Here is a 144179-nt window from a genome sequence, read left to right as displayed (position 1 = left end):
TTTTACACAAACAATGCCTTATTCCCACATAGAAAAATCACACGTTTTCCAAAGTTTGCGCCAATAATCACTTTCACCTTATTTTATGTATTGTGTTTTTTTCTTCCAAATACCACAGTCTTGTTGGAAAGACGTTGAGCTGCAGTTAATCAGCTTTGAGCAGGAATGTGGGCGCTCTGAGAGAGAGACCGGCACAGTCCGAGACTTCCTCTGGACCTGACCACACCGACGGACGGACGGGACCGGAGCGGCTCCAGGATGAACCACAGCGCGCAGCAGTCCGAGCCCTTGGACTATGCCTACTATGAGTACCCGGACTGGTACTCCAACAACGCCGAGCCCACCAAGCCGCCCAAGGAGTGAGTCGCTTTATCGCCCGCCGTCTATATCGGGACGTTTTGACCTTTTTCTTGATCTCAGTGTCGAACAGATCACACACTGACAAGTAAATGTTCACGGTGGCACAGTGGTTAGCACTCTCACCTCACAACAAGAAGACCCTGAGATTGACCCACAGGGCACACGGGGCCCTCCCATTGATATGAACTTATTCCATCACTATTTCAGGGCCATATACCTGCTCAGTTTTCAAGTTTGTTTTGTCTTCTTCTGCAGAGGAAAAAAAGATGATCCATGGAAACATATTCCTAGATTGAAGCTTGTGGACAGGTTTTTATAAGCGTTACTGTGACTCTGAAAAAGGACGACTCTTTTAAAGGACGACTTCTAAAGTCATCTCTGTGGAGAACTCAAATATTTACCCATGTAATAGTAACATTACTTTAAAATAATGTGACTCAAGTGCAAGTTAAAGCAGCACTAAGTAACTCTTGCCCCTAAAGGCGAGAAGCGCAACTGCAGGTGTCGTAGCCTGTTTTTGAACTTCTTAATTGACTTGGAGAGTAAATGTTACACTGACAGAAAAGACAAAGGGACAGAGGGATATTATTGTACATCCAATTACACAATGGAAATATTTTTTTCACTCAAGCTTGGCTGTAAATACTGTTTAAAGTGACGGCAGTCAAGTTGCAATTGTGGTTTTCTGGCCAGAGACACCAGGGGGAGATGAAAGACCCCCCAAACATCCCATTAACACTTGTATTACCCCCAGAGGGACTACGAAAAGGATTTTTTTTTAGAGAAAAACAGTATTGGGCAAGTTACTTCAAAATTGTAATATATTTTTTCTATTACTTATTACAGCTTTAAAAATGTAATAAGTGTGTATAACATATTACTGTTTAAAAGATTTAGCTGAGTTACACTACTTTGAGTTACTTTTGAGTTACTTTTGGCAAAATGTAAACTGAAAATAGTAAAAATGCCACGAGCAAACGTGCAGTAGGAGATTTCTTTTTCCTTCGCTTTCCCCTTTCTCTTGTGTTTTATAAATGCAGATCTAATACACCAGTGTCCAACTCAAACAAACCCTCAAACAACATACAACTACGTGTTGTATGTTGTTTGAGGGGAGTTTGGCATTTTTTCATTCATACATTACAGTGCACTTGTAACTTGAGTTACTTGAATTGTAATGACTATTATATTCCCGGATTTTGTCTCAGTAATATGTTGTATTCTTTAAAAAAATCTGAAAAAAGCTATTTACTTTTGTAATACGGGGTAATTCCAAATACTTTTGTAATTACCCCCAACACTGATGGTAAACACATTACTTAGTATTGCTTTAAAGTAATGACCCAAACAATGACTCAAGTAGAAGTACAAAAGAAGTACTCAGAGAGAATGTTTGGAGTTTGACAGACACCAGCTGTGCACACATGGGGGTCATTTATCAAGGCAGGTGCTAAATAGCGACGCTGAAATATAAAATATTCTATTTTGTGGGCATGTTGCATCAAATTTTCCATTTGACATCACCAGTATCACAGTACTAGGGCTGCAAATCTGAGATGTAAACGAGAGACTGCTGTATGAGTAAAAAAAAATGTACAAATGACTGTGCTGCCGATCCATTTTTGCACAAGCTATTTGTTCTGCAAATGAGCAAAAGCAAACGTGGCACAAAAACAAGCGCAGTCAGACTCTTGGTGTAAATTCTCAGTGAGAAAGGAATGGAATGAATGAGTTTGCTCCTTTTTTCATTGTTGTAATAAAAGAAAGTCAGGTAAAGGGCCTTTAGCCAAAGTCCCACTGGGATTCAGAATCTGTTTTTCAGAATAGACATGGAGCCAGAGGTTGATTTATTGACAAAATTTAAACTAAAATCTCGGCCCAGCCACACTGGGACATTCAACTCACGCAATCAGAAATATAAGGAGAGTCAAGCTAATGCGAGACCTATTGTACATGTTTTTAGTGTTAGGGAAGACCGGAGAGCTTCTAAAGACTCAAAGAAACAAACTCAATCTCCACACAGAGAGACCCAGCACGTGGCATGGGAATCGAACCTGGGACCGTTTTGCTGTGAGGGCTAACCGCTCAAACACTTCCCCCAAAAATATGTATAATAGGGTTCTTTCTGGGGCTGGGTTTGTGACGGTTTCTGGCATTTTCCCTCTGCTCCTCAGGGTGATCCTTCCATGTGACCCTGTGGCAGATGAGATGATCTTCAACATCGCCATCCTCTCCATCTCCGTGAGTAACCAACAGAGCTGGACTGGCTGAATAAATCATCCCGGGACTTTTGGGTCAGGACTGGCCCTCTAAAAAAGTCCGTCATATTCAAAGCAATGGTCTAGGCCATTAGCAAAATGAACTAAAACGGTAAAAGCTACAAAACCGAGGACAGTCACTGTGTGTGGTTTCTGCTGACACCTCACAGCACTCATAACTGTAGTACTGTCGTTTACAACTTGCTGCAACATTTGTAAAATTACTAAACAATCTTCAAATGTGCGTTCAGTTAAGGAGATTCTTCTTGTGACTGCGAGACAAATAAACTTCACAAAACCAACCAAATGATCCCACTGTAGATCTCAGTAATGAAATGGTAAACTCACCGCAGAGTTTGGGAGGTGTGGAGTGAGAATAGAAGTCCCAAAAGGGTCCCCCAATTCCCAACATGCACTTCTTAGTATATGAGAAGAAGTGCATATACTAAGAAGTGTATATACTATTCTAATTTGCCTCTAGAATACAGACATATTTGTCTATTCTGTATAAAAATAGAGGTCTGAGGTTCAGTGAGTGGGTCCTGGAGGGTGCTACAATAAACTCTTCTCATTTATATTGACAAATATGATGTGAGGGGCAGGAGTAATGTCATTGTGATTGGCCCATTGCTCATTATATATAAACTTATCTGGAAACCATAACTCAAGGAAGTGCCAACACAGGGGTATAAAAGATACAACTGTGGTTATGTTGTGTAACTTCATAATGATCTGAACGTCAGTAGATCTTACCATTTCTATTGTGGGCCAGTGTGGTGTAGTGGTCTGACCGGCCCAAAAGTACGTCGGCCCACTGAGAAAACATGGCTGGACTGTCCAGCCATGTTTGTCATTCAAGTTTTTGGAGAATTACGATGTTAGGAATGCATTAGCAAAGTTATGAAAGCACTGAAGGCAAGACGCAGCAGGTCAACACCTGAAAAAAAAAAAATATGTAAAGGTACAGCAAAATCACTCACTATCACCGTGTTATTAGACCATAATTCTGTTCTTGTGGCTCGAAGTAAAAGATTTGGAACCTCTAATACTATGAAGGATAAAGAACCTTATAGATACCTTATAGCAAGATTTAACACTATAAAAGGTCAATAAAACTAAATTGTATCTTGATAAACTCCATTTTGCAACGTTAAATAAGGTAACTACTATGCTGAGGAGATTTGAGTGACAGCAGCTGCAGAGTGGCTTTTAAAGTGTGGGAGTTCAGGTCCGGAAATTGACACTCATTTTTTCAGTTGGGGTGGGTCAGGTTTGATTGTCATCAGATCGAGTTGGGTAAGAAAAAAAGCCAACATTACTTATGGGAACAATTGACCTTTGAGCATGACGTGTTTGTATCCAGGTGGTGGCGCTGTTGGTGCTGGCCGTTCTCAGCAGAAAGAACAGACTGTGCCAGGGCTTCGCACGCGGCGCCTCATCCATCTTCAGGTCCGTGTGTATTCTGTCGTTTACCGCCAACTCTGTGAACCACTATGTCTGACAATTGTGCTGTCCGAATGAGCTGGCCCATACCCACCGCCTGCATGGTCTCCCCTACAGCCCCGTGAACTTCCTGGACCAGACGCAGGACAAGTCCCTGGTCCTGGCCGTGTTCGGACTGATCTTCAGTAAAACGGCGGTGAGTCTGATCGCCCCGGACCCTCTGCCCTTCGTAAAGAACACGCCTCCACACCTCAAAGGTAAGACTCATTCAAACGTGGGACATGGAGCGAGAGTCGAAGTTTCTGGGACTGTACTTGAAGCTCCGTTTGACCCCGTGTGTGCTCTCTTGTCTCTCGGCAGAGTACCTGAAGATTGTGTCTCTGTTCTACTTCCCTGTGCTGTACTACCCGCTGCTGCTCTGCTCCACCCTCCAGCTGCGCTCCGGGCACCTGCTGGGCACGCTGCTCGCCTTCGGCCACGGCTCGGTGCTGCTGTGGCAGAAGATTGACTGCCCCAAGACGCCAGAGGTACCAACGGGTTAGGGTTTAGTCCAGTTTTAGTTCTGACATTAGTGGTGATGCTGATCAGTAAGTTCTATCATTGACATTATCATTGATTATATTAAAGTGATAATCTGTGACTGCAAAGTGAGGGAAAAGTGCAAAGCGAGAGGGAAATTTGTCCCTGAAGGATTCTGATTAGTGTCTGAGATCAGCAAAGGGAGGGACATTAGGACAAATATTACTTTTGTTACCGGTTTGGTGTCTCAAAGCGGGTCATTGGCTCAGAGCGTTTCACTGTGATGCCTTGAGCGGCGAAGAGCTCAACTGCAGATGCTTTCTGGTCCACATGGTGATGTAAATCATGAGTGAAGAATACATTTGCTGTATTTCTCCCATTTCCCATTTAACTGCGTTCATGCCAGTCAGAATAAACGGTTTTCCTTTTCTTTACAAAGTCCTGCTTTAGAAGAGATATCAAAGCAGGCGTTTACCAGGTGTGGGAAAAATAAGGAGCGCCAGCTACAGCAAATAGTGCCAAAATGAGCTCTGACTGAATGAAGTAAAACATTGCAGGTGCGCTTAGCCAATTGTCCAAAAGGCAGCGGTAGTGGGTTGGCCTGCGTGGGTTATCATTGATGATGATTATATGATTGGTAACGGGAACTGTTTTGTGATTCCAGTTGTATAAGTTCTACTCACTGCTGGCCACGCTGCCGCAGCTCTTCTGTCTGCTCTTCATCTGTGTGCGTTTCCTCCTGCTCTTCATCAAAGGCCCAGACAACGACCAGGTCTGTACTTTCAAACAGTCAGTCTCTACACACAGACAAGGCCTGAGTCTTTTACTAACTTACCAAGTAGCTTCTTATTCTCGTATTTGCCATGGACAATGTGATTGTACATATGTGACACCGGGGCTAATCCTCCTCAGTCCCTGGCTGGACTTCTGTCTTTACATTATACATGGTTTCTGCAAGGCATGAAAAAGCATTCACTTCCTTGTTCATGTTTGTATACAAAACAAGGTATAGGGCCTTTAACCACTTACCACCCGGCCTTTTTGTCATTTTTTTGTTGTTTTGTCACTTTTTTGTTGAGTTTTTATCACATTTTGTCGGATTTTTGTCACTTTTTGGTTGAGTTTTTGTCACATTTTTGTTGAATTTTTGTCACTTTTTGGTTGAGTTTTTGTCACATTTTTGTTGAATTTTTGTCACTTTTTGTTGCGTTTACATCCTTGTTTTCTTCTCATTTTTTGTGGCTGTTTTGGTGCTTCTTTCCCCAAGAAGCTTTTTGATTAGGGTAAAGCCAAACTGGAGAAAATGGGATCCGTTCAGGTGGGAGTTAAGGGGTTAATAGTCTTCCTGAAGGAACTTTTCTCCTAAAAAGTTTGCAGGTTTGATTTACTCTCCTCCATATGTACCACCATAATAGTTACACTTTGGTGTAAATGTATGGCATAATGAATTCGAGACATGTAGTTATTAACAGCAGACTCTTGACTCAGTATTTGCAGCACTATACAGTGTGTGCTCCGTATTAGAGCTTTATCTGAGGATTACACACGTCACAGAAGTCCATTGTTCAAACTGAGCCTTTAATACTGAGCCGTGGACTCTGTGGGATTCCTTAGTAACAAACCAAACAACAGCAAAAAGTCTAAATGATGATACATTTTAAGGGTAAATGTGGCGTTTGTCCGCACAGGACCTGGACAGCAGCTACTACACGGAGTACGTGAAGGAGCTGCTGAAGAAGAAGGCCTCCGTCAGGTATCCAGCATTCACCTGCAGCAGCATTTACAACTAAGAAAGCCAGTTTGTGTGAATGTCATGTGAAATGCGCAGCTCGTCGGTGTCGGAGAAGCCCAGTCTGATGCGGAGGATCCTGGACGTCCCCAAGAGCTACATCTACGTCCCAGAGAAAGGTGAGGCTCACAACCATTTGATGGAGATATTGCCGAACATATTAGACATAAAAAAAAAAAAAGTTTTCCTTTTTTGTATTTTAACATGTTTGAATAAAATACAAATGATTAAAAAAAGTACATAAATAAGTATAATGCACACATCTCTGCTCACTGTGCATGTTTCCTCTGAGGTTTTTCATCAGTGCCATGTATTTCTGACTCTTGTGTATGCATTATTGATTTGTTATTTCTGCGTGTGTCTTTGGTCAGTGTTCCGGTTCCCTCTGAAGTTGGCTGTTGGTGCGTTTGTCTCCTTCGTCTGCATTTACCACGTGAGTCTCAGAAGGAGCGCCCTCCGCAGGTTTGCATCTCAAGTGTCTTTAAGAGAAAATGCTCCAGCCTGCTATGGAAGTTTTTACATTATTTTCCCCTCTCTGTCCATCTGAGTTACATTTTACTAAGCAAAATGAAGCATCACAAACCATGCAATTAATAAAATAAAGTTATTTTCTTTATTTCCCGGTGCCTAAGTTGAAATATAGTATGTGCAAACGTTTTGAAGTAATGAGAACTTCCTTTTAAAGTTTCAGGCCCACAAATAAGTGATGGAAAGTCATGGATAACTTCCATAAACCAAGGCTTCGATCACATGATCTTCTGGTTCATGAATCACGTACTTCTGCTTGAAACACACTTCGAAGCCTGCTTCATTTTGCCTAGTGTTACATCTTTCTAAATGTTTCCAAAAAGGAGATGGAGCCTTTTCTTTTCTCTGAGCAAGTGCCAGGAAAGAACAAACCACTGTTGCAAAACGCTGCGGTGCATCCCATCCTGATTAAAGCGCACATTCCTCTCTCTTTTTCAATGAAAGGGAAAACAATAATAAATGAGTGGCTGTTGTACGCAGACCTCGCTGCTGCTGATCGTCCTGGTGGTGCCCACACTGCACATCGTGAGAGCGGGCATCGATGAGAACATGTTCTACCTACTGATGGGTTTCGGGATCACGCTCTCCGACGACCGTCAGGAGACGGTGCAGATCCTCATCTTCTACACGTGGCTTCTGGAAGGTGCATTTCTGTTTAGTACGAGGTTTCAGCCTCAGACAGAGCAGGAGCCATGATTCTGTGTGCACTTTATATATTCGACCTTCCAAGTCCGGCCAGAACTAGACCGATCACAAATGAGAAACCCCTGCTGTAGAGTCTGAACATTGTGCCTGTGTCTCTGTTGCAGTGTGTTACCTGTGTGCCATGACCCTGTCCATCGTGGTCAGTCTGCTCATGCTCATGAAGTCCATGGTGCTGCACAGGTGAGACCCACTCTCTTTCTGTGGAGTAAGTCACACCTGCGCTCGCCTGCATTCTGTGTCATGTTATGCACATGTGCAGGTCTAACCTCCGAGGCTTGTACCGCGGGGACGTGTGTCGCCTCTACAGCCGCCACCGAGCTCTGGAGCCCAGCCAAGGGGGCGTGGTCTGCTGGATGGGGCTGGTGGGGTATCAGGCCGCCCTCTACAGTCTGGGTGAGGAACTGCACACGGAGTAAGATTCAAATGGAGAATCAATGAGGCTTCCTGACTAAACCAGGCCGGAGGGAGAGGGGGTTGTAGCCGAAAGTGTGGTCTGGTCCGTGAATATTAAAAGACCGGTCCGGACCATTACGGACCATGACCTCTAGGGGCGCTGTGCACTGGTCCGAGTGGTCCCTGATGGTCCCTGAGATGGTCTCTAGGTCCCTCGAATGGTCTTTGGGCTGAATTAATGGTCCTGTGTATTATGTGTGGCAGGAGTGGAGTCCTAATAGGTCTATATCAATATTTCTCATTCATATTGAGGAAAACCAACGATTTGTTTTGGGAAGATTTTTTATTTGAAAATCATATTCTTTTTCCGGATGGTTTTCGACATAATCTGTTTCAAACATTGCTCTATATTCATTCCAACCAACTGAAATACGCAAATTTGCGACATTAATGATCTTTTTTTTAATTGTAGCCTACTCATTACGATTATAGACACCATGTACTGACATTCTCTAATTCATCGTAGATATTACGTGGCCTAACGGGTTACGTGCATGACTGCGATGTCAATGGTCCGAGGTTCGAAAATGACTTGAAGTGTTATTTTTGGTTTCAAAACACATTTTACGGTTTATGATAATGATTCTTAGCACCATTGATAACTGTACAGTTTTTAAAATGTCCAAATAAACTGAATATACGGATCAGCATTAATGTTTTTCCCAGCGGGTTCCCCGTCAAAAAAAAAAAAAAAAATAGAGGTGGGGACAGGATCGATCCACCGACCTTGTACACGTAAGCCCGGCGCTCTACCTATGGAGCCCTACGAGCAGGAGTATTTGCGATAGTTCCGCAGCCCCAGAACACATGGATTTATGTAATGAACCGAGTGGTGGCTTTACAAGTTCTTGAATCATTTTATTATTGTTATATGTTATTAGCGCAAATTGGCCTGAGCTTCGCTGAGCAGAGCAGCACCCACGTGATCCACGTGTACAGCAGCACCATGTCAGGGACCGGTCCCTGACTGGTCCGAATGGTCCGGACCAGTCAGGGACCGCTCGGACCAGTGATGCCTGTATGAAGCAGAAACCAGTCATAAGTAACATGTAGGCTACCATTCTACCATTGATTCAGACCAAGGACCATCTCAGGGACCGGTCCCTGACTGGTCCGGACCACTTGGACCAGTGGTCCGGACCACTCGGACCAGTGGTCCCTTATGCTTGTATGAAGCAGAAACCAGTCACAGGCCACAGGTACCATTGACTCAGACCAAGGACCATCTCAGGGACCGGTCCCTGACTGGTCCGGACCACTCGGACCAGTGGTCCGGACCACTCGGACCAGTGGTCCCTGATTCTTGCATGGGCCCAAGGACCACTGTCTGTTACAAACCACTGGCGGACTAGTGAACAGCATCCCCAAAGGTGACTCCTGTAATTCTCTAGTGCAGAGTCCAGTCCAATGTCCAGAGGTAAGAGAACAGTGAATTAACCTGTTTAGTATGATAACTACTGATCTATTAGTAGGGACTTATAAAATGGGAGCAAATACTATTCAGTGTATTAACTTTATATGAGTTTAGGCTAATTACCAAACAGCAAAAAATCATCTTCTGTGTTTTGAAACCAAAAATAACACTTCAAGTCATTTTCGAACCTCAAACCCTTGACATCGCAGTCATGCACGTAACCCGTTAGACCACGTAATATCTACGGTGAATTAGAGAATGTCAGTAGATGGGGTCTATAATCGTAATGAGTAGGCTACAATTAAAAAAAAGATCATTAATGTCGCAAATTTGCGTATTTCAGTTGGTTGGAATGAATATAGAGCAATGTTTGAAACAGATTATGTCGAAAACCATCCGGATAAAGAATATGATTTTCAAATAAAAAATCTTCCCAAATCAAATCGTTGGTTTTACTCAATATGAATGAGAAATATTGATATAGACCTATTAGGACTCCACTCCTGCCACACATAATACACAGGACCATTAATTCAGCCCAAAGACCATTCGAGGGACCTAGAGACCATCTCAGGGACCATCAGGGACCACTCGGACCAGTGCACAGCGCCCCTAGAGGTCATGGTCCGTAATGGTCCGGACCGGTCTTTTAATATTCACGGACCAGACCACACTTTCGGCTACAACCGCTGCTGGCCGGAGGGCTATACTACACTACAAAGCTGGTTGAACTCGTCTTGGACTAGTTCCCTTGACCTGGGTCGACAAACCCAGACATGGAGCTTCAGGGTTTGTCTAAGTGCTTCTACAGAGCGTGTTATCAGTCGGTTTAGCTAACTCTGGGTTTCTGTGAGGCGTTCATGCGAAACAGGAGGAATCAGCGCCAAGTGGCCAATCAGGGAAGAGACACAAACACAGTCTATCTCTAAACTCATGACGAATGTGCTGTACTAAAAGTTACAACACGATGTTGTATATAATTCCATGTGCGCTTTCAAATAAAGGACGTCTGTCACCGCTGCTCGAGGTGCTCTCCTCTTCCCTCTCTGCTCCTCACTCCCAGGGCTTGGGTAGATTTGCTCCTCTGATTGGTTTAAGAGCCCTCTTCTTATCTAAGTTATGAGCTAAGGGCATGTTTCCATGGAGATCTACCCTGCTCGACCCTGATCCAGCTTCAAGTGCAGGAACCTTGTGCCAACTTGCCAATAAACCTTCTCGTAAATGTTCTTTTAGTCAGACACTAGAGATGTTAAAGTCCACATGTTTCAGCTGCTCTATGTCACAGTCTGACGTCGATAAGGTAACAATACTTGATACACCAATGACTTTAATTTAGGCAGCCAGAGTGGTCTCAACTCTTGAATTCTCTTTATCCTGAACTCACTACATCGAGCTCCAACAGTCGTGTTTTAACCACGCTCAGTCCCAGTTTACCTTGGTGCGCTCATGCTAATATTTGGTTCTATCCTTTGTTTTTCAGGGATGGTGATTCAGACCGTGGTGTTCTTCATCTGTTTCCTCTTCCTGGTTTTCATGGTCATCATCCCGGTTTTCCACGGCAGGAACATCATCGTGTTCCAGGTCGCCGCTCAGTCCTGGTACGGCCTTCTTTCATTTCAGATTCTGGTTGGGCGTTGCGGTCATGCTCGTCACTAAACATGGACTTTAGGCAGATTTTAGTGCTCCCTCTAAACCTCACAAATTCATCTCTTTGCAGGCCCGCGTGGGTGACTCTCATCCTGGTGACCATTCTTCAACACGTCGTGGCCAAGTTTGCGTTCGTCAAAAAAGAGTCCGGGACCAGAGACTTGGACAACAGGTACAATGGTCTTTTAGAGTGAAACGTGGTTGAGTACTCAGTCATGCTGCGGTCGCCCACCACTCCTGCAGTCCTAGTTTAGTCCCATCTGTTCTGGCTGATGAGTGTTTGCCATTCGCCCCTGGTTCAGTCTTCTCTCGTTTCCGTAGGGACTCCCTGTTCCTGCTGACGTACCTGCTCTTTCTGGTGAACTCGGTGCTGGGTTTGCTGGTTGCAATGTGGCGGATGCTCATCACCGCAGTGTTTAACTTCATCCACTTGGGGCGCACGGACATCAGCCTGCTGCACCGCTCCTCCGAAACGTACGACCCAGGTATCTGTCCGCTGGTGTGCCGGTTGTTGCTGTCGAAGAGAGAGAAAGACCTCTGATCCAGCTCTGTGTGTCGCAGCGTACAACTTCTACATTCAGTTCCTGGCGGTGGAGGTGAGCCAGACCCATCCCGTCATGAAGGCCTTCTGCGGAGCCCTGCTGGACCTCATGATGGAGGGAGGGAGGGTCACACACAAGATCCAGCAGGGGGAGGAAGGTGAGCACTGGGTTAATGAGCATGTTTCTGTTAACCAGCAACAAAGCAAGGAAACAGTGCATCCGGAAAGTATTCACACCCCTACACTTTCCCCATATTTTGTTTCGTTACAGCCTCATTCCAAATGGGTTCATTTATTAATTTATGAAAGATAAAACGCTGAAAAATTGCATGTACCTACCTACCTCAGGTGCATCCTTTTTCCACTGATCTTCCTTAAGATGTTTCTACAACTCTCCTGGAGTCCACCTGTGTTAATTTAAATGGACTGGACTTGATTTGGAAAGACACACACCTCTCTATATATCTGTGTAGGCTGTGGGTCGTACCGGAGTTGTCCATCTTCAATGAGTCATCTTCTGTACTGTGTAGGAGCTCCCGTCATTGAGCACCTCTCTATAATGTCCCACAGCTGACAGAGCATGTCACTAAGCCCTGCAGTCAATGGAACTGAGACTGGATTGTAACGAGGCTCAGATCTGGGGAAGTTGTTGCAGCATTGAAGGTTCTGAAGAGCACAGTGACCTCCATCATTCGCAAATGGAAACGGAGCAATCAGGAAGAAGGTGACCAAGAACCCGATGGTCCCTCTGACATAGCTCCAGCATTATTCTGAGGGAATGAGAGAACTTTACTCTGCAGCACTCTAGCATAAAGGACGTTAAGGTGGAACGCTGCAGAGATGGTTGGCCATCTGTAACACTCTGCAGCGTTCCACCAATGAGGCCAACAAATTTAATCAATTTCGGAATGAGTCTGTAGCATTACAAAATGTAGGAAAAGGGTCGGGGTGTCAATACTATCCGGATGCACTGTAGGCTTTTTGGAAGCATAAAACACATCAGATTAAATCACTAATCATATCAACCTATGTATCGGCCATCTATTGGTATCAGACCAAAAAATATACATTTTCGCTTGGGCCCTTCACATGGTGAAGGTTAGGAGCTACATTTCACAGGCCTCAGTATAGACACAGAAGTTTTCTGTTTGCACATTATAAATATCAATGCCCAATAAATACATGACAGGGGTTATGAAGGAATTCACAGCTTTAGGAATCTCCAGGACATTTGCTGCAAACAAACAATTCAAAGTTCAGTCTTGGTTTCTGCCCTGTCTCCCTCTCAGGTCTGCAGGAGAACCGTCCTAACGCGGCGCTCCTCAGCCGGCGGATCCGCAGACGTTGGCAGCTCGTGTTCACGCTGGTCAACAACCCTTCACTGCTCGGCTCCAGGAAGCACTTCCAAACACTGCCCAGCGACGCAGCGGCTAGCGCTAAAGCCAATGGCACGCCCACCGCCAAAACAGGAAGCAGGAAGTCCCAGGCAGGAAGCAGGAAGGACAAGAGAGAGCCCGACATAGAGGTCGCAGTCGAGGCGAAAATCGAAGAGCCGTAGATGTAACTCAAAATGTTTGTTTTTTTGTGAAAGAAACTGGAAATTGGAGAGAAAACTGTGTTCAATAATCAGCATTAACTGTTTTTAGAAATATTTAAGTAATGTTTTTCATTGTATCTGCCAATTAAATAGATGTTACAAAAGTGATGATTTATCTTGATATAGACTTTTCAAACATGGACACATTATGACATATGCATGACATGCACATGCATGACATATAACCAAAAGTCCTCATAGTGCTTTTGGAAAAATACTATTTACAATATTGCAATGTAGATTTGATTGCAGTTAAACTTGTACATAATGTGTATGTGTGAACAGCAGTGTGACCAGTTGTACTGTAATGCACTTACTGTAGATGCAGATAGGATTATGTGTCTTATCAAGATGAGAAGGCAAAGGGGAAATTGGGTTAATGTGGTTTGAAAGTCATTTAGACAAGAAGCCTTGGCATGGACTCATATTAAAATGCTTTGGAACATCCTTTATTCTTCCACATTGATAAACAGTTTTAAAGGACACAGTGCAAATGATGATGTTCCTAAGGTACAGAGCATATAGAATACAAGATTATTTAGCTACATTTCCTCTGTTGCAGCCACATTAACCCTTGAGGCTCCACAACATAACCCTCTGTTCCACAATTTCACCCGTAAACTACACAGCAAATGTCCCAGTGTTCACTAGACACTATTGGGTGTCTATATGTTTCCAACCAACCACTGTTACTATGAGGTGACTCTCTTCAGGTCAGACTCCATGAGTGACAGTAACATGACATTAATACAATTTGCTCTTTGTTTTCAGTAAAAAAGCTGACACTTCAGTCTGTCACAGACCAACAGGTGAAGAAGGAAGTCATGGAGATTCTGCTTTAGACAGAAATTCAGACTTCTGCTGGATGGAAGAGTTAATTGGGACTAGGGGCGCAAGGCCCTGCCTGACTTCTGATGTGATTTGGCTGTGCAAGAGCAGTAACAGAGAATCACGTTGCCTGTCGGCACGCAACAGTATAGAGGGGCGAACCGTTATGAATGGAGGGGGTGTAAAATAAGTATAACTGAATATTACATCAGAATTAGCTATATTTAGGGCCCACAGCATGTTAGCCTTTTCATATATAGGTCTATCTGCTGAAAAGTGTCATGATCCTAGTGGGCCCTTGACAGCCCTGGGTCCTTAGATCCTATCCTAACCTTCCACCCCTTTACACCACCCTAGATTGGGACTCATGTTTTTGATAGTAAAACGGTCAAGAGTGAGAATCCTTTTCGTTTGTTTTAGTGATTTTTAATCAATGAAATAAAAAAACTTGTATCGTGTAAATTGTATCTGATGTAGGGTCATGTATGTCCCAGTTCCTCTGAGTCATGGCGCAGCAGGACTGATGTGGACAGGCCCATGTTACAGAAGCTCATGATGTTCATTTCTTCAACACCACTTTAACTATAGTAACTATTGTCGACAAAGTAAAAGTAGATCTACCACAGTGCTGTCCAAGAAACGGGGACACACATGACCTACATCAGAGACAAAGTATAGAAATTTTTGAACATTTATGCATCAGTTGTGATTTGTGTATATATATTTATGTAATTATAAAGCTCTTAATTTTCTAATAATACTTTTTGTTCCTTAATGCTTAAGTTTCTCTCTATAATTCTTCCATCCAGCAGAAATATGCAAATGTTTTGCTTAGTGTGTTGATACTGTTATACGTGTGTGCCTTTGTGACAGCTGTGAAAACAAATTTCCCCCTGTGGGACAATAAAGGTCTATCTAGAATCACCATGACTTCTTCCTTCACCTGTCGGTCTGTGACAGACTGAAGTGCAATGACGCTTCAGCCTTTTTATTGAAATTATGAGCACACTGTATTTCGTGTCATGTTTGTATCCCCTTCTCTTTAATGGCGCCCTAAGCCCTTTCAGGCCAACATTCCATTCCAAGAATTTCTTTTGCCTGATAAAATGAATGAATGACTAAAGATTACTCATGGTGTCTGATCTAAATATTTTACTCTGAAGAGAGTCAAGTCATAATGACAGTGGTCGGTTGGAAGAATACATATAGGTAAAACTCGGAAAATTACAATATCGTTAAAAAGTACATTGGTTTCTGCAGTTCGGCTTTAACTGTGAAACTGTTATGATAGACTCATGACACGCAAAGTGAGATATGTATAGCCTTTTTTTTTTTACATTTTGATTGTTATGGCTCATCTTGTAAAAACCCAAATGAATAAATCATAAAATTAGCATATTTTAAAAATGGACTGTAAGCCATAATCATCAAAATTATAACAAACAAAGGCTTGGTATGTGTTACTTTGCATGTAATGAGTGTATATCATATAATGGTTTCACATTTTGATCTGAATTACAGAAATAAATTAACTTTTGAGCAATTTTCCCAGTTTCACCTGTATAGTCATCCAACAGTGTCAAATCAACACTGGGACATTTGCTGTGCACAAAAGGCGACTTATACGCCCTCGCGTTGCATTGTGAGTGTAAGATCCTGTCGTGAAAGAACATTAACACCAGAATGGGCATAGCATTTGTTTTATAGCTGCTCTACGCTAAAGGCCACAGACTCTTTGGATCAGTTAAGACACCACGAACAAGTTATCAACAGTCAAAGGTTTGAACACATTTTCTGTCACAGGCTTTCCTCTAGAGCAGGGGTAGGCAACAGGTCCTCTGGAGATTAAAGGCCTGTTAAAGTACTCAAATATGTGAAACAGTCCATTCCTCGGTCTTTTGACGATGAAAAAGATCGGCCCTCCACCAAACAAACTTGCCGACCCCTGCTCTAGAGGATGGACACGAGGCTCCCAATTTTCGCCAAGTGCCCCCAACCCATAACCAGTCTAGTTTTAAGGTAAAAATCGTATAAAACAATGGCAGTGGCAACTTCACAGGAAGAGGATCCAAGGTTTCCTCCAGGGACAATAACGTAAACCTTGACCTACAGTTTTCTGAGGTTTTAACCATTGAAAATAAAAAGGAGAAATGGCATTCTGCCTTAACGTATGCGGACGTTTAGCAAGCCGGCCAATCAGTTAGCCTGTTCAATGTATTTTTCCTATAGTTATTAGCATTTAGCCATCAAATAACACAAATGATGAATGATCCAGATGTTTTCAGCTGCTGTCAACCATCGATCACATTAAGGAGAGGTTAAAGCAGAAATCATTATTGAATATGTACATACCTTTTGAGATTTTACTTTGATTTAGCGAAAAATTATATACAGCCGTTGGCTAACAAGTGCGTATTTGTAAGAGCAGGCTCAGATAGCTAAGGGCAATCCTGTGATTTCTATGTTTTCGCCAATGTAACCTGCAAACGTGTCCAAACCTCTGACTGCCACAGTGCAAAAGCTATTTTAGTACATAATATATATTTTTTATTCTGTGATGTTCAGCGCCTCTGCTCCCAGCGGCAGTCGGTCGCTGTACTCAGACTCCACCTCACACTCGTTCGTTAGCTTATCCACAGACGTCGAATCCGCCAAAATACTCTCCTCTGTATCTTTTTCTCCGCAGTCTGTTCCCTCGTCCTCCGCTAAACCTTCACTCAAATCCTTTTCCGACTCAGTTTGCACCCTAAAGCTCGCCTTCTCCACGCCATAGTGCCCCCTGGCTGTCAAATACATCTTATACGTCTGACTGCGGTATTTATAATACAGGTGATAGCATGTAGCAGCCAGTAAAGGAAGAGTAGACACAGTTAGCAAACAGATGCTAACGGAAATTATTACGATCAAGTTCGGGATGCGTTTTCTTGTCGCGAAATGGACTTGAACGTCACACTCTTCGCTCTTCAGCGTCAAGCAAAGGGAGTAGTTTGTGCCAGGACGCAATTTGGCAAAATAATACGTGCTAACGCCCTCTTTTAAACGCGTCCATTGCAGTGCGTTTTCATCCGCGCTAAGGCACAAAAATATCCCACTTAAGTTCTCTTCTTGGCTTGTTTCTTCCTGATCCTGAGGCGTTAGCAGAGGGTCGAGCCGGACGATAGCTTCCGTTTCTGTTACCGCCAAAGCGATAACCCCGAAATCAAACGCGTACTGCTTTACGTCGTCAAAACTAGCATTAGCAACACGGCTAGGCACATATTTAGTATCCGGAGACAAGCTGCATTTGCTACCCGCTTTCACCTGTTCCTTTGGCTTAGTTTCTTTAGAATCTTTTACATTGAAATCCACGTCTGAGTTTACTTTTTTGATACTGGATTGTGTAGCTTTAGCATAGTTATCCGACGTTAGCCCATCTTGCGCTAAAACCTCAATAACAACTGATTTTTCATCCTGACCAGCCTCATTAGTTGCAGAGCAGCTGTACACACCTCTGTCTTCCATTTTAAGATTTGAAATGACAAGTGTCCCATTGTTATAAACTTTTAAAGAGTTGTCCAGCATTTCTGCCGAGTCATTCTCTGTTAGCTTCAGCGCTAGCTCCTTTTTGCTATTGATCTTCCATCTTACGACAGGCAGAGGGTTCCCGCTGTATTCGCAGGCCAGGACGAGCAGACTTCCCTCGTAAAAGCTTCCGTTTTGGTTGTCGTTTTCAATATTTATTGTCACTAATGGACTTTCGCAATTCAGATCGGTCAAATTTAGAAATAATACACCTTGTATGTCTTTCGGAGTGGCGCAAGTGATCGAATTCTGATCAGGGATGTTGATTTTGGCTGTCAGAATCCAAAGTTTTAGCCATTTTAAGGAGCAAGTACATGAAAACGGGTTGCTGTGTAGTGGCAAATAGGACAACGCAACCAAACCGTCAAAAGTCCCCTTGTAAATTGTCACTATTTTGTTATTGTTCAGGCGAAGAGTGTTCAGTTCTTTGAGATTTGAAAAGGCGTGTTGTGGTATTCTTTCTAACTCGTTGTGATCCAGTTTTAGGAGTTGCAATGAGGTCAGATTCTCCAGATCGTTCCAGGGGAAGTCCGTCAGCCTGTTGTGGCTCAAGTCCAAATTTCGTAAAATAACCAAGCTCGAAATGGCTCCGTTTTCGATGTAAGCGATCCGATTCTTCATCATCCACAGAGACGTGACTTCCTTGTTGTTCCGGAAGCTGTGAGCGGGTACGGAGGTGATCAGGTTGGCATTGAGGATGACCGCCGACACGTTCAGGGGTAAAAACCGTGGAACCGCGTTGAGTTCTTTGAAGGAGCATTCGGCGAAGTGTCTGGATTGTCTGTCCACACAGGAGCAGGGCCGCGGGCAGCAGGAGGACAAGGGGAGGAGAGAGGAGAGGACCAGGACGAGGAAGGAGACACATGCTGACGCCATTTTGGATCCTGTAAAACAACACAGTAAGAACTCAAACAGGATTCTCAAATGTTTTTAAAATTAGAATCTTTTTTGACCCAAGATAATGTTGAACAGATAATAATTAGGAGGCAGACCAGTTCTGATGGGAAAGTTTAATTGTGAACAATAATGAAAATAATGCAAGCATCAGTTTTATACAGCTGTGTCTTTGGTTCATGGCAGGCTCTGACTGTAACTGTTGATTGTTGAGACTAGGGGTGAGCCATATCGTATCGCAATATAATTTTTTGGATATTGTTTCATTTTTGATATCGTTGTAGACACAATATAATTTATGTTACGCTCAGCTCCATAAACACTGAATCAATGTGTCCATTGTCAATTATATCTTCAAATATTTTTTATTTATTTCACCTTTATTTCACCAGGAAAGTCCAACTGAGCTCTTTGTGATTTTAGACCATTGTATAATCTTCCTCTATAAGTCATTTTGACCGCCATGTGTTTGTCTTAACATGCACTACATCGTCCTAATTTGATCCTTTTCACTATTTTCATTTTCGCCCTATTCTGAATAATGGAGCTGGCTCCAAAAACTCAGTGAAATTGGTTGGGTTCGGATACACATCCAATGGCCATTAAACACCCTCTTATGAGACAATGATGACAAAACCATAGAAATGATTCAAGGAAAAGGACAAACAGGCCTTCCCACATGTCAGTGACGTGCGGTCAGGGGAGGGAAGTGAGATGAGTAATGTTGGAGTAAAGGTAAAAAGTTATTTTTTTCTCTATTTGTTTTCCCTCTCTGGCTGCTTCAAACATGACATGATATATGGGCAATAGCTTGTGTTCTTGTATTTGAATGTGATGATGTCATAATATCTGGAAGAGGACAGGTGCCAATACAACTCTGTGGGAGAAATAAGTTTTTGTAAGACATCTCCAAAACGAAAATTGTTTGTTTGTTTTTCCTCATCAGCCATTAGCCAAAAACTAAGACAAAAATCTGAAGTTTGACGGTTACTATAGTGACTGCATTACATTCTCAGCTGCTCCACCTCAATTTGAAATGTTGTGACGTCACTTGAATGCAACGTCTTCAACAGAACTTTCTCCCATTTCTCCCCATTACTATAACAAATTATAGTAATGGGGAGAAATGGGAGAAAGTTCTGTTTGTTTTCCCTCTGGCTGCTTCAAATATGACCATATATGGGCATTTTAAAGAATTGCCCATATATGGTCATATGACTTCCAAAAGTTAGTCATGTGACTGAAATCCATTCATCCATGTATTCCATCGCTATAGAAACAGGGCAGTGATCATGTCATTTGCATAACACGTGTGTCACTCTGCAGACAGACACGTGAGGCTTCAGTGATCATTTCCACGTCTTTACGACACGGCAAAGCTGATTTTCACACAGCGACGGCTAAATCTATACAGAATAACAGTTAATCATCAACACAGGGCCCTGTTTTACCCGCGCTTTGGAAGATTTCACAGAAAATAGCGCTATGAGCAGCCCACGGTCGAGTCCTGTCCAAGGTCCCTCTGTGGCCAGGACCTCGACGTCTGACCCCCCAAAATCTATTCTCTCTCGGTCGTCCAGCTCTCAATCTAACACATCGAAGAAATCTGTGACCTTTACGTTTCCAACCCAAATAATATCTCCACCCAGTCCTGAACTACAAAAGAGCCATTTGAAGCCCGTGGCTGAGTGGATCCCCACCCCGTTTCCTCACACAACTCTGCAGCTCATGTCTCTAGCTGAAGAAGACGAGGCAGTTTTAAATGCCCAAACATTCAAGGAGTCTGTGATGGATCAGATGATGCAACATGAAGCAGAAACAGAGGAGGACGCAGCAGATGACTCTCCTCTGGACGAAGTCGTGCCAAAGATCTCCACAGAAACGCTTCAGCCGCTGATTCTGTCGTTCTGGGGCAGACTGAGCTCTTTAAACTTAAAAGAGCCTGACTCCAGGATCATTCTGGCTGAGATGATTATGAAGGTCATTGATTCTCTTGCTAATCTCATCCTGGAGGCCTTAAGGAACATGGTGGTGGAGGCGAGAGTGACACAGCGCTCTCTGCAGGTGTCTGAGAAGGCAGTGAACAGAGGCTTGCTCAGAGGTCTCAGAGAGAGCTTTAATGCTGTTGTGGGTTCCTCTGACCAATCCATGAAAAATCTACTGAATCTTTTGAGCGCAGAAGTGACAAGCCAAATAAACGCTGTCCTGTGCTGCAGCCGAATTAAGGGAAAGCACCTCCTGCTGCCTGAAAACAGAGACTACAGGCCTCCTAAGGAGAAAATGAAGGCCCTGATGTGCTACGCCAGAGCTATGCTGCGCGCCATCCAGGAGAAAATGACAACGTGCTGTCACGGCCAGGCCTCACCTGAAGACGAGTCTTCACAGGCAGAGAACCAAGACCAGCCCCTCCCTGCGTCACCAGTGCTCGACAGAGTCCCCAGTGTCCTGGACGAGGAACAGGAGACTTTCGTGGAGATGATTCAACCCAGTGAAGAAACACAGAGTGAGGAAAAGCCTCGATGCTGTGCCAACCTGTGGTCCAAACTCTGTGCCTCGCTGACATGTGCCTGCTGTAAGGGCACAGACACAGTGTCCGTGGACTTCTCTGAAGACGCTGGCAGATCCTCCAGCCCCAGTGTGAGAGAGGCAACTGCAGTAGTGGGAGATATACTGCTCAATGAGGCTGTGGAACTGAGCACAGAAGACAGGGCCAGTCTGAGTAAACACAGCCTGGACACAGCTTCCGCCATCGTCCACCACCTCATGGAGGAGATAACCCTCCAAAAGGCAGTGTCTGGAGACTCTCTCCACAGCACGGAGCAGAGCAACGTCAGCTACTCCCAGAGGACCAATTATCTGACATCAGTTGCACACAAGGTCAAAGCTTTCTTCACCATGTCTTTTGCCAAAGGCACACTGAGGAAGTTATTGACCCCACTGTGCTGCAGCGCTAATGCCAAACCTAATGTCTCCATGGAGGAGGTGATGGAGCAGGCCACTCCTCTTCTACAGCAGCTAATTCAAGAAGATGGAGACGTGTATGTAACTCTGCCCAAGACCATTGCGGTGAACCAGCACTCAGAGGTGAGGCGGGAGCTGACTGATGTCATCTCCAAAAGCATGGCGCCTGCAAAACACAAGTCAACGTTCAGGAAGGAGGTCCGAACCAAGGTTAAGATCTTCATGGACTCAATGTCTCACTGGATTTATAATCAAACTCAGCTGCCCGCCCTCAAAGACCCAGTGCAGAGAGTCCTGGGCAGAATATGCCGACTGGTCTTCAGATTGTCCCAACCCAGTCAGAGCTCACCGAGGCTCATGCTCCCCTCCACCCATGAGCGGCTGGTGGTACAACCTCAGCCCGACGAGCGGCTGGTGCTACAACTTCAGCCCATGGAGTGGCTGGTGCTAAAACTTCAGCCTGAAGAGCAGCTGGTGGTACAGCATCAGTCAAACGAGCGGCTGGTGATAAAGCATCAGCCCAATGAGCGGCTGGTGCTACAACTTCAGCCTGACGAGCTTGTGTTCCCAGATACACAGCTCCACGCTCCAAAGTTTGTCCCACAAGCGCCCACATCCACTCAGAGCCCAGGGCAGACTTCCTCACAGTTCCCTGGGGCCTTCCCTGCAAGCCAGGGGCCGTCCAGTCTGTGGAGCAACAATGACTGCAACGCTCTCATCTGTGAAGTGCTCTGTAGGATCTTCAGAACCAGGCGCCCTAACAGTCTTGAAATGCTGGCTCTGTCCCAGAAGCTGCAGCAGCAGCTGAAACAGCAGGTCTGTGACTGGAACATCCTGGTGAAGCCCAGCCAGCGCAGCTACCAGGACATAGCAGACGCTGTTTACAGAGACCTGTGCAGAGAAGTAAAGAGCAAATACATGGCTCATTTTGCTCTGTCGCAGAGCAGCTACAGCGCCAACATCCTAAAGTCCATCCGCTTCCAACTGGAGATGCCTCAGAAGAAACGCACTGTGTGCTCATATCTGCGCTCAGTGTGGGACGCCGTCTGTAGGCGCTTCTAAAGCCACTGATAACAGCAGCGCTAACAGAAGCGCTGACACAAGCCGTGCTCCACTGACGTGAGCACACAGGTCTGACGTGAGGACACGGGTCTGACGTGAGGACACAGGACTGACATGAGGACACAGGTCTTCACTGCAGTCTGTAGAGTGAGGACACAGGACTGATGTGAGGACAAAGGTCTTCACTGCAGTCTGTAGAGTGAGGACACAGGACTGACGTGAGGACACAGGTCTTCACTGCAGTCTGTAGAGTGAGGACACAGGTCTGACGTGAGGACACAGGACTGACGTGAGGACACAGGTCTTCACTGCAGTCTGTAGAGACACCACACGCCCCTCATGTGGGGTCATTGGGCGCTCATATCTGCACTCAGCGTGGGACACCGATCGGGATTATTGAAAATACAATATAGAATACAATTTATTTTAAAAGCACATTTAAACAACTCTGGGTACTCCGGTTTCCCCTACCACTAAAAACATGTGCAATAGGTGAATCCTCCAGCCAGGTGAGTCTGACCATCAGCCTGGTTCCACATCAGGAGATGGGTCCCCGGGCGCGGCACTGCCGTCGACCACTGCTCCTTACGAGTTGCCCCAGCGGCACCGAAGGATGGGTTAAATGCAGAGGACAAATTTCCCTACGGGGAAAATAAAGTATACAAACAAACAAACATACAAACAAACAAACAAACATTTCCAAAGTGCTGCACATAAGATCATGAAAACAACAGGTGCAATACTAATTATCAGATTAAAAATAAAAACAAAACAAAAGAGACTACACTAAAACCTGCGTAAAACAATAAATAGTACGTAAAAAAAAGATAAAACAATATCATAAATAAAAATAGTAGATAAAACAATAAAACTAACTAGATAAAATAAAAGTCACAGGGGAGTCCACAACTCACACGAGCTGGAACTGACCCTCAGACATCAGAGCGTGCGCTGGAGAAATGTATTCCTTTTACATTTTTGCCCTAATGGCCTGTTTAAAAAATAATAGATTATAATAAAATAATAATAATAATAATAATAATAATAATAATAATAATAATAATAATAATAATAATAATAATAATAATAATAATAATAAAATAATAGATAAATTATCTAATGTGTCATTTTATTGGAGTTACCAAATGAATGAGGTAAAGTCACTGTAGGTGCTGTAGATACAGGTGTTGTTGCTTTACATGAGACAATTGTACATTCACTCCATAATCGGTGGTGTAAACTACGTTTGTAGCTTCAGTTTCCCCTGGGGGAGACTGACAGAAGCGCTGTCATGACTGCACACGTCTGCGCCAACAGTCCCTCTGACACCACCATTCATTCACTCACACACATCATTCACCCTGGCCTATTGTACATGTTTTTAGTGGTAGGGGAAACCGGAGTACCCGGAGGAAACCTACACAGACACGGGGAGAACATGCACAGAGAAAGGCCCCGTCCAGGTGGGAATCGAACCCTGGACCTTCTAGCTGTGAAGCGAGAGCGCTAAATACAAGGTCATCATTTTTGAAAAAGAAATCCAATAGTCAGTTATGCACTTCCTTTATGCTTGTGAACCCTTGGTGCCAGTGCTTGGTCATATAGTGCAGGCATGGGCCGCATTTATATTAGAAGGGGTCACTACATCCCTGCAGGATCAAAGCAGATAACCAGGTGTTGGTACTCCCTTTGGCTGGGAATCACTGGCCAAAACAAAACCACTGATACACAGCAGATTCACCGTAAAGGTAATCTAATGTATTTAGTTGTTTTTTTTTCCCCACTTAAAAAGTCAATCCAATCGCCTCATCATGATCTGGTCAGAAGACTGAAGACTCCGGTCCGTGCTCCACAGTTTGAGAACTGCTGCTTCCTGTATCTGATTTCATAGTTAAAGCCGCCTGAGTCCGCGGCGCTGCCTCCTCGCCACAGCACTATAATCCAATCACACACGGCGTCCGGGAAACCCTGCAGCTCAGGACGTTAGCAGACAATGGGAAATCAATGGACGTGCTTCTGGTTCAGCGTCGTAAGAGCTGATTCTAGCCTTCGTCAGGCAACGAAAGGTCCGTTCATTAAGCTATTTTTAAATGACCATGGAATATAGAAAATCCTTTTCTTTTGTTGCCTATTGCTATTTATTATTTATGGTGCGTATCACACATTACACACATTTTTTTTTTTTTTTGCTAAAACAATGAACACAATTTATTTAAGATAAACATTGTACCCAGCTTTCTTTAGTTTGATAATTTTTTGTGATGTTTATAGTTTCACTTCCTTATTGGACACTTACAGGAAGTGACATAGGCAAACTATTTTAAACCGTTGCCGTGAGGGAGTGAGAAATGAGTCAAACTGCTTCTAAAAAAAAAACTTCAAACTTCACCTCTATCTATGTCACTTCCTGTCAGTAGCTTAAAAAAATCAAATAAACATAATTCCTTCACTGCTGCTTCATTGAAATAAAATGATAATTATCGCTTACAACAGATGTTATCCATCTAAATAAGTCGTATGCACTTCATGTAAACTGCTCTGCCATCGTCCTGGGACCAAGTCTTTCATATAAAGGGACTTTCTCCATGTCTGACTAGAGTTAACTCATTTCAGTTTCATAAACCAGGTCTAGTGCTGGTCAAAGTTGCTGATTTAATTACTTGAGTAAAAGTACAGAAGCTACTGGACATATATTACTCCAATAAAAGTAAAGTCACTCTGTCGGGTGATTACTTAAAGGGATATTTCAGGATTTTTGACATAGGGCCTAATTTCCTAGTTATCCAGGGTGATAATTATTATTTTTTATTCATGCAGAGAGAGTTTAGTGGTGCTAGGCTAGGCTAGTGCTAGGCTAGTGCATGTCTATGGTAACTAGTAGCCTGCATTACAAACAGTCTGCAAATCACTTATAACACCACTACACATATAAATGTCTGTGTTGACTGAATAATTTCTGAAAACCATTTTGCATTTGAAAGAACTTCTATTTGAGCAGCATCAGCTTCCTGGTTGTAAGCTACGCAGCGGCGGAGTGATCTGCTAGCTTACCGGATCTACTGTAGTGTGTTTACATGTGGCCGGCATTACTACACGTGGAATTCACCAAGGAGCTTTCTACAAATCAGATATGGCAACGTTTGGAGGACGAGCCCATGATTTTGAAGAGGTTTTTAATGCAGGCTGCTAGTTACCATAGACATGCACTAGCCTAGCACTAGCCTAGCATCACTAAGCTCTTCAAATATAAGGCCTGCAAATAAGCAATTTCATCTCTGCTTCAGTCAAAGCTGTACACGGACATGAAGCGTGCATATAATCAAGCTTGAACAATTCGGATGTGCAGGAGGGATCGCTCGTTTCTAGCTTGTTTGAAACGAGTTTGGGCCAAAACAAAAATAAAATTACAGTTTGAACAGGGAAAATCAGGTACCACAGCTTTAAAGAGGGGGTATTATGCAAAATCGACTTTTTCAAGCTTTACATCATGTTATTATATCATTCCCTCATTAAAAACATGCCTGAAGTGTTGTCTTGGCACATTCACGTATTTTTGAGTAATGTGTAAAAACTCTGATGGCAGCCATTTTAGGGATAGGTTTGCCTGAGTCCTCCTAGGAACGCCCCCACCTCCTGGAGACGCCTCCGAGCTTTCGTCACCAGCCGAGTAACCAATCATTGCTCCTCAGCAGAACCCCCCCAGCCATTTTGAGAGAGCAATTTTATACCTGGCAGTTATTCTAATTTACTGCATTTACAGACCAACAGAAGGTTTGGTCATCATTGTAGTGTGCTATAGACTGGTGCTATGTGATTGAAAAAGCATAATACCCCCTCTTTAAGTGAAAGGAATGAAGTATTAGCTGTAAAGCAAAAAAAAGGTTATGAAAAATAACTTTCAAAAACCCTCTGTACGGCAAAACCGCCTTGCCTGCCTGTTGACAGTATGTCTACACAGCGCCCCCTACTGTTCTGGAGTGTGCTTTTCAAATGAACCAAACACAATGACTTTTCACTTTGGAGCCTTTATGGTGGAAAGTATTACAAATGTAGTGGAGTCAAAATAACAAGTTCTCAACACGAAGACTACTCGAGCAAAGTGCAGCTCCTCAACTGTACTTTAAGTGCTGTGCTGTAGTAAATGTACTTTGTTACTGACTGAAGGCCTGAAACGGGACTATGAACGGGCCTGGATGTGTCTAATGTGACGTGTGCCAGCTCTTACCTGCGGGTCTCCTCTGTGCGCCCTTCACTGGACCGGAGCTAAAGGTGCAAACCAACACGCCTCCAGAACATCCATGTGCGTTGACGCTGTTGTCAGTGCTGTCTCTGCAGAGGAGGAGGATGCTGTCTCATCTCTCTCTCTCCACTCACTCCCTCACTCACTCTCTCTCTGGTCTAGATTTAAAGAGCCAGACTTGTCCTTCATGTGACCGGCTCAGCCCTGCAGCGCAGAGCTTCCCAAACGGGGGCGCGCGGGACAAAGTGCTTTTTCAGACGTCTTTACAGTTTGACGTGGCGGTTGTTTGATGGGCGATACGAACCACTCGCACGCGGTCACACTTAGACATGACATCACACCTGCTCTATGTGGACGTGGGCTGTTTGGAATATTGAAGGTGGGGGGGGGAAAACGACCCCACTTTGCCTTATCTGTAACACCTTTGTACGCACAGCAGATGGCGCCACATTCACAGCTTTGAACATTTGGGGAAGGTTTAGTCTGAAGGAAGGATATTGACTATAGGGTTCATCTATCTATCTATCTATCTATCTATCTATCTATCTATCTATCTATCTATCTATCTATCTATCTATCTATCTATCTATTTATGTATCTATCTATTTATCTATCTATCTATCTATCTATCTATCTATGTATCTATCTATCTATCTATCTATCTATCTATCTATCTATCTATCTCTCTCTCTCTCTCTCTCTCTCTTCGCAGGGGAAGTTAATGAAGTAGATCAGGTTTTAATGGGCCTAATTAAATCTCCACTGTGTGTGCATTGTGTGTATGTAGGAGTGTGTGTGAATATGTTCTGGTCACGATCCGAGGACCAATATTTACACAGAGTGGAGACATTTTTGTTTATCTCTCTCCCTCTCTCTCTCTCTCTCTCTCTCTCTCTCTTTCACTCATCTCCTTCTCTTGTCTCTGCTTGGCCAAAATGGGAAGGATGGATGCATAGCCCCCCCCCCAGACTTCAGAGACGGGCTCAGAGTGGAGTTCCTGTACAGATTTTAATAATATTTTGTAGTTGTTTTGAGTGAGAAATTGATAATAAATGTGTGTGTAAAGTCAAAAGTCTTTCTTTCCTCTCTCTCCCTCCCTCACTTCCCTCTTTTTTCCTCTCTCTCTTTCTCTCTCCTCCCTTTCCTCTTTCTCTCCCCTCCCTCTCTTTCTCTCTCTCTCTCACTTCTCCCCTTTCTCACTCTTTTGCTCGCTCCTCTTTCACTTCCCCTCTCTTTCTCCCCTCTCACTTTCTCTCTCTCTCTCCTCTCTCTCTTCTGCCACTCTCTCTCTCTTTCTCTCCTCTCTCTCTCTTCTCCCCTCACTCTCTCTCCTCTCCCTCTCCTCTCTATTTCGTTCTCTCTCCTTTCGCTCTCTCTTCTCCCGCTCACTCTGTCTCTCCTTTTCCTCTCTCTCTTCTCTCTCTTGCTCTCCACTCTCTCTTCTCCCCTCTCTCCTCTCTGTCTCCCTCTCTCTCTCCCTTTCCTTTCCTCTCTCTCTTCTCTCTCTTGCTCTCCTCTCTCTCTCTTGCTCTCCCCTCTCTCTTCTCCCCTCTCCCTCTCTCTGTCTCCCTCTCTCTCTCTCCCTTTCCTTTCCTCTCTCTTCTCCTCTCGCTTACTCTTTCTCTCCCTCTCTCTCTCTCTCTCCCTCTCTCCTCCCCTCTCCTCTCCCTTTCCTCTCCTCTCCCTCTTATCCTCTCTCTCACTCTTTCTCTCTCTCCTCTCCCTCTGAAGCTGAATGAGTAGAATGTAAACAGCTTCATGAATCCTAACAGCTCATTTCCCACATCACAGTAAATCTCCCACAAGGCCATGCGGCGGCAGAGTGGATTTCCTCTCTTTCTCCTGCCTCTCAGTAACAAGCAGGACGTTGTGGGTTTGACTCCTGATCTCTGTGAGCGAGGTGTCTCTAAGGTCAACAGAGGTCGAGGGTCCGTCACTGTGTCCAGACTGAGGTGGTTTGGACAGAGATTTCCAGGAAGTAACTCCAACATCAGTCTTTCCCAAACCTATTCATTCCCAAACACTGACAAGTTTGGTATCCACGTGTAGAAGGAAAGGCTGTGACCAAGATGACGATGTGGTAGACAGCAGCAGCTCTTTCTCCACACTTTACAGGCTTTTGGAAGGTTGTTTTTCACGCAGTTGTGAAGAAGGGGCTCCTTTCTAACCTCCTCTGTAAAGGGACACCACCTGTTTTAGTCCTTACCTAAAGATAACAACTCGACGAAAATGGCTGTGAGAGGACAGGACTTTATTCAACCTTCCTAAAGAAAAGCCCAATCGCCAGAAGTTGTAATTTCTCTCCAGGATTCAGCGACTAACCAGTCAGAATATGTTTGTCACTTCACTGATGGATGCTGTAACCTTGGCCAGAACCAAAGTGGATTAAACTCTTATAACCAGCGCGATTTTCCACAATAAAAACACCTGATGAAGAGGCCAGAGCAGTGAGTAAACCAAAATGTGTGTTTGCGTGTGAGTTAGCCATTTATGAAGTGTTACAAATGTCAACTATTTATAACTGTATTATGACGAAGGCTGGATACCTGCTATTCGGTACCGGTGCCTCAACGGTACCTATCGTTCAGGAAAAAGTCCAAAAAACGGCACAACAGAAAGAACACAGGCCGCAGCAGCGTCACCTGTAACTTCATTGTTTAAGCAGAATTCACACTTAAGCAGTGATAAAAAGAGAGAAAGGACATTATTACCTCCTGAGCTGAAGAGACAGATCCACATCAGGCACCGTTTTCTTTCAACTTAACTTTTTCTCTTCAACAAAGTGAAAGTGCTCCACGTCAAAGATCTGTTACATAGTGGGAGCGCTCACTCTGTCATTAATAATTTGCCAAAACTGTTCCAAAAATGGCTAAGGCAGAGTGAGTGCTCACATTATCCAGAAACAATCTTTGATCCCAGATTAATCCGGTGCAGCTGGAGTTTAGTAACAGCAGCAATAACTTCAGGCTCTGCAGGTCTTTCGCTAAAGACCTGTGTTTCTTGTTGTCACTGCTTTTCTCTTTGTCTAAGAGCTCTAGTTTCTTATTCAGTCCTGGTTTAGTCCTGGTTTTTAACCTTTGTACTGTATGTCCTGGTTTAGTCCTGGTGTTTAACCTTTGTACTGTATGTCCTGGTTTAGTCCTGGTGTTTAAACTTTTTACTGTATGTCCTGGTTTAGTCCTGGTTTTTAACCAGTTTAGTCTAAGTCCTGGCTCTACCATCTCTGATAATGACTAAAGTGTTAGTAAGTTATAGAAAACATCTGCATTTGTGCGGAAGCTGCTCATGAGTTCAGGCTTTTTTAGACTCACTGTGGATCATTTCTTGACGTCTGGAGAGAAAAAAGTACAGATAATTAGCACCGAAAGAAAGGCTTTTTGATACCGCCCCCTACCGGAGCTTTTCTGTCGGTACCAAGTAGGTACCGTTTAACGGTACCCAGCCCTAATTATGAAGTAACTTCACTTATTGCTGCGATATTCATATTTCTACTACTGCTAATGTTGCATGGGCGGCATCAACTTGAAGAAAGGGCCGGAGTTAACTGAATCGAAGTGTCATGTCTTCTGTGTTGGAAAAATACCTCCAGAAAATACTTTTAAAAAATGTGTTCTCTATAGTTGTATAAATGTCTATAGTTTACTTTTGTATGGCTAAAATAGCATGATATAGTCCCTTTTACAATATTACACTACGATGGGTGGTGGACGAGGGTTGGAGCCCTGATGTCCTCTCTTTGGAGCCACTGGAGGCTCAGACGTGTGTTTTGGTGTGCAGGTGAAGCCTTATCTCTCGCCGCGCTGCTGTGGGGACGACACGTGTCGCGTCTTATCGCCGCAGATTGATTCCGCGTTCCGTCTGCTCTGCCCTTCCTTTGTGTTCGAGCTGGATCAAACGCGACGCGCTGATGGATGGACGGGAGAATAAAGCACTAGCGCTTACTGCCGCTGTGAGCAGAATGTGGGCAGAGAGGAGCTGAAAATGGTTCTTGTGTCGGATGTGCACCGATCTATATTTCTTTAGCTGCATTATCAGGACACAAACAGAGGCTTCATTTCATTTGGATTCAGCTCTCTGACTTTTTTACTACGTAAAAACTGTTATTTCATGTCTGTTCTGTATTGAAATGGTATGAGGCTCTTTCAAACGGTGTCTCTGAAGTTCACATGTTTTATATTACTTTGACTAAAACTATGACAAAACAGGTTTTGATTCTGCTTTTTGATTGGTTCAGTCTTTGGTGTAGATCCAGTTTAGTCCAGCTTATTTAATAGGACAACTGGTGTTTTTTAATTAATTCCATGGTGTCTATTTCCACATAGAGTTCTTTCTTCATGATGTCATCTATTCTGTCAAGTGCACCAGTCCCTCCCACAGTAAAACAACCCCACAGCATGATGCTGCCCCCCCGTATTTCACAGTTGGGATGGTGTTCTCAGGTTTTTTCTTCCAAATGTGACGATGGACGTTATGGACAATAAGACCACAGGATATGTCTCCAAAAATAAAGTCTTCATCCTTTTTTTTATTTGCAAACTCCAATCTGGCTGGAGTAAGAGCCTCTCCTGCAGAGTTCCCTCTCAGCTCATGTCGGTTCAGGACTTGTTTCACTCTGGATAATGACAAACTCTTACCAGGTTCAGCATCTTCAACAGGTCTTTTGTATTTGTTCTTGGGTTGATCTTCCCGCCTTCTTTCTGATCTGTGTGATGATTGGTCATTTCCATCATTGTTTGAACCAATGAACCTGAACCTTCAAGTGTCTGTAAATTACACAATTGTTTAAAAGGTATAGTAATCTTAGTGTATGTAAACTTTTAGTTTTGAAAAAAAACATTCTGCATTTAGCAAATAGAAATATTTTTAAAAAAAAACTAACGTAAAAAAAAGTTAATTCCGGTTTCATGTCAGACAGTGAGAAAAAAATATATAAATGTGTATGTAGGTGTAAGTAAACGTATGGCATATCGCTGTATGTCAGCATGTATCCACAGCAAAAGTTTCAAGTCAATATCTATAAGTTAAAAAAGATTCCCTATTCACCTGCAGGGTCCCATCACTGGTGGCAACGTAAGTTTGTTTGTGGAGAACATTTCATAAACAAGGCGACTCAAAGTGCTTCACAGTCACATGACATGTCCAGAAGCAGATCAAGTCAATCCATAAAACATCAACATAAAAATAAATGAATGACAGTAAAAGGTAAGAAGCAGATAACATACTTGTGTCATATTCACAGTTTTCAGCCTGGATTTGAACACTGTCAGAGCTGAGGCCTTTCTCACATCCTTATGAAGACATCTTTTAGCCTAAGCCTCAGCGTGTTTAGTCCTGACTCTGGGACAGAGCCCTCCCTGACATGGTTCTCTCTAAGTTTAGTTTAGAGGAAGTTGTTTGACATCCATCAGTGGTTACTAATATTAACAAGGCTCCCTTCACCATCTATGGTATAATGTAGATACATTATTATCAACTAAATGGATAGAGGCGTCTTGCCCAAGGACACAGAAACCACAAAGTGAGCTATTACCGAACAGCTGAGGCGCCCTCTGTAGGATCCCATTTGAAACCCCGCTCTCCCGCTTTAATGACCTCTCCCCGTCCTGGATGCACCACATTACGGACGCCTCTGCTCTCCCCGAGGCCCCGGCCGGTGTCTCCCCAGAGAGGCAGCTTCAGAATGGGGGCAACGTCACAGCGAACCCCCCACGCCTCTGCTCCTCCGCCTGCATACCTCCACTCATCAGCGGGCAGAGATGGAGCTTCTCCCCCAGGACCGAGCCAGGGCTGAGAAGCGCTGCAGCTGAGGCGCCTTTTCATAAATATCAGGCGTTTCACTGACTGTGTCTCAGAGCCGGGTCTGAGGGTCTCAATAGGGATTTAACATTACTCTGATCGATCCGGTTCTTTAACGGTTTCTTATCAGTTTTTCAATACTTGTTATTTCTACTTTGTAGGGATGTAACTGCACACGCGTTCAGTTTGATCCCCTGTGTGGTATTTTATTTATTGGTTTATTTGGTAGGGCCAGTGCATGTTAATGAACACACCACACCAGATTGTAGCCATGAGCCACTTTGGGGAGAGCTCAGACGTGCACTTCATGCAAGACAGCCCAGGAATTTAGGAACTGGAGGTTTTTTTGCCAAAAAGAATGGCCAGTTTTACCACCCAAGGAAATAAAGAGGCTCATCCACAACTACCACAAAGGAGTCCAAGCTGTTATTGATGTTAAAGGAGCAATACACTGTGTTAAGAACTGGGCTATGTAAACTTTTGATCACAGTCATTTCTGGCAGTTTCTTTTGTCTTTATGGTTTAAAAAGACTAATCTCAGTTGTTTGTCCATAAATAGCTTCACACAATTAACTATGAGTGAAAAAAACCCTTTTGTGTTATCTTTTATGTTCAAAAAAATTCTGCCAGGCTCTCGTAGATGCGCCTGTTTACTCTCCTCACTCACTTGTAGTAGTGGAGATTTGGAAAGTGACATTTTTCATTCAGCAACTCAGATGTGTGCTCTCCAGTAGAACAGAACATCACAAACACATCCCCAAACAATCTAATGCACAAAATGACCAAATCCACAGGAAAACGGAAACATAAAGACATAAACGGCCCATTTGTACAGGACCGGACAGGACCGGATGGTGACGGTCACATTGACAATAATACATGTGTGACGTGTGCCCACTAGGGGCGCAGTGTAATAAGTATAAAAGGTCACACCTACCTTCGCTCTGCCTCTGGTCTTTGTTCTTCTGGGTGGTCATGCCGGTGTCCGCCCGTGTTTGGAGCAACATGCTAACAGGTAAGTGTTTTCAAAATGAACTAACTAGGACTGTATCCGAATGTCCACACTATTCCCTATATAGTGCATTATATAGTGACTATATAGTGGGCACGCCATTTTGTGGTGTCCGAATGTCCAGAGACAAAAAAGTAGTCCACTCGAAATTTCACCACAATGCATCTCGAAAAGTAGTGAGCATCGATGGTCACTAAACGGGTCAATATAGACCACAATGCATTGCGAGAGTCGGAGAAGAGCCTGACAGCGACAGGTCTTTGAACTAAACAACACGACTGAAGTAAATCAGCTGTTTCAGTCGTGTGTTGCGTATTTGTCATGAATAAACGACCGAAATATAAATGGTTACGGTGAAAAAATGCTAACGCTAGCTGCTTACCTTTAGCTTGAGCTGTTAAATGACCGATAGCTTCTTCTCGAATAATCCAAGCCATTCGTGTAATTTTTTTCCTTTTTTTGGGATGATAACGCCTGTAAAAGTGCCAAAACAGTCGTTCTGTTTCATGAAATAAACGTTTGTAACAATAAATAAATTCAGATTAAAAAAACATCTGCACGCTGCAGCGCGCCTGACGTCACGCAGTGCGGAGAAAGTAGTGGCTTGTGTCCGAATCGCCAACAGAATCAGTGACTATATAGTGGACTATATAGTGCGGGCCTATGTAGTGAATGAGGGGGTAGGGAATAGTGTGGACATTCGGATACAGCCTAGGTCTGGCCCTAACCAAAGCCCTGCATTATAGCACCGAGGGGCACAACTATCCAGGGGGAGTGCTTCAGCACAATGTGCGTGGGAACCACTGGTGGACGTGGCCACTGTGTATCGGGTGCATTTGTATCCCAATGCCGGGTGACACTGCGCCTCGGAGAGCGGTATGTTTTGGTTGTAGCTGACGTGTGGCGAGTTAAATGTATTGTTTTTGATCGACTACATACAGTATATCTTTTATTTTGGGTTCTGCTACAAGTACTCTGCCATCTTGTTTACCCCTGTTTTGGTTATGTCTTGTTTACCCTCGTCTCTTTTGGTAATGTTTTGTTTACATCTTCGAGTACAAATATGATCCATTTGGGGTTTTGTAAGCCCACTGTTGGGCACGTGGGTCTGTGGACTAATTGTGAAAACCACGGACAAATGGACTTCTGTTTTAAATTTAAGAAAGAGATACTTATTATTATTTTTATTATAACTTTATTGGAACAAATAAAACACAGATTATTTAAAGTATAGGACCTGCCTCTGTGTCAGTATTACTTACCTGTGTGCCTTTGGGTTAATAACTAAAGTTAAAACTGCTAACTGCTAGTTACTTTCACCCCTCTGCTCCACCCCTGGTTACACATGGTTTATAGTCGAGCGGCCAGTCCCGCACACTGTCACCCCGGTGTCTGGACACAGCACAAAATCGTCCGAACGTTGTGATGTAACACCAAACTAAGCAACAGTGCATAAATCGGGCAGAGGGAGCACACTGGAGTGTCTCATGTTGCTTGATGTAAGGTGACTTTATGGAATAGGTGCAGCTGCCAAAAAACTCACTGACTGACTTCAATGTGGATTTGACGCAGAAGTATAAAGCCTGGTTTCTGGTCGTGCAGCGAGCCCCGCCTAGGCGCCTACCCATCAGCCATCTTCCTGACACAAGGTGAAATTGTTCGAACTTCTCCGTTGCTCCTCCTCACATTGTGATGTATTTCAATTAGCTCTGCCCAAAATATCGCGTTAATGCAAATCAAGTTTTACGACATAAATGTTTTTAACCCGCAATTAATTTGTGTCAATTTGCATAGTGTTGAAATCAATCCAACTTGATGCAAATACAGAGCCACTGGAAGTTACGACCACCAACCGCAGAACCACATCTGACAGATTCCGTCCCCTGGCTCTTGCTTCAAGAAAAAAAATAAAACTCTTGTTGTCTCTTGTTGGGAAACGTTTAGAAAGCAGACAGGAGACCCGCTCGGCCACAGTGGCCCTGGGAGGCTGCGTTGGCCCCGGTCCCGGTCCTCCCAGGCCTCAGAGTCCAGTCTAACGAGATCCTCCCGGAGCTGATGGGATTAGGCCTGGCTTTATTAGATCAGGCTCCATTTGCGCGGCCTTTAGTGAGACTCGGGTCTGACCTTGTCCTACGCGGCGGGCGCGGAGTTCAGAGCCAATAGACTGGAGATGCACCGTCTACTCTGTCACTGTCCAGGACGGCACTGAAGGAGGGGCAGAGTCAGATTTTTACAAACATTTATCCATCTTGTGATCATATGATGAGCGGCTGCTGCTCGAGGACGCCATATCGATACCATGCCAACTTTATTTATGAAGCACTTTACAAACATCTTATCATTGTAGTGAGGCTGGTTTTTGCTCGCCAGCCGTCCCCTATAAAAAGCGCTCCTTCTCTCCTGCTCGGCCCACCTGACCTTTCCCCTCTGACGTCAGACGCCGACAGGAGCCAGAGCAATGGCGGCACCCGGTACGAGAAGCATGAGTTAAGCTTAAAGACGTCAAGTCTAGTCAAAGTTCAAAAGTGTAAAGCCCTGGTGACTAACGCGCGAAGATTCATGTTTGTTATCGGTAAGTGGCCGCGTACATCTCTGTAGTCCTGTTAGTGCTCAGTACAAGTGCTAATGCTAACGTAGCTAATGTTTGTAGCTTCTATGCGACCCCTGTGCGCTGTGTGAGGCCTGCAGCACGGTGTTGCGTGTGACCGGAATACGGAAAGCCAACGTTAAAGCAGTACTAAGTAACTCTTGCCCCTAGAGGCCATGAGTGCAACTGCAGGTGTCGTAGCAAGTTGCGATTTTTTTATTTACGTAAGGTAACCTGGCTAACGCCAGACTTACGTGTGCGCTCGAATCATTTGGAACTGCACAGCAGCCTGGGGACCATGGCTGAAATTTTCACATGGATTTGGGAACCAATCACGGAACGAGGAGGGACGGCAAGATGATGACGAGCTATTCGATATACGGAAGCTTGTAGTTTATTTACGGATTTTAAAAAAAGTTCAAACATGACGCAGACGCGACGCTATTTTCCGATCAAGCTTTAGACCGTGTTCTAAATAGTTCAGCTCTAAAGTTTACAGCGGGTACGTCATCGGATACGATGATACGATTGGCTGTGGCCACGTGCAGACGCATGATAGACGTTCATAGCGCCCAATAAACGGCTATGGACGATCATAAACCACACCTCTCCTACGAGAAAATGAATTGGTCCCCAGACTAAATATCACTTGTGATTTTAGTCTGGTGTTAGCCAGGCTATATTAAAGGGGAAAAATCAATACAAATCAATGCAAAATCAAATTTTCAAGCTTTCCATCATGTTATTATGTCATTCCCTCTGTAATCTGTAAAAACTCTGATGGCGGCCATTTTAGGAATAGGTTTGCCTGAGTCCTCCTAGGAACGCCCCCACCTCCCGTAGACGCCTCCGACCTTTCGTCACCAGCCGAGTAACAGCGTGTGGAGGGGGCGTGTCGGAAAGGGTCAGAGATTCTTAAAGAGACAGAGGCCTATTTCAAGACATTTGCTACAGCCATTTTGAGAGAGCAATTTTATACAAGGCAGTTATTCTAATTTACTGCATTTACAGACTAACAGAAGGTTTTGTCATCATTGTAGTGTGCTATAGACTGGTGCTATGTGATTGAAAAAAGCATAATACCCCCTTTTTAAATGTCTTGGAGAGTAAATACTACGCTGACAGGAAAGGCAAAGGGAGAGAGGGATATTGCACATCCAATTATACAATGGAAACAATTGTTTCACTCAAACTTGGCTGTAAATACTGTTTAAAGGGATGCTAGCCCACAGTTAGCTTTGCCCGTTAGCGTGTTATCATGTGTATTGGTTGCTCCGGACCGATGGCAGTGAAGTTGCAAAAATGGCTTTCACCAGGGGGAGATGAAAGGCCCTCCAATCATCCCATAAACACTTGTACTACCCCCACAGGGACTACAAAAAGGATTTATTAAGGTAAACACGTTACTTAGTACTGCTTTAAGTGCCAGAAATGCCATTCTCTGGTAGGTCGTTCACGCCTGTCTTGTCTGTGTTTTAAAGTAGCCCAAATGTTGTTTTAAAGGATCTATATCATGCTATTTTAGCCATTCCAAAGTTAAGTATAGGCATTTATATGATATATTGTTCCTCTACCATTATGGAGCACTCATTTTTGTGATAAATATAAGTATTTTCTGGAGGTATTTTTCAAACCCGGAAGACACAACGCTTCGATTCAGTTAACTCCGCCCCCTCTCTCCGCACATACTTTACCGTAATATAAATAAACAACAATAAGTGAAGTTACTTCACGATGCAGTTATACAGAGTTGACATCTGCAACACAGCTTCATAAATGGCTAATACACATGCTAATATGCTAACACACATGCTAATATGCTAACACACAAGCTAACCCGCGTTTGGATTGACTCACCGCTCTGGTCCATCACTCTTTACATTATGGGACTCGCGTTGGTTATAAAAGTTAATCCTAGAGTGGCCTCTTCTTGAAAAAGGTTGAATAAAGTCCTCGTAGCCAAACGCGCTTCTTTTTCTCCGTCCGTGACATGATCGTTAGGTAAGAATAAAGAACAGATGTCCAGAATAAGTTGCAACGAGCTCCATCTTCACAGCTGCAGCGCAAACATGACTGATCTGTTCAGACGCTCAGGCGATGTGTTTGTTTTGGCCACAGCTGACCTGGAAGCACCTCTCGGGCACATCCTTTTTTTTTCCCTTCACTTTTTTTTTCTCTTTGTTTCTCTCTTACAACAGAAATAATTAAAACGCTTTTTTACAAATTAAAATCCGTCCGTAAGCATAGAATTAAGACATTACATTACAGACGTCGAGCACTTCCGTTCCGCTGTTACGACACAACTGAGCAGGTCAGTCGTTCACCAGGAGAGGGAGGAGCAGCTGCTCAGAGAGCAGGATTCAGGAGGATTGCGGAGAGCTGCGTGAATGAAGCCTCTGGGGGTGTTTTTGATAAGGAAATAGCCTAACAACATGGCTAAAAGCTCTAAAAAGTCGATTTTGCATGATATAGGACCTTTAATTTAAGTTCTATACTCCTCTCCATGATCCGTCTGTGTTTCCATGAATTGTCCTCACTGTACAATTGGACTGTGAATACCACAAGCATTCGAACAGCAGTCGGTCCTGCGGACGAAGTGGACGTGGCGTCAAGCAACCATTTCGAGTGAGCAGTCAGATACTGTCGTTTGTAACATGGGAGAACGGACTTAATTGTTTTCTTATTTTGGGGACTTTTCATGTAGCTCGGGGGGACCTGTATAAACAGGACAGTGTGAAACCAGACCTATATGTACAGTTGATGGACTTTTATGTGAAACTGATTTTATACTAAAAGAGAAAAACAAGACACTAAAGACAAGTAATGCATTTGATAAATAAGCACTGTGTATTGGTCTCTATTGGTCCTTCCAGCCTCAGGATCTGTGTTGCGGAAAATGTAACTTGGTTCCCTTGGACCGTAAATCACGGGTGGCGTTGTCAATTAAGTTACTACCAGCTAAAATCCCTTAGGTAGCACCTATCTTGCAACAATATGTTAAAGGGATATTTCAGGATTCTCTAGTTATCCAGAGTGTTGCTGATTTCTGGAGATTTTTTTTTTTGTAATTCATGCAGTTCTTATATTTGAAGAGTTACGTGGTGCTAGGCTTGTGCTAGGCTAGCGCATTTCTATGGTATCACCTAGCCTGCATTAAAAAACAGGGTGACCCGCTCCACAGTGCACCTGAGGCAAATCACTTATAACACCAGACTAACCATATAAATGTCTGTGTCGATAGAATCATTTTTGGAATATAACTGACCTTGCATCACATGAATGATCGCATTTTGAGGGACTATTTTCTAGCAGATCACTCCGCCACTGCGTAGCTTATACAACCATGAAGCTGATGCTGCTCAAATATAAGTTATTTTAAATGCAAAATGGTTAAAATTACTCTATCGACACAGACATTTATATGGTTAGTCTGGTGTTATAAGTGATTTGCCTCAGGTGCACTGTGGAGCGGGTCAGACTGTTTTTAATGCAGGCTAGCTGATACCATAGAAATGTGCTAGCCTTGCATTAGCCTAGCGCCACGAAACTCTTCAAATGTAAGAACTGCTTGAATTACAAAAAAATATCTCCAGAAATCAGCAACACTCTGGATAACTAGGAAATGAGGCCCTATGTCAAAAATCCTGAAATATCCCTTTAATGATAAAGAAACCACAGAAAAGATATAAATGCCATGAAAGGGCCAAAACATATCTCCCCATACGTTAGTATTGCACCTGTTTTCCCTATTCATGGGTATGAGGATATAATGTTTAATTTGATGCATAATGCATGCATGTAGGAACAGGCTCAGATTACTGAAGACATTTCTGTGATTTTTTTGAGTCGAGCTGAATAAACCCGTTTGTAAACACATGCTACAACAGTTAGCAAATAAGATGCTAGCATTATACAGTATGAATGTTTCTCCACACTTGATATAATTCAGAACATGCTCAGGCTGTGGTTTTCATTAGCTGCACTTCTCCACTGGGGGGCGCCCTCGCTGTCTCCATCTGAATCTGAACTCGGAGCTCTCAGGACATCTCCGAGTTTACAGGGAGAGGCTGCTCACACTTTAAAGGTATAGTCTTATAAGCTCTTCCCGACGCTCACACTCGCACACACACCATTCACCCATCCTGGCCTATTGTACGTGTTTTTGGTGGTTTAGTTTGCCTGTAAAATAGATCCTCTGCTGAATGTGATTTGGAGCCAGGCTGAACGGAGGAGGATTGTGAATTCCCTGCACACGAGTCTCAGAGGAAAACACGATGATTTACTCAAAGAGAAAAATTCAACAGCCCAGAGCGAAGAGAGAGGAGCGAGGAAGGAGGGGAAGGATACGAGGATGCAGAGAACGATAGGCCATGAATGGATGGTTTTAATAGAAAGAAGAAAAGAAAGACAATTGACAGACAATGAACCCTAACCCTAAAACAATCAACATCAGTGGAATACCTGCAGAATTGTGTCTTATTAATCTGCATTGGAACACCTCTTGACCAATTAGATAACTTAAAATGGGATTCTCTTGGGCTGTGTTTCAGAGTTTGCTTGGAGCACCCTCTGCTGGCAGCTGGGGGAGCATACATGGTTAAAAAAAATGTGTATGTCATGTTGGATCGGTAATTTTTTTATTTTATTTTATTTTTTATAAGTAAACAACCTACAAGCTTCCGTATGTCGAATAGCGCGTCATCGTCTTGAGGTCCCTCCTCGTTCTGTGATTGGTCCCAAATCCATGTGAAGATTTCAGCCGTGGTCTCCAGGCTGTTGTGCAGGTCCAAAATGATTCGAGCGCACACAGCAGTCTGGGTATTCCAGCCTGCCAGGACTATCTTCGCCGTCCCACAGAAAATGTTGTACAACTCTGCTAACCACATTCCACATGGGCCGTCCCGCCTTTGCTCTGCCTGATCCCGTCGGAAGGGCTTGGCTGGTACTTGGATGGAGACCGTTTGGGAACTACAGGAAGTGTGAGTGTAGTGAGTAATGGTTGGTGGTCGGAGGAGCCCAGGGCACAGACTGGTTGCCTCTCATCCGTCAGTCTACCTCAGGGCAGATGTGGCTACAACAGTAACTTACCACCGCTAAGTATGGAGTGAGTGAATAATGGCGACAGTGACTACATTCAATAACCCGTTTAAAACCAGAATATTGGCAATAACCCGGTCGTGCACAGCCATGTAAACACCGACAAAAACCCGAACATGACCCCTGAGTTACTCCTTTTCTAACCTGAATGTTTGGTCATGTAAACGCGTATCGGAATATCCCCATCAAAAGGAACAGCTGCGCATGTTCTGTCCATAAGGAATCTTCAATACTGTCTGACGCGCAGTTTCTGAAGAGACGGTGCAAGTTTTATATTTCTCAATATTTAAGCTACGTGTCAGGCGTTTGAGCACCTAAACAGAGACATGTGTGTCAGCATCACTCACCGCTACACTGAAGGCTGCAGGAAAAGTTACATCCTCCAAAAACACTTTGTAAAGGTTTGTCCTGCTGATGGCCGGACTGCTGTACATTATAGATCCAGTGCACTGCGCGTAAGATCCAATCGTTGTCCTAATCCAGCCTTAAAAGCTTTGTTTCCAACAAAGTACAAGCATAATGTGTCCAAGAAGAGTCCAAACACGAGCCTCAACTGTGCTCCGTGAGTGCTTTATCTCCGTGTTTAGTTTTTTAATTTGTTGTGTATTGTTTCTGAAATGATAAATGCTGCCAAGGCTCTTTCTTTTCTTTTTATTACATTCATTATGTCTTCTTGATAACAAATTTAGTTTTTTAGGTTATTTTAGAAAGACACTAGGTAAAACAAACAAAGCTTGTTCAAATACCTTACGCGCTTCGACAGACAAGGAACTACTTCCGTCTTCATCAGAGGCGTGTATGATGCGTCTCTTATTGGGATGTTGTTCTTCCTGGGCGTGGCCACACTGACATAAGCAATAAACCTGTCAGTCGTCAAAACGCGTGGTATTTGAACAAGCTTTGTTTGTTTTACCTAGTGTCCTTCTAAAAAAAAAACGAATACTGCCTAGGCTATTTCATTTCAAAATTAACTTATTAGCTATGTATATCGCACGTGCACCGTGAACTGAACCTTGAGAGACCTGAAACATTAAAAAACTGAGCAAAAGATTGCATTATATATGGATGAAACCCAGAACGAGCATCCCGAGACAGACACGGTACAGGAAATGTGCACCTGCCAATAAACTAAAGGAAAAACAGCAAAACAGTCAAAACAGACGCAGCACAGCCCCACACTTATATAATAAACCGATTACGACATTAGTGTGGTGAAAGACATGAATATTAACCGTAGAAAGCATTGAGAGCATAGTTGCGTCATGATGTTCTCCTTGTGTCGCAGTTTGGATCAGAAGATCCCAATTGATTTCAAAGACCATGTAAACAGGAGTAACTCTGTTCAGAAACCTGAATATCGACTTAACTTGAACTTTGGTGGCATGTAAACGTAGTCAGTGTAGCACTTTGAGAAACTTGGTAATAGAGGCTGGTAAAGTGCAATACAAGTATAAGGCATTACTTTGCTCGGTATCAAAACAAACATAAGTCTGTACTTTTCTTTTCTTTTTAAAAAAAAGTATTTTATTATGGGTTTATTGGTTACATTGAACAACGGTAGTTTTCATCAAAAACAGTCGGAGAAAATCATACTTTTTTTTTTTTAAACTGTTTAAAGTATTTTAAACATCCCCAAAACAAATTGCAACTTCTTCATGAATGTAACTGTAAAAACATTTTAAAACTGGATTGTAGAGCCAAAGGTCCCATTTCTCACTTTGGTTTTTGCTTGCTTTCTACAACTAAACTCAGACAAAACAGAGGTGCTGGTGATCGCCCCTGATGACGCTATTCCAGGGATTCACCAGTATTTGGGCGACCTGAGTCTGTCTGCTAAAACAAGCCTTAGAAATCTAGGCGTAAACTTTGACAAAGCAATGTCCTTAGAGCATCACTCTAAACTGCTGACAAGAAACTGTTTTTACCAATTGAGAAAAATCTCTAAACTGAGATCAATTGTGTCCAGAGATGATCTTGAAATGATTATCCACGCCTTTGTGTCTTCCCGTTTAGACTATTGTAACAGTTTGTTCTCGTGTCTGAACAAAAAGGAGCTGTCTCGTCTTCAGCAGATACAAAACTCTGCCGCGAGGTTACTGACTCGCACAAACAGAAGGGCTCATATTACTCCCATTCTGAAAGCCCTTCACTGGCTTCCAGTCACTTTTCGTTTCCATTTTAAAATCCTGGTGTTGACTTTCAGAGCCTTGCATGGCCAGGCCCCCTCCTACATCAGAGACTTGTTGTGTCCGTATACCCCCTCTCGGAGGCTGAGGTCTCAGGATCAGAACCTCCTCATGGTCCCTGGTACTCGTTTTAAGACCAGAGGAGATCGTTCCTTCCAGGTGGTCGCGCCGACGTTCTGGAACGATCTTCCGCTTTCCTTGCGGTTACTTGATAGTGTCGATGTTTTTAAGAGTAACCTGAAAACCTACTTGTTTCAGAAAGCATTTTAAATTCCAGTGGAATAGGGGTTGTTTTATGACCACGTTTTCTGTGACTGTCAATGTAAATGTACTTTGTATTTATATTTTGTATTTTTGTGAAGCACTTTGTGACTTTTGTCTGTGAAAGGTGCTTTATAAATAAACATTACTTACTTACTTACTTACTTAACACTGTGTTTTCAGACATAAATGTTTCACAGACGTTGTTGGTGTGATGCATTTTCCCATGTGAAACGGGACAATCATCTCTGACAGTCGTAGCATGTCTCTTTCGGCAGAAACGGTGTCTCCTGGATCGTGTCATTCCTGTCCACTTCCTCACACTGACCTGACTCTGATCGTTTTTATCGAGTCTTCGTTTGGGCTCTTCTGAGGAAAAAAAACAAGGACACCACGAAAGAGCCACAGAACAGCAACAGAAAAGAGACCCAAGACGTTCCCTTGGCGTATTTATGGCGGTCACTTTGGTCAGTGACGGTCACAGTGCCTGTCGATTTGCTCACTCATATTTCATGAACAAACTAATAACTATTTTATGAATCTATGTGAAAAGTAATGTCTGAAGTTTGTCATTGTCTTGACTGCAGATACAGCAGTATAAAACATTGTACGATGAACCCTCCATTAGTGAATGATCTCTCGGTTAACGTGGCGGTCCTCGCGGTGCTCTGTGGGTTATGTGCGGCGGCGCCTGTTCAGACAGCGGTGAGAGCAGGTTAATGTGTGGCTCCTCGCTCTCACAGATAATCAATAAGGAGTCAACAACTGCAGTTAACACCAGCCACGAGGGAGAGGGAAGAAGGTCGTCTGATCGGAGAGGAACTGCCATAAAAAGTGCTGGAATTAAGACAATTTCTGATGATTTTGAACAGATTTTGATTGTCTTGGAAAAAGAAAAAATGGAACAAGCATAGTTGATTATAATACGACAAAATAATAATAATAATAATAATGCATCGGTTTTATATAGCGCTTTTCTGGACACTCAAAGACGCTTTACATTGCATTATTCATTCACACCATACTTGGTGGTGGTAAGCTACTTTTCTAGCCACAGCTGCCCTGGGGTAGACTGACGGAAGCGAGGCAACCAGTCTGCGCCATCGGCCCCTCCGACCACCACCAACCACTCAGTCACTCACTACATTCGCTAGGCTTCCTGGTGTTACTAAACGGTCTCCCATCCAAGTACCGACCAGGCCCTTCCCTGCTTAGCTTCCAAGGTCTGACGGGATTGGGCATCGCAAAGGCGGTGTGGCCACATGAAACCACATGAAACGAGACAAAAAGGTAAAAGGTGGGAACAATCGTCTTTGTTCCATTGGCGATAACATCCAGTCTTACTCAAAATCAGCACTTTTAAGTCATTTTATCAAACAGAGAACGGCATTTTGTGCCATCTGTGACATGGTTTACTTCATGGCTCTTTTCCCCAAATCAGGTTTTCAGAAATGTTTATTGGGGGCACCATTAAACCTTTCTACTAAGTAGTAATAACAATATTTTAATTTATAATGCACTTTAGGAATCTCGAAGGAATCTCAAAGTGCTACATCTAAAAACACAATAAAGCTACACCAGATTAACACTTTCAACCTTCCTAAAGCAGAGGCCACTCGCCAGAAGTTGGAATTTCTTACCGGGATTCAGCGACTATCGCCAAAATAGTGTTTTTCTGTGACTGTCTCTGATTGTTTGGTGAATCTTCTCAAAGTGGATTAACTTTTATAACCAACGCGAGTCCCCGATGTGATGAGGCCAGGACAGAGCGGTGGTGAGTCAAAGCGCGTGTTAGCTTATGTGCTAGCTTGTGTGTTAGCGTGTGTGCTAGCTTGCGTGTTAGTGTGTGTGTTAGCGTGTGTGCTAGCTTGTGTGTTAGCGTGTGTGCTATCTTGTGTGTTAGCGCGTGTGTTAACTTGTGTGTGTGTGTTAGCATGTGTGCTAGCTTGTGTGTTAGTGTGTGTTAGCTTGTGTGTGTGTATTAGCTTGTGTGTTAGCCATTTATGAAGCTGTGTTGCAGATGTCAACTCCTTATAACTGTATTGTGAAGTAACTTCACTTATTGCTGTGATATTTATATTTATTTTACTGCTAATAAAGCATGGGCAGATCCGCTCGGAGAGAGGATCTGAATCGAAGCGTCTTGTCTTCCGGGTTTGCAAAATACCCCCAGAAAATACTTATATTTCTCACAAAAAATAGTACTCCATAGCGGTAGAGGTACAACATATCATATAAATGCCTGTACTTTACTTTGGGATGGCTAAAATAGCATGATACAGATCCTTTAAAAGCTTTCCTAAATAAAAATGTCTTAAGATTAGTTTAGGGCACGAAATGGCATTCAGCAGCCCTGACAACATCTCCACTTCGGCAGCTCCTACAGACTGAACACTGAACTACATTTCGAAGGTTTTTATAGTGGGATTTTTCAGTATCTAATTCCTGCCTGATTAATTGAGCTGTGAACACAAAAACAAGGCAACAAGTCTCACATTGATATCTCTACATCTGCGATATATATCTATTTCTTTCCTATTTACCGGCAGTGTAGGTTAATAGAAAAGCTGTAGACGGCTTCAGTAACTGCCTCGAGGATCGTCCAGCCAATCGGACCCTCCGGCTCGGTGCTGGGGACATTTCTTTGGGTCTTCCACTTGACTTTTTTGTTCCCCTCTGGATCTTTTAGGAAATTGAAAATGACTTGTTTACTGAGTCCGATGGCACGCTGCGAGAGGTTCCGCTCGGGCTGCAAGGAATATCGATATGGAATCGTAATCGAGGTTTTGACCACTATAATCATCGAACACCTGAGGTTTGTTTTTTCTTCTGTCTCTGCATTTGAGCGATAGATGTTCACCAATCAGAAATGTTGAGCCTTGCGATCTCAGCTTCAGCAGCAGCAGATAAAAGTATGTCCGAGTTTCCCTCCCAGACTGATTTGAGTCACATGGCTGTCCCTCAGAGGTACTCTGAACGTTGGGGAAACTCTTCCAGAAGTAGATTATTGTGTATTGTTCTAATTAGGGCCCGACCGATATGGATTTTCGGGGGCCAATACCGATATGAAAGGGGTGGGCATGGCCGATAGCTGATATAAAGGCCGATATTTTAAGTCATTTAATTTGATGTTGTTTTTTTAAATCTCTCAAACAGCCTAAAGTTAAGCATTTATTACTATAGTAAAGTTTTCTATCATAGGCATCTATAGAAATATCGGTCGACCGATGTGGGGATGACAGACGGAAATGAGCATAGTGCTAAATCTGGTGCAGCATCTTTTTAATGTGACTGCACACGGTCCTTTCAGTAATCTAAACTAAACTAAACAATTATAGGGTATTTTGATTGGCCGATGCCGGTGTGCGCCACAACTGTATGTAATCCTGTGTATGAAGCTTCTAAATGTGTCAGTGTTGAACTGTGACAGCAGGGGGCGCTGTATAATTTAGTTTTAGTAGTTGCTTCATAGGGAGCTCGTTTGAAAGGCAAAAATCAGTAGATCCCAAAACAAAAAACAGTAAGTCTCTGTCTCTTATGGTTCTGAAATTATACGCAAAAGTTTATGAACTAAAATATGTAAAATAGGTGTACAGACACCGCAATGTTTCTCCGCTCCCCTGAGGCCCAGGAAATTGTGGGAGAGCTCATTTTAAAGCTCTAAGACAACGGTGCCCAAACTTTTGGTCTCCGAGGGCCAAAATGAAAAAGTGCCAGTGGGTCGCGGGCCAAATACTGCGATGTCAAGTGTGAAACACATAAAACTGCAAATAATTATACGTACTTTATTTAATTTTTTTGATAGCCTATACATTTGCATTTGATTCTATCTACGCAAATAACATTTAAAAACAAATGTTAAAGGGACTATACAGAGTTTAAAAATGTTAAAATTCTGTATTTTCCTCCCCCTACATGTTCCAGCCATGTCCTAATGTGTAGAATGAGCTCAGACCTGTTCACCACAACTGCCTCTAAAATCCTGCACTGTCACTCAAAAAGGTGTTTATTTGGGTCCGAATTGCCGTCATGCACGAGCTTAATATAAAAGCTGCAGTTACGCATAAGACCTGAGGAGGCAGTAGTGAGTATAAAAATTACGAACTTGCATCTAGCCCCTTTAACTCTGGCAAAAGCCTAGTTTTAGTAGAACAAAATCAACAATTGTAGCAATATAGTGCAAAATGTAAAAAAAAAACAAAAAACACCTATATCTACAGCACCTACAGTGACTTTACCTCATTCTTTGTCAAAGAAAATGCAACATTAGATCATTTTGAAAGTGTCAGTTCAGCATCAATTATTTTATAAGTCAATTTTTAACATGTACCCTTGTTAATGTCAACAGCCTTTGCAATAGAAGTTGGAAACATGTGAAAGTTGATGCTACAACGCTCTGTGATAAACACCAAGACACCACAACAGTGTTTCCTTAACTTTTGCGAAAGGAGTGAAACAGCGCCCCCAATTTGACACTGGTGGCCAAAAAGTGTACTGCATCCATATTTACCATTGAAGATGAATGGAAGAGAATAAGTATTACCACACACAGGCCAACAGAATTGTTTCGGCGGGCCAAATTTGGCCCCACTTTGGGCACCCCTGCTCTAAGATATTGATTATTATCGGAGGATTTTGGCCGAGAGTCGATATTGAAAATATCCTAATATCAGATTAAAAAAATTGCAATCCGTTTTTTTGTCAGAATCGTGCAGCTCTCGGCCCGTCTTAAACTTGTATAAAAGCGACTCGTGAGTTAAAACTCAGAAACTCTACTTCTTTGACTCTCGCTCGTCCTGCTGCACAGTTTGTGGAGCGTCCGGGCGCCGCTCCCAGAGGAAATGCTGCTGCTGCTGTAGTGTTTAGTGTTTGGCGTTTGGGCGGCGCTCGATGGAGGAAGTAAATGAAGTATTGATCTCGGCCGTGGCCTTGCCCTCACCTTGTGTCGGACATTTGAGTTACCGGCCGCAGCTCCCATTCACACGCGCAGGAGTAATTACTGCGACGCACCGCCAACTAAACTGGTTATTTACAGACATGAGAGAGAGCGAGCGCCGAGGAGGGGGGGCCATAGTATCTCTGACCCGGAACCAATCCACTTTAAGAGCAGATTGTTTCACTAAAGCGAGGTGAGGTCAGAAACACAACTGAGGAAAACTGGAGACGAATCTGTCCGCACTGAAACTCACTCGGACTCCGGAGCTTTGGGTCTTTGTCCGGTCATGGTTCTGTCAAACGTCTGCAGCCACAAAACTTTTTCATTCAACTCAACAATGCAATCCTTTTAAAGGGGACACATTGTGCAAAACCGACTTGTAACCAGCTGTAACGTTGGCCCCTCGTTGAAACCAGAGTTGGAGTAGTTTGTCTGATTCAGAGCTGGAGGAATCCTGCTCACTTTGATTGTTCCCTCTGCTTCCGGTCTGTACAATATGTCCTGGATTTAATTACGTTCAGGGATGTCAAGATCAACCAGTTTTACGATTACCACGATTAGAAAAGGACACACACGAGGTATGAGCCCCTGCACCCAAAGAAATGATCGAAGTCGAAGCAATGTGGGTCCACTTTTGGTTTCCAAAAGATGACCGAGGCGTTACTGTGACTGACGGACATTTGACATGCAAAGCCTCTCGTTGGAAAGTTACAGTCTGAGGCCCTGTCCATACGAAGTCAAGCTGAGGACCAAACACAAAGATATTTTATCAATCCAGTGTGTTGTCCATACGAGCACAGAGTTTTGGGGTCTGTAAACCAACATTTTCCAAACTAGCTCCCAGAGTGGAAAGATCTCAAAACTCTGTTTACGTGGCTCCATTGTTACGACGTCTGTGCAACCTTTACTAAAACGATGACATCACAGCTCCAGAGTCTGTGATCCATAATCTACTGACCTTATAATGAGTTTTCCTCATGGATCTATGATGGTTTGACTCCGCCCCTCTTTGCTCCACTGCAGTCCACAAGCCACAGGTGACAAGTAGAAAAACACGAGTCACTCTGTGTTTTTGGACTGACAGTAAAAGTCACTGACAGGTTTTTCTGCTTTAGTCCCGTTACGTCTGAAGAATAAACTCGCCTCCTCGTCTCTTCTGTAGATCCTAAATCCTTCAATCTGTTTCATTTGAACTGTTTACATTCCACAAAAGTGTACTGCACCCTCTACATCTTGTTCAATTATCTTATTATCTCTGTTAGCATCACAGCGCCTCACACAGGCCTGGAAGGTGAATTGCGCCGTTTTCACAGACCTGAGTCGACCCGCTCACATTTACTAAGCTGGCTTCATGCTTACAAAGAAAGATTCTGAAAAGCGTTTAGTCTTCGTGTGGATATAGCCTAAAAGACCTTGAAACAATGTCTTTCAGATAATGTCCAAGTCAAGGAAACAAATTGCAAAATCTCCAAGGAAATTGTCCAAATGTTCAGAAATAGCAAATACTGCTCCTGCTGACAAGGAATTTTTTTTCCAACTGAGGGAAATCTCTAAACCTAGAACAATTGTGTCCAGAGATGATCTTGAAATTATTATCCACGCCTTTGTGTCTTCTCGTTTAGACGCCTGTAGCCGTCGATTCTCTTGTCTAAACAAAAACCGAAGAGCTCATATTACTAAAAGCCCAGTCACTTTTCGTTTCCGTTTTACTCTCCTGTTACTGAGCGTCAAAGCCTCCCTGTTATGTCCCTAAACCCCAACTTTATGACGTCTCTGTCTGTAAAAGGCGTTGTTTAATAAACGTAACTTACTTTAATAAAATCATGAAAATATGCAATAAAAGTCGTATTAATAATAAGCGAAGTGATCACATGCTACTCAACATGTAATTTGTTGGATCTTTTCTGATAACGCAGATTCAAGAAACTGTACTCCATGCTTGGCCCCAGTGTCGGACTGCAGTAAAGTGGCCCTACACTTCCAGACCCACGGTAAAGTCTGTCACGGACATGATGCTACAAGCACATCGTAGGTGCAGCAGCAAACTCCATCTATCTCCACGACACGTTTCACTGAGGGAATTTAAAGATCTGCCAGAGTTTCTCCGTATTGTGCCACCAACAAGTCCTCTTTGTAGCCACTTAGCGATAGCCCACGTTTCCTTAAAAATAACTTCAAATTAGCAATTGTCCATCGTCTATAGAGCTCCACAGTCCCGCCCCTTGCGGTCTTGTTGCTCCGGTCCGGAAGCAAAAAATCCCCGTCTACACGACCGTCGATTTTCCAAAAATTCAAATATTAAGAGTTTAACGTCACCGCAAAAGCTAATCAGCTATGTAGCAATTCGTGACAATAAAATGTTTAATTTCAATCCAAAAAGAAGACATGATGTTGAAGAAAAGGCAAAGGTACAAGGCTGTGACATCATTCACTTCCTGACTATAGAAACTCCGTATCCCAAGAACCATTGCGACATCGCGCCCGCTGGTCAAGGCAACCAGGTTTTCAGCAAACACGGTGAGTTTCTTTTACTTTGCAGACAAAAGTTCTATATTATTTCACTATTAAACAATCTGAATCCTGCTAATTGGAATAAAAATGATCAGTGGTTTGTTTAATTGGATCGGTGGGAACATTTCTTTGATCCATCTGACGTTTTTCTTATCATTGTTTATAATATGTTGTCTACATTACAATAAATAAACACGTGTGGGAACGTGAAGCTCCACCAATCAAAAGCCTCGTAGTAGATCATGGGACTCCCGAGCATCCTGGGTAATGTAGTTCTAGGACGAAGGCTTGCAGTTAAACTGTATTTTTTTGTAAAGTAGATCGATCTCATACGTGCTTTTTTCACCTGCATCTGACTTTGAGGTCGCTTTGTAACCACAGAGCTGGATTCAGCCCAAGCTGACGGAGTTACGGCGTTAAAGACTTTATTCGAAATCAATACGGTCTCAAAGGATGGGGAATTTTACTTCCGGACCAGAGAGGAGGCGGGACTGTGGAGCTCTATAAACATGGCGACTCATCTCTGTTTCCTCCACCCGAGCCTCTCACACAGTTTAGCATGTTTTGAAATATCATCCAAACATCGAACAAATCATTTAAACTACATTCATCTGCACTCTCAACACACGCAATGAAAAAGGCAACAAAAAAGCATCAAAGCATACGCCAAAAAAGTGACTCTCCAATCGAAAAGCTTTTAGATTTGGGTAAGGCTGAGGAAAAGGTGGTCATCTACAGTGGGGATTAAGAGGTCAACCTTTTCAGGAGCTGTAAAAAGTTCGAGAGTCGCCGACAACTGAACGATGTTAGTTTTGCACAAAAGCAAATCAAAGTTCCAGCGTGTCAGTGCAGTCGGCCGCCCCTCCTCTGTGGCATTTATCTCTCTGTAATCTCATCTTCATGACCCGTTATTATCCCATTGGACACGTTCGCATTAATACGCCGCACAAATGTCACGCGGCGCTTTAGGAAGGGCCGTCCGGGCGGCTTTTAACCGCGGCATTTTAAACGTGTCATTAGCGGGACGTCTCCGTCGCCTCTGAACCCACTCGGCAAACTTCCTGACATTTTGATTAGGTTTAGACGGAGTTCGCCACAAGAAAAAGGACAGAGAAATTAAGATAATAGAGAGACAGAAGTCAGAAGGTTTAATGTTAATAACAGAAGCAGAATCTGGAGCTAAATGCTAATTGCTCATTTAGAAAAAGTCAGCGTCAATGAATAATCACAGAAAAAAGAAGATACAGCACTGTTTTAGACGCGAGGAAATTCAGGCGTTATTTACTTTGACCTCCACGACTAAACGCTCACACATTTATACTTAGTTCAAAACAACATTAAAGTGATAGTCTGAAAGTCTAAGGGCCAGATTTTCTAGTGAATTTCGATTTGCGCCTTCGCCACTTGCGAGAGGGCGTCGCAAGAGGAGGTGACGGCTCTGATGGGAGCACCGCTGATATAAATGTCCTCCTTTACATCGTGCTGCCGTGTGTTCTTCCTTAAGCATGGTCTGGCCTCAGTTTGTGCAGGTCTGTTCTCAGTCTGAGCAGGTCTGTTCTCAGTCTGAGCAGGTCTGTTCTCAGTCTGAGCAGGTCTGTTCTCAGTTTGTGCAGGTCTGTTCTCAGTTTGAGCAGGTCTGGCCTCAGTTTGTGCAGGTCTGGCCTCAGTCTGAGCAGGTCTGTTCTCAGTCTGAGCAGGTCTGGCCTCAGTCTGAGCAGGTCTGTTCTCAGTCTGAGCAGGTCTGGCCTCAGTCTGAGCAGGTCTGTTCTCAGTCTGAGCAGGTCTGTTCTCAGTTTGTGCAGGTCTGTTCTCAGTTTGAGCAGGTCTGGCCTCAGTTTGTGCAGGTCTGGCCTCAGTTTGAGCAGGTCTGTTCTCAGTCTGAGCAGGTCTGGCCTCAGTTTGTGCAGGTCTGGTCTCAGTCTGAGCAGGTCTGTTCTCAGTTTGTGCAGGTCTGTTCTCAGTCTGAGCAGGACTGTTCTCAGTTTGTGCAGGTCTGTCCTCAGTGTGTGCAGGTCGGCCTCAGTCTGAGCAGGTCTGTCCTCAGTCTGAGCAGGTCTGTTCTCAGTCTGTGCAGGTCTGGCCTCAGTCTGAGTAGGTCTGTTCTTAGTTTGTGCAGGTTTGGCCTCAGTCTGAGCAGGTGGGGGTGTGACTTTGCTTCTCGGGGCTCACCTTGGTCCTGATTGCTCTGAAATGAGTGAGTTCTGAGACGGAGAGAAAATCAATACAACACAATTAAAGTGGCTCCTGCTGCTGGGGCCCGGGCCTTTATTAGATTCACTGTTTTCCTCCTAATGCGACCTTCGAGGTTCGGACCGCAGCGAGAGAGCGCGGATACGGGATACGGGATCGATCCGCCGGGGGAGGGAGGGAGGGAGCGGGGGAGGAATTAAATGAAACAGTGTAATAGCACAGAGGAGTACGAGGGCTTTGGAGCTGCTCCGGTCTTTGCTTTATTGTCCCGGCTCAGCTCAGAGAAAGGCTGGTTATGGAGGGTTTGTTGAAACATTGGAAAACCTGCTGCAGCTGCTGAATACTGTGGCCTCAGTAAGGACGACTACTGTTCAAACATTCATAAGGCTCAGATGAGGAGGAGCTGTTAGTGACGACCTTGGAGCTCAGGGGATTCAGCTCCACTCAAAGGCACAAACCTTTTTGGAAACTCGTGACTCAAGACAGAGGTTTATTTACAGTATGTTGGAGCAAAGTGCCTTCACACGGGAGACCTGGCCGTTTCCATGACATTAACATCTTCACCCCCACCAGAACCAAGCACATTTCTTCCAGTTTGACTTAAACCAAATCTAAAACAAAGGCGCCAAAATAGTGACAAAAAATCAACAAAAACAGTTCCAAAAAAAGTGATGAAAAACTCATCAAAACCGTGACAAAATACGATGTAAAAGTGACATAAACGCGGCAACAATGCAAGTAAATATCTTACATCAGTTTTGTAGGTCTTAGCTTTCAAATGAGGCATTGCTCTGGCCTATAGGAAACAGAAACGTGGCAAAATAGCAATCTAATTGCCGTCATGAACGAGCTTAATATAGAACCTGCAGTTACGCATAACACCTGAGGTGGCAGTAGTGAGTATAAAAATGACCAACTTGTACTAAAGCATTCATACAGATGACGTGGCTTCAAAAATCACATATCAAGCATGGGTTTAAGTTCCTGTAATTGAGGATATGAATCTTGTTTTGAGCGGTTTTGACTAATGTAGACTTTTTTCCTGAATGGACAAAGTTTAGTCATGAGTTCTAAGGTTATCTCGCTTGAAATAAGAAAGTCATGTTCTTACCCCGTTGGCAAATGAATCAACCTGAAATGAAGACAAAATGCATTGAGTCTCAGAACAAGTGAAATAATCGGGGTCAAAAGCCCGACTAAATCTTAACATCTTTTACATTTAAATTATTACATTATTCATTATGCTCAATTTGACACATTTAATCTAGATATTATTTTTTGATGGATGTATGATGGACTGGACTGACAGCACAAGACACTTGGAACTATTCAAAGAAATTAGGTCATGGGAAGGAAATATTTCTTATTTCTATTCTGAAGTCTTTCTGCTGTAATTCCGTGTGAATGGAGTTCAGAACTTGAAAACATAAACAGCAACAAGGTGACCACTGTCATTGTGTCCTTGGGCAAGACACATCACCCTCCTTGCCTCCAGTGTCTGCGTACACTTGTGTATGAATGAGAGTCTGAATGGGTGAGTGGTTTCTTGCTGTAAAGTATTATGGGCCTAATGAAGGTGGAAAAACGCTCTGTAAGTTGAGACCATTTACCAAGGGAAACCAGTTCACAGCCATCATGAACCAAAGCACCACAGCCTTCTGTTCTGAGGGAAACGTCAGCCCAGATTCCACATGTTCCGCCTGTTCGCTCAGCTGCACTGCCTCGTCTTCAGTCCGCCCCGCTCCTCTCCGTCAGCGCAGCAGTTCCACGAGGAGCTCAAAGTGAACACGTGCAAAGCAACGAGTTTGAGAAATGAAACTCCTAATAAAATAATTAACGACTATTTACGGGCAGGCGAGCTGTAAACTCTGGTCACAGATAATAATAATAATAATGCATCGGTTTTATATAGCGCTTTTCTGCACACTCAAAGGCGCTGTACATTGTAGTATTCATTCACTCCATACTTGGTGAAGATCACTTGAAGCTAGACCACTTCCTCTATTACACGTTTTTTTTCCCTCCTGCACAGAGAGAGGGGCAGAAAAAAAAGTGATGTGAATGAGAGCAATAGAAGCGGGCCGTGTGATTGTTTTTGTGATAGCAAACTCCTACAGAGGAAATTATCAACATTATATTGTATAAAATAGTGACATTTTCGTTAAAATGAAGTCCATGCGGAGGATATTTACTTTGAAAACCTGGATGTTGTTGCCATTCTCTTTCCTGTCTGGTGCAGTCTGAACTGTGGAGCATGATCCGGCCGGAGCTGAAAATGGGTCACAAGTGGTTCATGGTTTCTAGTTATTAGCAGCCTTAATGAAGGTATATTCAGGTTAGCACCTCTTCTCCCTCTCCCCATGGTTCACAGTGAGTTTCTCACCGCGGCTCTGCGTCCAACAGCAGCAGAGTCAGACAGCGCTCCACATGCTCGATGTGTGCATGTCTACAATAACTACCCCACAGGTCAGAGAGAGCGCCGTCACATCCGCTCCGTATTTAAAACAGCCTCATCGCCGCAGCTTTAACCTCAGACAGATCCCCGATGCCCTCGCACCTCTTTAATTATCCACGAGGTCAGAGGTCATGGCACTTATCATGTGACCGAGGTCAGGAGGTCGGCCAGGAGGTCAGAGGGCAGGCGCGATTACTGCCTGTCATCAACCCAGCGAGAGAGCGGCACAGAACCACGGAGCAAATACCGCAGAGCAAAGAGCAGAGCAAAGACCAGAGCAAAGACCACAGAGTAAAGACCAGAGCAAAGACCACAGAGTAAAGACCACAGAGCAAAGACCAGAGCAAAGACCACAGAGTAAAGACCACAGAGCAAAGACCACAGAGTAAAGACCACAGAGCAAAGACCAGAGCAAAGACCACAGAGTAAAGACCACAGAGTAAAAACCAGAGCAAAGACCACAGAGTAAAGACCACAGAGTAAAGACCAGAGCAAAGACCAGAGCAAAGACCAGAGCAAAGACCACAGAGTAAAGACCAGAGCAAAGACCACAGAGTAAAGACCAGAGCAAAGACCAGAGCAAAGACCACAGAGTAAAGACCACAGAGTAAAGACCAGAGCAAAGACCACAGAGTAAAGACCACAGAGTAAAGACCAGAGCAAAGACCACAGAGTAAAGACCACAGAGCAAAGACCAGAGCAAAGACCACAGACTAAAGACCGCAGAGCAAAGAGCAGAGCAAAGACCAGAGCAAAGACCACAGAGTAAAGACCACAGAGTAAAGACCAGAGCAAAGACCACAGAGTAAAGACCACAGAGCAAAGACCACAGAGTAAAGACCACAGAGCAAAGACCAGAGCAAAGACCAGAGCAAAGACCACAGAGCAAAGACCAGACCAAAGACCGCAGAGCAAAGACCACAGAGTTAAGACCGCAGAGCAAAGACCAGAGCAAAGACCACAGAGCAAAGACCAGACCAAAGACCGCAGAGCAAAGACCACAGAGTTAAGACCGCAGAGCAAAGACCAGAGCAAAGACCGCAGAGCAAAGACCACAGAGCAAAGACCACAGAGCAAAGACCGCAGAGCAAAGACCACAGCAAAGACCGCAGAGCAAAGACCACAGAGCAAAGACCAGAGCAAAGACCAGACCAAAGACCGCAGAACAAAGACCAGAGCAAAGACCGCAGAGCAAAGACCAGAGCAAAGACTACAGAGCAAAGACCACAGAGCAAAGACCACAGAGCAAAGACCACAGAGCAAAGACCGCAGAGCAAAGACCACAGAGCAAAGACCAGAGCAAAGACCACAGAGCAAAGACCACAGAGCAAAGACCACAGCAAAGACCACAGAGCAAAGACCACAGCAAAGACCACAGAGCAAAGACCAAGGCAAAGACCACAGAGCAAAGACCACAGAGCAAAGACCAGAGCAAAGACCACAGAGCAAAGACCACAGAGCAAAGACCACAGAGCAAAGACCACAGAGCAAAGACCAGAGCAAAGACCACAGAGCAAAGACCACAGAGCAAAGACCAAGGCAAAGACCACAGAGCAAAGACCACAGAGCAAAGACCAGAGCAAAGACCACAGAGCAAAGACCAGAGCAAAGACCACAGAGCAAAGACCACAGAGCAAAGACCAAGGCAAAGACCAGAGCAAAGACCACAGAGCAAAGACCACAGAGCAAAGACCACAAAGCAAAGACCAGAGCAAAGACCACAGAGCAAAGACCACAAAGCAAAGACCAGAGCAAAGACCACAGAGCAAAGACCGCAGATCAAAGACCGCAGAGCAAAGACCACAGCAAAGACCATAGAGCAAAAAACGCAGAGCAGAGACCGCAGAGCTTTTTTTAGGCTGACTGGGGAAGCATGGAGGAGGTTGCAGGTCAAACTCCGGACAGTTCCTGCTCATTAGTTTCCCAGTTAAACATTAGCCAACGGCAGCAGGTCACACGTCTCTGGGGAGCCGCCTCATTGATGGATCTGATTGGTTAATCCACCTGTCAATCACTTGTGCTTGGTTAATGGGACTGTATTGATCACTGACTGACTCACTAACCGCCTCCAGTGAAACTACTTTTGATTTCTCTGAGGTCAAAGGAGGTCAGACCTGGTTCAGACCTTTAGGTTTGGTCTTGGAAGTCCACACAAGCAAAAAACTAATCATCGATCTGTCTGTCTCATTTGTCCCTCTTCTTGTGACCCTGTGCTGCAGGTGTGGGGGGCTCTTGGTGCCTCGTCAAAGTTTCAGAAGAAGATATTTGGAGGTCTCAAATGTCTTTAGCTCATAAGTTACCTGTTGGTTTGCTGTTAACATGTTGGGCCCTTGATGGCTTATACGGACTCTGTGCAATAAAAACAATCCACAGAACCATGTGGAACACAGAAACCATAAAAGCAAAGACAAAGGGGGAAAAAAACGCAGCCAAGACAGAGGGAAGTTGCTGCTTGTTCAATTTGTACATGCTCGGTAAGGTCAATTAATATCCAGTAACAATGTGTCCTATCACAGTTAGACAGACGTTCAGATCCATGTTTCACTGACAGCAGGTGAACATGGGCCTGTAGATTCACTATGTCACTGTATCAAACAGATTAGTTTGCGGATGCAAAACAAGTTTGTTCATTTAAATACAGATAAACTGAAATCACTGTCTTTGGCAAAAAAACACAGAGAGGTTGTCATTGGTCATATTAAAGCTCGTTCACTAGAACCTAAAAATCAAGTTAGAAATCTCAGAGTAATCATGGACTGAGACCTGAATTGCACTGATGTCATTGAGTCCATGACATCAGCGGTCTACTGTCACCTCAAAAACATTGCTAAAATAAAAAACAGTGTCTAAACCAGACTTAGAGAGACTTATTCATGCATTTGTCTTCAGTCGGTTAGTTAGTTAGTTCCTGACCAGAACCAGGAAATACGACCATATTAGTGTAGCCCTTGTTTACTCAAAGCAATTAACTGAGTGGGCTCAGGGTCCATTTTTACCGTGTACTCACGTACTCTATATTACTTTAAACTAACTCTTCTATAATTTGGATAATTGGAATACTTTAAATTAGCTCTAAAAACTAAACAGACTTAAATGACTGACCTAAAAGTAAATGAACACTAAACACAAGGTAAAGCATAACGATATCAACTATTTATTTACAAAAAAAATTAAGGAAGCAGGTATAGGCAATTACCGGCTAATAACCTAGTCCTAAGCCGGCACAATACAGACTACGTGGCCTGTATCGTTGCTTGTGAACGTAGAGACCAAAAACAAAAATGGTTGCTTCACTCAGAGAGCCACAATAAACAAATACAGGGTACCTTGTGTAAACGTGTTAATCCCACTAGATTGGTCCAGGTGGGTCGTCCTCGGCTCCTTTGAGGGCAGTACGGGGGTCCAGATACAGGCGATGAAGGTGCGTGGTCAGTCCCGGCGTCAAGAGGGGGCGTGAGGGGGCGTTGCCCCCTCACGGGTACAGTCCCGCCCCCTCAGTCAAAATGTAGTGTTTTCATTTTTTAATATATTGTTTTCAGTCTATGATGTGTTCAAAACAACCTAAAACTCAGAAGAAACTCCACTGACTAATGAACAGTTTTGGAAATTCAAATTCTAGTTTCTAGTGGTCCTTGAACCCATCAGGCAACTGCTAACAATGTCATCAGTGCATCATCCCGCCATAAGGAGTAGCCTGTAGCTAGCAGCTATATTTTGTGTTCCAAATGGACATTCGCACATGGCTGAAAAAGCCAAACATGACGACACCGTCGCCGTCCCTGCAGCCTTTCAGAAGCAACAGGAGAACCGGAGAAGCCGAGGAGCACCTGCCGAGGTGTGGGCGCGGCAGACCACCAGGACTCTTCAGGACTACGTAGTGAGTGAACGCCTTGTTTTCGTCTGTTTCTTAATGGTAACGTTGTGTTAAAGCAGGTATCTTTACTTGTGCCTGTGTGTTATTGTAACTTGTTATCACGTGGCTTGTATTAATCAGTTGGGCTGCATACGTTTTGTCATACTATGCATGCGTACACGTCATCGCCCCCCCTCGGTTTTCAGCTGCCCCCCCTTCTGTACTGAGCTGGCGCCGGGACTGTGCGTGGTCCACCTCCGATCCGCGGCAACTTGTCTTCATTTCCCACGTTCCCACGCGTCTGAGCGACGCGGGCACTCAGAGTGACTATCTGAGGTCCGTACTTCGTTGTCCAGTCCGGTAACGATCCTCTGTTAGCTTCTTTGTCCCACGAGGTTAGCGAAACGGCAGCCTACAGTAGTCCTTGTGTAGTGAACGGGCTGGATTAGCCTCGCTAATACGAGGTAATATGTGATAAAAACACTACGAAGCTTTGCACTGGAGCTACACAGCGTCCTACTTTTAAATATTTAGAGAAACAGTGGTTTATCTTAACAAAACCATGGCACAACTTACTACGAAAAAACAAGCTTCTCTCACTACGATTGCTGTCTCTGTCCTCTCCGAACCAGATCTAACCAGTTGCTCTCTCATGTTGCTTCACGAGAACTTATGTTACATTCACAGACTAGGTGGGAAAATACACTTTTACATAAACAAGAAAAATAAATGAAACACTACAGTGTAACATGTTTTTAACAATGTAAATACCTTTTTATGACATCACCTTGAACTTGGCTTTTAATTAAATTAACCTATGAAATACATGAGCTATCTAACTATTTTTAATCTTACGTACGTTTTACTATATATGCATATATTACACGGGTTACATTAGTCCAGTGCTCCGGTCTCTGCACTAGCTTCCTGACGCTCAGAGAATTGAATTTAAAACAGCTCTGCTAGTTTACAAGTCTCTTCATGGTCGGGCACCAAAATATATAGCTGACGTGGTAAACCAGTATGAACCATCTCAGGCCTTGAGATCCTCAGGGAGGGGTCTCCTGGTTTCCAGGGTCACCACTAAACACGGTGAGGCTGCTTTTCAGTTTCACGCAGCAAAACTGTGGAACAGCCTCTGCGAGGATGTGAGCCAGGCCTCAATCCTTACTATGTTTAAGTCCAGGCTGAAAACATGCCTATTTACTGCTGCCTATGGCAATTGATGGTATTTTGACTACTTTTAATATATAGTTTTAATATATCCATATTTAATTTTGTATATTTTTAGCAGTGTATTGATTGATTTGTTTTATTGTGTTTTTATTGTGTTTATGGTGTTGCTGTGAAGCACATTGAGTTGCCTTGCACATGAAATGTGTTGTTTAAATAAATTTGAGTTGCCTTGCTTGTTTACACATTACCATGACCATGGTTCTAAGGCACACACTTGGGTTAAAAGGACCAGGCAAATGATTTACAAAATATATATATATTGTTTTATTTAATAACTTTAGTTCATCCCCAATTCCTTTGGGTTTCGATGAAAAAGTTCAGTCCAGAGTCTATCACAGGTCAAGTCCAGAGAAGAAAAAAACAAACAAAGGTCCGACCATGTAGCAAAGAGAAGCGAGACACCCTACGCTTTTTGTTTCTCACTTTTGAGTACGATAGTTAATTAGTGAAATTAACATTCAATCATGGTGTCGAGGGAAAAAACAGCCAAAAATCTGTAAATTTGACCTAATTTGTCTGTTTCTTCCTCATGCTGAGGCAGGGTGGATGACAGAACAGTGTGTCATGACAGCTCCTCTACACAGTTATTGGCCCTAAACTAAAACGACAGGAAGTCACTGTCACTCAGCGCCCGATTGGTCGGTTTGTTTCGGCAGAGCTCGTTCAAACGCTAATGCTATTGAGTCACCTGTGTGCGGGGTCAAAGGTCGCCTGTGAAGTCATCTGACCTTTGACCCCCGCTGTGTTTTAAAGCCATAATCGGAGGCGACCCCTGCGACCTCTCATGATGTCACAGTCTGATGACATCACCGCCCTGTAGAGAAAATAACAAGTTTAACCTGGGCTAAACCAGGACTAAAACAGGGCTAAAACAGGGCTAAACCAGGGCTAAACCAGGACTGAACCAGGATTTAAACAGGACTAAAACAGGGCTAAACCAGGGCTAAAACAGGGCTAAACCAGGACTGAACCAGGACTGAACCTGGACTGAATCAGGATTTAAACAGGACTAAACCAGGGATGAAACGGATAAATGACAGATGTCAACAATCAATAATTATCACTTTTAATAAAAATAAATAAATAATTATTACACTATAACAAATACATACTCTTGACTTTAAAGAAATAGCCAAGAGATATTGCCTGTGATTTGTGTCTGTTGCCGTCAGTTATTTGTGTGCGTTCACGTGGTGCAGGAAAATAAACAACCCCTCGCTCTGGTCCGAGGAGCATGTCCCCTGCTGGGGTCCGGAGCGCACAGGCCACGGTCATATCTGGGATGGAAACAGCTCAGCCGCTGGATGTTTGTCCGAGGACTATGAGGTTTTTATCACGGACTCCTCAAAAGCAGAGAATATCGATGCAGCAGGAATACACGCGTGCACTTTGGAGACGCCTGGGCAGGTGAACAGCGGCTCGAGCCTCCTCATGTCGCCCATCATCACCGTGACCGTTGTGCACAAAGCCCGTGTATTTCGTAAGGATTAAGGACTTTTAAAAGGACGTGGGACAGATTCGTGGAGCCTTTTGTCTGGACAGCGGTTGTGAACTAGCCTGGCTATCGCGAGACAAGACATCACAAGTGATATTTACTCTGGGGACCACCAATTCATTTTCTCGTAGGAGAGGTGTGGCTTCCAATCATCCATAGCTGTTTATTGGGCGCTACGAATGTCTATCATATGTGTCTTAACATAGTCATAGCCAATCGTATCAGATGATGTATGACATACCCGCTGTAAACTTTCGAGCTAAACTATTTAGAACACCGTCTAAGATCTAAAGATGGAGTCGCTGCTGTCATGTTGGATCTGTAAATAAGCTTCTTTTTTTTTTTTTTATGTTTTATCCGTAAACAAATTACAAGCTTCCGTTTGTCGAATAGTGCGTCACCATCTTGCCGTCCCTCCTCGTTCTGTGATTGGTCCCAAATCCATCCCAAATGATGGCCATGGTCCCCAGACTGCTTTTAACCCCACACACCATTGAAACAATCCAATTATTATTTTATTTTTGTAAGCCAGATACAAACATTTGTAAACGTTTAGAACACCACATTAGTGCACAAACTGCATTATATTGTTCTGCGTGAAGGTTTACACCTGCTTCTCCCACAAACTAATCTCTTGCGCTGTTTTACTTCACATAGTCAATAGTCATAGTTCTTCTTGTAAATGCACAACCCTCTGCTGTAAATGTAGAAGATGAAAGATGGTGCACGGGGCTGAATGGATGTCAGGAAACGCATCGCTATGAACACAAGTGTCGAGAAATGGTTGAACCTGAGGCATCAGATCAACGTGGACATAACTTTGTATCTTCCAGACACTTGTCTTTACCCAATTTAAGTGACAATACACTGTTCATCAATGAGCATTGCCAACTTAACAATAGCAATAGAGACATGATTTATTTTCGGTTCAATTACAGCGTGCACGAGACTATTAGGGTCATGGAAAAAACACATACGAAATATGAATAATAGTAATGATAATGACTAAACAGCGGAAGCTGAATGGCGTGTAAATTAGTATTAAAATCATCAGGCTCAGACTGAACCTTTTTTCCACATATTTTCCCAGTCACGGGAATCAGGGACACGAGTCGGTTCTGGGGCATTTTGAGCTTTCCACAGATTGGTAAAGTGTTTGTCTCCAAGCTTTCCAACAATATGTAACACATGGAAATCTGATCATATTTGGACACGTAGCGGCGATTTGATTTTAACAACTCTTAAAAGTCCAAAGGGCAGAAAAAACCCTACAAAGATTTGGGGCATTCTCACCTCTCTCTGCTGCTCGAGTGACAATAGGGCTCATTTACATCTCATTTAGATAAGCCATACCCGCTCCCCCCGTAAAGCACAGGGGGGAGAAAAGGCAAAAGGCAAGAAAAATGTGCCATCAAATAAAAAATAAAAAATAGGTTTGCAAACAGGTAATATATAAATAAATGTCTGTTGCATAAATCCACTTCCCATAGGGCCTACCTCTACAGCAACTAGCAACACGATGACAACTAGCAACATTATCCCAACACACACACATTTAACCAGAGGTAAAGAAGACACACACACAGTCATCAGTGCCATGGACAATGACTACGTTATATTATCCATAACCTGCACACACAGCTTACGACCAAAAACACAAACAACCCACTGAACACACCACGTTAGCTTACAGCACCACAATGGCCTCATCAAAAAGCAAACAAACACGATGGCACAGCGGCCACCAGCGGAAATAAACTCACCCGTCTGAAGTCACCTTTGCGAGCCTTCTGCTCAGCAAACTCGTGATCAAATCCATTTTGGAGAAAAAGTCTTAAACACGCTCTGAGGGAGCTGGCTCGGGAAACGTAATGGTCAGCAGGGGGCGCTGTGCGTGCTTACAGCCAGGGCATCATCCATCGCACTGGAAAAGTTAGCCTGGAAAAGTTCACTGGTTTCAAGCAGAAAAACAAACTTCTGTAGTAGTATTCCATGTAGTAGTATTCCAGCGTTAGCATTCGGCTACTCAGAGCTTTAGCAACAGCAGCCGGCCTCTGTGAAGCACAGGGGAAGTGTTGCATAATCATGAAGTCACACACGCACAATGACACGCCCCCACAAGACCATCTGCATCTGTTTTATCCATCAAAATGAAGCATTTGTCACTTAACAGAGCTACACCTAACTTTACTTCTAGAAATTAAATTAAATACACTTTGTCCTTCTTTAGTATATTGTAAACTCAATGGTTTGTGGGGAAAACAGCGTGCATCAAATTGTTGTTGTTTTTTTAATCAATTTCATGAACTTTCAGGCTATTTTTCTAGCATTTTTGTGAAAGTGACCCTGAAAAGTGACCTGCAAGTTGTGAAATGTGCCAATAAACTTGTCCCTGTAAAGAACAAATATGTTAGGAAAGTTACAAATGAGTTTTGACCACAACTAACATTCTAATTTAGTGGCTTCCTCTTTCATTGTTTGCAATAAAAGAAATCAGGTATAAGGCCTTTAAATAGTTACTCACAATGGAAAAAGTGACTCTTATTATAGATCGAAGTAATAAGTACTGTGTGATAGAAGTACACTTTCTTCAAATGTTCATCGACTAAATGTACCCGCGCGTTAGTGTACTCAGATTACTTTTGTAGTCACAAGTAACAAGACCTCACTTTGGTCAGAAAGTCATCGTTCGTTATCCATAATTAATCATCTCTTCCCAACAGTGGCTTAACCGAGTGCGAGCGGCGCGGAGGCAGGTCTTGTCCTGGAGTTTCCTGCACGTTCCTTCACATGGGAGGGGAACAAAAGCCCCATTGTCGCTCCACACAATGCGTCTGGGCCCCGGGGTCACAGGGGCCACATTCAAGACGGAGGGGACAAGTGCAGGGGCAAACGCGTGCACCTGTGGCTCATTCAGCCCCAGCTTAGTTTGCTAAAAGCGTCGGGGTTGGGACGTTCTGTGACGGGACGGTGCGGGAGGGTTTGACAAATGTTGCAGTCGCACTTAGATTAGTGAGTCTCATTACAAAGTGAACATTTCCCCTGCGTGTAACTGCTTTTGTGATGCTTAAGGATTTAGTGAGCAGTGGTGTTGAAACATGGGGAAGCAGATTGATTTATTTATATTTTTTGTGATATCAGGAACAGATAAAACAAGATTTATCTTTTTGTTCATGTATGACAAAAAAGATTATGTAAGCTTTTATTTAAATACATTTTTTAAAATATTGAAAAATCCCTCTGAAAATGTTCTCCAAATGTTATTGAGCCCAAGCCTGTAAAGTGTGGGAGTCTGTAGGAGCTACTGAAGTGGAGATGGAGTGGAGCGAAAACCTCATTTGGAGAAAACAGCCCTAAACTTTAGTTACGTCTGCACATGTAGGGCTGTACCAGCAACTGAGTCTGTAGAGTCGACATCAACTTCACTTCCACAGCTCAACAGCAAACAGGAAGAAGAAGAAGAAGAAGAAGAAGAAGAAGAAGAAGAAGAAGGAGAAGTAGGAGTAATAGAAGACAAATTAAAAGGAGAAGAAGACGAGGGAAAGGGAAAAGAAGAAGACGAAGAACTTTATTTGTATTGCGCCTTTCACAGACATAGTCACAAAGCTCTTCATATGAGACAATGATACATTCACTCGGTGTTCAGTTTCCCCTGGGACTGCACACATCTCTGCCAACGGGCCACTATCATATTGTACATGTTTTGGAATTGAACCCGGACCTTCTAGCTGTGAAGCACCAGCGCTAACTGCTGTACTACCGTGCGGAGCAAACCAATCAGCAAAGGGCCATCAGTGTTGTTATTAGCGATTCTGAGTTAATATTGGAACATGATTATAAATCACAAAACTCTTTTCTTTTCAAAACTTTTTCGTCATTTACTGCTGATCGTTTGTTGCTTTTTTGTCACATTTTTTGCTTTTTCATCCTTGTTTTTGTTGCTTTTTTAGATTTGGGCAAAGCCAAGCTTTCAGTTTCCCCTGGAGAAAATGTGCTCAGTTCAAGTGAGGGTTAAAGGAACAGGCCACTGTTTTTTCATACTGAGATATGTTCTTACCTGAGCTTAGACGAGTACCTCCGAAGATGTTGTTAGCATTTGGCCTCTCTAATGTATTCGGGGGTGAAGTTGGAAGCGACCAAGCTCTTCCACACACAAAGACCAGACAGGTACGTATCACCTAACCTAAGCTCAGGTAAGAACATATCACAGTATAGTCCCATTCCTTTAAGACGTTAAAATAAATAGTCTTTCATAGGATACATTTCCTTCGCAGGGTGGCTGGGCGCACCCTTCGAGATAGGGTGAGGAGCTCAGTTACCTGAGGGGAGCTCGGAGTAGAGTCGCTGCTCCTTCACGTCGAAAGCAGCCAGCTGAGGTGGCTAGGGCATCTGTTTCGGATGCCTCCTGGTCGCCTCCCGCGGGTAGTATCGTTTCTACCATCTTTAGCCTCCGCATCGTCCCACAAAGGAAATGACCATATTTGGATTACAGCGTCATCTCGGTCACCGCCCTTCCTGCTACACGTGGATACCAAACTCCTCTTTTTGTGTGTGATTTGGATTCATTCACTTTCACACCTCTCTCCTTCTGCCGTCGCCATGTTCAAATAGCCTTCCTCTGATTGGTTGAGCCGTCGCGCCCGTCTTCGGACCTGCTGTGGTCCTGATTCACGATGGCAGCTGCACGTGGGGTGGGGGGGGTGGGGGGGCGTCTGAGGAACTACCCCAGCGGGAGCGGAAGAGGAGCGCTGGGGACTGGACTGGGCGGACGGGGTGAAGGGGGGGCGTGTAAGGAGCGTCATGGTTCACTGGCTTTCAATGGAGCGACTGTGATCTCCACCTGCAGCCAGTTCACCATGGGACACATCTAAGCCCCGCACCAGAGTCTGTTCAGGAAAAAAGTGAAGTCATTTGATCAGCTATTGCCGCTCGTTGTTCACATTCGGTTCCACCAGCTGTTCTCAAACCTCACAACCTAAGAAAATATGTGGCTCTGTCTCTGAGCCCTACCATGCGAGTGCTTTGAGTGCTTTATTAAGACTAATGCAACACCGTCATTGAACAAGACTGTACTGGGAATAAACCAGGGCTACAGTAGGCGTAAAACATTGCCTTAAAGGAACAGGCCACCGTTTTTCCATACTGAGATATGTTCTTACTTAAGCTTAGACGAGTTGATACGTACCTATCTGGTCTTTGTGTGTGCCCTCAGTCACGCAAAACGACCGAAGATGTTGTTAGCATTTGGCTTCTCCTAATGTATTCCTATAGCTCCAAGCGGGGGTGAAGCTGGAAGCGACCAAGCTCCTCCACGGGCACGCACACAGACAAGTCAGGTACGTGTCAACTCGTCTAAGCTCAGGTAAGAACATATCACGGTATGGAAAATGGTAAACTATTCCTTTAACCTCTAAACCTCCACCTTAACCGAGTGTGTTTGTGACCGATCATGGACAGTACAATAGGGCTTATTTACATCTCATTTAGATAAGCCACACCCCCGTTCATAAATGTCTCTTGTCTGCCACAAATGAAATTGGTTGGATAGTGGATAATTCCTCTCTCAAACACACACAGACAAACTCCTCTCACATTTGCCAGATTGTAGAATTTGCTGTATATCACAAACACATACACAGTAGTGATGCGCGGCTTCACACGGTCTCCGCGGGCTGCCGTATGAACATTCATTGTTACAGCCACGACTTACTATCTTTACAGCAAGTTTTTGACATAAATATGTGTCGGATTTTCAGAAAACAAGCAGCTTGTGATCCAACGTCTCCTATTTCCACGTATATGTATCTCTGTGTGAGTCTGCATTACGTCCTCGAGAGATGTACACGCCAGTCCCGTTCATTTAGGACGGAATTAAAGCACGTGGGGAAAAGAAAGCACTTTACGAACACGCACCACATCACAAGAGAAAAGAACCTGAAAAATGTCACAGAGGCTGAAGGAGCACAGAACAGGCCGGAGCTACGCAGTCAGGCCTGGGGCTGAGAGAGAGGCGGCCGGGAGGACGGAGCATCAGACCTCAGAGATCAAATCAAACACAAAATCCACCGTCATAAAAAGATACTACTGTTTGGTGCTTTGTGGGAAGCTTGTTTTAACGCTGAAGCTGCGAGGCCAAAGAGTCTGGGAAGCAAAGCAGGGTCTCTGTCCCGCTGTTGCTGCTTTGCTATCGAGGCTCTTCATGAATCATGAGGAAGCGGCGCCACATAATCTGTGATAAACACATCCACTTCCAAACATGTTGGTTGTAACGTCCACGGTTCAGCTCGTCTGATACATCTTTGCAGAGTCCATCCAACTCGACAAAGACACGCCCCTACTGCACGCTCCGATGTCTCACAAAACAAGCCAGTTTGAACCTAAAAGTTTACACTCTAAAATATACCATCACTGCAGCTTAAACATGGAGAGGCTTCTTCAAGACTTCAACTACTCTGCAAAAAAGCAAAAATCACCAATTTAGTTTTTCTTGAAACTTGGGCTGCCGACTTGTGTCCCTGGTTCTCGTGACGGGGCACATTTTCTCCAGTTCAGCTTTACCCAAATCCATAAGGTTACAGCCTATAGGCCAGTGCAACGTCTCATTTGAACGCTAAGATCTACAAAATTCATCTAAATGGAGAGTTTTGTAGATCTCCATTGGACCTTTTTCCTCGCCTTGTTGCACGTTGACGTCACTTTTTTAACATTTTTTGTCTCTCTTCAGTTGCATTTTCATCCTCGTCTTTGTCAAGAAGCTTTTAGGTTTGGGTAAAGCTAAACTGAATAAAATGTGCTTGGTTCAGGTGGAGGTTAAGAGGTTAAGAAGCAGTAAAGAACAGTAAAGTCCCACCAGAGAGAGTGGCGGAGACGTTGCGCAGACCGCCGTGACTGTCAGTCTCTGCAACGTCTCCACCACTCGGATTGGTTGCGCACATACAAAGGGCCTATCTCGCCGGCCCAGAGACTAGTTAGAGACTCGAGTCTGCTGATCACAGAGACGTCTCCGAGATGTCCCCCCCCATGATAAGGCGAGTCTCCAGGTAGGCTCAAAGAAAACAGGTTCGTCCACTCAAGTCATCGGATCATTTCAGTGCTTCAATTGTCAGAATCTGCATTAGTTTGAGTTCCTTTATTACTCTCTGATAATAAATGCGATAAGACTGATAGACAATAAAGTCAATTCTTTTTTCACATTTCAACCCTTTCTCCCTGACTTTTAAGGCATCACTCCCCCGGGGCATCTATATATTTCTTACTCGGCCTTCACTGCGCTCGTCTCATCCCTCACAGTTGTCCCACCCCCGTGCTGCGTTCAGGGCCACCGCGAAAACACGGCCCATTAGCGCTCACAAATAATAGGCCCATTTGTCTCTGGGAACGCCTTCAAGGTCCCTCGTCTATGCGCGACAAATGACTCCGGACCGCGGCGTATTCAGAAGAAGAAGGTTCACGTGTTTTCGATGCAAAGAGAGAGGAAGGTGCTTTGAATAATGCGCGTCGTACGCATCCGTCAGAGATATATGTTCTGTTGGGGAATTGCTTGTTTACATCTTGTGTAACCCCCGCTAGGTTCAGATCTACAGGGTACAAGGAGACCACGACTGTTGAACAACACATTTGAGAAGTGAGGTATGAACGTTGGAGCAAGGCATGAACATTGGTGGAAGAAACTTTGTGGCAGTGGGGCTCTTTTTCCCGGGGCCCAGGCTGATTAGTCGACGTACTCTGCAACATGGCTCCTGGTCTTTGCGCTGGTCAGGCACTACGACCCCAGCCGACCACTCGCCGTCCCAGTCGATTCACCTTCAGACTGGCCTGGACTCCTGGTGGACGAGACCAACCAGAACAAGAGCGTTGAAGTATTACAATCAGCATTATAGAAGCTATGCAACTAGGTACAAATTGCTGTGTACAAGCATATGGAGTGAGGGTGACAAGACCAAACAGAACAGCAGACTTGTTTGAGAGCCAGACGGACGCAGTTTCACAGCCGACTGCAGACACACGGTGCTGGTTAGATTTCCGTCCCACTTGCTCCAGACTCGCTCTGATGTCACGGGCACGCGGGGCACGGAAAGATCGTGAGACCCCAACGAGACCGGCCGACTTGATCAGCCACTGCATCTCCCCAAAGGCTACTGCAGTGGCTCCATGGCCCCGTGCATGATGGGAAAACGCCCACCTGTCAGCAGCTCACGCTCATGATGAGTGATTGGAAAAAAGTTTACTCTGATCAGAAACATGTGACCTCCTCCTCTCTCCTCAGGGCAACAAATAAACTATGACTCAAACTATTAAAGTTGTGTATTTCCCCCAAAAATAGACCACATGCCTTTCAGAGCAAACTCGTGATTTAAAGGAAATATTTTATCTCTCAAACTAACAAATGGAAAAGTTTTCTCTGATGAAGAATGATGTTACTGGACTAAAGGAAACAGAGCAGGAGGTAAAAGAGTTTTATTTTGTATAAACTTGAAACGAACACGATATCTGAACGAGACGCTGCATGATAGTTGTTCTCTGGATGTGAAGTGGTCGGATGGACTTGAGACTTTTTTACCCGCCCCCTTTGCGCCGGCTACTCTCGCCGATCATCCAGACGAGCCGCAACCGCATCTCAAACAAGCTTAATGAGAGGGTGAACAAAAATGCACAGGGTGTTTAAAGCTGAAGTCCCACCCCTAAATCTGCCCACGAATCAAAAAGAAACATGGCCATTGGGCATAACCTGTTAGACTTGGATATCGTAGCACTGGTATTGCATGATTTATAAATAAAATTAAAGGAATAGGCCACCGTTTTTTACATACTGAGATATGTTCTTACCTTAGCTTTGACGAGTTCTTTAGGACCTGTCTGATCTTCACCCGTGCCTTCAGTCACGTAAACACAGTGCAGACGGCGTTAGCATTTAGCCTCTCCCCCTCTCCTCTATAGCTCCAAAACAGGTCAAGATAGAAGCTACCAAGCTCTTCCACGTTTTCCCTATTTAAATATGGTTACGTGAAGTGTTACACTACAAAGTATAATTACACAAAATTAAACAATGTGGATTTTCTAAGCGGATAAAAGGGGGAACTATAATGTAAGGCGTATAATACCAGGAGTAGTTTGGCATCTGCACAGTAAAGTGAAGATTACTGCGCGGATTTCGAACTACTCCTGGTATTATTACGCCTTACGGCCTAACGCCGTCTGCGCTGTGTTTACGTGATTGAAGGCACGGGGGAAGATCAGACAGGTCCTATAGAACTCATCAAAGCTAAGGTAAGAACATATCTCAGTATGTAAAAACGGTGGCCTATTCCTTTAATGTGTAGCAAGGCTGCCATGAGGCCCCAAGCAAAAAATCACAGGGTGCCTTATATTATAATGCACCGAGGCTCCACAAAACCACAAAGTATCACTTTGTAGATTTAGATAAAGAAATTATAGAGGCATAGAAAGAGAACTGAAGCCCAAAGATGTGAAGGAAAGGAAATAACAAGCAACAGATACATCCACAAACAGCGCGTCTTTGCATGGACTGGTAGAGAGATGAGGGGCTAGAGGCAGAGATAGAAGATTTGCCGGTGGTACACCGTACCGGGATGAAGAGGAGCGCTCTCTCAACTTATGCACAAAAACAGTATAATCTGCTCATAATATTAGACAGAGGGCGCAAACGCGTTGAAGTTTAGCCACTTAAATGCAGCATTCAGGGCAGACTGGGTCGGATCTACCCTCTGTCCCTGAATTTTCAGCACACGGTAACACACGGTAACACACAGTAACACACAGTAACATAATATAACACACAGTAACACACAGTAACACACGGTAACACACGGTAACACACAGTAACATAATATAACACACAGTAACACATGGTAACACACAGTAACACACAGTAACATAATATAACACACAGTAACACACGGTAACACACAGTAACATAATATAACACACAGTAACACACGGTAACACACAGTAACACACAGTAACATAATATAACACACAGTAACACACGGTAACACACAGTAACACACAGTAACATAATATAACACACAGTAACACATGGTAACACACAGTAACATAATATAACACACAGTAACACACGGTAACACACGGTAACACACAGTAACACACAGTAACATAATATAACACACAGTAACACACGGTAACACAAGGTAACACACAGTGACATAATATAACACACAGTAACACACGGTAACACACGGTAACACACAGTAACATAATATAACACACAGTAACACATGGTAACACACGGTAACACACAGTAACACACAGTAACATAATATAACACACAGTAACACACGGTAACACACGGTAACACACAGTAACACACAGTAACATAATATAACACACAGTAACACATGGTAACACACAGTAACATAATATAACACACAGTAACACACGGTAACACACAGTAACACACAGTAACATAATATAACACACAGTAACACACGGTAACACAAGGTAACACACAGTAACATAATATAACACACAGTAACACACAGTAACACACGGTAACAGGCGGTTGTGCGTCTTCACTCATCATTGGAGAGCCGTCAGGTCCACGGCACACACTCTTTAATCTAATTAGAATGAGGCCCTGATAAACCGTGCTTCTCAGATATTCCTTGGTGGGACACTGTCGCCCTGTGTACTTTGTTTATTGTGGAAGGAGATGCAGAAGGAGGAGCAAAAAAATCTCTGTCACTCTCATGTTTCTTTCATTCAGTTCTGAAACGCTTTCACAAATGTCCAGTTTATCCATGGCTTGGAAATGTTAGTTCCTTGATCAAAACGGGGTAAATCTTTCTGACACAGAGATGATATAAGTTTGATGTTTTCTAATGCTGTGGTTGCTGTATTAGTGTTGAGAACCTGCTCTGCTCTCACAGGTTCCTGCTCACTCCTCTCTCTCCTCCTTTGTCGGACGGTGGATATAAATCATTTACAGCTTTTGCATAACTCGGAGTTCGTGTGGAGGGGGCGGGGCCTTGATCCACTGCAGATGACTGTATTAGGTACTTCCAGGTATTTGGGAGAGAAATACTGCACTGTGATTGGCTCATAACATGGCAGTCCCCCTGGATGAAGGATACATTGAATGCACATAAAATGTATGATATTGATGTATATTGCTGGAGACACTCATTAGCGACTCATTAGTGTCATTTCTGGGCCTGTGGAACTAAAACTGGCACAAAGTTCAATGTCGGCACAAATGAACCAAGGTCACATTATTTTCCCATCCCAACGTTCTGTTTTAGATTGATATTGCATTTTCTAACCAAAATACCTGCAAAAAGAACAATCCCTCCTTTTTAAATGTATACATTTACAGCCTGGTGCTAAATAGAACGTCAGTTGCTGAAGACGCTTCTAGAGGTGAGCTCCGAAACGTCCTCAACACTGAAACAACCCAGTATAGATGATGGCTGGAGAGCCTTTATCTGTGATGGAATGTTTATATTTTCATTCCAATAGTTTTCTGGGGGTGTCATTGTCTGTTTGTTTTTTCCCCCATATGTTTGGATGAGCACTTGACTGTGAGGAGTAGGGTTGCAAAATTCAGGGAATTTCCAACATCAGCCATTTTCCATGGGAATTAACAGGAATTTATGGGAATTAACAGGAATTTAACTGGCACTAAAAGACATGAGAACATCTCGCCGATTCTGAAATCCTTGCACTGGCTCCCAGTTCACTTTCGTATTGATTTTAAGATTATTCATTTGTTTATAAATGCCTTCATGGCCTCGCTCCACAGTATGTGTCTAATCTGCTGCAGCCCCACACACTGCTCGCGCTCTCAGGTCGGAAGATCATTTTTTGCTTATGGTGTCCAAAACAAGAAGAAACCCCTGGCTTATGCTGTCTGTACTCATTTATATACGCATAAAAAAAGAATACATTGAAATAAACAACAACGTACTGAAGGGGGAGTGACTGCATGACTGTGTTATATAGTTTCAAGAGTCTTTGCCCATGTTTCAGTTTGTAGAGATTGTTCTAGTTTAGGTCTGTGTTGTGCTCCTCGTACAGTTAGGATCAGTGTCTTTAAAGGGACTATCCGGAGTTTAAAAATGTCAAAATTATGTATTTTCCTCCCCCTACATGTTCCAGCCATGTCCTAATGTGTAGAATGACCTGTTCACCACAACTGCCTCTAAAATCCTGCACTGTCACTCAAAAAGGTGTTAATTTGGGTCTGAAGTGCCGTCATGCACGAGCTTAATATAGAAGCTGCAGTTACACGTATGACCTGAGGCAGCAGTAGTGAGAATAAAATGGCCAACTTGCATCTAGCCCCTTTAAAGGTCTGAGTCTTTGATCTGAAAATATAGGACATTTATCGCCCGCTACAAGCCGACCCACCAGCCCAACCAAGCTCCAAGATGGGTCAAAAGATGTTATACATGCGTTTCCCTGTGACGTCACGCATTGTTGTGGCTGTTTTGAATACTGAAGTACCAAGCACCGCTGTTGTGCCATCCGCCTGTTGCGCTGTGGGGTGTACAATACCCTGTCTCGGAATGTAGGTTTTGGAAAAGTTGAGGATCATGACAATATGGAGCTTCACACATGTGTAACATGTGCATATGCGTGTTTTATGGTTCAAAAACATCATTTATGAGTAAATAATAGTTTATCCAACAAAAAATATAATGTTCATTAAAGCAAATTTCCAGTCTAGTGTACTCAGTGAAAGTTTCCAGAAAATGTTCCACTCCTTTGCAACCCTAGTGAGGAGTTTGTGGAGTTTGTTGAAGGGCACGTCTGACGGAGGAGACAGAGTTATGGAGCAGGACGCCCTGACAGCGGCCGCCATCTTGGATTTACCGTCTGTGATCCAGAGCAGACGAGGACAAGTCTGTCACTGAGGCCCACTGTGCGTGTCGTGTGAGCTCCAAGGGAGTTGGTCCAAACCTGAATGTAAAAAAAAAAAAAACCATACAGCTCTAGTTTAAGAACTTGTTCACATTTCATCACCAAACAACTATTTCATAAATCCGTATCGAAAAATAAATATTATGCGGACAACCTGTGATTGATCCATGATTGATTGGTCATTTATCTTCAGATCATTTGTGAGTAAGGAGACATCATGTGATCATTAGTTTATCTATTTAATTATCATTCATAAGACTACCCCTTAGCAAGTTCTGAAAAGGGAGGCTCCTCTATATGACCTTCCCTGTCACATTATTGTAGCATGTCGCATTACAGGCTTAATTTTATGTTCAAATGACATGATAAACACACTTTCAACAACTAGGCGCTCCTGACCAAGAACATGAGCTGGAACACCGGGTGCAAAGTTGGAAGGTGGCAGCGGCTAAACCCTACACAAACCTGTGGAAAGAAACAAAGTAGCCAATACTCCTTTTAAAATGTGACTTTCTGTCCTCCCTCTTCTCGAGCACAGACTGATTTCACAGGGACACGGTGTAAATGACACGGGGGAAGAGGAGCGGCCCAATCGCTGCCCCCTGCGGAGAGCCCTAATGGAGTTTAGACGAACGTGGACACGATGCATGCACAGTCATTTCAGAGAGTGGAAAGAAGAGGAGGAGGAGTTCTGATTCAATGAGTTGGTGCAGCTAAGAATCCTATTGTGGTAACTATGGAAATGGTCAAAACGCTGAATTTAGGACTTGGTTTGTGATTGAAATCTCTAATGGCTGGACCTATCCACATGAAACGAAAACTGTCCCAAAGTCCAGAGTCTTCTCTGGACTTTGGGAGGCACATATGAACTAAGGTCACATGACTGCCTCGTAAAGGTGTCCAAAAGTGGAGGCAATGTTCCAAACGAAAAGACTTTCAGCCGTAAGATGAATGTGTGGCAGGTTTGTGAATCCAGTCCCTTCCAAACAATGAACAGGGAAAACATTTGGACATTTCCCGTGTCTCTCTGGAATGCCGTGAACGCAACCGATTATGCACATGTCCACTTTATGAAGTTGTTTGTCATCTTTGGATTGTAATTTTCATGTTCATGTAACTGGGAGCTCATTCTGGAAAAGAAAGTAGTGCAATGACGATGAAGAGAAAGACAGAGAGTGAGTAAAATCAAATGCCGGGAAACGTCTAAAAGTCACAGATTCTTCAGGTCGGAGCAGGTTTTAATGGGGACGTGGAACAGAAGCTGATGACTTTATTAAGAAGAGATTGATATGAAAATCTGACACGGAGCCGACAGGTGAAGGGTTTCTGTAGAAACTCTCATTCTGCCGCATTCAGGCTTTGAAATATCCTTTCAACACCTTATCCTTGGCATGTCACATTCTGTAACTGGATACGGTGTGTAGACAAGTCTACAGTAGCCAGCAGAGGGCGCATAGACAACAGTGGAGCACTTTGTAGTGAAGGAGATTTGAGCCATATTCTCTCCATACATTTTAATCGATTTCCAAGCTTGAAACTGAGCTTTTATCCCTGAAAAACAAGGCAACAATAGATTTTTCTCCCCAATATATTGGCCTAAACTTGTATTGTTCTTGACCAGCTTGCATTGACAAGCTTCTCAAAGTGCTACACTGTAGTCATTGTAGGCCCTTTTCACGGTTCCATCACTTCCTCCTTCCTGCAAGCATGCACACAAACCGTTAGCCATCAGTCTGTCTGTGGTTTAAAGACAAGCCGCAGGGACAAAAGTACTTTTCTAGCCAGATTGGCGAAGCTGTCACATCCTACAGTTTTCAATGTCCTCTAAGCCAGTGGTTCCCAACCTTTTTGTCTCGCGTACCCCTTTAACTTTCTATTTATGCTCTGTGTACCCCCTACCTCAAGGGTGTTAACAATTATTCAGAAAAAGGTAAATTAAAACTGCTATCGTAGGCTATATAGCAAAATATAAGTTATATTTACTTTACTTTCAAAATGATGGTCAAATAGTTTTCAACTTTACTTCTTTTTGAAAATCTAAAATCATTCTATGTACCCCCGTCTAAGTTCTTGAGGAAACCCAATGGTCCCTCTATACCCCTGTTTGTGAAACACTGCTCTAAGCGGTTTTCCTGATAATACTTGTCAGAGATCTCCTGAATTCTCCACTGGCTGTCACAGAAACTTACAAGTAGTTTACACAGGTTTACACTTCCCCGCGAGAAAAAGGCGAGAGTGACGTTGTGCATAAAGGGCTTATTCATGCTGCAAAATCTAGAAATACTTGATAGGAATATATAATTTCAATACATCTGTCCTGAAGTCAAGTTTTTTTTTCACACTTGGATTAAGAATAAACATCAACAACTATAGGCTGCCAGGATAATATCGACTTATCGTTCAATAAATAACAGATAAACAATACAGTTTTGGGCTCTCTTTATCGTTTGTACATTTATTTGGACTTTTCCCTATTTCTTGTAAATCTTTGATTTCAAACTCAATAGATTTACATTATACTTCATGTTTATTGCAGTTTGTGTGGTGTTTTAGGATATAATGACGCGCTTTCAAAATAAATAAGTAAGTGCTTTATTTGTATACATGCGTATACAATGAAATAGTGTTCAGGTGTTAGTCCTGAGCCGCTGCAACTGAGCATGCTACCACTGTGGGTCAACCTGGAGGTCGGGGAAAACGTAGCACCTGGAGGAAACCTGCCTGCCCTCTGTCTCCTCTGAAACAGTGCAGCACCTCCTGGGTTTGTCTCCAATTCAGAGCGTGGTGTCCTGCACTGGTCATCTCCACCTCCTCCTCTTTCCTCTTCCTCCTGCGCAGCTCCCTCCGCTCCACAACAGTCTTTCACCATCTTCTGGGAAGAGCTCAGCAGTTCATCTGTTTTATTCTCCAGCGAACGTCGGCATGTGTGGCTTAGCTATCAGTCTCGCCCGGATACCTCCTCGTTTGTCTCTTTTTTGTTTCCTGTAGCTCCTCTTGTGACGCCTCCAATGTGCTCCAGTATGAAATAAATGCATACATGATAAAAAACCTTTTCTTCTTTGAAGTAAAGGTTTACTTTCATTTATGATTCAGAGTTGAACTATCTTTAGAGTCAAAAATATAATTTATTGAACTTCAACATTTTCTATCACGGCCGATCAACAACAATGCTATTTACCAAGATTTCTTTTTTAATACAATTTTGAGCGCAATGAGATGTTTTGAGTTTATTTCTTTTTTTTTTATATTTAAAGGGGCTAGATGCAAGTTGGCCATTTTACACTCACTACTGCCAGCTCAGGTCGTATGCGTAACTGCAGTTTCTATATTAAGCTCGTGCAGGACGGCACTTCGGACCCGAAGTAACAGCTTTTTGAGTGACAGTGACAGTGACAGAGCAGGATTTTAGAGGCAGTTGTGGTGAACAGGTCTGGGCTCATGGGACACATTAGGACATGGAACATGTCATTTTGACATTTTTAAACTCTGTATAGTCCCTTTCAGTGTAAAAACTTGCCTAATGGATAGATTTCCTGAAATCAGTTACTCAAATAAGGGACAAATTTACCGTGTTGTCACTCCATACTTTGTGGTGGTAAGTTGCTATTGTAGCCACAGCTGCCCTGGGACAGACTGACGGATGTGAGGCTGCCAATCTGTGCCATCGGCCACTCCCACCTCCAACAAGCGCTCACGCTAAAAGAGTACAATGATCCCCTTTTGCATGTACATTTTCAACAAACTAAACCCACACATTTAAACTGTTTCTCATAACAATATTTCAACTCCAAATAATATGAATCAAACCCTGCAATACACAATACTTTGAATGAAGTCCCTAGTTTACAGCAGAGTGGACATCTGCACACTGACTTCTTTCACCCGCAGTGTCTCGTATTAAGAATGAGAAGAGTCCGTTTATGCCACTGAAGTTGTAATTAAAAAGTGGATCTTCCGCAGCTCCTGGTTCTTCTTGTGGGTGGATTTTAAAAAAAACTCTCGACGCTGAGGCTGGAGCCAGTTCAAGGAACAGCTCGGACCGAAACATCGAGCTCTGAATAAAAACTAATACAAGTCAGAAGGAAATCAATACGGACTCGTTACGCGGCGCAAGACCAGGAGCCTCCGGACCGAGAGAGAGGAGGGGGGGGGTCTGGGTGGATTCATTCTCCGGCTGCTCCGGTTTCCTCCATCCACCTAAAACATTCACAATCGGCCTCCAGGTTCATAAATCAAACACGATCTGCTTGGATCACGATATTTATTTTGAAAAAGAACAACATTATTTATTTATCTTGAAGGAACAGGCCACAGTTCTTCCATACTGAGATATGCTTAGACGAGTTGATATGTACCTGTGAGTCTAACTTCACTCCGTTTGGAGCTATAGGAATATACTGGGAGAGGCCAAATGCTAACAACATCTTTGGTCGTTTTGCGTGACTGAGGGCACACACAAAGACCAGACAAGTACGCATCAACTCGTCTAAGCTCAGGTAACAACATATTTCAGGATGGAAAGACCGGTGGCTGTCTGTCACATTGCTTCTTACAGCCACACTAGGGGGCGCCGTGACTTGATGTTGTTATTGAAAATCAAGTTCAACGTCCTGATTCTCCTTATGCAAAATGCTTCCATTCTGATGTTTTTTGTGCTAAAATGGTGAATGGATTCTGAAAACTCTTATATCGAGCTTTGAATTGAACGATAACTCAGATTTTGAGCTGAAGTAGTTTGAGAGCTGCTCAAACTGTTTGTCAGACGGTCAGCTGGGGCTGGGCGTCTCAGGGGTTGGTGGTCAAATGGAGTTTAAATGGTGAAGAACATTTGTTTTTGTGTCGGTTTTTAGGATCATATTAATCTAATCATTAGCATTTTTAAGCTCATCACAGAGGATTTAGCAGAAAATGTATTGCTTCTAATCAGTGGGAAAGACACGTAAGGCATTTGCAAGTGAGTATTTTCCAAATTCACGTTAACGCCAAAGCACCTTTAGCCTAACAACAACAGGGTCAATCATGTGACGACTACCCCCGCACATTTTCCCATTTTTTTAACGGTCAATACCATTCAATGCAATAAGATACAATGAAGGAAGCAGGACCAACTTCAAGCCAAGGGTCGAAGTTTTCATTGTAAGTGTGGCTCTTGTGGGATGTGGTGTTGATGAGCAGTGGACGCGACAAAAACGTGTGACAACCAGCCCCGGTCTGCAAAAAATACACATGTAAATGTTTTGCAATGCCCAAAAGACTGCTCCTGTCACAGCTGCTTCTCAACCAATTCATGGTGGGATATTTGGACTCAGTTCCCCTGCACGTGCAACTGCAAAGCCTTTGACTTGTGGACGGTAATTGTTTAATGCAGTGCGCTCCCGTGGAAAACCTTTGTGTCGTTTGGTTTCATCGATTTTAAAAGGTAAAGAAATTGTCCCTTTATGCATTAGCTTTAAACGTGTCCTCTGTGTGAGCATGTTTATTCCACCTGTAAATCCTGTAAATGGAAGTGTGCGCCGCTCTGTCTGTGTCTGCCCCGCTCCAGACGCACATTCCTCCGCTGTCCCTCTGAAGTCTCTCCGTGGGTCTGTGAAGGCAGCAGCAGCGGCGGCGGCGGCTCGGGAGCGCGCTCCTCTATCCCTCACACACGCACAGACACACACGCGCCTCCCGTGCGCGTGCCCGCGGCAGCCGGAGGAGGCGGCGGGCGCGTGCACGGGGGGGTTGTGGGGGTTGTGCCCGCGCCTGCTGCTCTCTCTGCTCTCTGACCCCGCCGCGCCGCACTCCTCCGCACACCGACCTGTCCGCGACACGTCTGCCCGCTCCCCGCGCCCCGCAGCCCGGCCTCACGCTCCCGCAGCCCCGCTCCCGTCCCGCCGCCGGAGGTCTGGAGGTCCAGGAGGGGTCGGAGGTGCTGCCCCAGCCCGACACAGGAGCAGCACGCAGCAGCGGCGACACGAGAGCGACACACGCGTGGAGCAGCAACAACGCGCTGGACCAGGCTCCTCTCCCCGCGCAGCGCTGAGAGGGCGACCCACGGCTGCTCCCCTGCTCCACGGGGTAAAAACAGCCCCGCACCGCCGAGGTACATCCCCGTTTACTGCCTTTTTCCCTCCTTCCTCGGGAGCTCTGCAGACAGGAGGAGGAGGGGGGACATTCTCTTGACACAAAGCCGACAGCGAGCGCCCGTGCGGAGGCTTGTCATTTTTTTCTCCTTTTTACGAGGAAGCCAAGAGGTTAGCGGCATTGACGGTGACACCAAGCACCTTTGGCCGGGTTGTTGTATCCGCCAGGGCGCACTGTTCCCCGCTCACGCTGCCCTCCTCATTGTCTGGAGCCGGGGATTTCTTCCAAATACAAAAAAAAAAAAAAGGAAAGAAAAATCAATTGATCCTCTTCCCCCGTACGTACGCTTGTTGTGGAGCGCTCGTGCTGCTGCTTCTGCTGGGGGAAGTTAGCTTATAGCCTTTGCCTATTATTTTTATTTTTTTGTTGCTATTCTTTGCACACGCAGGCGAGCAGGCCGTGCACTCGAGGCTTCAAAATCTGCCAAAACGTGAATAAAACATGACCTCCGCGCTGCCAGTGCAGGTTTAAGCGGGGCAGGAGCGGGAGGAAGGCGGGCTAACGCAGGGAAAGAAGCTACCGTGCTGTGCTAGTCCGTGTGCTACTGTAGCCATCCGAGTGGAGAGAGAGGGAAGAGGGAGGGCGGGCGCCCGCTGGAGGAGCCATGCAGCCGCTCCAGGGGCGCCTCTCTCGGCCTGGGTTTGCCCGAGACGAGACGCGGGTCGCGGGGGGCAGGTCCGGGGGAAGAGGTCGTAACCTTAACATTGACCTCTGTTTGAGAGTGCGTTTGAACCCGGCGGTGAGGGCGATTCACGCGGACAAAAAAGCAGGAGGGTTGTGGGGACTTTGGAAGACGATTCAGAAGCCGAGGGGAAAACGGATTTCCACCGGAGTAAACGAAGCAAATCCCGAATTGTTTGTGCTAAATGCAACGGAAATAGTTTTTTGGGAAGACTTCCAGTGAAAGGCAGTTAAAATATGCATTAATTTGTGTCAAATTATGAGCGATAAGACCTGGTTGTGTCGTGCAGTGTCTTCTTGCGGACTCATTTGTCAATATATGGCAAAATGTACGCCTGAACCGAGAGCATTTTCTCCAGTTCAGCTTTACCCAAATCCTGTAGGCCAGTGTAACACCTCATTTGAAAGCTAAGACATACAAAACTAAATTGATCTTTTTCCTCACATTATCAGTTTTTTTTTTCATCACTTTTTTTGTTGGGCAGTCATCTCATTTTTGTCAAATTTACGTGACTTTTTTGTCACTTTTTGTCAAATTATTCGCATTTTTTTTGTCAATTTTTTCTCAATTTTTCGTCAAATTTTTCTCACTTTTTTTGTCAAATTTTTGTCCATTTTTTGTCACTTTTCCGTCCGTTTTTTTCTCACTTTTTTCACATTTTCATCCTCGTATTTTCGTCTCAGTTTTGTTGCTATTTTCACACCTTTTTTCCCAGAAGCTTTTAGATTGGGGTAAAGCTGGAGAAAAAGTGCTCGGTTCAGGTGGGAGTTAAGGGGTTAAATGCAATCTGAAAGCATTAAACTTGCTTACAGCAGGCTTTAAATCCGAGTTTCTTTCATGATAGCGGCACGGCTCGACGTTTTCCCTCAGTGAGTTCACAGTATTCACAACATCACACACATTTTAGTTCTCAAACTGCCAGCTGTGTACACTTTCTTTCTAATTATTCAAAATTTACCTTTTACCGAGCTTTGTGATGCGTTCATGGGACTCGTGGGAAAATCAGTCTTTGCATTTAGTTTGCAGTCCCTTTCGAGTAAAATGGGGCCGACGATGATGAATAAGTCGTACCGGAATGATAATGAACTTGTCGCTTGTCCGTGAGTTATTGCGAGAAACGGTGTAGATTATAGTTACAATGTCAGCAAAAGTGACCAAATAAATGTGTGTCTTTGTGCTGCCACACACACGGCAGCAGCAGCAGCAGTGTGTCTGAAACTGTCCGTTATGGATCCGCGGGAGTCGATGAAAAAGCGCCAGTCGAAAGGTCGTCTCGTAAAACGCAAATGTTGTGTCAAAAGGCTGTAAATCCCACCGCATTATTTTCAATCATTGCCTTAAACGCCGGCACGCGTGGACGCTGGCGCACTGATTCACAGCGTCACTCACTGGACGTTGGAAATAGCGAATAAACACATTTGGAGATTTCACGTTTTTTTTTAAATGATGAAATAAATTGCGAAAACAAATTGAGCAAAATTGAGAAAAAAATGTGCAAGAAAATTGGGGGAGAATGTCATTTATTTGAGCTGAAGCAACCAAGTCAGTGAGAACAATAAGTACACGAGGATGAAAGCGCAAAACAAAAAGGCGTCAAATGAACCGAAGAACGTGTGACAAAAAAAAGTGACGAAAAAGCCACAAAGGAACTCGAGCAAAAAACAGCAAAAAATATGACAACATTGTAGAAAAAAGTGACCACAAAAGCCATGGAAATTACTACAAAGCGAGGTAAAATATCCATTTAGATCAGTTTTCAGTAGCTCTCAAATGAGGCGTTGCATTGGCCCATAGGCTGTGAGCTCCACTCGAGAAGCTTTTAGAATTGGGTAAAGCCGAAACTGGAGAAAATGCACACGGTTAAGGCGGGTGGTAAGTAGGGCTGAAAGATATATCGTTATCGTATCGATATCATGATATGAACATTTAAGATATCAATATCGCAAAAGAAAAATATATCGTTATCATGTTTATATCGAGATATGAACATTTCAAAATATTCAAATTGAAAAAGCAAGATATAAACGATATAGATTTTCATCATTAAAACTGCACTCTTTTGCATTATGATTTTATTTTTCTGAAAAATGCTTAGTTTTCACCTAACCCATAGTTACATCGTATCGATATCGAGATGTGTGGCATGAATATTGACATGAAATTTTGTCCATATAGTTCAGCCCTAATGGTAAGAGATGAATGCTGTCTGGACAACATCAAAACTTGGATATGGATATGAATACCAGTAAAACCTAAACTTTGTTTTCCAATACCAGACTGTATCGCTCCCAGTCCTCGTTATCAGGGCTGGGACAAAATATGGGATTGGACTTGGATACTTTACTGCAATACTGCAATACCAAGTATTGATGCTTTATCAAGTATCGCAATACTTTCATTACTTGAGTTTTGGAGACATCCTGCCCTCCTTTGTTTTCCAGTAACAGTTACTCTGCACAACACACAAGTTTGGACACATGACCTTTTACACATTTTAAGGTTAACACACTAGATCATAATTACTTACTGTATCGTGATACATATCGGATCGGGCCCTGAGTATCGTGATAGGTATTGTATCGTGACAAAAGTGGATCGTCCCAGTCCTACTAGTTCTGTATCAAAGCTGCAAACTCGAGTAAAGCCACGTCCCCGACAGATCGCGACTCTTCACGGCTTTTGCGATCAATACGTTTTGTTTTGAGCGTGGCGTCGGCTGCTGGGAAGCTGTGTGCTGAAGTAATCAGAGGAATCACCGGCGTAAAACGTAAGACACGGAGGCGCCTCATTAAGCGCTGCTCCTCGGTGTCGATATATTGGATGACAGGTTGAAGGGGACAGGCTGACCACTCTGCACCAGCGAAAGACAGTGGGAGAGATTAGGAGTGTAACCCACAACCTTCAGGTGCGCCCGGCGAGACGCTGCAGGCCAAAAGAGAATCACTTTAAACTTCTCCTGCCGGTCACCTAAACAAATGTTTCAGTACCATCCAAAATGCCTTTATTCTTAAGGACAGAAATCAGATTGAGGCAGAGTTTCGGAGAAATGTCTTGGAAAATAAAGATCTTATTGGACTATTTTTTTTACTGCAAAACTTCATCAAAAATCCCCAAAATTTGATGGAAAACTCATTCAGCTGCAGTGTTGGATGAAATTGAGCACATTTTCTGCTCGAATGTTTCCCGTCGTGTCCAATCTGCTTTTGAAAATCATTCCTCTGTGTGAGAGAATGTTTGCAAACTCTGGAGAAATTTCCTTTGCACAGAATGTTTTTGTTTGTGACCTTCAAAGATAGTGTTTTGAAGTGAATTAGAAGAAAAGCATTACATTTGACTTATACCATGAGAGGGGATTTTAGAACTTAGTAATTATATATATATAGCGTATTTTACTGAAAAAATATCTGTAAAATAATATACATTTTTCCAATTTCTTTGGAGGGCTTAAGGCTCAATAATTCAAGGCGAGGAATTGGTCCCTCTGTGAAATATGAGCTAGAAGATTGAACAATTTGGTGTGAAAAAGAAATGGTTTGGATTCCTTTGTTTCCAGGAGAAAGCACATGTTTAGAGACTAATCTGTGTCGACTCTGCAGGAGGAAACATCCACTTTTCACGCTGTGATGTCAGAATAGCCCAAATTCCCCCTTTCCTTTGTTTATTTTATGACATTTTGTCTGCCAGCATTCATCCAACATGGATGTGCCTCCCTGGTCTTCCCCACGCTTCTTCATTCACCAATACGTGTTTGGTATCCACGTGTTGCACGAAAGGCTGTGACCGAGAGGACGCTGTAATCCAAATATGGTCATTTCCTTTGTGGGAGACAGCAGCGGCTAAAGACGGGAGAAATATACACAGGGCACATGTGCAGACAAAGGGCTAAACTTCAGAGCCGTTCATCTGCACTTTAGTCGCTCCATAAGACATTACAGACTTAGACTTTGAAAGGTTTTTTCATCTAATTGCTCCCTGATTTATTGAGCTTTGAACAGCAAAAAATAAGGAAAAGTTAGAATTTATACAGTTTTATCAGTTTTAAATAGCTTATTTAAAACCTAAACACGATCCAAAATCTCTATGAGCAAGTCTTTATGAGTGATATATCAACAAAATAAAGACGTGTGTAAACCTGGCTCTGTCCATTATTTAAATCTGAAAATATATTCCATTTTATCCATTTGAAAACATGAAAACAGAAAATGAGAGAAAACTAGCAATATTTTTTCCCCTCACATTTCAAAAGAAGTTTTGAAAGTATATTGTTCCTATTCACCTGCAGCGTCTTGTCTAACTGACTTTTAAACAAAACTGGAGCGTCTTGCCATAAATGCGTCGCCTCCTCCAATGGGAGCGCGGGCCCGTCTCAGTGGGAGGAGCCGATGTGAGTAAAAACATTAACATTTCCACTTTCCCCCTTGTCTTTTCCAGAGCCGCTCTTCCTCACGCGCGGACTCGTGCGTTGGCCTGAAGCATGAGCGCCCGGGGACGTTGTCTGGGATCTCCCGCTGGTCTTTCCCGGTGAAGGCTCCGCACCCGGACCTTTTGTTTTGTTCCCCTCCGCCCCTCCCGAAAGGTCGGTTCTTGCGGCTGTTTTGGTTTGGTTTTCCGGCGGCGGCGTCCCATGTCCGAGCGCGGGGCGAACCATGGCGCACGGAAAGGTCAGCATCAGCGTGGACGAGTACAGCTCCAACCCCACGCAGGCGTTCACCCACTACAACATCAACCAGAGCCGCTTCCAGCCGCCGCACGTCCACATGTGAGTGACACGACAGTCATTTCAGAAACTCATTTCAACAAATAAAGGCATCAAAGCTCTTCACTGTACATGGAATAAGATAAGTCTGAAAAACTTTCCTCACGGACACATTTCTTGAAATGAGTTTCTCAAATCAAAGACAAATGTGCTCATTACAGGAGCGTTTAACTTGCTTCGTCTCCGCTGCTGTTTTGACCTGATTACTGTATTACTGTTTTCTAGTTTTGTGTGGGTTTCCGATGCATTTTAAAGCAGCATAAGTCATTCAATTCCATCCATTTTCTTCCACTTTGTCCGGGGCCAGGTCGCGGAGGCAGTAATCTCAGCAGAGATGCCCAGACTTCCCGATCCACACACAGTCGCACACCTCCTCCAGCCAAAATGAAGACTTTGAAAGTCATTAAAAAGCTTTAAGTTGGATTCAAACTGGAATTAAATCAAACATTTTTTAGAATTGTTTTTATTTATTTTGTCCTGGAGACAGAACCCACATGAAAACTTCATAACAAACTCAGCTGCAGCTTTGACTGAAATGTTGCTTTTACGCTTTCGTCTGTTGTCTTCAAGTTTCCCCTCATTCCCCCTTTGATTTGATTGAGTGTTTTCAAATCTTACAAAATGAAGCGTGCCAACATTTTGTGCATTTAGCATAAAACATATAGTATTTGGGCAATAAAATGGCATTAAAAAGCATTACATTTGACTTGCTGCCACTCTTTTTAAACCAGGGCTGTAGGGCAAAATTGCAAATCGGAATCACAGTTTCAGCCAATCACAAAAACTCCGTGATTGTTGTATTAAAATCAAGACATTTGACTGAGTTCCCGCGAGGCGTTGTATAGCATTTAGTGATTATGGAATGTAACTGTGTGTTTTACATGATACAAGTCACCCAAAGCGCAGTGGTTTGCCCTGTGGCAGACTGACAGAAGTGCCCAACTTTATGGGCCAGAGATGTTTTTTGAAAAAAAATCTGTCAAATGAAAATCCACTAAAGGTAAACCTGATCATGACCGGTCTGGGACGAGTTTCCCGACGAACCTGCCGCCTTTTCTCCAGATCAACATCGAGCACACATTAGTGAAAATGGCCATCACTTGTGGCAGGGCGATATGACCTCAAATCTATATACAAAAAGATCTCACAATAACCATATATTTGACGATATAATTGACAATGGACAAATTACTTCAAAATCTCAGCCTATTGGGAAGATTAATTCAGTAATATTTTATTCTTTTTCTTTTTTTTACGGGATGCACTTTTTCTTGCAAATATGATCTACTCAAGCAGTTGACATCCTTCATTTCATTTGACTTTTTAAGCACCTTTCCCCGTGTTCTACAGTCAGTTGTGCTTCTCTGATGGAGCTGAGTGGAACATCAATTATATCGTGTCCACAACAATATCAAAAAATGATATCGATATGCGATCCGATATGGCCCACCCCTAGTGGACACCACAATGATTAGGGGCGTAACTGTTCACTAAAATGACAGAGAAGATAGACTTGCAAAATGTAATTAATTAAAAACGATTTGAAAATAATTTAGTGACCCATTTATCCATGTTATTAGAGTATTTCTTAGATCAACTTTTTTTAAATCTTCCAAACTGCGGCTCATTAGACAGAGCCGTGGTTCATTGAGAGCACGTGTGTCTCAGGGGGCTGGGTACTGCAACAATACTTGGTTCACGATACCGATACCTGAACGATCCTTTTTTTAGACACCTATACCAAAAATATTTGCCATATTGAACCAAAAAAACAGACCAATGTGTGGAAGATCTGCAAATTTAAAAATCAGGTTCACCCCCAGTATGAAGAAATGTGTGAATAAAGTGGGTGAAAGTTTGGAGAAAAAAAATAGGGAATATATTAGTATTAAAAATGGGCAAACATGAGGAAATAGAATTGGAAAAACAAGAAATCATTGGGGCAAAAATACAAAATGAAAATGTAAAAAAAAAAAAAGATAATAAGGAAAATGGGGAAAACATTGGGCAAAAAAGGGTACCAAAAAAAATCATTTATTTGAGGTGAAACAACCAAGCCCCTTCCTTTTAATGCTGTCATTGGACCAACAGCATCAAGACTTGGACCTAAAGATAAAGCTTTATTTTCGGTGCCTGCTTTTGCCAATACCAGACTGGTGTCGTTTAACGGTGCCGGTACCCAGCCCTACCTGGAGATCTCATGGTGGCTCTGGCCCCTCGTCGCCCCGGTAAGTCCAAACCTCCACCTACACGCTCATCAAATGATCAGAAAGCAGATCAATCCACTAAACATCAACATCTGTCTCACATCTCCATGAAGACTCTTCCAGATTTTCGCTTTAGCCTCAGCGTGTTCAGTCCTGACTCTGGGACCGACCCCTGGTTCATACGGCTCTGACATGTCACAGATGGACTTTGGTGCAGAGCTGGTTTAAAGTCTATTCTCTGAGCACTGGACTAACATGGTCATACTTCCTGGTTCTTGTCAGGACTCGAGCAGCAGCGTTCTGGATGAACAGGGAGAACAGTTTAATGTGGATTCATTTACATTTGTTGGAAAATGATGACATTGCTTCCGTAGTTGTTGGCTGAGACTTTACACATTTCTTGCTCAAAAGTTTCCGTTTTGTTTCATTTGCTTTTGAATATCGAAATGAGTGTTTGCAAATCGTAAGAAATCCATTTTGCACAGTTTTGTTTTTGCATTTGTGGCAGAAAATGTAATATTTTTGTGTTAAAATGGTGCCAGGAAAGAGAGATTCTGAATCCTACTGAATCCCGAGCAGCGCCTATAGCTGGAGAATTTGGCCCATTGTGCATGTTTTATGTTGACTGGGGGGAACTGGAAACCCACCAGGCATGAGCAGGGCTGGCAAACCCTGCTAACCACTGCGGAAAAAACACATTATCTCTTTATTCCTTTTTCATCTAAGAAAGTGCGAAGTTTATCTTTCACTTTCAGAAAAACTCCAGAATATTCTAGCACTTTTCCCCGACAGATAAAAGCCGTCCTTGTGCCTTTTATCCCGACGTCTCTGCGCGGTCGCGTGTTGTCCTTCGCTTTCTGTAGAACGTGTCTTTTTTAAAAGCCGTTTCATTCACTGGGATCTTTCTCTTTTTATACCTCCACAAGGTCCGTCCCATTCTCCCTTTGTGCGGCGGCTTCAAGGGAAACGCGCGGCATTCGCTGCAGAAATGCGCCGAGACGCAGAATCTTCAGCGCAAATGCGGTTTTGTCGGTTGTAATGAGGAATCCAGCGTTTTTTAAAAATGATCTTTTTGTTAAATGAGCTAGTTTAGCATGTTGCTCTGCAGTGATCAACGGCCACAGTCCATCTGCTCGGGCTTCACATCTTTGGCCTTCCTTAGTCACCAAAGCTCCAGTTGCATCGACTAACTGGACTCTTGCATTAGTCATTTGGGTTTACTTTTCCCCAATTTATAAACAGGGATTTAATGTGGAAAGTTAGGAGGGGTTTGAACAATGTGTAATCCGGAAGTACAGAACGAGGCGCTGACGCCGTAGAAGAAGAAGCAGCTAAATTCAACAGCTTTGTCTGGGGATTAACTCCAAACTGCGTTAATGTTCTAAAATACTACTCCAGGTCTGTCTTTGACGCGGGAAGTTGATGTTGAAGATTCTTGATATCTGGATAAGGGCTGCACAATTCTGACAAAAAAAAACAACCTAATTGAGATTTTAATATATGAAGCAAATGTTTTATTTTTCAGGCAGTTGAGCTTTGAGCTGCATAAACAGCCTTGAGAATCTGCTGTTAAACATCGTGGTATCGGTTACATTTCAGCTTTATGCACCAACAAGATACAAATCTGTGAGAGGCAAAGAGGTCAGAAAAACATGCTTAGTTTGAAACATTCACTAATAAATTCTTTCTGAATCTATTCTCTGGATCACAAGCTGCAAAACGCTGCTTCTTTTATGAAAATCCGCCTCATATTTATTTGGGCCCGACCGATATATCGGGCCCGGGATAAATGCTGATATCTCCGGAACCAAAAGTGATAGACTGCCTGTTTTTTTTTTGCACCGGAAAGAGCTCAGCCTGAGCTTTACAGTGGGAACTTGCACCTATTTTATATGTTTTATGTTGAAGACTTTTGTTTTGCTTATAATTTCTGAACCATAAGAGACAGAGACTTAGTTTTTTTTTGTTTTGGAATCTGCTGATTGTTGTCTTTCTGTAGCCACAGCTGTCCTGGGGTAGACTGACTGAAGCGTGACTGTCAATCTGTACTCACTCACTACATTCATTCTGGCCTGTTGTACATGTTTTTAGCGGTCTAAGAAACATGCAAACTCCACACAGAAAGGCCCTGTCCAGCTGGGAATCAAACCTGTGACCTTCTAAAGCACGAGCGCTAACCGCTGTACCACTGTGCCGCTTATGCCCCCGGTGAAATGATAATTCTGTGACCCAGTCCAACCCACAGGTCCCGAAACACTCGCCGTTTGTTCCTTAGCGGTGAGAACAGTTCTAGTTTTCACTGCGCGAGACACGAGGAGTTTGTTTATTGTGGTCTACAGCGCAGACAAGTTTAGGTCTCAGCTAAAACCTCAATTTGGATTCGATAAAGGTCAATAATCTGGATATCGCTATAAACCTTGAATAGTGAATGATCTTCGTCGAGGGAGAGGAGGCAGAGGGAGCGAGCGCCTGTGTGGAGGGGAACACTGCTGCTCTGTCTGAAGCAGGAAGCCACTTATATTTATACAAACATACATGTGCCCTTCTCCTGCCCCCACTGCCCCCATCCATCTCTCATACAAGTACAACTGACCCCTTCCCCCAACAACACCAACTCTGAGTCTGTGCCCCGAGTCTGTCAGCCAAGCACCAGCAGTGTGATCAAGCTGTGGTTCTCCATTTGTGGAAGTTCACCTGGCCGTGAAGACTGAAGCAAAGATGAAATGATCTCCAAAAGGCATGGAGTTACAGACGAGACATTCCCATAACATTTACATTCTTTACATGTTCAACATAACGAAAAGAAGAAAGGCCAGAGCAAAGGTTTGGGCCCCTGCAAAATGAATACCTTAAGGTTTATCTAGCCAACAAAAAGTCTTTCATTTTAGGTTTAAGGGATTTTTGCCCTTTCTTCCTTACAAAAGTCTTCCAGAACTGAGGTTTCTTGTCACTCTGGCACACACTGCTTTCATCCACTGATCTACAATGACTTTTGTGAGCGTTTAAGCTGGTTGTGATGGTTTTCCTGGGTAGTTAGGACTTCTATGAGCAATCCTTGTGTGTTCTGTGCTCGGGACTTTTCCGTTTTCACATATGAAAATGTTTCTTTGGACGTCACGGAGAATCCACATTTTCAAGTTTTGTCAGAAACAGGGCAGTGTTTATTCCCCATCGTATGTTTTCTGTGTTTTACTTTCATGGCGACTGATGGTGCCATAGTTGGTGTGGTTTGGGAGACTGACTGTGTTTTGGTGTCGACTTCAGTGACGTTTGCTTTGGGCAGGACTGAATCAATCCCGCAGGCTTTGGAAGTAAAGGATTCCTTTTGTATTTTCAAGTCGCTTTAGGTCAATATGTTGCAATGTTTAAAGTGCCACAAAATGCCAGAAATAAGCTTGGTATGTCTTTGAATTAGTTGACTGTGGTGAAGTTTAGTCGAGTGAGTGGTGTGAATTTAGCCATAAATAAATGAAACCTGGCTCTTCCACAGTCCCCGCACTTGTCCCCATCCCGTCCTCATTAGCACCAGTGCAGCCTCCAGTCTCTAAACTTAAAGAGTTCAGTATCTGAGCTTTAAATAATCCCTTAAAAGGGTATTATGCAAAATTGACTTTTTCAAGCTTTACATCATGTTATTATGTCATTCCCTCATTAAAAACATGCCTGAAGTGTTGCCTTGGCACATTCATGTATTTTTCAGTAATCTGTAAAAACTCTGATGGCGGCCATTATAGGGATAGGTTTGCCTGAGTCCTAGGAACGCCTCCACCTCCTGGAGACGTCTCCGACCTTTCGTCACCAGCCAAGTAACCAACCACTGCTCCTCAGCAGAACCCCCTCCCCGCAGTGTCTAGCCCTAAGATGTAAACAGAGTCATCATGGAGGATTAGCTTCATGTGTTGTGAGCCGGAGCCACAGCAGCTCTGAGACTTTTACAAAGACACACATCAGTGTTTCTGTTACCTAAACACCCAGGATTAAAACCGGTGACAAGAACACTTATTTCAGTGACTGGTTCTGCGCTGGGAATGTCTTAGGGCCTTGATGATGTACAGAGCCTCCGGAGAAAGCTAATGCTAAGCTAAACCTCGAGTCATCACGTGAAAAGATAAGATAAGATAAGATAAACCTTTATTTATCTCACAAAGGAGAAATTCACTTGTTACAGTCGGCGTTACTTCACAGTCTTATTGTACAGTCTGACAGCAGTGGGGATGAAGGCTTTGCGGTAACGCTCCGTCCTGCACTGAGGGTGTCTCAGTCTTCCACTGAGAGAGCTGCTCAGCTCTTCTACAGTCCCGTGCAGTGGGTGGGAGGTGTTGTCCATGATGGAGGTGAGCTTGGCTAACACCCTCCTGTCCCTCACCTCCTCCACAGAGTCCAGGGGGCAGCCCAGGACGGAGCTGGCCCTCCTGACCAGCAGAGGCCACCGCAGAGTCATAAAAAGTCCTGAGCAGAGGCCTGCTCACTCCGAACGACCTCAGTCTCCTCAGAAGGTGAAGGCGACTTTGGCCCTTCTTGTACAGGGCGTTAGTGTTGTGGGACCAGTCCAGTTTATTGTCGAGGTGAACACCCAGGTACTTGAAACTGTCCACCTCCTCAATGTCCTCCCCCTGGATGTTCAGCGAGAAAACGAGAAATATGCACAAATAAAGTCAATAAAACCACCACACACATAAAGAGCCATTTAACAATGATCACACACGGAGCCTGGCTTGTTGATTTGGAAGTTTATTGCTCACATTTCATCTACAATGGGTCATAGCCGAGTGGCTTTCTCCCGGAGCTAACAAGCTAGCCGCGACAAGCTAACGGCTAGGTCGGAAAATTCACTGAATACAAGCAGCATATTATGCACTAAAAACGAGTGGTTTTCTTCTGGAGCTAAGGCACTATTAGCCGCGACAAGCCAACAACCTTCACCTTCACAACATTCATTGAAAACAGGCAGCATATTATGCACAAATAACGTCAATAAAAATAACTCAACTACTCGAAGCAGCCTTTACGATGATCACACAATGAGCCTGGCTTTACACATTTGTGGTTTATTGCAGACTTTTCATCAACAATGAGCTGTAGTCGATTATAACAGATAATGTCCGTCTTTTGAATCGTATGGGCTCCTGCAGATCCTGGTGTCGTCCATGGGGGTATAGTTAGAGATCCATAGGGCATGGCAGTTGCAAAGAGAGAGCCTCCAAACAGCAGTTATTTTTCAGGCAAGAGCCCCTTCCAAGCGTCCGGTGTGGAAGGTTCGTCTCTAAATCATATCCTGTGTGGCCATTGTTCACAAAGCGATAAACAGTAGCTCCTTTCCAACAATAAAAATTAAAATGCACCAATCGTAGTTTCAATACTGTGGAGAAAACGAGTGGAGTGTTGTGAAGCCACAGACAGCGTGTGGAGGGGGCGTGTCGGAAAGGGTCAGGGAGCGTCTTAAAGAGACAGGGGCCTATTTCAAGACGTTCAGGGCAGCCATTTTAAAAGAGCAATTTTATACAAGGCAGTTATTTTAATTTACTGCATTTACAGACCAACAGAAGGTTTCGTCATCATTGTAGTGTGATATAGACTGGTGCTATGTGGCTGAAAAAAGCATAATACCCCCTCTTTAAGAGCACATGCTAGTTACAAACATCTTGTGCAGGATGTGTATGTACAAACCTCGTTGCAGGTTTTGCTACAAAATCAAAATGAGCTCTTAAAGGGAAAGCTCCTGGACGTGTTTAATAAGTGCAGACTCTGTAAACTCTGTAAATCTGTTGGTTTCCCTGGTGCCTCGGCCCAAAAGCCGCTCGTCTGTGCTGCTCTGTAACTCTATCCGTGTGTGGAGCCTTGTATTTACTCTGAGTCTGATGCAGAGCAGCAGGACTCGCTCTCTGGTCTCCTTCTCCAGACCAAAAGCCAAGGACTGAAACGAGATTGTAGGACCCCGGTAATGGACTTGTCCGGGCCGACAGTGCAGACCAGGTGCCTGGGAGAGTTTCCACCGCATTTATTCAAAGTTTTAATTTAAGGCTCCGTGGAAAAAATGAACACTAGGTAAAAACAATATTTCCCATCAGGTTAGAACTGGGACTGGGCCGCTTTTGGAGGAACTGTTTCGGCTCCTACTCTGGGGCAGTGCTTTTAGTCAGACCAGGAACTCTTTGCTAGGGCAGGACACCATTACATTGTTTTCAATACCAGCACTTTAACGATACTTGGTTTTCGATACGATACCTGTAAATGATTTTTCCAATACCTGTCTGAAAATATTTGTCTGAAAAATGGGGAATCATTTGTGAAAAATGAGAATAGGAGGAATTTTTTGCTAAAACATGGAAAAATTGTGAAGATAAAAAATAAAAAATAAATAAAATTAGAATTAAAATAAAATAAAATGCGGAGATAAAAAGTAAAGAAATTAAATTGGGAAAACTTTTGTGCTAAAAAAAAAAGACAAAATTGGAGGGGGGAGGGGTCATTTATTTGAGCTGAAACATCCAAGACACTTCCTTTAATGCTGTACCTCAACCTACAGCATCAAAGCTTGGATCTAAAAGATATTTAGACTTCAAATTATACAGTCTTTGAACAATATTTCTTTCAGAGGGATTCTTTAATATCTAATTCCTAGCCTGATTTACTGAGTCTCGAATTTCCCAAAAACAAGGCCAAATTTAGATTTGTACAGATTTTTAACACCAATAAACAGACTATTTAAAAAATCTTAAACTGATTTTAAAAATCTCCTCTGAAAAAAGTCTTTGTAACTATAGATAATATTAAAACAAAAGTGTTCATTTGTATGTAATTTGTATGTATGTATGTAATCTACAGCAACTGGATATCTCTTCATTTGAAAAGTTTCCCTGTTCACCTGCAGCGTCTCGCTTCTTTTCAAAGTGCAAAACAACAAAGACCTCCACACATCGAAGAAGCAGCTGAGGTTCATTGTCTCTGCGCAATGGTCACATAATCTGCCATCATGAAAAATGATCTGGATCTTTGGACATTGCAGAAGCTTTTTGAAGCAACGCTACAGCGAATGTACAGACTCAAATAATACAGCGGGGGACCCTTTTTCTGGTGGTATGGCCGTGCTTCAGAGTTCCTGGTCTGACTGCAAGAACCGCCCCCAGAGCAGGAGCTGAAACGGTTCGTCCAGAAGCTTCCCAGTCCCAGATCTCCCCAGGTCAGAAGGCGATGAAAAGAGGCCAGTACATAAAGAGGGTACAACTGCAAAAGGTTTCTGCAGCGTCCTTTGATCGCTTTTGGAGAGAACTGGGGCTGCCTGTTTTTTCAGAGGGACTTCGAGAGTGTACGAGAAAGAGGACATGAAGTTCTTTGGAGAGAGAGCAGAGGGAGGACATTTGCATCTTTTATAAAATGCATTTCAATCTCTCTTATAAGATGCTTTGTTGCATAACTCCTGCCCTCTGCGACGTCTTTCCTTGTAGGTCGTGCTGTACATTTCTCTCAAGCCGAACCCGCTCTTTGTTTTAGCAGCGCCCTTCATTCACCGCCACTCCGCCGCTGCTCAAATTGGATTCAAGTCCATTAGCGGCAGCACAACGAGAAGCATATGTTTGAAAGCGAGGGGGGAGAGAGGAGGGGGCGGGTGCAGCAGAAGCAGACAGTATCAGGGCGATGACTCTGCTGCTGCTGCTGCTGCTGTAGAGGCTGAGGTTAAACCATCTCAGACTGACACAGACTCTGCAGACCTCTGTGTTTAATCGCTCTGACCTCGCTCCCTCTTCACCCTTCCCTCCTCCTCCTCCCTCTCTCTGTCTCTGTCTGTGCAGCTTCTCCTGATACTGAACATTAGACCACAGTGGAGCGCAGGACATACTGGAGTTTGAAAGTCTGCAGAACCACACTTTACTTTAAGGCCAGAAGGTGAACAAGGAAAACATTCAATATAGAAATATCACTGTCATATGTTGTAATTAACGATGACTAAGATAATTCATGAAGTGCTTTTATTGGAAACTCAAAGCCTTTGTCAAACCGCTGCAGTAGACTTTACTCTACAGTGATCAGGAAACCGTGTGAGATGAGAGCGCACTGGGTCCTCGCTCACATTAGTGTTTGCTGTTGCCACTCTCACCTCAGGACAGACCTGCTCTTTCATGTTGCTGATCTGGCCACATTGCATTTGTTTGGATTAACCGCCATCATCAGCTTAATCGATTAGAAACAAGTAATTGTTAAGCTGTATAGCAGAAAAAAGATAAACATTTGTTTCAAGAAAAATGAAAAGGTCTGTTTGTATAAAAATGACTGTACAATGAGATACAGCCAGGGTTTTACTATTCATGGATAATCGTTTGGTGATGTGACCAATTAATCGATTAAAGAAACTGAATAATGTGCATTCCAAGTTTGGCTCTATTCCTCAAAGTCCTCGCAGTGGACTGGTTTAACCATTTTATTTGATCATTTTATACTTTGTCACCTCACCCTTCCCGCCGCCTGTGCTAATGCTTTGCACTTTGTCTTAAAGGTTTGTCATAACATTTATTTAAAAATCACAAAATTGGTCTTACATCATTTTAATGCTGTGGGTGATGAATACGGTTACGTTTGTCTGGTAGAAATGGTTTTACATTTTTTGACTAAGGACGAGAGGAAGATCTACAGCATCTAGCTAGGCTAACCGTTAGCATGTTTGATTTGAATCTTTTAAAGAACAGAGGATGTAGTGAAATACTACAAGTCTGTTTTTGACGAGGGAACATTTTAACATGGTTTAAATAAAAACTATTTCCTATAATGTGTCTGCTTAAAGATATGAATCATAAAACATTACCGCTGACGTGACCTAAGGAAGGGTGTAAGCCACAGTAATGCGGAATATGTCCACTGTAGCCATGAATACTATAGGAATGTGCTAGTTTTAGGAAAAGATTTGCACAAGAGACCCAAAAAACAACACGATTTCTAAACAAACATGGTTGATACAGGACCGTTTTGGCGGGAAATCTAGATCCAACACAACTGCACCAGCGCCTCACGCACGACGAGAGCCAGGGAATGAAATCACACACATGAAAATGGTCTCACTTTAGATTTAAATGAATGAAACTAAATGAATTCCAAATGTATCTGACAAAAAACATTTTATTTTGAAGTTGGTGATATTTTCTGTCTGAAAAGGTTCCTCTGCTGTGATTGGCTCATTCTCATGTTGTTGTTGTTGCTGCAGTGCTGACAGCTGACATTACCCAGAAGCCTCGCTGCTCGACCCTGGTCTGTTTCATGAGTCTGACCTTTGACCTGTGAGGCCCGTCTGTCTGTGATGTCACTTCCTCTGCGGGCAGGAAATGGAAAAGCGCGTCTGGCTCTTATCAGGCGAGCCGCGTTTGAGGCGCAGGGAAGTAAGAGGCGAAAAGCCAACAAAGTTCAATTTACAAGAGAAGATGCACTTCTTATCAAACTGGGTCATAAACAAAACTAAACTAACTAAAAAGGCTCAGTTAGACTTATTAGGAAGGTCAGCACTAAAATCCCAATGATGCTTTCATTTATAACAATTATGGTTTTGCACAGCAATATAAAACTAAGATTTTTTTATGATAGACTCGACACAAAAAACAAGGCAACATTTGAACTTTCACTCTTAACTAGCTCAGAGGCCATTTTAAATCTGTCGGAATTAACATAAGACTATATCCACACGAAGACAAAACACTCGTATTTTCAGAAACTTTCTTTGTAAGCATGAAGCCAGCTTAGTAAATGTGTGCGTCATGCGTCGACTCAGGTCTGTGAAAACGGCTCAATTCACCTTCCAGACCTGTGTGAGGCGCTGTGACGCTAACACAGATAATAGAACAAGATGTGAATGTAAACAGTGAAAATGAAACTGATGGATGAATGATGGACTCATGGATTTAGGATCTACAGAAGAGACGAGGAGGAGAGTTTATTCTTAAGACGTAACGGGACTAAAGCAGAAAAACCTGTGAGTGACTTTTACTGTCAGTCCAAAAACACAGAGTGACTCGTGTTTTTCTACTTGTCACCTGTGGCTTGTGAACTGCAGTGGAGCAAAGAGGAGCGGAGTAAAACCATCATAGATCCATGAGGAAAACTCATTATAAGGTCAGTAGATTATGGATCACAGACTCTGGAGCTGTGATGTCGTCGTTTTAGTAAAAGTTGCAGAGACGTTGTAACAACGGCGCCACGTAAACACCGTTTTGAGATCTTTCCACTCTGGGACCTAGTTTGGAAAATGTTAATTTACAAACCCCCGAAACGCCGCGCTCATTTGGACAATACACTGGACTGATAAAATATCTTTGCGTTTGGTCCTCAGCTTGACTTTGTATGGAAAGAGCCTTAGGTTCACGTTTTTTGGGCTCAAAGCACAATACTTGAGGCAGGAATCTGTTAACTGTTGGTAATTATGTACTAGCCGTAAACCAGAGTGTAATGTGTCAGCTCTGTGTGCACTTCTGATATATTTTGGCCCAGGAGTGCTTCATTCTTACAAGTCTACTCTTATAACATTATTTTGGCCTTTCCACAAGATTTATCAAGTTTGGCGACACTTTTCGTCTTCTAATCAGCAGACTCTGACGGTCGGTGTCTCCACACTTCACTCACGTCTCCTGTCCGTCCACTGCTGCAGGTACAGGGCAGACCCATTTATTTGAACATAGCACTGGACTAATCTTCATGACAGTTAAGACAGTAAAACAAAGCCCGTGTTAGACTTGCTGCACTTGTGTAATGATGACAACGGCAGGATACACGTTTAGTATGGTTAGTAAGGTTAATTTGTGTTTTTATTATCAAGGTGTTTATTTATACACTGAATTTACGTATCTGGATTTTTTGCATCCGTATTTCACCACCATATTGAAAAAAATTCAGCGTATTTTTTTTCGCCGCTGAAAAAAAATGTTGGCTTATTTTTTCCCGCTGCTGTAAAAAAGCTGTGAAAAACAGCTGATGGGCAGCCAATCAGATCGTGAGCTCCCAGAGCGCAGCCAAGGAGGAAACTGGCTGCATCCAAACGTCAAACTAGAGTTAAAAGTACTCACTTAAACCCAGAATAAAATTGTAAAACTAAATGCATTCATTGTCAAAGCGTGGGATCTGATCACTGGTGCTGTACCAGGTTGAAAGGAGCAGGCGTTTTTATAGAAACTTATGAATATGCGTGTTAGCTTAGCGCTCACTCATTTCAATGGGTTAGCCTAGCCTAGCCGCGTCCATTGGTTTACATGAACCAGTTAGCATTGGACATTGAGCTGTTGTTTCTCCTAAAACATTCAACAAAATTAAATGATCCCAAGCTCAACTGTATATGTAGTGTGAGAACAGTGCATTCATTCATTCACTCTGAACACACAATGTTCAACGGGGTCAACATCGGACCTTCCAAACGCCGGAGGCGGGCCGGTGTTCCCCGACTGCGGGTCTCGCTCATAGACATGTTATTGCTGCGCGTCTTCATGCGCCTCTCTTCACTACCACAGCGCCGGCCCGGTACGTGCGGATAATGGAGCAACAAGCGGCTTTCACTCATAACTAAGCCTTGCTCTCGCATTGTAATAGTCTACAACATTTTTGTACAACCTCAGAATAACGTGTTGCAATTTAGACAAGAAAAGTAAAAGTAGCTCCACCAAACTCACCCACCCTTTTCTTTTTGGAAACATATCTCCCTCCGTTTATCCTCGCAACCCGCTTGATTGGTTCGTTGTTGTGAATGTGCTCGTGCCATAGCCGCTCCTAACTCTCAGCAAGTTTTTTCTGATGGCTGCACTCCAGCCTTCTGCACATTAAATTAGGGGTCTTTTTACGAATGGGGCAACGCATTGCGTCCTCACACCTCTCCCAGTGCCGCCGCCTGTCAGACGCGCAGCATGTGCTTCGGCCATCAGACGCTCCGAGAGGCACCACTGAGGCCACTGAGACTGAATGACATTGAACTGTATTTGCGCCGCTGTTTTTTAACATAACGATCCATAGCCTATATTAAATGAGAACCCTGAGGAAGCGCAGCAAAGGAAAAGAGATCGGGGCTTATGGCACAATTACGCGGCACCGCGGGTGGACCTGTGAACACCCACTTTTGTCCTTAGCCCACCTCACAGTTCTGATCATTCAGTGTTCACTGTCTCAGGACAGAACAACTGTGCGGTCTGCACCTTTGTCAACAGCTCAATGTCCAATGCTAACTGGTTCATGTAAACCAATGGACGCGGCTAGGCTCGGCTAGCCCATTGAAATGAGTGAGCGCTAAGCTAACACGCATATTCATAAGTTTCTATAAAAACGCCTGCTCCTTTCAACCTGGTACAGCACCAGTGATCAGATCCCACGCTTTGACAATGAATGCATTTAGTTTTACAATTTTATTCTGGGTTTAAGTACTTTTAACTCTAGTTTGACGTTTGGATGCAGCCAGTTTCCTCCTTGGCTGCGCTCTGGGAGCTCACGATCTGATTGACTGCCCATCAGCTGTTTTTCGCAGCTTTTTTACAGCAGTGGAAAAAATGCGCCGAATTTTTTTCAATATGGTGGTGAAATACGGATGCAAAAAATTCAGATACATAAATTCAGTGTATAAAAGACAGAAATTAACCTTCATAGTTTAGCGCCCAGTGATGAGGTGACATGATACATGTCCCACACAAACAACCAGGCTTCAGGCCTTTACAAACTGAGAGCATGGATCACCGTGGCTCTGTTAGGGACTGTAGAGTTCACATGAAGTGAGTGAGATTGGGGGGAAAGGTTGTATTTACTAGATCTGTCCTTAAACACGAGGAGCGCACGTGCTGTTGTGTGTGTGTGTGTGCAAAAACAAAAAGCTAACAAAGAAATGAACTGATCCTTCATCATAGTCACAGTGATTTAAACGCTCACGTGTAGACTTTCGTGCTACACGTGGATACCAAACGTATCAGTATTTGTGAATGAATAAGCGTGTACTCAATAATACTCAACAAAATGTCACGAAATCAACAGGGAGAGCTTTGTCTGTTCTTTACTCTGACATTAAGATGTGAAATAAAAAAACGTAAGCTAAAAATCTTAACATTGGCATTGACAGCATGAAAAATGACTGTTTTCACCTGCAGCCTCTCGCCTTGACTAACGGACGGTCGGATTTCTGTTGTGGTTGAAAAAATATGCACTTTGTCTCAGAATAAACGATCAGGGGAAATATTTGTACACTTTCATCCCTAATAACACCTGTGTTCGTGACTGAATCCCCGTTTCCCGCTCCGTCTGAGAGAGGGAAGGAAAAGCATTGTGAGCACCAGTTTCCCTGTGGCTCCTGTCTTCTGGCTTGTGCCCGTGTGTGCCGTGTTGTCCCTCCTCCCCCACCGTAGCCTGTTCATTTTGCGGTGAGTTTATTGAATTAGCGCTGGCAGCGGCAGATAAGCGTCGAGTCGAGGGGGGAGGGGCGCTGGCTTTGTCATTCAGGCTTTCAGTGGAAACGAAGAGCAGCTCCAAGGCCAAGACCGGCACTGAAAAAGGCTTAAAATAAGGCTAAACGGGGCTAAAGAGCCACCGAACCAGGACTAAAATGATCCCACAGGGGAGTTTATTTGGGTCTAAAGTTTAGCCCTTAATCAACTCCACTGTCCCTTCATGGTCTAGACTATAGAGAGGCTATACTTAAATTGTCCCATTTCCAAACCGGGACAGTGTGTGTTTCTGTCACTTGATTTAAATGCGCATTTTGAAGGTTTGATGGAAATGGTAAATTTCACATTTAGAACCCTTAATTTGCATAAAAGCGAATAAGCGTTAATGTGACTTTTGGATCGACCATAACAAAGTTGTAGATCAAAGAGGAGTTTGAAAAGCGTTTCTATGATTAAGTGTCTTCCCTGCAGAGAACTTTGGATTGTCTACATCAGAGGTTCTCAACTGGTTGGTTGGGTCCTTAAAGTGGGACGGGGATAGGGCTGTACGATTTTGAGAAATATTGCAATTCAATTTGTGATTTTTGTATTTGACACATTTAAATGCATAAATGGCTAAAATGATGATTGAAAAAAGTTACTTTTAGACTTAAAGCAGTACTAAGTAACACTTCCCCCTAGAGGCCATAAGCGCAACTGCAGGTGTAGTAGCAAGTTACGATTATTTAACTTTTTAATTGTCTTGGAGAGTAAATACTACGCTGACAGGAAAGGCGAAGAGAGAGAGGGTTACTGTGCATCCAATTATACAATGGAAATATTTTTTTTCACTCAAACTTGGCTGTAAATACTGTTTAAAGTGACGTTTGCCCGCAGTTAGCTTTGCCCGTTAGCCTGTTAGCTTCTTCTTCGTGATTCCACTAGTGTGTAATGCTTTCTCCGGACTGGTGGCAGTCAAGTTGCAAACATGGTTTTCTGGCCAGAGACACCAGGGGGAGATGAAAGACCCTCCAATCATCCCATAAACACTTGTATTACCCCCACAGGGACTACGAAAAGGATTTATTAAGGGAAACACGTTACTTAGTACTGTTTTAAGTTGAACAACATATTCTTGCTCAAACTGCCCTACATAAGAACAATACACAATCTAACTTCCAATTTGGTTTTACATGGACAACGCCCTCATACAGGGGGAGTTTCCTACATTCAGAGTACCTCTGGGGGACAGCCACGTGACTAAAATAAGTCCGGGATGGAAAGAGACAAACTTCTATCTGTTGCAGCTGAAACTGCGATCAGAGGCTCTACTATTCTGATGGGTGACATCTACAGTATCATTCAAATGCCAGAGACAGGAGAAGAAAAAAAAGCCTCCGACAATTGAGGTTTAGTTATTGCAGTCGCCAAAACCTCGATTGCTATTCGATACCGAAAAACTTTGCAGCTCTAGTCGTGGAACCGCTTTCATGAACCTAACCTGCAAAAGCCATGTTCTGGTTTAAATCGTGTGTGAAGAAGACACTCTTTTATTCAGGTATTTGCTGTTGACCTTGTTTTAGATTTTGGATTGCTTTGAAACTCTCCACTTAAGAAAAGAAAGAAAAAAAAAAATTCCAAAGTGCAAACAAAAATATGTTTTAGTTTTGGGCCACAGTTTTTTGCTTTGTTTTAGTTTCTTGACATTTTTCACATTTGCACATCTTCCACCCAGTTCAGTATTATCCTCTCGACGATATATCGGCCATCTCTAATCGCAACCATTCAAATTGCCGCTCCTGCTGTTGTTCTGCCTTTTAACTTAGCGTTTTACGATGCTTTCAGACCCGTCACCCTGCCGATCTAACGGTCTGTGACATCATTAACAACCCCTCATTAGCCGTACATGTGCTCCCCCCCGACCCCGAGCCTCGTGTCGTGTGCCGCGTGCCTCCGCTTGATTAGCGCCTTGTTTCGGGCCCTGACCCCTGACCCCGGAGGGCAGAGGTCCTGACCCCGGCGCTGGTGGTGCTATTGATGAGCGATCGTTAGCGCTTTGACCCGTTAGCACTGGTGCTAATCCAGGCGCAGCAGGTGGGCGGGACGCTGCGTGTGAAAGGCCTGTTGACCTCCGTTTACTGCGGTTCCAGTTACAGGCTGTGTTCAGCTTAAATCAAGATGGCCGACACTTACAGGCACATTACGACTTTCCGAGACCTTCTTTTCATGAATTATAAGTTAATAATTACATGTTCTGTCGTCAAAAACTGATTTGACATTGTGTTTTGTTGCATTATTAACTGCACTTGAATCAAAATCCAAATTGAATGGTTGTAATAAGTAAATCACAGAAACAGCCATTATACAGCAGTCAATAAGTTCCCTGTCTCTGTGGGATCCTGTAAAAGCTGCTAACCCCGTAGTGTGGAGCTCTACAAACATGTTCTCTAATGCTTAATGTGATTCTTGTATTAGTTTAGATGTGTCAAATATATTTTATCAGAGTTCAAATGGTAAATGGTCTTGAAGTCTTCCATTTGCTGAATGTGTACTTTAGGTCTTTAATTTGAGGTGTGTGTTTTGCAGCTGGAAGGTCCCGTGTTCAATCCCTGGACAGGGCCTTTCTGTGGAATTTGCATGTTCTCCCCATGTCTGCATAGGTTTCCCCTACCACTAAAAACATGAACAATAGGTTAATCCTACAGCCAGGTGTTTCTGACCAGGGGCCTGGGTCCACGTCTGGAGATGGGTCCGCAGACGCCGGCCTACTGCGGCGGTCCACTGCTCCTACAGGTCGCCCACGCTGTATTGAAAGATGGGTCAAATGCAAAGAAACAAATTTCCCTATGGGCATGAGTGTTTTACATGGGGTGTATAATTTCCACCACCGTGGCGTCTACAACTGTCCAGGATCAATTGTTTGTCAGGTTTCTGGTAAGAGGGTCAACCACCTAATGGAAACTGTAAAAACAATTGATCCTGAAGCTTCATAGAGACCACTATGATGGAAAGTAAACGCAGCATGCTGACCACACATGCAACTGCTGGGTCACTGAAAGGTCAACAACACACAAATAAAAAGTTTTGTTTTTACTTAAAAGTTCCATAAGGCACCTTTTTAATAAGGTTTAATTGACCCCCATATAGGGAAATATAATGTGGTCGGACTGATGAGACTCTTGCATGTAAACATATTATTTATTATGTAGCATATCTTACTATGGAAGATGAATTGAGCGAGCAGTAGATGTTAGATAAGTTCCGGCAGTGAATTTTGTTTGTAGGAAACATTGAACCATTCCTATAGTGGTGCGTCTAATAAGCCCTGCTTAACCTTTACTTAAGACCAGCTTATCTGACGCGTCATTTATAATCATTAATAGTACAGGAGTTTATGTTTGGTAATGACGACGGTCTGGTGGCAGAAATATGTTTCTGCTGTTGTTGTAGTCGGTGTGCAACAGCACTCTAACTCATTACAGCATTTCCTTTCAAAACCTTGTTGTGTTTTAAGCCTCAGTTATATTTGAAAGGTTCACTTTAACCTCGTAACTCCCACCTGAACATGTTTTCTGCTGTTCTCCAAATCTAAAAGCTTCTTCAAAACAGCGCCAAAAAAACGAGAAGAAAATGAGGACAACAAAAACAAAAAACAAAAAAGTGACCAAAGAAGTGCCAAAATGACAAAAACTCTACAAAAAAGTGACAAAAGAGCACCAAAAAAAACAACAAAAATCCACAAAAAAATGACAAAAATCCAGCAAAAAAAGAGACAAAAATCCAACAAAAAGGGAAAAAAATCCAGCAAGAAAGTGACAAATATCCAACAAAAAAATGACAAAAATCCAGCAGAAAAATGACAAAATTCCAGCAAAAAAAGACAAAAATCCAGCAAAACAGTGACAAAAAGTGACAAAAACACATAGGGGTAAGAGGTTAAAGGTGCATTACGGAACTTTTTTACGTGTGTGTTTGACCTTTCAGTCACCCAGAAGCTGTATGAGTCGTTATCGTGGCAATTTTACTTTCCATCACAGTGGCCTGATGCTCCAAGATTGATAGTTTTTAGAGTTTCTGGTAGGTTTTCACCGCTTACGGACCCATTCACCAGAAAACCTACAAAACAATCCTGGAGCGATGTAGAGGCCACCGTGATGGAAAGTAAAGGCGCCATGATGGCCACGCATAAGGCCGTTGTCACAAAAAAGGTCAATAATGCACAAATGTCAAGGTTTTTTTCTGCATAAAAAGTTGCATAATCCATAAATCTCCTTAACATGTTGGAAATGCGCTAATCTACTCCTCGTCGCTGAACTGATCAGAACAGATCAGCCCTCTTCATATACGTGGCCCAGACTTGGACTTGGTTCACGGCTTGTTTCTGCAGATGGGGCTGTTACAGTGTGAGCGTTTTCAGAGGTTTCTTTCCTGTCGCTGAAGTCAGACGTTTTCATTAGAGTCTTGAAGGAGTCTTGTGTGACCGCTGACCTCCCGCAGCGCCTGTTTTCACTGAAGGTCAAAGGTCGGGACGGTCCGGTCCGCCGAGAGCTCCCACGATGCACGGCAGCTCACTCACAGCAGACGAAGGAACTAATGGGGTTAGACGTGGGAGAAACCAGGACTAAAGCAGTGCTAATGTAATGTCAATATTAGTCTGATTTTCAGCTGCAAACATGTAACTTTAACTAGAATAATACCGGAATGCGGCTGCATTACACTGATCCTGATTTGGCTCCAGTCTAGCCTCGTTTTGGTCCCGATTTAGTATTTTTAGTAAGTCTTGTTTTGACACAATTTGATCAATCAATCAATGGTTTTGTATAGCCCAATATCACAACAGGAGCTGCCTCACAGGGCTGCACTCCCCCGAAGGAGCAGGATTTCAAATTTGATTCTCAACTCAACAGGAAGCCAGAGGAGAGACTTTAGCACAGGTGTGATGTGTTCTCTTCTCTTTGTCTGCGTTAACAATCTGGCAGCTGCATTTTTCACTCATTGAAAATCACTCAGGGAACTTTTAGGACACGCTGCAATAGTCCAGCCTTGATGAAGCAAATGCATGAGTACGTTTTTCTGCATAACTCTTAGGTAAGATGTTTTGTATTTTAGCAATGTTGCGCAGGTGAAAGAACGCTATTTTACATTCTTTACAAGCCATAATACCAGTTGATGAAAGAATGGTTTGTTAACGAGTTTATTTTAAATTCAAAGGCATGTTTCTGTACTAGGTCAAAGCGCTGCCCCTTTCACACAATTCTCTCGTCCTGTGGCAGTGTGTTTGTGTTCCGCTGGATCATCTGTTTAGACTGCACACATGAAGACGAGGGTCAGCCTGCTCATAATACCAGTATACCCCTGATGGCACTCTGCAGTTTAAAACGTAAAGCCTTTTCTCCAAAAATATGAAAAAGAAAGAAAAACAACTGTCCTTGAAGAAAGCTGGAAACTGAAAAGACCGCACCTAAACGCATACAGAAATGCTTAGCATTGCCAACTTATCACAAAGCTGCTGTATAAGCTACGTGTTTACTGACTTACAGGTGACGTGTATCATACATAATTTTGTTGTCACTAGTGGAGCCGCAGGATCTTGTAATGTTGAGCCTTCTCCGTGGCTTAGATCTGTGAAAAGCTGTTTTCCCCACGTTTGGGTCAACATGCTGTTTGGGGCCTTTCCTTTACATTGTCGTTACTGCCTCGATAACTCCACATCTGAGAGCGCTGCTTCGTAGTATCGCCTCATCATTCGTGAGTGGGATCTTTACCAGAGAACAAACATACGTGTGACTGTGTCTGTTCCAGACTGTGAACGTCGCTCGTCTACATAAATATTGCCATCGTTTTGCCTTGTCCGGTTTTTGTTTGTTCTATTCTCTTTGCAATTGTGTCATGTTGTTGCGGATCTAGCTGGGCTTTGGAAATGGGATCATAAATGTTCTCTCCGGTCTGTATTTATAGAGTCCTTGTTCCTTATTCTTCTTTCAGCTTAATGGTGGAGTGCTCGCCAAAGTAAGGCACATGTTCCTTGGCGTTTAGACACGTTTTGTTGCAAAGACCTTTCAAAGACTGACTATTGAAGCGACTAAGGCCATCCATGTAAAGTGAGCGCTTGTTTGGCTCGCTCTACACCCCATGATGCTTTAGCTACTGTGAAAGACGTTTTATGTATTACTTTAGTTCAGATTTAAGGTTTTTGCTGAGGTCCACTGTGAACTGAGTCTTGATTTGGAGAATTGCAATCCTCATATTTATGTCAGTAATTTTTTGTGTGTAGAAGAAGTCTTTAAATTTGTACTTGCTTTTGTTAACTGGCATCTCTGGTATTTAATATAGGATGTGCATTTGTAAACAGAGGAATTTAGAAAGCAGCTGCTACAAAAAGATTTATTGAAAAGATTGGAGGTTTTTCAAATTTCATTCCGATCTGTATGTAGTTTTTCAGTGAAAGCAGCCATTACAGTGGCACAAAGTCGAACCACAAAACAATCACTACATCCTTTCAATTATCTCTAAGGAAAACATTTCCATCTCGGGCTTTTAACAGCGTCTTTGTTCACTGTGAAGAGCAGAGCGAGAAAGAGGAGGCTGTAATTACAGAGAAACAGACGTGAATCCGTCGAGGCTCGGGCAGCGCGCACAGCCCAAGTGAAGGCAACATCGATCTGAGTTTAAAGACGACAATGTTCAGCTTTTGGTAAAAACAAGATTAAACTGAGGTCGTGTGATTAAAGTGGCACAGATATCGAAAGAAACAATCGTTCAGGTATCGGTATCGAAGAGCAGGTATTATGAATGTGAGTCAGGGGTATACAGTAGGTCTACATAAGTGTGCAAATTCACTCCTTTTTATGCTGTTATTATTTGTTGCTCTTTTGCTGTTCAAATAAACTAAACTAAAGGTGACGCAGACACTGGAGGCAAAGAGGGGTGAAGTGTCTTGCCCAAAAATACAAGGACGGTGCACCTGCAGGACGACCCGCTCTACCTTCTGCGCTGTAGTCGGCCCAACAGTGAACCCTAATCTAGACAGAACATGCGGTCGTCTCCCACCTGTTGTGTCTAAGATTTGTCTTTGTCTAAGATTTTCAAAAAACTTGTTTGCTTTGCCATGATCCTCTATCCCGCTCACATCTGGGGTGCCACAGGGATCTAGTCTTGGCCCAGTCCTGTTTTTACTTCATACTACCACTTGGATCCGTCATTGTCGAACACAACTTATCCATTCCACCTTTGCGCTGTTGATGCCCGAGTCTATTAACAGTGCTCCCAAATACTGCCTCCGCACTTCACTCACCTGTGGCAGCCACTGTTCTTTCCAACATAGAACAATGGCTGCCACAAAATGATCTAGATTTGTGCAAGGAAAAAAATCTGGACTCAGCCTCCTTGACAGAGAACTGAAATTCGACCAAAAAAATCAATACTGTTGATCCAAAGACCTCTCTCTTCCGGAACAACCGCGAGAAGGGGAGTCATGCTTTCATCAGTTCCCAGTCGTCACTCCATCATTTGCAGTTAGTCCGTCAGCCCGTCTTCTACACAGGTTATCCACATGGCAACATCTCTCCCATCCTCTCATGTTTTTGCAGCACCTCGCTCCTGTCTAATCTTCCAGTGAAGCTTTTTCTTGTTCCTGTGTTGTTGTGAAGCACTAAGCTTTGATTGATTTTGTTTTCTCCCCTCTCTGGTGTTTTGCGTTCAGGGTGGACCCGATCCCCTACGACACGCCCAAACCGGCCTCCCACACGCGCTTCGTGTGCATCTCGGACACGCACTCGCGCACAGACGGGATTCAGATGCCGTACGGAGACGTGCTGCTCCACACGGGAGACTTCACCGAGCTCGGGCTGCCGTCCGAGGTCAAGAAGTTCAACGACTGGCTCGGTATGTCACAACCATATATTCGAAATTGAGACCCCGCCTGGTGATTTCAAAACAATTTTTTCGAAACATTGAATTTGGTGTAATTTTGATTGATAACTGTATATTTGAGTGAAAGTGAGCCATATATTAAGTTATATCACCAAAGCAATGAAGCATAAATAATAGAATAGGTTTTCAAGCCATTTATTGTTGAAAAATGTGTAACACCTGTCTGGGAAAGTGATGCATGCTATTTCCGAGCTGGTAAAGTGTAGCTTGGGGGCCAAATGCGGCCCTCACACAGGTTTTTGTTGGCCCTCAGGCTTCTTGCTGACTTACTTTTTTATCAATACTTCGTGCATGAACTACAATGTGCAGCCCACAGTGAAAAAAGTTCAGATTCCAAAGTTCCCTCAAATTTTTGCTGTGATGTGTCTGGACAAACGCACAAACTCCCTGGACCACTGTGAGCCACGAGTGCTCTGTGGCCACACCAGTATGACCACCAGTATGGGAGGGGGGTTGAAAAAAAACAGACGTCTTTTCCTTCAATCTGGTGCATCTAAAATGCAACAGATTGCAGGAAAAATTCAGATGTAAAAGAAGTACATATAGATGTAATAGAATTATGAGATTATTATGGGACATTGAACTTCAATGGAGCACACAAACCACCTCACCTGAAGCTTTCCCTTTGTTTGTGAAAAAGTTTCTAATATCCATCTTTAAGGTTTGCTGCTGGCTGCCTACAAACAAAATACACAATGAAATATATGTTATTGCTTTATCAGTATGAAATTGTATTGTTCACTTTTGTATCTAGGATTAAATGCATTAATGCTACTTGATCTAATGGAGTGAGAGTGTCTATAATCACAGATAGGAGGGCTAGCTAGGTTTATGTTCTGAATGTTTGATAGCGGGCTAGGGGCTTTTTATAGAAAAAATAAAAACATGAACTCTGTGTGTGACAAACAGGGAGAGAAGTGTCTGTGTGACAACAAAAAACCTTTTCCAAATAATCCATTTTACTCCTGACCACGCACACACCGTGGAACGCACAAATGTATTTCCAGCGTTAGCAACTCAGCACTGTTCAGATTGTGTGTCTACTCTTCACTTTCATTTCAGAGAATAGATATAATAAGCACCACGTAAACGTAGCAGTCAACAGGCACTACATACTGCTGCAGGTCCGTCTCAGCTCAGACACGCACAGATGTGGACGGGGAGGGTCAGAAGGCGGTGCACTCGCCGCTCCTGTGTTCTCTACATTGTATTGCAAAGTGGTCTGACTCTGGTTACAGCATACTTCACAAAACATTATTTACAATAGATTATATTTATGTCTGAACGTTTCTAAAATCCACTCTATTTATTTTCTTTTTTTGGCCTATAATTTTAGGGGTCCGTCGCTCATGAGTGTGACCCTTAGCCTACCAAATGTTGTTCTACACTGACTTTTATTATTGATTTAGTCAGACAGTTAAATAAAATACAAACTGTGTAGTGAATGTTATTAAAATAAGGAGTAAATATTTTTCATCATCAGTGCTGCTAAATGAATAAAGCCCGGTCTGCTCTCTCCAACCCCTTACACAGTCTGATCAAATCAGCACTGTACACCACCGTGCGCTGCTCCGTGAAGAAATAAACTACAGATTACATGTTACCAGCACCTGCTTTGGCCCAGAGCCGCTCTAACGGGTCAACGCTTGGGGTGAACAGGGGATGTGTCTGAGCTGAGTGTGAGATGAGACATTACACCACTCCATGTGACTGCTAACACACGGTTTCCACGGGGCATTCAGTCATTAAATGAATTGTGAATGTCCTCCGTTTGTGGCATTAAAATGTCATTAAAAGTATTACATCTGACATGCTTCTGCCTGTATAAATAAACCCTGTAATAAGTGTGTCTCTCAGCTGTTCTGCGACCAGATGTGACTTTCAACATTGTGAATGAGAAATTGTTCTGATGAAATAAATGAAATAATTTATTGATAATTGTAATAATAATAATTGTGCGCAACATCAATCTTATTTGCGCGGACGACATGGGAGCATCAAGGGAACAAGGGTAACTCTTGGGCGTGTGTCTGAGTGAACCACTCAGACTGGCCTTCTGTCGGTGTAAAGCGTCCACTGTGACCTCTGACCCTGCTGCCTCTGTGACCCCTGACCTCTCTCTGTATGCAGCTCGGAACAAAGCTTTGTTTAATGGAGTTTAAAATCCCACACAGGAGCCGACACTCGAACGCACCACCAGACGAGTGGCCTCTCAGGAGTCATTTTAGACGTTGAACAGAGTGGTGCTTCATAAGAAGAACAGGGTTTCTCTGGGCATTAAAAATGGTTTTGTTTAGTTATTTTCGTTTTTGAATAAACTAGATAATAGTGAAAAGAAATCTGCACAAATTCAAATTCCGCCTTGTTTTTTTTTCCGGTTGAAAGCTCCATAAATCAGGCGGGAATTGGAACTGTGTATATTTCTCCCGTTTTAACCGCTCCTGTCTCCCACAAAGGAAATTACCATATATGGATTACAGCGTCATCTCGGTCTCAGCCTTTCATGCTACACGTGGATACCAAACAGGTCTGTCCTGTGACTGAATAAGCGTGGGAAACAATGACATTGCTTGACTATTTTTCCTGTTGAAAATACAAAAGTTCTGGTCTTAAACACATTCGGCTGCAGTTTTGGATTAAACCGTGCACCGTTTCTTGCTCCAAAGTTTCTTGATGTGTCCTATTTGCTTTTGAATATTGAAATTTGCATTAAAAATGTAGTATTTGCGGATTAAAATGTCATGAACTTGCATGGACTTGCTTCTAAATGTATAATCCCAGTCTGAATACTTGAGCAGCGTAGTGTCTGCGAGAGGAGCTGACCGGCCCGTCTCTGCTGCAGGTGCAAAAAACACGGCTCCAAAAAACAGACAAAGTGAATTTACGACCAGAAGCGTGACCTACTAACGGCACAGACCAGGAGGCAGCGATGCAAACTTTTCACATAAATCTCTGTAAACGCAAGATGGAGGCGCACGGTCCGGTAATGGTTCAAGCTATGACTGTGCGGACAGTTTGACCTTCAGAAGACGCCGAATTAGACGCTTTTTCAGCGATAAATCAAAGCTATACGTCCAGCTCCTGCCCTTCACCCTTCAATCACCGCACAGAGCCGCAATTAGGGCGCCGCGATTTATCGTCATTGCAATCTTAGGAGGCTGCAATATGTCGCAAGAATCACTGAGGTCTAACACGACGCTAAACAAAAACATGTGGGAAGTTCTGTAAGACACAGGCATGGTGAAAAAGGTGACCGTTCACAGGGCGGAGCGCAGTGGTTTGTGGGAATTCTTTAACAGAGCATTTAGATTCTATGATTAACGAACTCAAACACTTTTTTGATTTTGATTCAATACTAAACTTGTTGGCTTTCCTTTTGTTTTAGCACTGTAGTTTTACTAATGGATTCAGTTTCAGTGGACAGAGACAGTAAAGGTAAAATCATGTAAATGTAGATTTTAAAGTTTTATTGACTATTTATAGGAATAGTTTATAGCCAACACGATGCAGAATATGCCACCCTATAACATACAAGAAAATGTATAGTGTATAATTTATAGGGTTTATTCTGGCTACAGTGGGCTGCTAAAAGATTCCAAATGCTTTGGCATAGTCCAAATATGTGCCACTGTTAACATCTCTGATCAGCAGAAACCACGCCAGAACCACTCATATCTGTGAGCGTTCAATGACCACACGGTCCACCTGGAGAGGTCAGCCCTCTCCACACTGACCACAATCATGCATCAAAGGAGCTCAGAGCGCGCATTGAGCCATGGGCACCTACCCGGTCAATTTAGCCTCCAACACTTTATAGGTTAGCTTGTAGATGCTCTCACGTTTCATGCGACTATTGTCAGATATAAAGCTCCAATCACAGCGAACCTTGACTTGGTTTGGTCTTATGAGCAGTTGCACGGCCTGCGCACTGTGCAGGCGTAACTGTGTTGTGCAGACAGATGCATTAGCGTGCAGCCGCTAGCTACTTCATGAATCCACGTAGCAAAAGTTCACATGTTGTAATATACGGCGGTGTAACTTTCACCTCTCCGTCAGTGCCATGTCTCATGCGTCCATCATCCCTCAGTTAGTGTGTCTGTTGTAGCGAGTCAGGGACTGCAGGCTGTTCCTCTGCCCAGGTGGAATAAGTGAGTGAGTGCGGGACACACACAGCCTGGAGCTGGAAGGCTCCGGGCGGGAAATGGTGTCTTTGGTGTAACAGCGCAGGTGACCTAAATTAAATGAAAAGTTATACTGTACATTTGAAACTAGAGATGCACTGATCCAGCTTTTTCCTTCCGACACCACAAGACTTTCTTAAAGCTACTTTAAGCTCTGTCTTTAAAAAAAAAAATGTCAGTAGGTGTCAGTAGTGAACCCTGCTCTAAACTCTGTGTGAGCTCCTAACTGTTGCGGCTTCTGTTGCTTCAAACATTTGCGATCTCTGCACGTGTTTGTGTTTGCATGGTGGGGGGCAGGTGAGGATGAGGCGTGTGGAGGGGGGTGTCCTGTGAGGTGAGGGAGGTGCAGGGCCAGTCTCCTTCTGCGGTACAAAGTTGCCTCACTGTTTGTGACAGTTACGCATCTAGCGATACTCTGTGAGCATGCTCCCTGGTCCGGTAAAAACGGGATCACTTAGAGCAGCTTTAAAAGATTCTGTGAGTGAAAAGACCAACAGTCCTTTTTTGTAACAACTGGATTTTACAATTTGTAAGGTCATTAAAGTCTTTTCTTGTGCTACAAACAAGCTGTCAAGGGGTTTCTACTTGTATAAACTAATTAGAAAATCAATCACTGGGCTTTTCTTCACTATATATTGGCTGCATGACTTTGGCTATTAGGTAGGCTTGGACAATGTGGCAAAATGCTTTCCTCCAGTTTCATTAAACACACTAGTGAAGGTTCACAAACTTCACAAAAAGGATTTTTTCTCGGTGAAAAATAAAAAATAGCCATCCAGGAATGGAAAGAGTATGGCATCACTACAAACCTACCAAGACCCGGCCGTCCTCCTAAACTTACCGACCGAACAAGGACAGCACTGGCCAGAACTGTGACCAAGAAGCCTATGATGACCCTGGATGAACTGCAGAGAGACACAGCTCAGGTGGGGGAAACTGTCCACAGAACAGCTATGAGTTGTACTCTGCATAAATCTGGCCTTATGAAAGAGTGGCTAGAAGAATGTAAAATGCTATGTTTGGTGTAAAAGTAACACTGCACATCACCCTGAAAACACCATCCCCACTGTCAAACATGATGGCGGGAGCATCATTCTCTGGGGGTGCTTTTCCTCAGCAGGGACCAGGAAGATGGTTTGAGGTGATGGGAAGATGGATGGGGCCAAATACAGGGCAGTCTTGGACGAAAACATGGAGGGCCAGATCTTGTAGCGGCGCACGGGGCGACGCAGGCTCTTGGCGAATTATTTTCCGAGTGGCGGCGCTATATGTGCCATTCGCCTCCGCCACCTGTGAGGCGGCGTCACAAGAGGAGGTGACTGCACTGATGGAAACACGGCTGACATTCACTTCCTCGTTTACATTGCGCTGTCTTGCGTTCTTTCTTAAGCCATAGGCTCTCACAGGTCAAACTAAAAACTTTATTTACCCCATCGTGAGCTAGACGATGTTCACGTCTCGAGAGAAAAAGAGCTACAGCGTCCGCTGTGGTGCGGATCGGCCGCGCTTGCCGTGAACGCGAAGCAAAACAAAAGCATGTTCACCCCCCACTCCCACACAACCACTCTCCTGGACGCGGAGTCGATCTGGTTGGAGGAAAATGTGTGTCTCCACCCACTGAAATACGCTAAGTCTGGAGTGGCTCCTACTGAGCGCAAAATGTCACGCTATCGTCTGCGTTTTGAGACACAAGATCGGGCCCGGAGTCTGCAAGAGACTTGAAACTGGGGCGGAGGTTCACCTTCCAGCAAGCCAATGGCCCTAAACATAAAGCCAGGGCAACAATGAAATGGTTGAAAACAAAAATATCCATGTGTTAGAAAGGTCAAGTCAAAAATCTAATTGAGAATCTGTGGAAAGATCTGAAAACTGCGGTTCACAAGCGCTCTCCACCTAATCTACCTGAGCTTGAGCTGTTTTGCAAAGAAGAATGGGAAAAATATCCAGTCTCAAGATGTGCAGGACTGGTAGAGACAAACCCCCACAGACTTGCAGCTGTAACTGCAGGAAAAGGCTGTTCCACTCAGGGGTATAGATACTGGTGCACACCCCACTTTTCTGTTTTTATTTATAAACATAAAAGTCTAAAATCGTGTATAAATTTCATTTCACGTCATAATTGTGTATATATTTGTTTGTGGACCATAGCGTGGCAAAATGTCTTGAAGTTAAAGGGGTCCGGATACTTTTTCCACCCACTGTACATGAACTCAGTGGAGAGCGGGTTTGTCCTTGGCGCGTCAGAGTTTTCCCGCACTGAAGAGTCCCGTGGTCCAGAGATGGAGAGGTCTGTCCGCGCGATAGTTCAAAACCATGTCCGAGTTCAGACAGTTTCACCTTCACCAGTCAAAGTCGCAAACATTACACACTTTTACCTCCACATAAATCATTCTCCAGGTTTGAGCCGGGACAAACTCCATCACAGTGGCACCTCCAGAGCGGAGAGGGAAGGTGAAGGTGGACTTTCAGACTTTTAGGTCACCAAGTTAAAAGAAGGTCCATGTATGAAGAGAAGGCCTTGCTTTTGGTCCGCAATTTATTATCGCAAAATTAAGTGATCATCACAAGAACATATCGCAAAATCACTTATGTTTGATTGAGATTTGCACATTTTTTGCAAATCTGTGAGAATTTAAAGGAGACATATTATACAAAATCAACCTTTTTTAGCCTTAAACCTTTTTTTTATTATTATTTTTGAATTCACAGTTCATCCTATTCTGTCCTGTTCTGAGATGACGCTGTAATCCAAATATGATCATTTCCTTTGTGGGAGACCGCAGTGGCTAAAGACGGGAGAAATGTAGACAAAGGGACTAAACTTTAGGGCCGTTTTCTCCAAATGAGGTTTTCATTCCACTCTTTAACCCCCGCCTTAACCGTGCACATTTTCTCCAGTTTAGCTTTACCTGAATCTCAAAAGCTTCATGACTGGAGATCTTACAGCCTCTATGCCAGCCTGACACCTCATTTGAAAGCTAAGGCCTACAACACTGGTTGTAACTTTTTGTCGCCCCTGTGTTGTCGGTTTTGTCGATATGTTTTTTTGTCATTATTTTGTTGCTTCTTCATCTCTTGTCTCGCTTTTTTGCGTTTTCGTCTTGTTTTCATCACTTTTTGGTTGTAATTTCATCTTCGTTTTCGTCGCTAATTGAACAATATTTTTCAATAAGCTTTTAGATTTGGGTAAGGTCAACCTAAGGAAAATGTACTCTGTTCCGGTGGGAGTTAAGAGGTTGACAACTTCTCGTTTTCGTATCAATATCGGGATATGAACATTCAAGATATTAGTATCGAACAAGCAACGATATATCGTTATTGTATTGATATTGAGATATGAACATTCAAAACTTTAAAATCGAAAAAGGCAATCTGTATAAACAATACAGATTTCAATCAATCAATAAAACTGCACTCTGCTTGGTTTTCACCTAACCCATAGTTATAACGTATCGATATCGAGATATCTGGCATAAATATCGACATATGAAATTTTGTCCATATCGTTCAGCCCTCGTACAGACTCCACACTTTACAGGCTTGGACTTAAAGTGCATATGACAGGTTTTAATGCTTTGACTTATTTAGATGGAGAACATCTGTTGCAAGTAATTATCATTTTTATTTCAATGAAGAAATGTCGGGCAGAAAAGTTTATTTTTTGACTTTTTAAGCAGCAAGTGACATAAAGGTAAAGTTCCTTCCCTGCACGGCCGCAGATTAAAATTGTTTGCCTCTAACTGTGTCACTTCCTGTCAGTGTCCAATAAGGAAGTGAAACTATAAACATCACAAAAAATGTAACACTAGAAAAAACTGGGCACAATCTTTAGCAAAATCTTAAATATAATTGTGTTAACTTAGCCTGGTTGTACCAGACCCTCGCACTTACTGCATTTCGTACAAGGGTCTGGAACCTCTCAATTGAGCTCCGTTATCAGGTGGGAGATGAACTCCTTTGAAACCGTTGGATCAGATTTTCGCTAGCATTTGGTCGTGACGTATGTGATGCGCCCGAGTGAGTGAAGCGAGTCATCATAACTCTTGGGGACATTCCTTGCACATTCCAAGGCTTCAGTTTTAATTTCTGGATATTTGGGAGCTGAGCCAGAACAGCTTGAAGAGCTTCCATTTCTTTCGTATCCGCCGCCATTGCCAAACTACAACCCGCAAATCGGCGCAAATACTTGACGTCACCGACAACACCCCCCTCCCCCACTCGCTGAATAGTAGGTAGAAAGTCAACCGATGTAAAGCGTCCACTGAGATCAGACCCAGACGTACATGTAGGGAAATGATAATTGACCGGAGTTTACGGATGGCTAAGGCCATGGCTAGTGTTAACTATGTTTTAGCAAAAAATGTGTCTAAAAAGATTGTGAAGGTTTTTTCAATATCTAATTCCAGCCTGATTTATTGAACTTTGTACCAAAATAAAAAAACAAAGAACCTGGCTCTCTTCATTAGATTCTGTCGCTGAAAGTTTAGGCAATGTTGTTCCTTGTGTTACATGAAAACATAGACAGAGAAGTTCCACATTGATATCTCTCTCTATAGTTTGATTTCCCTCATTCACCCGCAGCGTCTGGCCTTAAACTTTCTCCTCCAGCCGGCCCTTCCTCTGCACTAACAACCGCTCTTCACCACCTCTCCCCGAGCAGCGGCCGCGCAGTTTGACCCCGACGGGCCGCCGTACGTCTTTTCTCTATAACAGGAAAAGACACGTCCATTTATCAGCGCGGGCAGTTCTGCGCCGTGCCCCGTGTGCCTCCACCGCGCCGTGATTAGTTCAGGGTCAGGGCTGGTGCCGCGCTCCGCTTGGCGCTGCCATATTTCAGGGCCTTGTTAAATGGATACTGCTGCTGGGGACCGGAGGGGAGGAAGGGGGGGACGAAAGGGGGTTTCAAGGCCGAGTCGTAGCGCTCAGACCAGGGACAAAGCGGCGACTCAGACCCTGGAGCGCAATAACAATAGATCTCACATGAAGGATGGGAAATACTCTCCGAATATGTCTTTATATAGATCAGAGCTGAGCGTGCTCTTGTGTAGGAACATGTGGTTCATGGGTGGATGGACAGGGCTGGAACAAGTGCTCAAATAGTTAAGTACAAGGACAGGTGCGTCTCAGAAAAAACTATTATTATTTAAAAGCACATTTTCTCTAAAAGGTTTCAGTTCAAACGTGAAATACAGGTATTTGTTTCTCAGTAAAAGGTTTGATCTTGTATTTTTTAAATACTAGGGGTGTGTGCAAAACTTTCACTGTGGAGGAAAAGCAAGGAAAAGGAGTTGAGACGCTCCGGGGAACTTTGAGAACTCGACATTTGACCTCACTTTGGCTTTTACAGCAAAGACAGAGACCTGGATTATCCACCTTTGTGCATATATTGCATTTGCGCAGCAATCCCCTCACTTTCTCCACTTCAGCATCGTGTTTTGGCATGTTACGTTTCCCACACCACACAGCCAAATGGATTTATCTTCATAGTATTTTATTACAGGAAAAAACACAGCCGAGGGGAAACTAAATACAGCCGGCTCACTGTGTGTCAAAGTTGTGTTGTGGTGGTGAAGTGCGTCCAGTCATTGTCATTATGTCCCCGATCCAATGCACAGATGAGCCACAGATGACAGACGCTCGCTGTGGAGTGGACGAGGTTTTAAATGCCCCGTCTGAGCGATCGTATATTTTAATGGATGAAACAGACTGTTCTGTTACTACTGATCGCTAACGACTCCCAATGTGCATCCCCAGTTTAGTTGGTTTCATTTACTCGCCTTCCAAGAAATCTGTTTTCCGTTCAAAGTTACATAATCATCATACAACACAACAGTCACATGCACATCAGTGAAAAGCATTTATATCATATATTACAGATAGATACTGTAGAAGGACAGACAGACTTTTGAAAGATCTTTAATCTTTAAAGATCTTAATTTACAATATTTTTTATAAGTAACTGCAGCTTCTATATTAACTCATTGACTGCCAGCCGTCGCCCGTAGGATATAGGTAAAATAACCCAAAATGCTGTTTTCTGACCAAAAAGCTGAGAAAACGAACTTTTTGTAATCAAGCAAAACAGTGACTGTGATCACATCCAAAGAGCAATGCTGCCACCTAGTGACTCAATAAAAGAACTACAACTAAGATTTTGACACCAGACATGCTCAAGGCTTTGCTGCAGCTGTTCCCATTGAAAAACCCAATTGACGTCTATAGACGTCATTGGCAGTCAATGAGTTAAACTCATGCATGGCGGGACTTTGGACCCGAAGTAACAGCTTTTCGAGTGACAGTGCAGGATTTTCGAGGCAGTTGTGGTGAACAGGTCTGAGCTCATTCTACACATTAGGACATGGCTGGAATATGTAGGGGGAGGTAAATACATAATTCTAACATTTTTAAACTCCGTATAGTCCCTTTAATGATCATTTAAGAGTACTTGCCCCATGGACAGATTTCTTGAAATTAGACTCTCAAATCAAGGTCAAAAAACACTTATTTCAAGAAAATGTCACTTATTTCAAGATGACTTTTTGCGGTGTGGAATCTCACTTAAAGAGGCTTTGGTCACTTTATCCTTCAGAAATCAGAGAAATCTCTTGTTAACGTCCAGATTGTACCGACTGTGGCTCTGATGGGGAAAGCGCTGACACGGCGTCGGTCTCCTACTTTGTGATGGTAAACTACATTTGTCGCCACGGCTGCCCCTGAGTTAAGTGAGCCTCTGCTCTGCCCCATCTCTGACCACCATCAAACACTCACTCACACACCATTCTTCCAATTTTGCAACACAAGTATCAAAACTTAATGCTAATGACGCAGATAGTGAATATTAAGGCCCATATTTCACTGTTAGAAGTGCACAAACAAGTTCATTATTTCCATTTCCTCCTTTTAACTTCAAGAAACAGCGCAGACGTATCAACTCTTTAGATTGCGTTTCCCTCTGGTTTCTGACTCTGGCCTCCCTCTCCCCGTCTTCCCTCCAGGCGGCCTCCCATACGAGTTCAAAGTGGTGATCGCGGGGAACCACGAGCTGACCTTCGATAAGGACTTCATGGCGGAGCTGGTGAAACAGGATTATTACCGCTTTCCCTCCGTGTCCAAACTGAAACCCGAGGACTTCGACAACGTGCAGTCGCTCCTCACCAACTGCATGTATCTGCAGGACTCCGACGTCACCGTCAAGGGCTTCCGGATATACGGCGCGCCCTGGTGAGTACCAATGTTCCCTCTGATTTTCAAACTCCCTGAGCAGTGCCTTGACCGTGAGCATTCTGTGGCCACACCAGTATGACCCAGTATGGTCAGGGGGTTCCCAATGGTGTCTTTTTTTTTCTTTCTTTAATTCAGAGGATTTCCTGTGGTTTCATTTTAAAACAATCTTTGAGCTGCAACTGAATGGTTTATTTTACAAACTGAGTTTTTATTTTACAAATGGAGTGTACATTTGAACACTGGTGTGTTTAAGTTTTGTTATTTCTTTAATGTTTTGTGGTTTATTTGGTTGGAACAGTGCATGTTTATGTTCTGTACTTAATGAACCCAAATAAACAGGGCTAGTTTTTGCCTGGATTTGTGAGGTCTATATTTATGTCCAACGCAGTGCTTTGTGTCCTGTTTGGTTTAACTTTGCAGCGCTGCTGGACAAAGAGCTGTTGACTCTAGTCTATCCTTCACCCTCTCTCCTCTGTATCTGTATCTGCTGCTGCTGCTGCTGCTGTTGTTGTTGTAGTGACAGAGGTTAAGTGATACAGGTCGGAACTCTGCAGCTCTGAGTCTTTTGTCTCTTACAAACACAAGCCAAGGCTAAAGAAACTTAACCCCTGACAATCACACCACACAATACAGCGCAGCACTGCCTGTACTGCAATACTGGGAAGGAAACACAGCAACACAAACGTCTAGGAGGAGACTGAAATATGAACTGCTAAACTAATCCAAGAATCCCCTCCATTTCTGAACATGTTTGACTTAATAAAAACTCATTATGAAGACAAGCTTTCATGTACAAACTCCTTTAATCTTAAAGAAACAATGCTTGTTTAGTCTTTCAGTCCATCAGTTTTTGGTGTTCTGCGTGATGTTGTTGACCAGACTCCACTCCCCCCTTCCCTCCCTCTTGCTCTGTTGATCTGTTTCGTCTCAGTCTAAATAAACTCATGTGGGTCGAGCTAAAATTAGCCTCAGTTCGTTCTGCGGCAGCAAAAACCTTTGTCCTGGATTCGCTGCAGCATCGCCACAAGACTGAAGCAGGACTGAAGGCTGCAGGAGTTTTGAAAAGTGCAAGAGGTCAATGCATTTTACACAAACAGGAAGTTCAACAAAAGAGCACTTCCTGTATGACTTTATGAGCTTGGAGCCAACAATAACTGGGCACTGTTTCAGTCAGACAGAATAAGATGGTCTAGGTTGATTTCTCTCAAATTTAATCATAACTAGGGCATTCGATCCGCGATACATGGCTCACGATAACGATAACCGTATGAACCGCCGATACTGCCATAATCGATATATTGAACAAATAAAATGCATCACGATTATTAGAGAAACGTATACGATGTGTTTCCATGTGCATTATATCCCTTTTTCTTAAAAGAATAAGTGAATAAATGACTGACTTACTGCAAATGGGTCTATTGATCTGTCAGTGGCATCATTTTGGGGCCGATATTTGGATATTTTCAATATGGGCCGATATCGGCTCAGTCAGAGCTTTAAAATGAGCCCTCTCACAACTTCCCTCAGGGGAGCAGGGAAACATTGGGGAAAATAAGTCCCAAGTTTGTAACTTCATACATGTGTTTTATGTTTATGTTTTGCTTTTAATTTTGTCTTGCTGTGTTTTGGTTTTGGAATCTACTGATTTTTGTTTCAAACAAGCTCCCTCGCCCGCTGCAGTCACAGTTCAACACAGAGCTGTGCCAATTTTAATCCCAAAAGAAAACCTCCGCTTAAAGGGCCTATACGGAGTTTAAAAATGTTAAAATTAAGTATTTTCCTCCCCCTACATGTTCCAACAATGTCCTAATGTGTAGAATGAGCCCAGACCTGTTCACCACAACTGCGTCTAAAATCCTGCACTGTCACTAAAAACGGTGTTGCTTCGGCCCGAAGTGCCGTCATGCACGAGCTTAATATAGAAGGTGCAGTTACACATGTGACCTGAGGTGGCAGTAGTGAGTATAAAATGGCTAACTTGCGTCTAGCCCCTTTAAGACTGTAGTAAGTCTGTAAATATTTTTAAAATATGTATATTCATTGTTTTTATTTAAAGTGCATCAACAGACCCAAAAATATTACTGTAAAAAAAATCTGATCCAACACGATTTTTGATTCAAATAGATTATTTTGCCCAGTCTTAGTTTTAACACGGACATGTTTAGAAGTATCACACAAGGTTTATGGCTAAAACTATCAGTGGCTCATAATTGGCATCGGCCGTAGAAAAACCCACATCGGGTACATTGCGCAGTGTGGGGTAGCTACGACCTGGAGGCCTTTGAGTGCAAGTGAAGCTCCAGCCAAACAATAATGAAAAACAACTTCTGCTGTGCTCGTAATTGCTCCAACAATCAAAAGCTACAGCGCTCACGAGGTTAACCAGAGCTTTTTTCTCTATCGACTTTTCAAAATCAATAGATAAAAAGGTACAGATTTTCTTAAGCTTTGGTTTGGTGGAATTAGATTTTTTTTTATGGTATTTGGAAGATTAATATTAGTCTCTTCAATAACAGCTCGCAACGCCATATTGTTTACAGCAGCGAACCCCCCACGGCGCAATGCATTATGGTATTGCGCAAGTAGCGAGTTAGATATATTTCTATGATTGAAACCTTTACTATAATAATAAATGTTTAACTATAGGCTATTTGAGAGAGAAGAAATATTATGTCAAATTAAAAATGGCAATTTTCAATAACGGTCTTAAATTTTCCGTGACTAAAATGAAACTAGAAAACTGAACTGATGACTGAACTTCGCCCATGTTTAAGCTCCTATTTGTTTTTGCTTTAAGGTAATGTGAAGAATGTGTAAACCTGAGATTGTGTCGCCTCATGACGACCAGTTGACGATCACTGTGCAGCCCTTAACATTAATTGTCTGGAAAACTGCAATAGCTAATTTTCCCAAATGGGTCTCCCGATGTGTAGCCTGGGGTTTGGTCGGCTGAAGCGGTTCAAACAAATGCAGCCGGACAGAGTTTTTCGAGCGCAGAAACCCGCCTCTCGTTCAGACTGACATTAACCTTTGCAGAGGAATAAATGAATGACAAACGTACGGTTTCTAAATGACACATCTGCATCTCCCGAGAGGACGGCCGCCGCTCGCATCGGCCCAAAGGACGCGCTGAATCTTAATGGGGTTAATCTGAGATACTGTCTGAAAGAAGACGCAAGAGAGAGTAATGATGGACCGAACAAACCAGGGCAGGTGACAGTAGAAAAGGTTTTCATTCAGTCTGTGCTGGGCGGTTTTTCAATTGAAGGCATTTTATTTTGTCTCAGGAATGGAAGGCCAGATGGTATTTGAAGTGAGAAGGTGTGAGTGACTATTAACGCGGTCCAGCCACATCACACGCTTTTCTAGTTCTTTACAAAGACGTGGAGTCTGGAAAAAAGGTTTCCGATGGGTGTGATTGACAGGCAGATTTACCAATCACAGAAACGCACGGTACGAAGATACGGCAACTTATTGCATTCATTTGAAGAAAAAAAAGTTTCTGTTTTCACAAATAGTTTCTGTTTTTACGAGAAAAGTTTCTGTTTCAACGAGAATAGTTTCCATTTTTTTGAGAAAAGTTCTGTTTTTATGTGTAAAATAAATCCTGTTTTTCCGAGTAAAGTTATTTCTGTTTTAACGACTAAAATAAATCCTGTTTCAACAAGTAAAGTTCAGTTTTTAAGAGCAAAATGAATCCTGTTTTTCCGAGTAAAGTTTCTGTTTTTATGACCAAAAATGACTAAACCCAGGGGAGGTGACATGAGTGAGAAAGGGTCATTATGTCGGGCGTACTTGTGCGCCTGTGGTGAAGTTAGATGGACATTCAGATATCCTATTCAGATGTTCAACATAACGTTGACTGAATCCGACACTACTCACGGCTTTAGTTGGTCAAAAGCTAGCCTAGCCTTCGAATAAGCACTGCACAGGCCAGGGTAATGGTCTAGTGTGAGCCGGTAGGGAGAGATGCTTGTGATTACTACTTGCTGGCGGTGCTCAGTGATGGCTTTCCGCAGAACAACCGCTCTATTAAGGTGCCGTCAACAAATGACTATGCTAAACTCGATGGAAACTTTGTTTTAAGGGCATTTGTCCCACTTTAGAATATTGGGACGCCTTATGGGCCACTTGGCAAAGAGTTAGTACTAATTGTAAAGTGATTTGAGATCACTGGGTAAAATACCCATAAAGCAAAAAAAAAATACATATTGTTTTTCCATCGAGTTTAGTATAGTAATTTAGTATAGTAATTTGTTGACGGTCCCTCAATAGAGCGGAAAATGCCAGCACCACCGAGCACCGCTAGCATGGACTAAGCACAAGCCGCCTGTCAAGCATCTCTCCCCGCAGGCTCACGCTAGAGCACTACCCTGTACTGTTCTTGTTCAAAGGGGAGTTTTTGATCAACTCTAGCCGTGAGCAGTGTTTCTCGGGTTCAGTCAACGTAATGTTGGATATCTGAATAGGCTATCTGAATGTCCATCTAACTTCGTCACACAGACGCACACCCGACATAATGACCCTCACTCACGTCACCTACTGGGCTTAGTAATGTTGGTCATAAAAACAGAAACTTTTCTCATTAAAACAGAACCTATTCTCATTTTTTTCAAATGAATGCAACAAGTTGCCGTACGAAGACACTAAACATAACAAATAAAAATGGCTACACTCAGCTACAGCACCATAAACATGAAACAGCTTCTCTGTAGCTTGAAAAGATCACCTTAGCGAGGATAGGCTCTGGCTTTGCGTCTTGGTTAAACTCCAATGTAGCATAGCCTACTAGCATTCCTTAGCATGACGCTAACAACAACACATAAAAGTGATTAAAGCGAATGTCCCATTCATCTCCTGGTCTCATGTCAGTCTCAGACTCGCTCATCAACCTCTCTCTCTTCTGCATGTGTGCGTAACTGCTTGCTCTTGTTGCCGTGGCAGCGACAGCAGTTTGGAGACGTGACAGAGGCGAAAAAGAATACAATAGCTTTAAATTGATTTGCTCCATATGTTGTCAATTGTATCGCTTTTATACCATGATAGCAATTTTAGGCCTAATCACTGCTGGTCTACAGTCAGTGGATGTTCGTGAATGCACAGGCCATAAATATGAATAATGAGAATAAAAAGGCTGTGATTTATGAAGGAGGCAGTGGAGCTTTACTCTGAGGGATGATGCTGCAGCCAGGAGACTGCAGACCGGGACTAAACAAAGACTAAACCTGTCAGGCACATGTCCAGACAGTTAGAAATAAACATCATTTGTACAAGTTAAAAGCCGCAAATGAACAAGTAAACTGTTTGAACTTAATGAGGTGATTAAATTGTCAAATGGGATAAGGATGAAGCTTGTTACGGCTTATGATTTTGCTTATTATTCCGACTTATTTCCTTTTTGTTGAGACTTAAAACAAGCCGTTGTGAATCTGCAAATGGGAACCTCCCACTGACGCTTCATTAGTGATTAAAAATGTCGTTCAGTTACAGGAGGCAGCACAATAAAACCAAAGCTTGTTGTTTCCCTGGATAATTGGCAAGAAATGTATCCATCTGGCAAAACCTTGAGGACTTTTGTACTCACTTCATTTTGCTATTCTGTTTCCGTGCCAGAACAAACATTATTGATGATGAGGATGGATGGGATTAATTAAGTCGAACCACTGCTGGTGAAAACATTGATTTTTCATACAGGGGTCAATGTTTTGCTAGTTTTCTCCTTAATATCTTAGTTTTAATGTCAGAGAAAAGACTAAACTCTTTCTTTAAAATGTTTATTCTTTAAGTCAGAGATTTCCAGGAAGTAACTCCAACATGTCCTAAGACTCCACGCACAAGTTCATACACATTTCTGTAGCAAAACTTGTGTTCCACGACTCTGTTCAAATGTTTACTTTAGCTCCATTTATACAGCGATCTCACATTTTTCTAAACATACACTATATGCAGCCTGGTGCTATGTAAATGCCTTTAAAAAATGTTTATTATGTGAGATAAATTCTTGAAGGATATAAAATAGCTCATGATGGATTTTTTATAACCCTGCCCGTCAAAATGAAGGAGAGAAATTATCCCTAGCGAAACCACTGTACATGTATTATTGCGTTTCTTTTCTTTTTTTAGTCCAAGGGGGCGTGGTGTTGCGCAGTGAACAGCTGTAAACCCCCCTTTCCCATGGAAACATCGCAACATTTGAGATTTTAGCATTTCTCTGAGTTTTTAAATGGTTACAATCGGTGAGGGACGGCTGAGAAACATCCTGTTAAAGTCTTCAATCCGAGAACCAGGCTGTTTAAATGCACACAAAGGCAATCGATAACACGCCGTGTTTCAAAACGTGTCAACAATAATTGATTTGAAACCGAGATATTTAGGCATTTGCCTCTTCCCATAACGTTAGTGTCTGTGCAGAGAGGAGAGAGGAGTAGGAGAGTTAATCAGAAAGAGTGTTTCATAAATACGCAATAAAGCCTTGGTTTAGCTTAGATTTCTCAGGAATTGAGACACGTAGAATTAAACTGTTTTCACCTACGGAGAGCTTAGAGTCTCAGCTATCAACCGAGCAGTAGCATGTGTCCACAGCTATAACATAGAATACGCTGTGGTGCTACAAATATCATGAAAAATGGTCTGGATTGTTGGCACTCTACAGCTAAATCCCCAAAACAGCTCGGCACTCAATGTGTTAATTGTTTTAAAATGAAAATATTCCCCCCCTACCCTCCCTGTTCACCTGCAGCGTCTCGCCTTAAAAGTGAACTTGTCGCTGAAGTGGAGACAGAGTTTGACTCAGCAGAACCTCCTCCGTCAGTTCCCGGTGCAGTTGTGTGTTGGAGGATCGTCTCCCGCCCACGTTTCACATTAATGGCTTTTCAAAGTTACTCCCCGCGCTCTGCCCCCCGTCCGCTCTTATTCATCCAGCCTCTAAACGGCGGCGAGGGCACTTAGGAGGATGGGAAATATAAATAACTAATCGAGAAAAATCAGGTTTGGGACGACGGCACGAAGAGAATTTGGCGTGGCGGGTTCTGAATTACGCTAATGCACAGCTAATCAAGTCAGGTTTTAGAGGCTGTCAGGGCAATTACAGACACCCACTGACTTCACGTCGTCTTCACTACAGCCAGACGTCTCCTCCTCTAAGGACTCCTGCAGGGAAACAAGTTCAATGTAGAAACCTTTGCTGTAGATGCACATAAATATGAGCAATCTAACATAAGCCATCTGTTGTCTTCGTATGCAAATTAGGCCGTTTCTGGACGACTGAGAGCCCACAAGATACTGGAAATAATAGCTGTTCTAAAGTGAACACGGAAAAGGGAAAAAGTGGATCTTATTTAGTTTTTGAATGAACTGATAATTAGCGGTTTAATGGGTCAGCTATCTCACGGTTCGGTGCATCAAGGTGCAAGTGCAATATAAAATATATAATGAAATGGCCATATGTTCATCATTAGAGAGTATTTATAATCTCAGAATAAAATTAGCCACGCTTTCAGAGCTGCTTTATAATAGTGTGTCCCTGGGCTCATAACAAAATGGAAAACACAGTGCTCTAAAGTAAAGTAAGTTTCCCTTTCTATATATTCAGCAGCTAAAACAGCAGCGTGTTTGGGCTGCTCCTGGACAACATTCTGCTTGTGAGGCGGGTTATGACCATGATTGGATCTTGTGCATTTGTCTGCGCCTCTGACAATGCACGGTGCACTCGATCTATACGTTACAGCGGCCTGGTCATCTGCAGGAGAGCACTTTGAAAAGCCACGCACATTTCACGTGTTTTTTGAAGATTTGCCAAATCTTTCGTGCTACTCGTGGATACCAGGCAGGTCAGTGTTTGTGAATGAACAAGCGTGAGGAAAAAGGCCATCACGGCGAGATGTTGTACGTACTTCCTGGAAATCTCTGGCTCCAAGCGACAAAACGTCATCAAATAATCATCATAAAGGGAAAGTGTCAGTTTTTTATTTTTTATTCTGACATTAAAAGTGACATAGAAAGTAAGAAAATACAAAAAAAAAAAAAAGACCTAATCGCGCTCCATCCATCCATCCATCTTCTTCCACGTTGCCGGATCGTTGGGGCAGTCGTTGCACCTGCCCAAATCACATTGCACCAGCCAACCTAATCGCACTCAAATTAGATAATTAATTGACTTAAAAAGACTGTTTTTTCCTAATTTAAAGCAGAACTAAGTAACTTGTTTACCTCAATAAATCCTTTCCGTAGTTCCTCTGGGGGTAATACAAGTGTTAATGGGATGATTGGGGGGTCTTTCATCTCCGCTGGTGTCTCTGACCAGAAAACATAATTGCAACTTCGCTGCCCCCGGGTCGGAGCCACCAATGCACACTAATAGAATCATGAAGAAGAAGCTAACAGGCTAACGGGGAAAGCTAACTGCGGGCTATTTCCACTTAAACAGTATTTATAGCCACGTTAGAGTGAAAAAAATGCTCTCCATTGTATAATTGGATGTACAATATCCCTCTGTCCCTTCGCCTTTTCTGTCAGCGTAGTATTTACTCTCACGGACAATTAATGAGTAAAAAACCACAACATGCTACGACACCTGCAGTGGCGCTTATGGCCTCTAGAGTTACTTAGTACTGCTTTAAGTGTAAAACAAACTTGCCTCTGGGACAGTTTTCTTGAAATGTCCACACTCGCAGCGCCTCTGAAAGTGACTGTCGTTGCTGTAGACTTTGGGGTTCACCATTTTGAACTGAATCACTTTGCTGCTGATCTTTTGACCATAAGAACTGTGTAACTTAAGGTTACAAAAACAAGTCTTGCCTTAAACCCGGGAGGCATCAGTTCTCGCCTGTCACAATGGTGAGAACTGAAGTCATTGTTGTTGTTTTTGCCAGTTTATTTGCGAGTGGCAGAGTTTGCAGAGGGAGGTGTTCTCTGCAGATAACCTCAGGACAAAGGGCACAGGAAGGACGTGACTCTTAAACGGCTTAAAAATACAGAGACTGCACCTAAACAATGTGGTGGCGCCTCCAGGAGTTCAGGAAAATGCCCAGTTGTGATTATTTTGACTAGTATTGCTCAAATAGACCCAAGTAACAGCTATATCCGGTGGAGGGGAGGCTGTGCTCGCAATAGAGAGCAAAAAAGCCGGCAAGTCCAGTGGAATTTTTTTTTCTTAATCTTGAAGATAGTATAAAGTTAAAATGAATAAAACAGTCTTTGTGATTTGCTTTTTTCCTTTTTTTTCCTCCTTATATGGACCTGGTGTTATGAGATTTCTCATCCTGGTCAGGGGTCATCGGGAGCAGACATAGGGGTCAGAGGTCAAACTCAACAAAGAGGATTTACACACTGCCAATAAGAAAAGCAGGAAATGACACAAACTCTGCCCAGACTGAGGAGCGACGAGCTAACAGCACTTTAACAAGGACAGGCTTCTAGCACAAATATATCTCAGGCTTTGCCAACGGGAGTGTGGCGATGTGCTCTGCTTTGCAGAAGTCGTCGGTAACTAGCAGAGGGGAGAGACTCAAGTCATAAGACTTGACTGGCGGTGGCGCAGTGGTTCAATCTCTGGCCGAACAGGGAATTTTGTATGTTCTTCCCGTGTCTGTGTAGGTTTCCTCTACCACTAAAAACATGTGGGGGATGACAGATGTAAATGAGCCCGTGGCTACAATTTGTGTGTGAGACTCGAATCTACTTTGAGCAGGGGTAAATCTGAGCATAAAGGGGCTGAGGCACTGTAGGGGAACCAGTGAAACAGAAACTGTCAGAATAACCTAAAATCAAAATATTATCGTATATTTATCTTTCAGGCTGCGTGGAAAAGCAGCTCATGTTTAAAAAAATGTTGTTGTTTTTTTCTGAAGTAGGCTCCCTGTCCCCGTCTTATGTTTTTTGTTTTTTTAATCGTAGTGAAGCTTAAATGGTCAAGTGGACTGGGTTTGGAGGAGTTGATGACGTTTCGCTTCTATTCACCGAACCTTCCTCTTAGCTCTTATGGTCAGTATGTGACCCTGTACCCAAACCAGAGTGGTGTTATAGAAGACTCAGACCCCTCTCTGGAGGAGGGAACAAGACTGACCACACCCACCTATTCACTATCAATTAATCTTCATGCTCTGCTGCTGAGACAGCCCATTAGTATTAACAGAGAGGAGTCGTTCACCTGGTGTCAATAGGCCGTTATAGAAAGGGGATAAGGCATGGCTCAGTCCCCCAGAGGGAGAGTTAGGTCTAACTCCGATGTGTATGACTTGACGTGACTTGCTGACTGTAGTGTGACTTGACTTGACTCCATGACCGACTGATTTGGACTTGCAATTAATGACTTAAGGCTCATTCATACTTCACGACACTGTACCCAAGCCATTTACCCCCACCTCTGGTAACCAGCTAAATCCAGCACGGTGGCTCAGTGGTTAAAGTGCTTTATTTATCTTTATTATACATGTACAATGAAATGTGTCCTCTGCATTTGACCCATCCTTCAATGCCACTGAGGCAAACCATCAGGAGCAGAGGGCGAGCGCAGTCTCCTGGCCTCCTCATGGAGGATTCCTATTGTAAACTCCACACAGAGGTCTGCATGGTCTGGGGATTCAACCCTTCACTTTCTGTGAAGCGAAAGCCCTAAAGACTCTAAATGGTGGCTCAGTGGTTAGTGCTCTTGCCAACAGCAAGCAACAGACTCTTTTATTTAGTTTATTGTGACATAATCCACATATTTACAAAAAGACATTCTGAATTTGAACTCTCGATATTTTTGAGGAGGGACAGAGTGACGTGACAGATGTGAACAATGAGAAACCAGAGAACACAGAAACCATGGACTAAATCTGTACTAAAGACCCCGGAGCCGAGGAGCAGGGGTTAAGTTACTGCCTGTGCCCCTGACCCGGTGCAGCCCGACAGACAAAGACCAGGGAGGAGCAGCTCACCTACTTTTCCTGACATTTTCAAAGACGTTTCTCCTGGATTCTCAGTTTCTGTCGGACACAGAGCAGAGGGAGCAGGTCACGATACCGCCGTTACATTTGACCTGAGTGAACCGGGACAGAACAAAGACCAGGGAGGAGCAGAGGATACTGTTCTGACAGAGAAACCTCACTGTACGAGAGGCCAAACACAGGGCTGCAGGCAGAGCGAGATCTATACTTGAGTCCAAATTTAAACTTTGAAGCTTCTAGGTAAAAGTGGCGACTGAAACGCACATTTCGAGTGTTAGTGCTTCAACAGAGGGAGAAGGGAGCGGTTTGGAGTGGACTGGACATTGGGTGCATAGCAGTGGAGTTTTGGTTGTGGAAAATCCCGTCCGGAAAAGGTCCTATAGATAAAAATACTGTCAACCAGAGTACCAGCACTTCACAGTTCAACAGTCTCCTGGCCTGTGGAATGATGCTGTTGCAGACCCTCACATGCTGAGGGCTGGGTACCATTCATTTTGTTTCGATACCACTACTTCAACAATACATGTTTTTCAGTACCGGTGTCTTAACAGTACTTTTTTCTATACCTGTGTCATTTTAATTGAATTAGAATAACCTGGATATAATAAAGTATTGTTCAGGAGAAAACCCTAAAGCAGGGCAACAGAGAGAACACGGGCCACAGTAGCATTACTGGTAACTTCATTTTTTCAGCACAATTTCCACTTACGCAGCGATAAAAAGAGAGGACATTATTACCTCCTGAGCTGCAGGGGCAGATCAGATCCACACCACAGTTTCTTTCAGATAAACGTTTTTTAACATGAGCTCCGTTTTTCACACGTCAAAGATCTTTACACAGTGAGATCTCTCTCCAGTGTTGGGGAGTAACGGAAAACATGTACTGCCGTTACGTATTTAGAATAACTGACTGTATTCCGGTACAGTTACTCTTTATGCTGGGTTTAGACATAGGCGCGATGCGTTATGAATGGCATTTTTCCGTCATTTGGGACGTTCGTAACATGACTTCACGCATCTTAATGGGATTCTTTGACAAAGTTTTTGTCAAAAAATGTTGTCTTTATAGAGTTTCCTAACATTGTTCAACCCATGTGTACTGTTGATAACATCACCTCAAGCATCACACATAACCTGTAAACATGGTCACGGTGTTCATAATGATAATGCATCGGTTTTATATAGCGCTTATCTGGAGACTCGAAGACGCTTTACATTGCAGATTCATTCACTCCATTAGGGCTGCAACTAACGATTATTTTGGTAATCGATTAATCGACCGATTATTTTTACGATTAATCGATTAATCGCTTGGCTGTGAAAGGTGCATGGAAATTGTATTTTTTTCAATTTTTTTATCACATAAAGCTAAAGTGGCGCCGCTTGAGAACACGTGGATGGAGTAAACTTAAAGTAAACGTTTGTAGGAGGCTCCTTGTGCTAATTCTGTTTTCTGATTGGACGAGACAAAGACAGATATTTATGAAATTTACGATGTACAAAACACTGCAGACCCTCACTTTAAAAACAAAGTAGGTTTTCATCAACATTACATAATTGTCATGTCTTTTTTGCTCAATTTTAGTCTGTGTTTACTAGAAAACGATTAATCGATTACTGGAATAGTTGACAACTATTTTAGTAATCGATTAGTTGTCGATTAATCGATTAGTTGTTTCAGCCCTACACTCCATACTTATTGGTGGTAAGCTACTGTTGTAGCCACAGCTGCCCTGGGATAGACTGACAGAAGCCATTGGCTCCTCCCACCACCACCAACCCCTCACTCACACACTGCATTCACCCAGGCTTCCCTTTGTTCCCAAACACCGAGTACCAACCAGGCCCTTCCTGCTTAGCGTCGAGGTCTGACGGGACCAGGCATAGTACTTTATTTCATTACTTGAGTAAAAGTACATACATGTTGATCTCATTATGACTCAAGTCATAGGCCTGACATATTCAAAGCAGAAATACACATCTGTTTCAATAAGATTCCTCTCTGTCATGAGTCAGTGACATTGACATCACATCTGCACAGCGCCACCTACTGTTCATAGACTGTACATTACTAGGGTTTCAAAAAACTCAAGTGAAGTACTGTGCTGTAGTACATGTACTCTGTTCCTCTTTAGTTCCACAGTGTGGCTTTTATCCTGTACTGTCTGCAGTCTGTTCCTGTGTGTTGGTAATGGTCTTACACCTGCTGTGCACCTGCTCTGTCGTCTGTGCAGCTGCATCCTCTCTGCTCTGAACGCCGCCGTCTCCCTCTGATCCCTCCGGACGCCGTAAGACCTCGCTCAGACCTCGCTCAGACCTTTTAGACCCACCTCTAAACCAGGTCAGCGCTCGGACCATGACCCGGAGCAGACGCATTAATCTTCGCTCCTGCGCTGGTCCCGGGCCGGTCCTCTGAAGGTGGGCCACGGCTGAAGCTCCATTTATCACAGCGCTCCAGGGAGACGCCAAAGGATTTAATAACCAGAGCGAGATAGGCCTAAAACAATGGACTACAGCCACTAAACCAGCACTGTTGTTGTTGTCCCTGGGCCAAAGGGTTATCAGGGTTTACACAGGCAGCAGCAAGTCAAAAGTAAAGGAAGGTATTACGCAAAATCAACACTTTTTTTTAGATCTTTTACAAGTTTACAAGTCACGCATCTTTGGACCTCCCAGTGGCTGTTCTTTACAGGGCAGCCTCAGCTCAGAGAAAACTCCTGATGTGTGTATATTTCTCTATTTATTGGATGAAACTTTACGTGGTGTGTTTTTAAGTACTGAAGTGGACTAACATGTTAAAGTTTTAGCTTTTTGTTAAGGACAGCCACTGGGGAAGATTCAAAGATAAGTCAAAGATGCGCAAACAACATTGTAACATAATAAAAAGCAATTTTATACTCACTTTATACAACACAATGGTTATACCATATTTAACTTACTGTGTGGAAATTTGGGGCTCAACCTGTAAAACGTATATACAGCCACTGTTCATTCTACAAAAACGGGCTCTGAAAACAATACATAATGTTAGATATAGAGATCCATCGAATCCACTCTTTATTAAATGTAATTTACTAAAATTTGAGGATATAGTAGACTATAATATCCTCCAGGTTTTGTATAAAGCAAATAGAAAAATATTGCCAGTGAACATCCAAGAAATGTTTGAGAAAAGAGAAAGTCACTATAATCTGAAAGGAACAGACATCTTTAACAAACCCAGGTTCAATTCTAAAGCAATGGAACAAGCTGTTACAGTGACAGGAATCAGTTTATGGAATAAACTCCAGAAAGAAGTGAAAAAGTCAGAAACTCTCCTGGAGTTTAAAAAACACATAAAAGCTACAATGTTAAAAAAGTATGAAGTATTTGGACATGAATAATGTGGGATATTTGATTTGAACAAACATGATTACGACGGTTTGTTTCTTTTTGACCATTTGTAAACATTCAAGAATACGAAGGTTCTGTATTTTATATATTGAAAAAACTGAATATAGAATACAAAAACATCTGTTAATACTGTAAATATATATATATAAATAAATAAAATGAAATGAAAAATGAATTTTTCATAATACCCACTCTTCCATCAAACGGAGGAGTGAAGGGAAATGTTGACATTTAACTTTGACACATTTTGGAAACATTTGAGCCAAAAAAAAAAATTCAGTCCCAACTGCAGCCGAATTGAGCATAGTTTTTGGATATTTGATGAACATTTGCAGTAGAAAATAGTGAAGCACTCTCCTTATTTTGTAACAACCTTTGAGTGAAAAAGCCAGTCATTAACAGCCTTAGATCAGACAGTCCGCTGCCTGTATAAACCGTGCTTTAGTCCATTATCAGTCTCGTGTTTAGTGTGTGTAATTCCCGCTCGGTCCACACTCCTCCTCCGCTTCGTTAAGGACTAATTGAATATCGACGTTCTTTCGTTCGTCCTAAATGGTTTTGGTCAGAGGTTTTAACCCGCACCGTCTCCCCGGGGGCATGCTGGGTAATGAGAGGGTTGCCATGGAAACCGAGAAAGGGAGAGAGAGAGAGAGGGATTTTAATGATTGTGGATGAGACGAGGTTGATTTCGGTCTCGATTTAGTCCTGAACCCTGGGAGAGCGCAGTGTGTTTTTCATGCTCCTGGTCACACCTCAGTGATCTGGAGCTGGAGGAAAGGAAACGAGGAGCTAGGAGACAGGAAACGAGAGGAGGGATGGAGGAGCAGTGGTGGCAGTGCCTGGTTTGACCGATTCAGTGTCTGATGACAGAGGTTTGTTGTTCATACCTAGGGCTGAGTACCATTAAACGATACCATATAGATGGTAGATATATATATATATATTTTTAAGTATTTTAGCATAGGTATCATTCAGGTATCAGTATTGAGGAAATAAAAAGTAAAAGTACCCTGCCCTATTCATAACCAGCCAGACTATACTCTCCTCTCTTTATTCTTAACAGGAGAGTAGTCTGGACACCAAGCCGCGAGAAGCAGCTTCAAGCCGAGGCGGGACTTATGCTTATTAGCCAATCAGAGGACGTAACGGATGTGGAGCGACCGATCCAAAAAATAACAATTAGCCATCAGTGTGTTCTCTTGTTTCTCTAAATTGCAGAAAATTAAGCAAGACTCCACTGAAACTGATGTAAAACTCAGGCTGAAGGTGTTTTTTTAGTCTGTAAAAAAAAATATATATATAGAAAGAAAAAAAAAATTGAAGCTAATTCACATCTTTCAATTTCCCTCCTGGGAAAAGTAAAGTTAATTGTGTCATGTGATAGTTTTGATCCTACAGTGATAAACGCCCTTCAGAGAGTAAATATTAAGGTTATATTGTGTAAAATAATGAAATGGTAAGCAAGTAAAGTAAATATACATAAATATACTTTGAACCGTTCAGGGTGCGATTTCATTTGGATTTCAAAGGATGTGAAATGTGATGTTGCATTTCTCAAAGGCATGATGTCATGATGAGAGCCCATTATGAAGGCACAAGCACTGGTGTTTAGGCCTTGTTTTGTTGTACAAAAGTCCTGGAGTTGGATAATGGGAGAGTGTCCTGGTGGAGTGGATGTGTTTCCCGGCTCAGGTCTGCAGACTGTGGGGGAGGTGCAGATGAAGCGCGGCTGCATTCATCACATTAATCAGAGACAGAGGAAGACTGATCATCTCTGCTCCGTCTGCTCGTATGGATTTATGAACTCTGCAGCAGCCAATAACACCGAGAAATACTCCGACTGGAGCACAGGTCTAGACCGGGTTTAGATCTACCTTTATGTTCACTGCAGCTGATACGAGGGACGCAGCAAGTCACACCAACAATCTGCACATTTATTTCTTCAGATTTGCAAACATATATAACAGGATTGAGGGAAATAAATGTGTGTAATTTCAGCATACATTCTGAGTCCCCTATATCACTCTTACCCTTGTAAGAATAACCTGAATTACTTTTTACTTCATAATAGCGGGCATTTTTAAAACCGTCAAACAGCACATCCTCACTCATATCATGACATTTTTAAACGGGTAGTATTCTGCAATACTTTTTAGAGCAGATTATCATGTTGGTGTTGTTCCTTCATCAATGGTTATTGATGAAGGAACAACACCAGAGCGGCGCTGCTGCGGGGGAGGCTGGAGGACACAGGGGTGGATGGACATCTAACTGCATGGACCATTGACTACCTCACAGACCGACCACAGTACGTGCGGCTACACAGATGTGAGTCTGAGCTGGTCGTCTGCAGCACCGGGGCCCCTCAGGGTACTGTCCTCTCACCGTTTCTCTTCACCATCTACATGTCGGACTTCACATACAACACAGACAGCTGTCATCTGCAGACATTCTCCAACGACTCCACCATCGTGGGCTGTGTGTCGGAGGGGAACGACCTGGAGTACCGGTCAGTTATCATGGACTTTGTGAGACGAAGGAGATGGTGATCGACTTCAGGAGGAAGACACTACCGCACACACCGCTGAACATCCAGTGGGAGGACATTGAGGTGGTGGATGGGCTGGGTGTTCACCTCAACAATAAACTGGACTGGTCCCACAACACCAACACCCGGTACAAGGAGGGCCAAAGTCTGTGGTAGCCTCTGCTATCCACTCTGCTGCCGTGTGCTGGGCCCCGGGCAGCACCATCAGACCGGCACTGCTGCGCGGGCTGCCAAATCTACGTACAATAATCTCTGTATCTGCGGTACTTCATCTGGTACTTCATCAACCACTTACACTGTGACTGTAAACCTTGCACTGCCAATGCTGACCAGGAGACCCCTCCCTGAGATGGTTCATACGGCTGTAACAATGTTATTCTCTGAGCGATAGGAAGCCAATGCAGAGACCGGAGCACTAGACTAATATGGTCGTATTCCCTGGTTCTGGATGTTCTGCAGCTCTCAAAGAGAGTGATATAGACATTATTCCTCTCATCTTGGCAATGTTTTTGCTCTGATTTATGTTCAGGTTTGAGTCTATGATTTCTCCTAGATTTCTAACCAGATTTTTCAGTCCCAGGTTCAATTCCTCTCTGTGTAGAGTTTGCATGTTTCTCTCCCCATGTCTGGATGGGTTTCCTTTGGCTGCTCCGGTTTCCCCCATCAACCGAAAACATGCACAATAGGTTAATCAGGCTCCACATCTGGGGATGGGTCCCTGGGCACTGCACTGCGGTCGCCCACTGATCCTACAGGCTTCAGCAGCATCGAAGGATGAGTGGAATGCAGAGGACAAGCTTCCCTACAGGGATAATAAACTATACTTTAATTTTAACCTTATTATTACCAAAGACCTGCCAAAAGCAGACCACCCAGCCTTTAATACTGCACTTAAGCTTCAAACCGGTTGTCGTCTCGTCCCCAGTCCCAGAGTGAGTCTCAGTTTAGTGGAGCTGAAGTGAATGATACCACAGGGAACAGTCGCTCATCGATATCTGCGGCCGGAGGAGAGGGACAGGGAGGTGGGGGGACAGGGAGGGGGGGGGGACAGAGGTCTGTGTGAGAGACGGGGCTGTCGCTGGATCAATACGAACTCCACACACGTGAAGCGCCTCAGAGGAGCTGCTGCTTTTCTGAATTTCTGGATGCTTTATCGAGCGCAGGCCACACGCATGCGAACGGACAGCTGGATCGATCAGCTGTTTAGTTTTATCTTGCACCGTGAAGGAGCAGGCGACGGTAGATCGGCTCATTCTCTAAGCCAGTGGTTCCCAACCTGGCGGAACGGGCAGAGAGAGGGTCCATGGAGCTTTGTGAATGTCAGATTTACCATGAATGAAAGGGACTGGTCTGTGAAAAGCTCTGCTCACGTTCTCTGTGTGTTCTTTCAGGACTCCGTGGTTTAACGGCTGGGCCTTCAACTTACCGCGAGGTCAGTCTCTGCTCGACAAGTGGAACCAGATCCCAGAGGGCATCGACATCCTCATGACGCACGGACCTCCGCTCGGTACGACATACATCATACACACGCTATTGGGTTGAAATAATCAAATGTGCTCAATCATGTAGACATTAAGGCGAGACGGTGCAGGTGACGTGGTCAGGGCTGAGCTGGTTCTGAGGTCTTTCCCACGCTTTCATAAATACTGACATGTTTGGTATCCATGTGTAACCCGAAAGGCTGTGACCGAGATGATGCTGTAATCCAAATATGGTCATTTTCCTTTGTTGGAGACAGCAGCGGCTAAAGACTGGAGATATATACACAGGGCGCATGTGCAGACAAAGGGACTAAACTTCAGGGCCGTTTTCATTCCACTCTTTAACAACATGTCTACTGTAGTCGCTCCATAAGGCTCCACGCTTTTTACAGACTTGGAGTCAACAGTTGGTAGGAGGTTTTTCTCTGTGCCTCTGGGTGCCCTGATGAAGACTCACCTCAAAGGCATCAAACTTTTTCTATAAACGCAATAAGCCCATTTCTCTCAAATATTGTTCACAAATCTGTCTAAAACTGTATTTGTGAGCACTCCTCCATCCCCCCCACAGCGGTGGCATATGGAGATGCTGATTAGACACGTGAATATTGCACAGGTGCCATAGGCTGTCTACAATAAAACACTCTGAAATGTTGATAGGATTCTTGATCGGATGCTCTGGATCAGCATAATACAGTACGCAGCGTGTTCCATTTCCTGCCAATATCTAGCAACTTCTCACAGCTTTGAGGAGTGGACCAACCTGATCAGCTCTCTGGAGGAGGTGTGCTGCTCTGAGGGAGACAAATGGTGTCAATGGTGGCGACAGACACGAGTTTAACATGCTCAGATTGAAGTATGAGCCCTGGCGATGGTTTCTCTGTCTCTGCGGCTTCTCTCGTCCCTCCCAACAAAAAGTTTACAGCACTCTCCCTGTCTGTCACAGCCCAGACCTGCGTCTCTGCCTCTGCAGGATGGTTAAAAGCCTGTGTTGCGTCTTGGTGAGCTTTTGGCTTGTGGCTGTGGTCCATAACTTTTTTCCTTGAAGCCCACCCTGCACATACCATTGGTCACTACAAATGTATCAAAACATGGAAATTATAGCTAGTAAGTGTTTATTTCAACCAAATGAAAATGGAGTCTTTAATGCACCTGTGGTCCTTTCTCAGTCATATTTGATGATTATAACCTGACCCTCTGACCAGGCAAAGCGTGCACCCCCCTGCAATCTCAGGTGCCCCCCAGGTTGGGCATGACTGGCGATATTCTATCGTCTAATGACGGCACCGCTGCGAGGGGGGATGGAGCAGTGACTGAAGGTTCCTCTGTTGCTCAAAGGTTTCAGAGACTGAGTTCATTAACTTTACTATATCAAAGGTGATGTTGTAGGGCAGGGCAAAGCTTGGGAAAAATATAATCACGATTATTTTCCCCATATAGATCGATGGACTCAATTTTCAATTCAAACACACAAACAGCCTCAAAAAAGTGTGAATGTCTGAAGAATGTCAGAAGCAGACAGTGAGAGCCTCACAAGACCATGACTTCAGATAGTTTAGCGCTAACAACTTCATATATGTAAAGAAAAGCTAGCAAACAGTGCATTTATGAGTATAAAAGACGATCAAACTTACAATTCACTGTCAAAAGTCCAGCTAATCCACGGGTGCAGCCTCAAAAATATCCCACATGGTCCAAATACAGCTCTCGTCCTGATCGTCTGACAGTTTCTATTTGCCCATTGACGAGTTAGTGCGAGTTTGTAGCTGGTTTTAGACTTAAATTCACCAGATCCTCTCTTGTCGCTGTGGTTTGCCTCCCTGTTTGTCCACGTGATTCCCTGGGCTTGACCTGACAGGCACATCAGAGGGATTCAGACTTTTTTCCAAAATGCTGGCTAGTTCTCCTATCGATTAAAACACACCTCGTGATTATTCAGATTGACCTTTATTAAAGTCGGTTAGATTAAAATTGGATGAATCGCCCAGCCCTACGGTCTAATCTGAATTGTGCTTTTGTATTGATAGGTTTCAGAGACTGGGTTCCGAAGGAGCTGCAGAGAGTGGGCTGTGTGGAGCTGCTCAACACGGTCCAGAAGAGAGTCCGGCCCAAACTCCACGCCTTCGGAGGCATCCACGAAGGTAAGCAATCAGCTCAAGCGTCGCCACGGGAGTTCCGCCAGGGCAGCTGTGGCTTCGCGAGTCGCTGACCTCCGCCTCTTGTTTCAGGTTACGGCCTGATGACGGACGGATTCACCACGTTTGTGAACTCCTCCACCTGCACCGTCAGCTTCCAGCCCACCAACCCGCCCATCGTGTTCGACCTGCCCAACCCGCCCGCCACATGAGGACACGCCCCTTACAGCAGGACACGCCCACTTACACCATAACCCCACCCCTTAGCACCGGGGAAAAACGACAGCGTCTGCACGAGTTACGACTTCAGAACTTTAAATCTCTGCGATTCCTGCGTCTTTTCACATCGAGTTCAACGTCTTCGCCCACTGCACACGAAGCCCGACTTTTCTTTTTCTTATTGAATCACAGGTGAGACAGGCACATCATTACAAGCTTCACTGGTGGAATTTCTGGTATTTATTTTTGATTTTAAAGGCAATTTCTATTTTTTACGCATCCACTGGAAATATTGCATTCATTAGCAATACCCAAATTTTGATATGTGGCCAACGGAATAATGTTTTGCGTGTCCACAGAGATTTCGGATGATGATGAGGAAAATGATCTGTGTATTTTAGGAGGACCGGTCAGTCTTGGGTCTCCTAGTCTCTTTACTGTTTTCTGTTATTTTTGATTATATCGCATATTGTCTGATACAAAACAACAGAAAACACTCCCTCACAGGCCAAACCCAACCTATTAAAGGGTCAAGTTCAGCACGTGGACCCCACTTTCGAGACTAGGGTGCTTATTATTCACTCTCCGCACTATATAGAACTTACACAGGCTGCAGCAAGTCAAATTCACTGCTGTTTAACGCCGAAATAAAATATTTTATCACAGAAGATCAGAGCATTTGTCATTCCTAAACGTATTCCACACAAAAAAACAGTGGAATGATGGAGAAAATCTGAAATGGGGCACTTGGAACAAAGATTTGTGTAAAATGAATCTGTCTTTTGTTCTATTTCCAAAGAGATTTAGATTTAATGCTTGCCGATGGACACAATGAGTTTGAACTGCCAACTTTTGGGGGTTTCTGTGACCTCTCTAACCACTGTGCCATCCCAGATGTGCAGAATAATAATTATTAATAATAATTAATTTCTCGGATCATGACACACTTTCATCTGTAACTCGTGTAGACGTTGTTGTTTTTTCCTACAGTTTTAATACCCTGCCTCCTCTTTGACCCTGAACCAGCAGCATCGCTCTTTTCTATAAATATTTCTCATTACTTATAAAGGAAAAGAAGAAAAAAATGAAAATGGCGGCACTCTCTTCAGCCAGCGCCAGTGACTCTCTGAGAGCTTTGGACGGACTCCGAGAGTGTCGCCCAAATCTGTGTTTTCTTTGCAAATGTTTTTTTTGTTTTTTTCCCTCTAAGCTATCGGACTTTTCGGGGACTTTGAATATTTTTTGAAGGGAGGAGAATATCGACGTTTGCGCTCGTGCCATAATGTTTTTTGTTTTGTTTTGTTTTTTTCAAAAATGCTGGTAAAAAAGTAAGTTGATGTTTTTGGAGGGTTTTTAATCGGCAGTGCGGAGAAGCTGCTGAATAATCTTGTAAAATACAATGTCTCTTTTTTCTTGAATGTTGACCGTGTGTTTTAAATTAAACTATTGTACATATTTATAAAGAGTTTCAAAAGTGGCGCACTGACCTCCACCAAGGCAATCAGCATTCTCTCTTTAGCAGGAAGATCCCAGGTTCTGTTCCCGGGGAGTGTGGAGTCCGCTTTCCCTCATCGACCTTGTTTTCAGAATGCAGGGCTAAACGCACAGACATTTGAAATAAACGCCAACTGTATCTGACCTTCTTTGTGGAGATGTCGCACACAACTTCAAACTGATTAAAACATTTAAGAACA

The 144179-nt window shown here is 43.4% G+C and overlaps 4 protein-coding genes across 4 annotated transcripts; 3 read left to right on the top strand and 1 right to left on the bottom strand.

Moving 5' to 3' along the window:
* Positions 1-210: 210 nt before the first annotated feature.
* On the top strand, positions 211-13339 carry LOC306962223 (receptor for retinol uptake stra6-like). Its single transcript, XM_079555310.1, has 17 exons — positions 211-359; positions 2535-2601; positions 3982-4067; positions 4179-4318; positions 4422-4588; positions 5245-5352; positions 6269-6333; positions 6409-6488; positions 6741-6802; positions 7378-7540; positions 7707-7782; positions 7862-7995; positions 10950-11067; positions 11187-11288; positions 11438-11601; positions 11678-11815; positions 12947-13339. The coding sequence occupies exons 1-17, from the start codon at positions 259-261 to the stop codon at positions 13213-13215; spliced, it is 2040 nt and encodes a 679-aa protein (XP_079411436.1). The 5' UTR covers positions 211-258; the 3' UTR covers positions 13216-13339.
* A 3128-nt stretch (positions 13340-16467) lies between these two features.
* LOC306962493 (immunoglobulin superfamily containing leucine-rich repeat protein 2-like) lies at positions 16468-26859 on the bottom strand. Its single transcript, XM_079555636.1, has 2 exons — positions 26786-26859; positions 16468-18527 (listed from the first exon to the last, which is right to left on the bottom strand). The coding sequence occupies exon 2, from the start codon at positions 18517-18519 to the stop codon at positions 16630-16632; it is 1890 nt and encodes a 629-aa protein (XP_079411762.1). The 5' UTR covers positions 18520-18527; positions 26786-26859; the 3' UTR covers positions 16468-16629.
* Positions 26860-80469: 53610 nt separating this feature from the next.
* Positions 80470-86662, top strand: LOC306961964 (uncharacterized protein). Its single transcript, XM_079554940.1, has 2 exons — positions 80470-81397; positions 86552-86662. Exons 1-2 carry the CDS (start codon positions 80788-80790, stop codon positions 86596-86598), a joined length of 657 nt encoding a protein of 218 aa, XP_079411066.1. The 5' UTR covers positions 80470-80787; the 3' UTR covers positions 86599-86662.
* Positions 86663-86681: 19 nt separating this feature from the next.
* mpped2a (metallophosphoesterase domain containing 2a) lies at positions 86682-142614 on the top strand. Its single transcript, XM_079554931.1, has 6 exons — positions 86682-86879; positions 110147-110328; positions 121553-121778; positions 140045-140160; positions 142159-142272; positions 142360-142614. Exons 1-6 carry the CDS (start codon positions 86767-86769, stop codon positions 142476-142478), a joined length of 870 nt encoding a protein of 289 aa, XP_079411057.1. The 5' UTR covers positions 86682-86766; the 3' UTR covers positions 142479-142614.
* Positions 142615-144179: the final 1565 nt, after the last annotated feature.

The sequence above is a fragment of the Gobius niger genome, assembly GCF_951799975.1.
Source record: "Gobius niger genome assembly, chromosome: 4".
NCBI classification, from domain to species: Eukaryota; Metazoa; Chordata; class Actinopteri; order Gobiiformes; family Gobiidae; genus Gobius; species Gobius niger.
The sequence above is the reverse complement of the archived record's forward strand: the minus strand, read 5'-3'. Positions and strand labels throughout refer to the sequence as shown.

Excerpts from the sequence above, each read along its gene's own strand:
- LOC306961964 (XM_079554940.1), top strand. The coding sequence starts at position 80,788 with ATGTTTATTCCACCTGTAAATCCTGTAAATGGAAGTGTGCGCCGCTCT. Across the intron at positions 81,398-86,551 it reads AACAGCCCCGCACCGCCGAG|AGCCGCTCTTCCTCACGCGC; the intron begins GTACATCCCCGT and ends TGTCTTTTCCAG.
- mpped2a (XM_079554931.1), top strand. The coding sequence starts at position 86,767 with ATGGCGCACGGAAAGGTCAGCATCAGCGTGGACGAGTACAGCTCCAAC. Across the intron at positions 86,880-110,146 it reads CAGCCGCCGCACGTCCACAT|GGTGGACCCGATCCCCTACG; the intron begins GTGAGTGACACG and ends TTTTGCGTTCAG. Across the intron at positions 140,161-142,158 it reads GACGCACGGACCTCCGCTCG|GTTTCAGAGACTGGGTTCCG; the intron begins GTACGACATACA and ends TTGTATTGATAG.
- LOC306962223 (XM_079555310.1), top strand. The coding sequence starts at position 259 with ATGAACCACAGCGCGCAGCAGTCCGAGCCCTTGGACTATGCCTACTAT. Across the intron at positions 4,589-5,244 it reads ACTGCCCCAAGACGCCAGAG|TTGTATAAGTTCTACTCACT; the intron begins GTACCAACGGGT and ends TTGTGATTCCAG. Across the intron at positions 7,783-7,861 it reads AAGTCCATGGTGCTGCACAG|GTCTAACCTCCGAGGCTTGT; the intron begins GTGAGACCCACT and ends GCACATGTGCAG.
- LOC306962493 (XM_079555636.1), bottom strand. The coding sequence starts at position 18,519 with ATGGCGTCAGCATGTGTCTCCTTCCTCGTCCTGGTCCTCTCCTCTCTC.